Source organism: Grampus griseus (assembly GCF_964374135.1).
Source record: "Grampus griseus genome assembly, chromosome: 1".
In the NCBI taxonomy this organism is placed as follows: domain Eukaryota; kingdom Metazoa; phylum Chordata; class Mammalia; order Artiodactyla; family Delphinidae; genus Grampus; species Grampus griseus.
Genome location: NC_139017.1, coordinates 44,007,027 through 44,150,647, shown reverse-complemented (window position 1 = coordinate 44,150,647; position 143,621 = coordinate 44,007,027). Strand labels below are relative to the sequence as shown.

General features: G+C 44.7%; 5 protein-coding genes and 1 long non-coding RNA gene across 8 annotated transcripts in view; 3 read left to right on the top strand and 3 right to left on the bottom strand.

The window, feature by feature from the left end:
• LAMB3 (laminin subunit beta 3) overlaps nucleotides 1–22,066 on the bottom strand; it is a 40,725-nt gene extending 18,659 nt beyond the window's left edge. Inside the window, exons 1-6 of the mRNA XM_082668056.1 lie at nucleotides 21,742–22,066; nucleotides 19,749–19,813; nucleotides 18,789–18,943; nucleotides 7,934–8,048; nucleotides 7,336–7,409; nucleotides 781–972 (exon numbers count right to left, since the gene is read on the bottom strand). Of these exons, the coding sequence (XP_082524182.1) occupies nucleotides 781–972; nucleotides 7,336–7,409; nucleotides 7,934–8,048; nucleotides 18,789–18,943; nucleotides 19,749–19,776 (564 nt within the window). The 5' untranslated portion in view covers nucleotides 19,777–19,813; nucleotides 21,742–22,066. The remainder of the gene's footprint in view (nucleotides 1–780; nucleotides 973–7,335; nucleotides 7,410–7,933; nucleotides 8,049–18,788; nucleotides 18,944–19,748; nucleotides 19,814–21,741) is intronic.
• A 5,761-nt stretch (nucleotides 22,067–27,827) lies between these two features.
• LOC309827950 lies at nucleotides 27,828–48,686 on the bottom strand. The gene is made up of 3 exons (XR_014297269.1): nucleotides 48,591–48,686; nucleotides 31,987–32,214; nucleotides 27,828–27,962 (listed from the first exon to the last, which is right to left on the bottom strand). It is a non-coding gene; the product is annotated as an uncharacterized lncRNA (long non-coding RNA).
• Nucleotides 48,687–48,846: 160 nt separating this feature from the next.
• G0S2 (G0/G1 switch 2) lies at nucleotides 48,847–49,860 on the top strand. Its single transcript, XM_082670869.1, has 2 exons — nucleotides 48,847–48,995; nucleotides 49,155–49,860. Exon 2 carries the CDS (start codon nucleotides 49,186–49,188, stop codon nucleotides 49,495–49,497), a length of 312 nt encoding a protein of 103 aa, XP_082526995.1. The 5' UTR covers nucleotides 48,847–48,995; nucleotides 49,155–49,185; the 3' UTR covers nucleotides 49,498–49,860.
• A 20,349-nt stretch (nucleotides 49,861–70,209) lies between these two features.
• Nucleotides 70,210–99,692, top strand: HSD11B1 (hydroxysteroid 11-beta dehydrogenase 1). Of its 2 annotated transcripts, XM_082672851.1 has the most exons (6): nucleotides 70,210–70,379; nucleotides 71,121–71,251; nucleotides 71,992–72,103; nucleotides 72,235–72,426; nucleotides 97,333–97,476; nucleotides 99,086–99,692. In XM_082672851.1, exons 1-6 carry the CDS (start codon nucleotides 70,292–70,294, stop codon nucleotides 99,301–99,303), a joined length of 885 nt encoding a protein of 294 aa, XP_082528977.1. In that variant the 5' UTR covers nucleotides 70,210–70,291; the 3' UTR covers nucleotides 99,304–99,692. The 2 variants fall into 2 exon arrangements, with proteins under 2 accessions (XP_082528977.1, XP_082528976.1); XM_082672850.1 differs by lacking the exon at nucleotides 97,333–97,476.
• A 15,341-nt stretch (nucleotides 99,693–115,033) lies between these two features.
• On the top strand, nucleotides 115,034–138,295 carry TRAF3IP3 (TRAF3 interacting protein 3; the record flags this gene model as incomplete). Its single annotated transcript, XM_082673025.1, is given in 18 exon segments — nucleotides 115,034–115,135; nucleotides 118,689–119,092; nucleotides 120,747–120,903; nucleotides 121,036–121,099; nucleotides 121,380–121,404; nucleotides 121,666–121,695; nucleotides 121,789–121,884; nucleotides 128,499–128,570; nucleotides 130,839–131,023; nucleotides 131,025–131,084; nucleotides 131,086–131,239; nucleotides 133,221–133,356; nucleotides 133,887–133,949; nucleotides 135,440–135,499; nucleotides 136,593–136,637; nucleotides 136,640–136,719; nucleotides 137,489–137,602; nucleotides 138,203–138,295. Coding segments are annotated over 17 exon segments (1,779 nt in total). The 5' UTR covers nucleotides 115,034–115,135; nucleotides 118,689–118,747.
• A 585-nt stretch (nucleotides 138,296–138,880) lies between these two features.
• Nucleotides 138,881–140,604, bottom strand: LOC309834346 (UPF0739 protein C1orf74 homolog). Of its 2 annotated transcripts, none has more exons than XM_082673006.1 (2): nucleotides 140,459–140,604; nucleotides 138,881–139,770 (listed from the first exon to the last, which is right to left on the bottom strand). In XM_082673006.1, exon 2 carries the CDS (start codon nucleotides 139,673–139,675, stop codon nucleotides 138,884–138,886), a length of 792 nt encoding a protein of 263 aa, XP_082529132.1. In that variant the 5' UTR covers nucleotides 139,676–139,770; nucleotides 140,459–140,604; the 3' UTR covers nucleotides 138,881–138,883. The 2 variants fall into 2 exon arrangements, with proteins under 2 accessions (XP_082529132.1, XP_082529131.1); XM_082673005.1 differs by having other exon boundaries at nucleotides 140,463–140,604.
• Between the last annotated feature and the right edge of the window lie 3,017 nt (nucleotides 140,605–143,621).

Here is a 143,621-nt window from a genome sequence, read left to right as displayed (position 1 = left end):
CTATCCCAAGAATTTCCCGATTTCCTTGGGTCAGAAGTTACAGTGAGACATATAATAGACATTATGAGGGTTTAGGGGATACTAATTTTCCAAAGACCCAGGATGAGTGAGAGGGTCCAGAGCCAAGGATGCATGGACGTGCTGATCGCCACACTCTAGACAACCCCAATTTCAACTATGCCGTTCTTACTTGATTAAAAAAAAACACCCATTGGATGTGACTTCAGCTGCATATCCCAGGAAGAGTTTTCACATCAACCTCCCACAAATCAGGGAAAAGTCCCGTGTTCTGACGTGTGGTCTGGGGCATGTGGTTACGTGGATCTAGATACGGCAATAACCAAGGAGGAGTCGTTGCAGGGAAGGAAAGAGACGCACTGCCTACAGGAAAGGCAGCGCTCCGAGCAGCTCTGAGGGCTCCCCTGAGCCTCAGCCAGAGAAAGGAGACAAAATACAGCCCCTGAGGGTGGGAGCGAGGGAGCAGTGATGAAAGAAATGAAAGGATTTGACCCCAGGTGGGAGGATTCAAGGAGAGAGCTGGGTTGGGTTATGCAATACACTCAGTGTGTTTCTGAAATATCCTTCCTGGGAAGCAAAGCGGATGTGCAGCAAAGACGTGCCCAGAGGGATCATTATTGGGGAGCTCAGGAAAGACAGCAAGGCTCACTGCCTGGGGAAGGGGGTGGTTCTCATAGATTCTCCAAAGCCTGGTGACCATGTAGCGATGGGATGGGAGAGACCTCTCCCCGTGCCTACATTTTCAGGGTCCCCTCTGCCTACCTTGGCCCCATCCAGGTGCCTGTTAGGCCTCTGGGGCAGAGGCTGGCACCGAGCATCCTGCCAGCTCTGAGGCTGGCCCTGGTGGACCCGGGGGAAGGCAGACATGCAGTCGGCAGCTAGGTATTGGTACACCTGCCAGGTCTTGCCGAAGTCCGAGGAGCGCTCGATCAGCATGCCAGCAGGCATGGGCCCCTGCAGAGACACACACAGGGTTGGGGCCTGAGTGACACCGCAGTGGGGGCGCGATCACAGAAAGAGGCTCTTAAAGAGGTGCTGGTGGCCCCTGAGAACCACAGTGAGGAGGCAGAAAGGGGGCTGCATGGGACAAGTGGGCTCAGGGGTACCCGGGTCCAATTCTCCTAACAAACCACCGGCCCCAGCGGGTTTTCCCCAGGGGAGCCGTGGAAAGTGATAGAAGGCAGATCTGCATTCCAGGAGGCATGATCCCTAGCTCAGCCCACCACCCAGGTGGCCAGGCCAGAAAATTCTCCCACTGCACTTCCCACAGCCAACCATTTTTTATCACCTCTAGCTCCCAATTCTCTCCCTCCTCTTTTTCCTCGCGTGGCCGTGGCCATAGTTCAGGTCCCAGTTGCACTGAGCCTGGGTTCCTACAACAGCCTGGAACTCAAGCCCAGCTTTCGTCCAGGCTCTCCAAGCCACGCTCCCCACTTCACCCACAGGATTATCTGATCACATCACTCCCTGCATGAGACCCTTCCACGGGTCTGCGCTGGCCTAAAGATAAAATGCAAGCCCCTTAGCATGACATACTGTCATGTCCCTACTTCCTCTCTCAGTGATTTCATCCATTTCTCATGGCTTTAAATGTTGTTTTCATGCTGACAGGTCCCAGCCTGGAACACTTCCTTGGGTTCATAAGCCAACCTCCACACAGAGAGAACTTTCTTTCTAAAATGTAAAGTGAGCCATGACTCCCCTCCCTCCACTAAAAACCTTCCAGTGGCTTTCCACTATTTTTTTTTCCCCAGCTTTACTGAGATATTATGAACATATCACATATGTAAGTTTAAGGGGTATCAAATGTGATGACTTGATACACATATATATTACAAAATGATTACTGCAATAAGGTTAGCTAACACTTCTATCCGCTTACATAATGACCTTTCTGTGTGTCATTTAACAGCTTTCAGGTGTCTAGTACAGTATTATTAATTATAGTCACCACGCCATACATTAGATCTGTAGAACTTATTCATCTTATAAACCTGGAAGTTTATATCCTTTGATCAACATCCGCCCATTTCCCCCTCCCTCCAGCCCCTGGCAACCACCATCCTTTTCTCTATGTTGATGAGTTCAGCTTTTTAAGATTGTGTATATAAGTGAAGACATGCAGTATTTGTCTTTCTGTCTGTCTCATTTCACTTAGCAGAATGCCCTCAAAGTCCATTCATGTTGTCCCAAGAGGCAGGATTTCCTTCTTTTTTCATGACTGAATATTCCTCTGTGTGTGTGTGTGTGTGTGTGTGTGTGTGTGTGTGTGTGTGACATCTTCTTTATCCATTCATCCACTGACTGACACTTACATTGTTTTCATATCTTGGCTATTGTGAATAACATTGCAATGAACACGGGAGTTACAGATATCTCTTTGAAAAAGTGATTCCATTTCCTTCCAATATATACCCAGAAGTAGGATTGCTGGATCATATGGTAGATTTATTTTTTTAACTTTCTGAGGAAACTTCATACTGGTTTCCGTAGTGGCTGCACCAATTTACATTCCCTCTAATGGTGCACAAGTATTCTCTTTTCTCCACACCTTCACCAACACTTATCTCATCTTTTTTTCTTTGGCCGCACCATGGGACTTGCAGGATGTTCCCCAACCAGGGACTGAAACCAGGCCACAGCAGTGAAAGCCCAGAAGCCTAACCACTAGGCTACCAGGGAATTCCTTATCTTTTTGATGATGGCTATTCTGACAGGTGTGAAATGACATCTCATTGTGGTTTTGACTTGCATTTCCCTGATGGTTAATGATGTTGAGCATCTGTCCATGTACCTGTTGGCCCTTTGTATGTCTTCTTTAGAGAATTACCTATTCAAGTCCTCTGCCCACTATTTTTTTTTTAATAGATCTTTACTGGAGTATAATTGCTTCACAATACTGTGTTAGTTTCTATTGTACACCAAGGTGAATCAGCCATATATATACATATGTCCCCATATCCCCTCCCTCTTGAACCTCCCTCCCATCCTCCCTAACCTACCCCTCTAGGTCACCACAAAGCACCAAGCTGATCTCCCTGTGCTATGCTGCTGCTTCCCACGAGCTGTTTTACATTCAGTAGTGTATATATGTCGATGCTACTCTCACTTCACCCCAGCTTCCTTCCCCCTCCCACCCTGTGTCCTCAAGTCCATTCTCTATGTCTACATCATTATTTCTGCCCTGCAACTAGGTTCATCAGTACTGTTTTATTAGGTTCCATATATATGCGTTAGCATACAGTATTTTTTTTTCTCTTTCTGACTTACTTCACTCTGTATGACACTCTCCAGGTCCATCCATCTCACTACAAATAACTCAGTTTCATTTCTTTTTATGGCCGAGTAATATTCCATTGTATATATGCGTCACATCTTCTTTATCCATTCATCTGTCGATGGACACTTAGGTTGCTTCCATGTCCTGGCAATTGTAAATAGTGCTGCTATGAACATTGTGGTACATGTCTCTTTTGGAATTATGGTTTTCTCAGGGTATATGCCCAGTAGTGGGATTGCTGGATCATATGGTAGTTCTATTTTTAGTTTTCTAAGGAACCTCCATACTGTTTTTCCATAGTGGCTGTATCAATTTACATTCCCACCAACAGTGCAGGAGGGTTCCCTTTTCACTACACCCTTTGCAGCATTTATTGTTTCTAGATTTTTTGATAATGGCCTTTCTGACCAGTGTGAGGTGATACCTCATTGTAGTTTTGATTTGCATTTCTCTAATGATTAGTGATGTTGAGCATCCTTTCATGTGTTTGTTGGCAATCTGTATATCTTCTTTGGAAAAATGTCTTTTTAGGCCTTCCACCAATTTTTTAATTAGATTGTTTATTTTTTGATATTGAGCACCATGAGCTGTTTATATATTTTGGAGATTAATCCTTTGCCTGTTGTTTCATTTGCAAATATTTTCTCCCATTTTGAGGGTTGTCTTTTTGTCCTGTTTATGGTCTCCTTTGCTGTGCAAAAGCTTTTAAGTTTAATTAAGTCCTATTTATTTATTTTTGTTTTTATTTCCATTACTCTAGGAGGTGGGTCAAAAAGGATCTTGCTGTAGTTTATGTCAGAGTGTTTTTCCTATGTTTTCCTCTAAGAGTTATATAGTGTCTGGTCTTACATTTAGGTCTTTAATCCATTTGGAGTTTGTTTTTGTGTATGGTGTTAGGTAGTGTTCTAATTTCATTCTTTTACATGTAGCTGTCCAGTTTTCCCAGCACCACTTATTGAAGAGGCTGTCTTTTCTGTATTGTATGTTCTTGCCTCCTTTGTTGTAAATTAGGTGACTATATGTACGTGGGTTTATCTCTGGGCATTCCATCCTGTACCATTGATCTATATTTCTGTTTTTGTAACATACTGTCTTGATTACTGTAGCTTTTTCTGCTTTTGTACCATACTGTCTTGATTACTGTAGCTTTGTGGTATAGTTTGAAGTTGGGGAGCCTGATTCCTCCAACTCCGTTTTTCTTTCTCAAGATTGTTTTGACTATTAAGGATCTTTTGTGTTTCCATACGAACTGTAAGACTTTTTGTTCTAATTCTGTGAAAAATGCTATTGGTAGTTTGATAGGAATTGCATTGAATCTGTAGATTGCTTTGGGTAGTACAGTCATTTTCACAATACTGATTCTTCCAATCCAAGAACATGGTTTATTTCTCCATCTGTTTGTGTCATCTTCGATTTCTTTCATCAGTGTTTTATAGGTTTCTGAGCACAAGTCTTTCACCTCCTTAGGCAGGTTTATTCCTAGGTATTTTATTCCTTTTGTTGCAATGGTAAATGGGAGTATTTCCTCAATAGATGTAGAAAAAGCTTTTGACAAAATTCAACACCCATTTATGATAAACACTCTACAGAAAATAGGCACAGAGGGAACCTGCCTCAACATAATAAAGGCCATATATGACAAACCCACTGCAAGCATCATACTCAATGGTGACAAGCTGAAAGCATTTCCTCTAAGATCAGGAACAAGACAAGGATGTCAACTCTCACAACTCTTATTCAACATAGTTTTGGAAGTCTTAGCCACAACAATCAGAGAAGAAAAAGAAATAAAGGAATGCAAATTGGAAAAGAAGAAGTAAAACTGTCATTGTTTGCAGATGACATGATACTATATGTAGATAATCTTAAAGTTGCCACCATAAAACTACTAGAACTAATCAATGAATTTGGTAAGGTTGAAGGATACAAAATTTCTGCCCACTGTTCTTGAATAAATCTGAACTCCTGACCATGGCTGAAGAGGCCATGCTCTTGGGCCCTGCTCCCTCACCCCGTCTCATGTCACTGTGCACCTCCATCTCCTCAAACCCTCAGTCACATTCCCTCTCCAGAGCCTTTGTTCATGTTGTTTCTTCTGCTTGGAATACTCCTCCCCCTCGTGGGTTCCTCCACATCTTTTCTTCTCAGCTTAAACGTCACTTCCTCACAGAGATCATTTTATACCTATCTAACGTGCATTCTTCTGCCCACACTCTGCCCACCCCACCCCATCATTTCCTATTCCAGGATCTCATTTGTTTCCTTTGTAAATGTCACACAATTTCCAATTATTTATTTGTCGGTTTCCTGCTTTTTATTTTCCTCCTACCAGACCAGGGTTTCCCAAACTTGACACTGTTAATATTTGGAGGTGAATAATTCCTTGCCATGGGGTCAGTGCTCGTCATTTTAGGATGCTACGCGGCATCCCTGACCTCTTCTCACTAAATGTCAATAGCATACTGACAGCTGTGACAACCAAAATTTTTTCTATAAACTGCAAAATATCCCCTGCTTGAGAACCACTACAGTAAACCATAGACCCCCTTGTCTATCTGTTTTTTTTTTCTTGGCCACACTGCACGGCTTGCGGGATCTTAGTTCCCCAACCAGAGATTGAACAGGTGCCCTCTGCAGTGGTGCAGCGGAAGCACAGAGTCCTAACCACTGGACCACCAGGGAATTCCCCTACCTTGTCTATCTTGTTCACAGTGTACCCCCAGCATCTAGCACATAGTAGGCAGTTAGTACATCTGTTGAATGAATAGATGAATCTTTCACCTACTTTCCTCCCTCCCCATTTACATCTGTAAACTCATCTCTCATCAGTTTGTAGCCTTCCACATCCCTACCTCTCACTACCATATACATATTTGCCCCACCAGACCCTACGTGCGTTCCTTTGTCCCCTTCCCCCAATTATATACCTTCTTGCCTCTTGCCTCCTGGCCTTTGCACTTTGCTGTTCTCTTTGCCTGGAATGAACTTACCCTTCACCTGGATATTACTGGCTTAGGAAGTGTCATCTTCCCCTGGGTGTATTCTCTGATCCACTCCCCCAAAGACAGATCAAGCTGGAGGTCCCCCTCCTGGGCTCTCTAGCACCTCTTCTTACCAACATCAGAGCACACATCCCACTGTCTTGCTACTGGTTCTTTATCTTCCCTACATATACCAAAGCAACTAGAGGATCGTGATCTAGTTTTAGACATCTTTTATAACAGCATATAATCAGTGTTCAATATGTGTGTAGCAAGAATGGACAAATAAATGAATGGGTGAGTGATGACAAAGCAATGAGACTACCAGTATCCATCCAAATGAATATTTCCCTTAGAAGTTGTCACTGTTAGAGACTGAGCATTTGTTCAAATGGCACTAGAATGTCTCAAAATACTTTTGACCTATTCTTGAGGCAATGTTCTTAGAGCAACTTCCTCAGTCACACAGGATATTAGGAAAAGGAAAAGGAAAAAAAAAAAAAAGTCCTGTCAGTAATGAATGAAAATGTTCCCTCCAAAAGGCACATCTCCAAAGGCTAGTCTAAAAGCAGAGTCTGAAAAGTAATAGCACTGAATGAGCAGATTGCTCCAAAAGCACATCTTATATGAGGATGGGCCAGTTCTTGGCTGTCTGTTAAACTCAATCTCATCAGCAAAGTTATTAAAACAGAGTATACCAAGAAAACACAACTGTATAATACGTGGCCAGGCTTTGTACAATTGGTCTTGACAGAGCTGAAAAAATTAGATGGGCTAAGGGTGGGGGATGCAAAGAGGGAGAGGATATATAAGCACTACACAGCCAAGACAGGGAAGGTGGAGGCGTCACTGTTCTCCCAGAAGGGGTACCTCTGCTGTCACCATGAAACAGGCTCAGGGTAAGTGTCACCTCAGCCTGGGGAAGGGAGGCCCACCCAGCATGTGGTACCATCACCTCCCGCCTGAGGAGACAAGGACCCTGTGCTCCCCATGAGTCCATGCCCACACAGCCCAGAGTCCCCCTCTCCTAACCACTGCCATGCCCAGGAAGCACACCTTAAAATCCATCATGATGTCGTGAAGCTGGAATTTCCTGTCTAGGTCCAGCTGCAGAGAGACAGGGCTCACATCTGGAAAGACAAAACGTAGAAACTTTAGAGCAGAGGATTTCTACCTTCCCAGGCTCTAGGAAATCAGAAACTCTCTAATCTTGATTTTCCAATTTCCCTCTCCGAGAAGAGGGGTACCAGTATGTTTCTACTTACTATCACCTATTCTAGATCCTATCTCTTCTTGGCCAAGTTTCCTTCCCACCATCACTTGATGCCCTTAAAACCTTAAAGAGTTTCAACTCCTCTGTTCAACACAAATCTGTTTGCAAAGCTCAGTTCCATCAGCAAGCCCACTGTGACTAAGTAGAATGAAATTAAGGCATTTCTCTCTCTTCTGACCCTTTCATTAACCTCCAATAAATTCTTCTACCTACAGCATCTGAAAGACCTCAAATACAAAGAGAGAAGGTTCTGCTTGTCAACCACCCACGTCCCACTACAATAAGAAAGCCCCGGGAACCCCAAAGGGCTCCCGCGCACCCTCCCCATCCTGTGGGAGCCTCCACATGTTTGGGCCCCTGGAGGCTGTGGCAGGTCCTTACCATTCTGTGACTGCCACCAGCGCATGGGGCCCGAGGACGAGACCACATTCTCCACTCGGTGACTGTTGTAATTGTGAGGCAACCTGGAGTCACACTTGCAGCATTTCATCTGCCACTGTGGGACAAAGAGATGCCAGAGACTAAGAGGTAGGGCCAGTGAGAATTCCCCCCTTGTATCCTGAGAGCCCAGAACATTCTCTCCATGGAAATGCTACCCTTGGGGATCCATTGATTTCATTAATACACTTGGAAGGATCAACCTCTCAAAACAAGACTACTGTTCATCTTTTCATTTACGTCCTTTGGGTCCCCCCCAACACATAGCTAAGTAAATAGTAAATAGAGGTTGTAATTGGGAAAGTGGTATGCGATGGTAGAGAAAAAATAATTTTCGTATGTGACATTGCCCCAAAGAGAAATTTGAAAAGGGTGCTAAGAGCAAAAAGAAGAAAGAAAGAGAAGCTCACATTAATTTAACATCTGCTATGTGCTACGTGTAGGCTAGAGAGTTTTATAGCTCATCTCACTTAATTCTGGCAGCCTGGGGAAAGTCAAGTTTCTAAGGATTAGGAAGAGGGGACAGAAAAAAAGAACAAGGGAAAAAACTGAACCCCATGGGCTCCAGAGCAGGGCAGAGATGACCAAGAAGAAGAATACAGCCAGAGAACATGGCCCTTGTTCTTTCAGTTTGTACATACGTGCGCAAATGTGTGTGCACGTGCGCACACGTGCACACCTCACAGAGACACCATGACCTTACCCCAGGTCCCTCATGCAACACACATCAAACCTATTTTCCCTGAGTAACCATGGTCCCAAACCTTGTGCCCAGGAGAAAGAATACTGTTCAGAGGGCTCCCAATTGACCCACATGTAAAAGCAAGGCTTGGACGAGAACCTCCCTGACCTGTGAGTTCCTTTGGGTAAGGACCAGTGTACCTCCCCACACCTCCTGCCTCTGTGTTCCCCTAAGCCTCCACCCACCAGAACCAGGGGAAAGCTCAGGCAGCCTTCTCTGAGGCCTTCTAGCCCCTGAACCTCTGCCCTGTCCAGGGAAGGCACTAAGCTAAGGAAGCCAATGTTCAGAACGAGTGATGTCTGCCGAACTGGTGAAGCTGACAGCTCAGTCCCAGAGGGATTGAGTTAACAGGCTGAGTCTGTGCCTTGAGTTATAGAAACTCCTCACCCGACACCACTCTTCCCCCTGAGCTGTTGGCAAACCCTGGAACAGTGGAGGATGCAGGAGGGGAGTCAGGAGTCCTGGCTCTGTGAGCCTCTGCTTCCCACCCCACTTTCCAGCTCCCACCTCCAATCTGCAAAACAAGAGGATTGTCACCCTTCCTGGTACTTGGAGGTGTCCTTGTCATGTCCCAAAGTGCTTTATTAAACAATAATTTTTGGTATGATACAAATGAACTTACTTACGAAACAGAAACAGACTCAGACATAGAAAACAGATTTATGGTTACCAGAGGGGAAGGAGGGGAAGGGATAAATTAGGAGTTTGGGATTAGCAGATACAAACTACTCTATGTAAACTAGGTAAACAAGGTCCTGCTGTACAGCACAGGGAACTATAGTCAATCTCTTGTAATAAACTATAATGGAAAATAATGTGAAAAAGAATTAAAAATGATTATGAAATATAAAAAAACAATATTGGGGGGATGTTCAATGTTCTTATAATGGCTGGCACATATGCCTTATATAAAACAGCACCCACTGTCCATCCCTTGCCCTGCCACATTTTTCTCCATAGTACTATCCCCACTTGGCGTATTGTTCTTTTACTGTCAATTTATTTGCTCACGGTGTTTGTTTATGGTCTGCCTCCCCCTGTTAGAATGTAGACTCCAAGAGGGCAGAACTTACTTTCCTTTATGCTGTATCCCAGTGCTTAGCAAAGTGCCCAGCACTTAGTAGGCCCTCTATAAATACGTTTTGAATGAATAGTAAATGCTCAGTAAAAGTTGGCATTTTCATTTACATTATTACTAGACTCTCCCTTCCTGGGAGTTTAAAAGGAGGGGCGAGGGAGTGAGGAGGTGACAAACATCAGTATTAAGTGATTGGCGCACTTACCGTGTGCCAGGTACTGTATCAGGGGTTTCAGTGCAATAACCTATTTAAGCCTCACAACCACCGTACGTGGTAATATTATTCCCATTTCACATGTGAGAAAGCTGAGGTTCCAAGAGGCTATGTGACTTTCCTGTTGATTGATAGCCAGCGCCAGCACCAGACAGGATCCCTCCTTACATCTTTCTCTTCTTCTCTTCCTCCCCTCCCATCCCCACCCCTTCCTTGCTCTTCTCTTTCTCTCTCCCTCCCTCCTTCTCTGTCATCCTCTCATTTCCACTAGGAAACCACCTGGATGCACAGACATTGTGGGAAACACGGTAAAGGGTGACAATTTCTGTCTCACCCAAAGGGCTTGATCTGACCCTGAGGCTGACCATGGCAGAGCCTCAGACAGAGAAAGCACTCTGGGAAGAAAGCTGGCTTGTCAGGCTAACCTAGTTCAGTTAACTCGGAGACTGCAGATGTGTCAGTGGCTAAAATAAATACCTGAGCACTTAAAATAATCCTGTCTGGGCAAAAGACACCTCTTGCTGGAATCTGAGTCTCCTCTAGCATCCTATTTTGGTCCCTGGCAGCAAGCATGCCCTTCTCCCATTCTGGCCAGCCTCTCAGAGGCAAACTTTTCCACTGCCCATCCTCCATCTGCACTCAGCACGTCCTGCAGAGAGACGAGGGCCAGCTGCCTTCCGGCGACCTGTCACCAGAGACCCCCCTGCTCTGTTGGGAACTGATCCCAGCCTGTTCCCTGGCCAAAAGAATGCCAGAAACGAGGCCCAGTTTCTTCCCTTGGGCCATGGGACACAGGAGCTAGAACAGCTCAACATGGGACTGGGGAAATGCCGTTGATATTCCCAAATGGTGCAATATTACGTACCATTAAAAAGACTGTTGAGAGAAAGGTTTTCATTGCATGGGGGAAATGTTTACATTATAATGTTTTATGAAAAAAAAATATCATGTTCTCTGAAAAAAAGTTGGGCATAAGCTTGTATACATGTCATGATCACAAATATATATTCTTGAAGGAATAGAAAATATGTGGAAGGAAATACACCAATATATTAGGTTGAACCAAATGAAATGGCTGACATTCAGCCATCTTGACCAACAAAAATGGCAACTGCATACAGTTTTAACCTAATATCTCTGGGAAATGGCATTATGGGTAACTTTTTTTCTTTGTTCTTTTTTTAATAATTTTAAACTTTGATGCCTTGGATATATATTAACTTTTATATTCAGGCATTATTGTAAAGCAAAACAAACTAAAAAGGCCCAGGGTACTCAGCGTGGGCTTGTTACCCTGCCTGCACCTTGTCTTCACAGCCAGTCTGGGGTATCCCACGCCTTCTCCACCTGCCTTCCACGTGCTCAAACAATGATGGAGGGATCAGATGGCCTCATGAGCTTAACATCTACGTGCCGCTTATCACAGTAACATAGCTAAAGGAGGGATTATCTCAACCCTCAGAAACAGGCTAAGCCATAAGGCTTGGGACAGGTATTTTAAGGAGCTCTGCATGTCAACCAGCTAGAGGGATGGAGGCCTGAAATAGGGTGGCTTATGGGAGAAGCCCACATGAAGGCAAGCTGCCAATTTCTTCCCTCTCTTCTCTGGGCCTCAGTTTCCCTTCCTTTTTATTCTTGTATGTCTATAGGTAGTATGTGTATAAGAGTGTGTGTGTGTGTGTGTGTGTGTGTGTGTGTGTGTGTGGTTCTCAACATGAGGCTCCTCCTTTCATATGTGTTACATTCCTCTGTCTCTCCCAGCTGCAGCTGCTTCTCTCTCTGGGGTCACTTGGCCAGCATCCCCCTGGCTGTGCTACTTCAGAGACACAGCATTGTTATCAATTCAGCCTGTCAGGCTTCCAGCCAGTTTGGCTCCTGTTCCCCTCAGTCTGGAAAGACTGGGCCTTTTCCCTTATCCTGGAGCTTTCTAGAAGCTCAGCCGTCTGGCCGGAAGACAAACCCTCCCAGAGAGCTATGGCGGGGGCAAAGGAGAGAGCAAGAGCCAGTGGGAGCCCTAATCACAATGGAGAGGGTGGAAAAAGGAAAGCAATGCAAATCAAAGCTCTGTGCTTTTGCAGAACATGGAGCTAATTCTGGGGGAAAATAGGAAAACAGGCTCTGGTTATACGTGGTCCAACTCCTTCCCACAGGCAAGTCAGAGACTGCCTGTGTCTATCTAAGGAGCTGTAGTCAGGGTCATAGCTGCCAGCCCGGGCCAAAAGAAAGCCAGCGCCAAAAAAAAAAAAAATGCAGCTGCCTACAAGAAGGGCATTCCCTCCGCCTCACCTTCCTCATTGGTAAAATGCAGGGGGGGGATGAGATAACGAAGTTCCCTCTTGCTTTAACATGCTATTACAATTCTCCCCCACTCCAGCTTATCTGCTCAGAGGTTAAACACACTCCAAACAAGAATGCAAAAGAAGCAAGAGAAAAATAAGACATTGGCCCAACACTGTACTAGAGAAACACTCTTCCCAGCAAAGTGGGCAGGGGAAGAGGGGACCCTCAGACCTTGGTCAGCAAGGCCTCCATTAGACCCCACTACGATCCACAAGCCTTACCATTTCTATGTCAGTGGATATTGCCAGCGAATTTTAAAAATCGAGACCTGTTATGGTGCCAGGTGGGAGGAGGTCCCCAGTGCTAGGAGGCACTGTCCTGAAGTAACATCTTGACCAAAGCCTTAACTCAACAGAGCCCTCATCTCCATCTAAACTAAATTTAGATAGCTCAATTCTAAAGGTGATGACAGAGATGATGAACACCACACACCCCAAAATTACGCTGCACCAGGCTCTGTCCTGAGCACTATACATACATTATCTCATTTTACGCTTCTAAAATCTCTGAGGTAGGTGTATTATATTAAATGGTGGGTATCCTCATCTGATAGATTAGGAAAGCAGTCTTAGAGAGGCTGAGAAATGTGTCCAAATCCACAGGGCTAGGAAGAGAAGGAGGGATTCCTCTCCCAGGCTCTCTTCCTCCAAACCTTCTCATCGTATTCTGCTTCAAGAGACACAGAGGTCACGTGGCAACCATGGGAAATTGCAGGGACTAGAGTTGGTTTTCAGGATGTTCCCTCTCTTCTCCCCTAGTAAGGGCAGCCTCAACCTCAGCCCAGACTTGTACAGAAACAGAATTATCCCCCTAGACCTGATTGCAGAGAGATGGTTTGCATTCCTGGACCTCTGAAAGCTCTACCAGTGACAATGATTCCTATAGCCCCTGAGAGCAAAGAAGCAAGGTAGGTCTGCAAGACACTACCCAGAGAGCTTCTAGGAAATTGACCCAAGGAGCAAGGGGGTGAGAAGCCAGGCCAGCAAAGTCATGAGACCACTCACATTTGTGTGCAGGTTTCCATCTCACTTTTCCACTCTCTTCCCTCTTTTAACCCCACAAGCCACAATCCCCAACCCATAACAACCAGGACCCAAAAATCTCACATTTCACAGCCCAAGTTTTGCTTCCCTCTGATCCAACTCTTTCTCTAAGTGTCCCTTTTCTTCTATCCCCTCAAAACTTACTCATTCTGGGTCTTATTCTCTTAGGGCCCTTTGCAAAAGCCACAGCTAATTTTCTGATAAGCAAACCCTTCCTGAAATATAAATGATGATAGATTAACAAGATGCCTTCCCCAAGGGTGTCTGCATTTTAAACAAAGAGCTCAACGATGCTTCATCCAAAAGAATAAATCCCCAATGGTAAGAGCTTTGAAAGTTTCATACATGCTAAGAACTTCTGGGAAATAGGAGGGCAGATATTCTGGTCAGAGACAGGCTCAAAGTCCTCTGTGAGCGGAGGACAAAGACCTCAGGATGGATATAAACACATCCTCACATCGTCACATCCTCTGCCTACACATTAGCCATGCTAAACGTCAAGAAAACAGATGACTTTCAAACACAGAAAGGCAGTGGTTGTCAGGGTGTGTGCCTGTGGGTGTGAGTGTGCTTCTGTGCATGTCTCTGTGTGTGTGTGTGTGTGTGTGTGTGTGCGTGTGTGTGTGTGGAGGAGGGGACGTCAACTGGCTACTGCTCCTTAGCTTGTTTCCAAGAGATAAAAATGACAGCTGTTTGGTTTACACAGCTAATTAACCTGAGGAATGCACTGTGTAAGACTGTTATGAAGGCAGCTGGGTAATTAAGTTTTTCCCCAGAAAGGGAGGGAGTGGGAGATAAATAAAGCATTTAAGGGAACAGACACAACATTGGAGAAGACATTGTCAGGAGCAGAAATCAGGGCTGGAAAACTTCCTGGCGAAACCCACTGGTTCCCAGGGAGCGTGCACCAGCCCAGAGATGACTGAAGGTCATGGCTCAGCCTCTGCCAGCACCCACCTGACAGAGACAATGGCCAACCCTCAGGGTCACATACAGCCCAGCCAGAAGTTGGCAGAGATGTTAGAGCTGAACAAACAAAGGCTGACTAACCCAACTCCTTCATTTCATGAATGGGGAAATGGTGGTCTAGACAGAAACCATGACCTTCTTGAGGTCACGTTCCTATTTTAAGTGTCAGAGCCAGGACCAGACCTAGAGAGTCTTTACCCCCAGTCGGGTGACTTCATTAACCACGACCACTTCCAGATTTCCCAGCAGCCCACCGCAAATCAGATGGGCAGCGGTCACCTTGGAAGCAGAAAGTGGGCTGGCCCAAGGGCAGTTTGATTTCAATAAGTATGCGAGGGCTTCCCTGGTGGCGCAGTGGTTGAGAGTCCGCCTGCCGATGCAGGGGACACGGGTTCGTGCCCCGGTCCGGGAAGATCCCACATGCCGCGGAGCGGCTGCGCCCGTGAGCCATGGCCGCTGAGCCTGCGCGTCGGAGCCTGTGCTCCGCAACAGGAGAGGCCACAGCAGTGAGAGGCCCGCGTACCACAAAAAACAAAAACAAAAAATCAATAAGTATGCGAGTGTGTGTCCTGATCCAGGAAGAAGAGCTCAGGAGCATGATTCACAGATGCGGAGGCCCCTGCATGCGGACACAGGTCCCCGGGAGGTGGGGAGAGGGGGATGGGACATTTAGCATCTTCCAGACACCAGCCCAGTGGTCACTTGGCTTCTTCCTTTATACAGTCCTCACAACAACTGTTTGAAGTGGCTGCTGTCATTATTCCTATTTTTCAAATGAAGAACTAAGGCTCAGAGGAAGCACAGACGAGAATGAGGGTAGGGAGACATCACAGACATTTTCATTCATGCCTTGGGTTTTAGGGAAAAACGGTGCAGTGAGTTTACTCAGAGGTTACCTAGGAGCTGGAAGAGAGAGAGCCAGGGGACAGGGTGGGACTGCAGCCTCGGGCCATTTTGATAAAGTCCAGCCTGGGTTCAAGCCTGGACAGTTAACGGGTAGTCAAGGCAGGTAGGCCCAGAAGGGCAAAGCTGGGTTGGGGTGGGCACACAAGGCAAAGCTGGCCGCGTCGTATGTCCATTGTCAAGGCTGCAATATGGACCCAAAACCCATAGAAGCCGGCCCTCAAGGCCAATAGGATTGAGCCAGTGAGACAAAATTAGGCAGAAGAGGTGACATACTAACAGGCTAAGATTGACCCACGAGAAAGGAGCCACACTCTGAGATCAGGAGCTGGGAGAGACAATTTTGGAACAGGAAGGAGTCCCCACTGCTCCTGAGTTTCTTCGGGGTTGGCAGGGGGCAGCGAGCAATGCTAAAATGTCCAAGAGTCATAAATCCCTAATGCACTTACATTCATGCCATACCAGTAGGCAGGCAGGCAACAGGTGCTGGGTGATTTTTACTGGGCTCAGGGCTCACCATGTCACCCCTGCATGAAAATAGAACAGAGGCAGTAACCAGAGGCTATGACTTAAGGAAGGTATGTATGTGGAGGTGGGAGCTGGTAGACAGGGATGCAGGGGGACTGAAGGGGCAGGCCCTAGGAATGCAGCTCTGCACCATGCCACCTTCCCTTCCAGCTGAGGCTGGCCACTGCGCCCCCATCTCTAACTACTGAGAAAACTCAATACCTATGTGTTTCCATCAGAAGTTTGGGGGTCCCAGCACACACCCAAACTTTCCCAATAGCTCACAGGGATAATAAGAGCCACCTGATGGAGTATTGTGAAAATTAATTGAGATAATTTATATAAAACTCTTAGTATAGTGCCTGAGACATATAATATGTGCTTAATAAGTTATAGTTACTATAATATCATTTAATAATAAAATAAACTTAAAAATTGAAATTGGAACTCATCAGAGTTAAATCTGGATTCCTAATTTTCATCACACAGCTGCCCCTGCACCAAGTGAGGGTTCAGGGTACACCTGTACAGAGGGGTATCTGTGCCTTTAGCATGTGTCTTCACTGCTGGCAACCAGTGGCCTCTAGGTGGTTAGGTAGGGAAGGGAGAAGGAAAGAGAAATCAGAAAAGGCAGAGAGGAGACAGGTGGGGGAGAGAAGTTGGGTCTCAGCAGGCAGCTCATTCCCAAAGAAAATTGGAGCAAAGAGCGACCCTAAAGACCATTTCTCTAACACTCATTCATGGAAGAGGAAAGCAAAACTTAGAGAGGGGTAATATTTTGCCCAAGATCGCACCACAAGTTAGTGGCAGACCTGGGGCTACACACTGCACTCAAGATGCCCTATCCTCCACTCTTCCAAGAGGTTACATGGATTTATTCCCCCTCATAGAAAAAGGAAGAAAAGAACCAATGCTTCTCAACTTTCACAGCACCAAAATAGCTGAGATTTATCCATCCCCATGGTTTCAAAAGTCTAGACTTCTCTTTTGCAAGCACCCATTTTTTTCTCAAGGGGCTGCTTAAGAGCAAGGGAAGCAGTTGGCTCCCTGGGGCATTTGAGAGAGGCAGAGGGCAGGTCAGGATGAAGCCAAAAGCCCAGCCTAGAGGGAAAGAGGCTGTCCAGACAGGGCTGTGGCCGAGGAACATCCCAACACAGGGGATGTGTATGATCTCTCCTTGCTTCCCATCCCAGAAGACGGATCAGCCCAAGGAAGGGAATCAGCAGAGGACTCCCTGAAAATTTTAGACATGGCTCAGTGGCACAAGATTGGAGGATGTGTGGGAAGGCAGCAACTAAAACCATTCTGTTGCCTAGAAATTCAATACTGCCAGGTCTCCTGATGCTTGTGGAGTAATCTGGGCTCACAGGGAGGACTCGCCTGATGCTGGCCATCTTACCCAACACTGTCAAATGGGCTTTCCCACATCCAAGTGGGTGAGATGCAGAAACCACAGCCATCTCTGCTCAGCACCTCCAAAGCCACTATGCAGTACCACCTATGATTAAAAAGTGACCAAAAGGACACTGGGGACTGGAAGGACAGTGAGGCCAGAGATGGGATCAGATACCATCTCCATGGTCCTGAGGACAAGGACCCAGAAGGAGGAAACCACAGACAACCCAAGCCTCCTTCATGGCCATTAATCTCTCTCACTCCCTTTCTCTCTCTGTCTTTTTACCCCAAGAGAAGCAGAGGCTCAAGGGAAAACCATTCCCTCACTCTTCCCTTTGTCCAAACCTGTGTTTTGAGGGCAGAAAAATGGCCAAATGAGACAGGCAGCTGGGAAACAAGAAAACACTGAGTGATTTCCACCTTGGTAAACACAAGGAGCAAGGAAAGACCCCAACGTTGTTGAAGGGAAAAGAAAAGAAAATCAAAGTTCCTACCAGAAAGGTCCAGAGGCAAAGTAGAAGAAGAATCACAATGGATCTTTGAAAAAAATCAGTTGCCTAAACGGGTGATAATAATTGACGTAGGTCAAAGAGTTCCAGTGCCTGGATTTGCTCAACTCGTTTCCTATCAGCTGAGCCACTGAACCTCCTTGCTAGCCTCAAGTCACTTCCTTGTTTGTCTCACTGATCTGTGCCCTTTAATTTGAATATTTCCCCAGCGCAGGGCGGGGAGGGATAAATTAGGAGGTTGGGATTAACAGATACACACTGCTATATATAAAACAGATAACCAACAAGGACCTACTGTATAACACAGGGAACTATGTTCAATGTCTTATAATAACCTATAATGGAAAAGAATCTTAAAAAGAATATAACTCAATCACTTTGCTATACACATGAAACTAATACAACATTGTAAGTCAACTATACTTCAAAAAAAATTTTTTTAATTAAAAAAAATTCTACAAAAAAAAGTCTCCCACTTCTCCCGGATTGGTGAAACATGTGGACCAAACATGCAGAGGCTGAGAGGTAAGTCATACGTGATGACTGCAAAACATAGAAGGATAAACTCCAGCCTATAATCATTCGGTAGCTCCAGCCACACCCTTTCCCCAACACTAGCCAAAGAGATGGCAGCAAGGGAGGGGCCATGGCACAGCTCGGTTCCCCCTTCAGCAAGAACACAAGCCTTGCACACATCCCAGCCTCTGTGCTCCACCAGCCTTGACGCTGTCCACCAAAGATGGCGCCTTACACTCCACGCACCTAAAGGATCCCCATCTATCTGATTGCTTATTCCCGAGACTTGGAAAACTGTCCTGCCCAGGCCCAAGGGCTGAGAAAAACTCCAGCTTTATCAAGCAAAAGAGAGAAAGGAGCTATTCCGCTAGTTCTGAGTACATTTTCTCTTGCCCAACAAAGGTGAAAATTCCTTAGAGGCAGAGATCCGGTCTTAACGCTTTTCTTGCACTCCCCACAGCGCGTGGATCTAAGCTGATAGCAAGTCCACTCTAAGTATTCAGTGAACAGATGGCAGGCTTCCCCACCCCCGCCCCAGCTCGCCTTCTTCCAGCCCCCGGAAGCCATGGAGGAAGAGCCTACCTCTCCATACTGGGTGCAGTAGGTCTCAGGCTTGGCCAGGCCACAGGTAGATGAAGCTCGGAGAAACCGGGTCCTCCCAATGAGCAGGTCCCCAACGGGTGGATAGCAGGCCCCACGGGAGCAGGCTTGCTGGGCACACAGGACGCTGGGCAAGACTGAAATCACAGGGGGTACAGGGGTGCAGCCTAGAGAGAAGAGGGTCTAGCCGGCCACCCCAGTGTGCCTCCGGGAAGCCGACGTCGATCGGCAAGAATAGACCCTCTTCTCCACCTTCTTCATGCTCCTACCTGCTGGTTGTGGGAATAATCGCAATCCTGATGCTGTTTGCTAAAAAAGCTGATTTTATAGCCTGTAGCCCCCAATCTAAATAGAAAGGAGAAACACTGACAACTAAAAAGCCCGGATGATCCTGAAATGTAGCATCCACATGTGGCTTTCTAGAACAGAGCTGCAGTCACACGCTCAGCCACCAGGATATGGCCCACAACTCTTCTCACCTGCAGCGTGGCCTCTGTCAACAGCCCAGAGTAGCGCTGGCTGCTGGCTGTTTGTGGAGCACTGGGAGATACCTGCGTTCTGTCTGCTCCTTTATCTGTAAAGGTGACCCTGCCATGCTTTGGGAGTACCCAGCTGCAATTCACTGAGCATCAAGAACTCAAGCCATGATGGCTCTGGGACCAGCTTGAGAGTGACAGGATGGGAAATAAACCATGCAGGGCACTGGGGGAGACACAAACCACCCTCAGGTAGCAAGAAGACATTTGGGAGCCTCTCAAATCATCTTCTTCAAAGGCCCCCAGGACAGAGAAACCTCATGGACATCCTGGTAGACAAGTGTCCCAAACCCAAAGGCCCCAGGGTGACCGGTGATGCTCACACTGTGGTAGACCGTCCTCCTACCCATGGCTGTCCCCTCCCTGGTATATGAAAGCACCTGGAAGGATAGGAAGGGATACTTACCAAAATACAGGAGAAGGAGCGGCCTCATCTTCAGTCAATGGGATGATCCCCACCCAGGACCTCACCTGGAACAGAGCAAAGGAGCCTGGGTGAAACCATGCACATCCCTAGGGTGCACCAGCCCTTTTCTGTTTCTGGACTCATGTTTTCTCAGAAGCCTTTACCTAGGGTCTTGACCTAGGACACTTCTGAGCAGCAGGTGCATCTGTAGCCAAAAACTTGGAAAATGCCAGAGACCTGGCCCCCGTCCCAGCTGGCATGTGACTCCCAGGGTGCCCTGGGATAACGCCACCCCCTCCCTGACTCCAGCTTCCCCCTCTGAAATAGAGAGGAGGAGGATTGACACTGCCCTACCCCACATGGTCAGAAGGACAACGTGGGGAGCAGGAAAGAGCTGGACCCTTTGCAGGAGAAGTCCGGGGCCTTGATGCCTCCCCAGGAAAGAGAAGTGTCCTTTCTCAGGGCCTGGCCCACCTACAGGCGCAACGATGAGTGGGTCAAAGAGGCTGAGGACCTGGAGCTGAGCCCTCTCCTGCTATTGGCATGGTCTTTGGTACCACACAGAGCCACCCCAAGAGTGAGGCTGTGGTGGCCACATCTCTGGGCTGAGCATGATGGAAATGATGGAAAGGCAGGCCTAGCAGTCTTTAAAATTGAGTAAGCAGAGGAATGGATAAAGAAGATGTGGCACATATACACAATGGAATATTACTCAGCCATAAAAAGGAACAAAATTGGGTCATTTGTAGAGACGTGGTTGGACCTAGAGACTGTCATACAGAGTGAAGTAAGTCAGAAAGAGAAAAACAAATATCACGTATTAATGCATATATGTGCAATCTGAAAACACTGGTATAGACGATTTATTTACAAAGCAGAAATAGAGACACAGATGTAGAGAACAAACGTATGGATACCAAGGGGAAAGGGGTGCGGTGGGATGAACTGGGAGATTGGGATTGACATATATACACATATATACACTATTGAGACTATGTATAAAATAGATAACTAATAGCACAGGGAACTCTACTCAGTGCTCTGTGGTGACCTAAATGGGAAGGAAATCCAAAAATGAGGTGATATATGTATACGGATAGCTGATTCACTTCGCTCTACAGTAGAAACTAACACAACATTATAAAGCAACTATACTCTAATAAAAACTTTAAAAAAGAAAATTAAAAAAAAAAAAGTGAGTGAGGATTTCATCTGAACTGGAAGCAACCCAAAATGTCTCCAGTGATGGGCTGGGGCTGTACAGGAGACATGGGGGTTGGGAGGCCACAGAACAAGGATTCTGAAGGAGGCTAGGGGTGGATACTCAAAGGGTCCTAGAGGCAAATGCCTCACCCTGTTCATGCAGTGCCCACCTCTACCTTGGATCAGATGCTCACTCTGCTCCAATGACGCCCCAAAACTCCTCTGGCTGGGATGGAAGGATGGGGGGTTGGAAAGGCAGGGGCAAGGGGGGACCAGGGACACTCCTACATCTTTAAATCCTATATCCTAACACTTCAAAATCTTTCCTTCCAATCCCTTACCAGAGGAGTCAGGGGCCCAGGGAAGAGACAGGTGGCCTGAGGTCACACAGCCAATTGGGGCCTAAGAGGGAGACCCATCTTCTGGCTTCCTCCAGCGCTATCTCTGCTCTCCCATCCAGGGGCTGGAACCACACCCACACCCAAAACTAGGCATTCTGGGCAGACCTTAGAAGAGCTCTAGTGGGGCCAGCCCACCCTCTCCTTGTCTCTTTGTGTTCAGCCCCAGCTCTGAACCTGCTTTCTTCTAAGTCACTGAGATGCTTATCAGTTGTGAAAAAGAAATCCAAACAGTGGCAGACATTAAACCTAGCCTTTGGGTCTTAGCTGGCTCAGCTGAGTTCCCAGGAAGAGGAATGAATCAGGCCCTGCAACCAGGCCCCAGACACCCAGATACACAACCCTTGTCCCGCATCCGGCCCCCACCAGGCAGGTGAAGGCAGGTAACGTACCTCACTCCGTGCTGCCGCGGTTCTTTCTCCAGATCGCCTCTCTGAGAGCGCGCCTTGAATGTGGGAGTCCCCTCTCCTGGCTCCTAGGTTTTAAACAACCGGCCTCACCTCTGGAGACGTCCTGGCTGGGCGTCACCAACTGCAGGGCGGGACTCAGGAATCCGGCAGCTGGCACGCCCATCTGTAGTCATGCACCCTCACCCTCACCCCCAGACAGGACTGGGCAGGTGGGTCGGTCCCAGAGGCCTAACAGCAAGCTCGGCAGCACCCGCCTGCCTGTGGGTGCCTTGTGGGGGGAATGTTAGTGATCTTTGGAGACCAGGATTCCTGGCAGAGGGGTGGGGGGTGGGGGAAGGACACTGGCATTTGTGACAGGCACTGCACTTGGTACTTTCCCAAGGCCCGTAGAGGTCAGCCTCCTCTGGTGTCCTGGACCACCCTGGACAGAAGACCAAGCAGAGAACACAACGATCAGGGCTTCTATATAAGGTGTTATAGCCCCAGACCGGTCACTGAGCTGGAAGGGAAGAAGATGCAAACATCCAGGACCCTGGAAAGCACCAGACCCCTCCCAAGGGAAAACAAAAAAATGGAAAATCCCTGCTTCTTGGGGGATTAAAATGCTATGGTTCATCAGGAAGGGGTCAAAGCCCAACTCACCCAAGAAAAGCTTAAGAGGAATAAACAGGAATGAACTCTAGATATCTCCCTTCAGGCTCCCTCGCAGCCTTGGCAGGGAGCCCAAGGACAGGTAACTACCTGTGAGTCATGGCTCTCAGCTCAGGAAGGGCTGCTCTCCTAGCCCCTCCCACCCTGGGCAAGAATGCCTGCCTGGAGGGCCAGAAAACAGACCTGACCCTCCTAAGGGATGGAAAGGAAGGCTGAGGTATAATTGGACCAACTTCCCCTGACCTCCTGCCAGGCCTGAGAACACAGCTTCCTTTGTAGGACCCTGGGCGTGCTCCTGGCTTACGGCTTTGGGCTGAGAGCTTCTGTAAATGGCCCATATCAAGGGGTTGGTCTTGGAGGACAGTCTTCCCCCCAGGTTAGGGTCAGAGGGCTTTTAGAGACATCTGGAAGGTCACCCAGTTCAGATCTTGGCCCCAGAGAGCCTACACTGGCCTTGTTTGGACATTATTGCCTCAAAGTTTCCATTTAAAGGAGACTCTTAACGAGCCAGTCCAGCCTGTCAGTGTCTCCTCAGCAGGAAATTCTCTACAATTGAAGGGTTAAGTCCAAGAAACTGGTTTGAGAACGCTTAAGGGGGAAACGTAGGATTTTGTGGATTAAACGGTAACCTGGGCATTTCTAACCCTCAGATTCTAATGTAGCCCAAGAAGTTTAGATGGGCAGGAAAAATACTATAATTAGCAAATGGGCAATAAGTTGTTTGGATGCAAACGGACATTCCATTAAATGTTCGTGTCTTGACCCTTGTAAACATTCCAGTGAAATGTGGCTTAATGAGCCAGGATCAGTAGCTGGCCCTCCTGGGCCCTGCTTCTGCAGTAAGAACACAGACACACACCCCTCCAGTCCCCCACAGGGAAAGGTTACTGCTCACACCCTCGAGCTTTGAGCCCACCCATCTATTCTCTCTCTCTCCAACTCTCCAACTCCCTGAACGCAAGGCTTCCAGGAAGCTTGCCCCTCATGGGGCTGTCCATCCTCTGCCCACCACCAGGAAGAGGATGTGACAAAGAACTCATGAATAGTTAACTCAGTAGAAGCAGCAGCCGTTGCGATGCCATATCCTCAGACAGGTGGGGCAGGAGTGCGATGGGAGGCTGGGCCCTTTAAACCCCCCTCCTCCTCTCCCATTATGAGGCCAGGAGCCCAGGTAAATAGCTGTCTCAGACTTCACAGGCTGGGGCAGGTCCCAGAGCAGTTTGGCTTCGCAGAGGGAAAGGCAATTGCTCTGTGTGGGCTCGTCACCCCACCCCCGCGTTCCCGGCCAAGTCCAGGACTTTGTTTCTGCAGACCTCAGGGAGGGCCCAGCCAGCCCACTCCTCAGGACACTTAGCACTCCCCAGTGGGAATCTAGTCCCCCCAGGACTGCAGGGCCCCAGGCACAGGGTTTGAACTTCAGAGACAAGAAGCCTAATCTAGAGACAGAGCTAGAGTAGGACCTGGCCAGGGCTAAAGGCAAGATGGGAGCATTGCTCCAACACCATCCCCTGCGTGCCCCCTTCCTCTCCCACTGCCCGCCATCCTGCTCCAGAGCTCTGCACTCTCATTTCTCTCCGAGCCTTGGCTTGTTAGAACAAGGAAAGTGGTGCTCAGGAATGTGGCCCTCCTTGACCCTAGTTCCTCTCGTACCTACATCAATCCATCTGGCAATTCTGTTAGCTCCCCTTTCCAAAGGCAACCTGAATCCACTTCCATCCTCCTGGCCTGAGCCCATCTACCCCAGGCTTCTGCAACAGCCCCCTAACTCCTAACTGTCTAGTCACACAACCAGGTCTTGTCACTCCCCTGCTCAGAACCCTGCACCAGCTCCCATTTCAGTCAGAGACTTGAGGCCCCATGTGATCTGACACTGCCCGTTTCTTCACCTCTACCACTACTCTCCCCCCCAAATCCTCTCCCTCCAGCCACATGGCCTCCTTGCTCTGCCTCCAAATTACCAGGTTGCTTCTGAGTTAAGCCTTTTGCCCCAGCTGCTCTCTCTGCCTGGAACGCTCTTCCCCCACATTGGCAAGCCTACTTCTCTTACCTCTTTGAACTCTTTTTTCAAATGCTACCCTCTCAAGGAGGCCCACTCTGACCACCCTATTTAAAATGACAACAAACTTCCCTGCCCCTCCCTGTCCCCCACCCCTAGCATTCCCAACCCCACTACCCTACATTATGGATGAGTTGTTTTGTTTTGCAATACTTACCAATTTCTAACCAACTATACAATCTATCTATTTATCATGTTTATTTTCTCTCCCCCCACTGGAATGTAATGCCCAAGAAGGCAGAGATTTTTGTCCATTTTGTTCACTACTATTTTCCGAGTACCTAGAAATAGTGTCCGGCTCATAGGAGGTGCTCAATACTTGTGGAATGAATGGATTCACACACTGTGGAAATCATTGATATAATTTAAAGAGTTCCTCATGCCCTGTAGGTACAGTTGCATTCTCAAAGGGGACAGTCTGGGCTTTTGCTCACCAGAATGGATGACTAATAGTGGAAATTCCTGCATCAGTCAGCTGCAGAGGGCGGGGTGGGGAAGGTCTCTTTGGAGACACCTACCCCCAGATTACAGAAATGCACCATGTCAGTGCAGGCAGTCTCCCTCTCTGCCTGCTTGTCCGTTGTCCCTCACAATATCTCTGACGGGGGCGGGGGGGGGGTGGCCTGAGAAGCTACCATCTCCATTTCCCATCTCTCAGGCTCAAACCATCCATGTTGCCAGGGAAATCAGCCAAGATCTGATCAACGAGAGATCAAGAGATAGGGAGAAAAGAAAGGAGGGAAGGAGGGTGGAAAGGAGGAGAGAGGTTGAGAAGTTAGGATAAGAGAACCTGGTCCAGGCTGTGGATGCCAAATCCCAGGTGTTGGAGGAAGGGGCGCTGGGTGACTAAGGCTTGGGCATCACCCAGATCCAGTGAGTCATGGCTGAGTCCTTGTCTATGGGACTGGGTGGGCTCCAGGAAGGGTTCTGGGGATTTGTCACGTGACTAAAGCTGGCGTGTCTCCCCTTCTGCACAACCGCTCGGCTGCCCAGACAAGCGGTCACTCTTTGTGCACCTCTCCGAGCACCAGAGAGAGAAGGTGGGGCTTTATGAGCTCAGGCGGGAGCCCAGCCTCGGGTGGGGGCCAGGAGAAAGACAACGGGAGCCTGGGCTGCCATCATGGGATGACTCTATTCCATAGAGTCTGTCTCCCCCGACCCTCCCCTTCCCATCCTGAATGTCCATCCAACTGACAGCAGTGCACATCAGCCTGGGTCTGAGGTCTGGGAGAAATCAGGCAGTCAGCCTAAACTAAGCACAGCTAACATTCTCTGGAGAGCTCGCAGTGTGCCAGTCACTGTTCTAAGACCTTTATACATATTACCTCATTTAATACTCACTACATCTCTGTGCAGTAGATGCTTAATTATCCTTCCTTTGCAGATTAGGAAAATGAGGCACACTTTGAAGAACTTGGTCCCAGCTAATACGTGGTCATTTGAACCCAGACCAGTTTGCTTGGCACTTAAGTTCTTAACCATTACTTTGGGCCTAAGATGGCCTAAACTCCCTGCCTCCACCCTTGGTAATCCTTGACCAGAGTCCACCAGACTCTGAATTTTATGTTTCCCAAACCTAATCAAGACCCAGTAACTGAAAAAGGGTGTTTTTGGAGCACAAATGTCGACTGGAGACTCCTGGGGAGACACTGATGCTATAGAAACATCCAGAACAGACACCATTTGGTGCCTTCCTGTTTGTTGTCCATGTAGACAACCTCTTTTGTGTTGGAGATGGAGATGGATGGAGACGGTGCTGGCCTCCAGATGCCCCTTCTCAGAGACTCCAGCACATACGTACCAGCAGGGTTTCCCCCTCATACCAACAGGAAGCTGCTCTGAGTGAGGACGTGAGCAACCTACAAGGGGTGGGAAGACAGGGGAGGTGACCAGAAAAACATCACGGAGTGCTGACAAGTTTAAACAAAAAAGATTGAACATGATGACAGGATGACACAACTTCCCCTTCACCGAAGGAAGGGGATCCCCTCCCCAGAGGTCAGGCTTCTGGGTCAGGGGCCCCAGTTTCTTCTATCTCTTAGGTCCTAGGGTGCACCTCCAAATGTCACCTCCCTCCTGAGGGGAACTAACGCTGGCTCGTGGCTCCCCAGAAAAGAAGGAGGAATATCTTGACCATTCTGCCACTTTCACTGCCCTCCCAAATCCCCGACCTTCCGGGGGGACAGGCTGGCTCACACCACACCCCCTCTCTACCATTGTCTCTGGGAACTAGCTTCTTGGAACCCAAGTCCAACCTCTGTAACCTTTGGCCACAGATTTGCCATGTGGAGCTGGCCATGTGGCCTGAGAGGAGAGAGACACACACCTGAAGGGGGCAACTTGTGGCCACAGGTGAGGTCAGGAGCATCTGGGAATGCCTGAGAGGGACCTGGCAGCAGAGGTCGGGGGGTGGGTGGTCTGCTCCCCGTGCTAGCAGAGGGCTGTCTCACAGGACTTTAAACTTCCAAATATCATCCCTAAAAGGGCCACTCAATTTCCTAATGTTCAAATTGGCATTTGAGGGCTGAGTATGGAGAAATGAGCCTCCAGTGGTTTGAGGGAGAAGCATGGGTGAGTCTGGCTTCTTGCCTGGAATCAACCCCACCTAACAGCTTTGAAGCAGCACCTCCCTGCAATGTGTGTGGCCACATCGGGTCTCTATGGACTTGAACAGCTCTGAAATCCAAGACCTAGCTCCAGCTCTGTTTCTCAATAGAAGCATAAACTTGGGAGAACCCCCCACTGAGCCGCAGTTACATCATTTGTAAATAAAGGTGCTGGATTTTACTGGTTCTCAACCCAAGCTGCCCTCAGAATTACTTGCAGAACTTACAATATCTTAGGCCAGGCCCCAGCCAGAGATTTAATTGGATGGCAGAGGGACAGGGATGTTGAAAATGCTTTTAAACCTCCCCTGAAGCCCCCTCCAGCTTTAAGATGCTCTGCTCTCAGGGGTGGTAGTTTAGGACAGCAGTTAAAAGCCTAGACTTTAGAGTGAGGGAGATGAAGGTGCAAGTCTTGGCTCTGTACTCACCAGCCACATGACTTAGCACAGCCAAAGCTGCTTGCATTGCTACTACTCCAATGGGAGTAATAACAGTCTACCTCATGGATCCGTGTAAATATCAAAGGGGACAATGCATAGGTAACTCTCAGCCAGGTACCTGGATAGAAATGTGCTCTATAAAATGTCCGTCACCACGTGTGCATCACACACACAGGCGTTGGGGCGTGAGCAGCAGTCTTTGCAGCTGTGCTTAACAGAAAGCAAATACCGTTCCATCCAGATGTCTCACAACTCACTTACCAGGCAGTGGGCCAACCTGGGCTGCCCCCCTCCATCTCCCCCAGGGAGGCCCCAGGTCCCACATTCCAATCAGCTCCTTAGGGCTGCAAATTCCTGAAGAGCAGTGATCTGGACGAGAAGGGAAGAGGGGGCACTCGGCGGGCCAGACGAGCTAAGCTCCTTGAGAGCAGCGTGGTGCTTCCGGCCTACCTAGACAGGGAAAGACAGGATGTGGGGTGTTTACGGAGGACAGAAGGCAGAGGAGCAAGCTGAAGCATGACAGACGTATTGTTTTATGGCCTCCAAGAGTTAACAAAACCAAGAGTCCAACCCCTGATAAAGAGAGGAGTCAAAGCTGGTCTGGACAGCAGTTTGTTACTTACCTCGGGGCAATTGCCCAGCAAGTCTGAGGGCTATAGAGAAAAGGCGCTTTCTTTCCCAGGGGCTTCTCCTTACACGGATTAAATTCTGGTCTATGTTCTATCAGACAAGGGTAATGAGACCTTATCTAATCTAATTCCTTCCCTTTAAAACGTCATTCAAAATTGACCCTCTTCTGATCTAAAATACTGATAAAGAGGTTTTAATAGCCTGGGCAAATGTTTACGATATGGTTTTCTGGGGGAAAAAAATAAGAAAACAAACGTGCATAAAATCTACTTAACTCTAAAGACAAAATAATACTCGTGTCCATCAACAAATGAATGGATAAAGAAGATGTCATATGTATATACAATGGAATATTACTCAGCCATAAAAAATAATGAAATATTGCCATTTGCAGCAACGTGGATGGACTCGGAGATTATCATACAAAGTGAAGTAAGTCAGACAGAGAAAGACAAATATTATATGATGTCACTCATATGTGGAATCTAAAAAATAGTACAAATGAATTTATTTACCAAACAGAAACAGACTCACAGACATAGAAAACAAACTTACGGTTACCAAAGGGGAAGGAAGGGGGAGTGATAATTTGAGAGTATGGGATTAACAGATGCACACTACTATATATAAAATAGAAAAACAACAAGAATTTACTTAATAGCACAGGGAACTATATTTGATATCTTGTAATAAACTATAGTGGAGAAGAGTCAAAAACAGAATATAAATATATATGTATATATATAGGTATGTATATATATGTATATACACTTTGCTGTACGCCAGAAACTTAACACAATATTGTAAATCAATTATACTTCAATCTAAAGAAAAAGAAAAAATAATAGAGAGAGGACAGGGAGAGAATATCCAAAATGCTACATTTCCCATCTCTTTATATTCCTCTGTGTGCTCTCATCTTCCACAATGAGGATATTTTGCTAGAATAATCAGTACAAATAAAGCAAAAAGTTTCAGGAGGAGGAGAGTGATTTTTGTCCACCTACAAATGATTAATCTTTCTTCTCTTTGCTCCCTCCTTTGTCCTGAACCTGTCCACTAAACCCACAGACTGCCCCAGAGTTCTACAAGTTTTCTACATCATTGTAGATTTTGTAAGGTGTGGTTTCCCCTTCTTAAGAAGTATTGCTTATTGGGGCTGTTAGGTTTATGTCAAGAAAGCACTTAACACAGTTCCTCTGTAAACGTGTAAGAAAGTAAGGCATCACTCTAAACACCACATCTACAATATCTCATTTAAGCATCACAGCAGCCCTTTAAGGTGGCTCTTTGAAAGGACTTATTATTATAACTTTTTTGCAGCCTCAGCGTTATTTGATAACTTGTTCAAGGTTTCCGAGTGTTATTGACTGAATATGGACCCTCAGAAATTCATATGCTGAAACTCTAACACCTAATGTGATGGTCTTAGGAGGTGGGGGCCTTGGGAGGTAATCAGGTTTAGATGAGGTCATGTAGGTAGAACCCTCATAATGGAATTAGTGCCCTTATAAGAAGAGGAAGAGACACCAGGACTCTGTCTCCACCATGTTGAGAACACAGTCAGAAGGCAGTGATCTGCAAGTCAAGAAGCCAGTTCTCACCAGGAACCCAAACTACTGGAACCTTGATCTTGGAATTCTAGCCTTCAGAGCTGTGAAAATGAATGTCTTGTTGCTTAAGCCACCCAACTATGGTATTTTGTTAGAGCAGCCTGAAGTGATGAAGACACAGAACTAGCGTTTTAGTCAAGTTAGGCTAGGTTATGCTGCAGTGATAAACTAACCGCAAAATCTCAGCAGCTTAACACAACTGACAAATGATTATTTGTTGCTTGTATGATGCAGAACAATGGTGAGGGAAGAGGTCCTCTGTTCCACACAGTCACTCAGGGACTTCCGCCATCCTGCATCTGCACCAGCCAGGACACATGGTCTTAGTGGCCTCGGCAGCAAGGTTATAGGGGCACGGAGGAACTCTCCCCAGTTACTCCAGGGTTCACAGTCATGCTGCTTACAACCTACTGGGCAGATCTACTCAGAGGGCTCCTAAGTGACCTTCCTACATGCCCAAAAGAGGAAAATGAAGTAGGACTTTGTGAACACAGAGCATTGTCCACCACAACTAGTATATGGTGAAACCAGAATTCAACAGCAGATCTTTAAGCTTCCAAAATCCATGCTCTTTCCACTACAACATTTGGCCTCCCAAAATTGAGAGAATTTGTTTTTCATTTAAAAAAAATTTTCATGATAGGATAATGTGTAGAATATGACTGCTCAAGGATACTCGTAGGAAAAATGCCCATAGTGAATGTTTTAGATTTGCAAAGCCTAAAGCATCCCAAGATTGCCTCATGGAAAACCTTAAACACAGTGAGATCTCTGTAGGTTGTACCCAGATGGTAAATATCTATGAGACATATACACCACTCCAGTCTTTAAGAGAAAAACCACTAGTGGTGAGAGCAAACCTTCAATGAGAAGATTCTGGTATGTTGTAAGGTGACAAACCAGCCTAGCTCACTGGGGCTCTTCTCGCTTTAGCCCTGAAAGTTCCACTTCCCAGGACGCTCTTCAGTCCCAGACAAATACTTGGTCACCTGGTTGTACATCGATACTTTTTCACCCTGACAACTTTTGAAGGTGTCATCTCAAGTGGCTCAGTAAACTTAGAGTACAGATGCACAGTGATCTGAGAAAGTGAAGTTGGCCGTGAGCCCAAGAAAAACCCGGGTGGAAATAGCACATGAGAATAAAACTCTCTCACAGGAAAGAGCTCAGGAAGCTCCTGTGTGGATATTGGCTCACCTCAGCACAGTAGTCCTCTTCGAGGACTTGGGGGAAGAAAAGAGTATGACTCTGCTCCTACTGCTGCAGCCTGATGTGCAGGAGGCTTTTGCCAGTCAAATCACATCAAGGACTCATACTGAGTTTATAGATACATTAATACCTCTATCTTTTTCAAGTCAAATGCCATTAAAATAGGTCAGTGGCGTCCTGAATTTGTGCTATTCTTGACATGCGTGTACTCACAAATGCACACACACAGGACACACAAGCCTTTGCATTTTTTCCTATTGCGTTTCGTCTTGTAAATTTTGGCTAAGCACTCCATTTACAAAGTTGGATTTGGCAAGTACTTTGACCTATACACTCTCCGTCATCTCTGGGTTAAAGTCCAGAGTCCACAGCCAGGCTCTTGGAGTTCTGCTGAAAAAAAAGCTGTCTTTTTGGCCCTAATTCACACAGCCCCGCTTCGCACAAGTGCTCTGATCCTGCCGTTTCATTCCCTTGACCACACTTAGGCTTCATTCATCTGGCTCTGACTGTCTACACCGCCCTTTCCACCCTTGTGTACTTGGCCAAATGCTAAATCCAAGACTCAGATCAGATTACTGGATAGGTGATAGCTTCTCTGTTATTTTCTGTAAATTCTTCCCGAACTCCATCAGCAGACCTTACCGATACAATTCAAGTAGCAACCAGTTCTGTTCTGTCTTGTAGATCCCTTCTACCTCAAATTTACATACTTACAGCTATTCAACGTTTAGTTATTTTGTGATTTGCTCCCACACCTGGATTGCAAACTCCTTGAGGACAGGGGCAACCCTTGGCCACTCTTTTTATCTGCCAATGAGTGCATCACCCACTGTCTGCACACAGTTAAGTGCTCAATGAACACATATTGATTTATTAGTATGAATCCTTGGGGCAAGGAGAAATCTACCAAAAAGTGTTCAAAGTATATGATGCCATGAGTTGATACTGCACAACCATGAGTTGATACCTATAACTCCCTCTCAAGACAACATAGACAGAAAATCATCCAGGAAAAGAAATACCTTTTTTTCCCTTAAGAATTAGAACCTGAGAAAATTCATGATGAGTTGATCCCCTGATGAGCAGACTTCCAAGGCTGTGCTCCCAGTCGCATCCACAATGGCTGGTACTTGGGGACAGAAAGGCCAGGAATCAAACTGGCTGTACTTCTGGTGTTTGGAACTGAAATACTTCTGGGATCAGTCACGGATCCAGGTCCTCAAGATGTTCAAGCCCCAGCTTTTAGAAGCCTGAGAGGTGAGGAAAGGTGTAAATGTGGGTCCAGGGGAGAGGAGGGCACAAATGGAGAGAGAGTCTTGGGAAGCAAGCATTCCTAAACATGACTCAAGGATTCTTGGTCACTCCCAGATAATCGGGAGATGTGTAGCAAAAGGTCTGTCGGTCCTTGCCTGTCCTTGTGCTGCCAATGAAAATGTGTCCTGCTAGGAGTTTCAGGCCCATCCCAACCCTTGGCCAATGAGGGCCAAGTCTGGTACACTAAGAACTCTGTCCCACAGCCAAATGGGTCTAGGTGTATCTGCTTGTCTAAGTCCATTTATTGGGCATCAGCAGTGTCCCAGGAGCTGGCATGAGCACTCATTTACTTCTCTCTCATTTACACCCCTCTGTGTATCTGGTCTGCTGCTTTTCTGGCCTTTCTGCCTGGGTCTCTGACAGGACCTGTTCTCCCTCCAGTTGTCCTTGAGGCCCAAGCTTAGGTCTGAATCCTCCCAGCGAATCAGCCTGCACGTTGACACCCCTCCACCCACAGCTTCTGCCCGGTCGTCATCCTCAGAGCCTGGGCTTTTCTTCCAGTTTCCCCTCACATCTCAGCAAACCCTTCTGACTTCTGACCAAGAAACTCAAAAATATCCCGAACCATTCATTCACAAAATAAATATTTACTGAGCACCCACTCAATGCCAGGCATCCACTGACCTAGTAGTAAACAAGTCAGACACATACATCCCTGTCCAGAGGGAGACTACTGTCTCATGGAACACAGACATTAAACACATAATTGCCAAATAATTCATTAATTATGCAACCAGAGTGACCTCAAGTTCTTTAGACTTCCAAGTCACTCTTTCCTCTATTATGTGAATAACCCTAATTCTGAGGATTCTAAGGAGATGCTAACAGATAATGCAAATTCATTCCAGTAATTGCTTGTCCTTATACAACCCTAGCTCCCTTTTTACCATTTCTCCATGCTGCCCCGATCTCTCCAGACTATTTTGGCCCCAAACACAAATGTATGATCCTTTCTCCATTCTCCTAAGAACAAAAGACATAACTGCTGAGCTTGAGAAATTTTACTGAAAGTTTGAAGGTGACACAGGGAAATTACAACCTAACAATAAATACTAGCTCTCGCTGTCTCCAGAATCCATCCAGCATCATAGCCTGTTCCTGCTGCCATCTCCTTCTTTAGCTCTAAGCCTTCCCCAGGTTGCTGGAACCAGGGTCCTCCCTCCTGGGGAGCAACCAGTCAGGAGAACTCCCTTTCTGTGAACTCACTTCTCCCATCTCACCCCATGATGATAGCCGTATACAGGGTAACAACCCAAGCTGGCCCATCTACCTTACACTTAATCTACTCACTGCTACTTGTCATACATCAGCCTGCATTCATTCACTCTTTCATTTCAGAAATAATTACTGAACATATATTTTATACCAGGCATTGTGCTAGGTTAGGACAAAAATATACAGCAGCAAACAAAACAGACTAGATAGACCCTGCCTTTATGGAGGAGACAAACAATAAAGAAGTAAACTAGAAACTAACTCTGACAATTACAGCTTTCAATGATTTTTATGAAATATTTTTAAAAACCAGGATGACATGATAGATGGGGGTCTCAGGATGTTGGGAGTACCACTTCAGAAAGGATGGGTAAGAGAATTCTCTCTGAGGAGGTGACCCTTGGGATAAGCCTGAGAGATTTAGGGCTGAACATTACAAGGCAGCCTAAACATGTATTTAAGGCACCAGCAAAGGAGAGGCAACAAAATTTCTTCTGAAAAATTTTATATCTAATATATTTTTAAAGACATTGCAGTAGACACCTTGGGCAGAATTAGAATACTGTATGTCTCCCTTACACATATTTTATTTTATTTTATTTTATTTTATTTTATTTATTTATTTATTTTTTGCGGTACGCGGGCCTCTCACTGTTGTGGCCTCTCCCGTTGCGTAGCACAGACTCCGGACATGCAGGCTCAGCAGCCATGGCTCACGGGCCCAGCCACTCCGCGGCATGTGGGATCTTCCCGGACCGGGATACGAACTCGTCTCCCCTGCATTCGCAGGCGGACTCTCAACCACTGCGCCACCAGGGAAACCCTCCCTTACACATATTTTAAAGTTTAATACCGTTTTTATTTTGATTTACTAGGGCAGATTAGAGCATTCAATCTTTTTTTTTTAATTAACTTCTACTGAGTATGGTTGCTTTACAATTCTGTGTTAGCCTCCATTGCACAATAAAATGAATCAGCCATACACATACAGATATCCCCTCCCTTTTGGACTTCCCTCCCATTTAGGTTACCACAGGGCACTAGATGAGTTCCCTGTGCTATACAGCATGATGCCATCAGTGGGATCCCATCATTTTATACATAGTATCAATAATATATATGTGTCAATCCCAGTCTCCCAAATTCTCCCACCCCACCCCTTTCCCCCTTGGTATCCATACATTTGCTCTCTACGTCTGTGTCTCTATTTCTGCTTTGCAACTAAGATCATCTATACCATTTTTCTAGATTCCACATATATGCGTTATTATATGATATTTGCTTTTTTCTTTCTGACTTACTTCACTCTGTATGACACTCTCTAGGTCCATCCACGTCTCGAAAAATGATCCAATTTCATTCCTTTTTATGGCTGAGTAATATTCCATTGTATATATATATATATATACCACATCTTCTTTATCCATTCCTCTGTCAATGGACATTTAGGTTGCTTCCATGTCCTGGCTATTGTAAATAATGCTGCTATGAACATTGGGGTGCATGTGTTTTTTTGAATTATGGTTTTGCCCAGTAATGGGGTTGCTGGGTCATATGGTAGTTCTATTTTTAGTTTTTTAAGGAACCTCCATACTGTTCTCCATAGTGGCTGCTCAATTTACATTCTTACCTAGAGTGCAAGAGGGTTCCCTTTTCTCCACACCCTCTCCAGCATTTATTGTTTGTAGATTTTTTGATGATGGCCATTCTGACCGGTGTGAGGTGGTACGTCATTATAGTTTTGATTTGCATTTCTCTAATAATTAGTGATATTGAGCATCTTTTTATGTGTTTGTTGGCCATCTGTACATCTTCTTTGGAGAAATGTCTATTTAGGTTTTCTGCCCATTTTTGGATTGGGTTGTTTGTTTTTTCTGATATTGAGCTGTATGAGCTGCTTGTATATTTTGGAGTTTAATCCTTTGTCAGTTGCTTCATTTGCAAATATTTTCTCACATTCTGAGGGTTGTCTTTTCGTCTTATGGTCTCCTTTGCTGTGCAAAAGCTTTTAAGTTTAATTAGGTCCCATTTGTTTATTTTTGTTTTTGTTTCCATTACTCTAGGAGGTGGGTCAAAAAAGATGTTGCTGTGGTTTATGTCAAAGAGTGTTCTGTCTATGTTTTCCTCTGACAGTTTTATAGTGTCTGGTCTTACATTTAGGTCTTTAATCCATTTTGAGTTTATTTTTGTGTATGGTATTAGGGAGTGTTCTAATTTCATTCTTTTACATGTAGCTGTCCAGTTTTCCCAGCATCACTTATTGAAGAGGCTGTCTTTTCTCCATTGTATATTTTTGCCTCCTTTGTCATAGATTAGGTGACCATAGGTATGTGGGTTTATCTCTGGGCTTTCTATTCTGTTCCATTTATCTATATTTCTGTTTTTTGTGCCAGTACCATACTGTCTTGATTACTGTCACTTTGTAGTATAGTCTGAAGTCAAGGAGCCTGATTCTTCCAGCTCTGTTTTTCTTTCTCAAGATTGCTTTGGCTATTTGGGGTCTTTTGTGTCTCCACACAAATTGTAAAAATTTTGTTCTAATTCTGTGCAAAATGCCATTGGTAGTTTGATAGGGATTGCACTGAATCTGTAGATTGCTTTGGGTAGTACAGTCATTTTCACAATATTGATTCTTCCAATCCAAGAACATGGTATATCTCTCCATCTGTTTATGTCATCTTTGATTTCTTTCATCAGTGTTTTATAGTTTTCTGAGTACAGGTCTTTTGCCTCCTTAGATAGGTTTATTCCTAGGTATTTTATTCTTTTTGTTGCAATGGTAAGTGGGATTTTTTCCTTAATTTCTCTTTCTGCCCTTTCTTTATTAATATACAGGAATGCAAGAGATTTCTGTGTATTAATTTTGTATCCTGCAACTTTACCAAATTCACTTATTAGCTCTAGTAGTTTTCTGGTGGCGTCTTTAGGATTCTCTATGTATAGTATCATGTCATCTGCAAACAGTGACAGTTTTACTTCTTCTTTTCCAATTTGGATTCCTTTTATTTTTCTTCTCTAATTGCCATGGCTAGGACTTCTAAAACTATGTTGAATAACAGTGCGAGAGTGGACACCCTTGTCTTGTTCCTGATCTTAGAGGAAATGCTTTCAGTTATTCACCACTGAGAATAATGCGTGCTGTGGGTTTGTCATATATGGCCTTTATTATGTTGAGGTAAGTTCCCTCTATGCCCACTTTCTGGAGAGTTTTTATCATAAATGGGTGTTGAATTTTGTCAAAAGCTTTTTCTGCATCTACTGAGATGATCAGATGGTTTTTATTCTTTATTAGTATGGTGTATCACATTGATTGGTTTGCGTATATTGAAGAATCCTTGCATCCCTGGAATAAATCCCACTTGATCATGGTGTATGATCCTTTTAATGTGTTGTTAGATTCTGTTTGCCAGTATTTTGTTGAGGATTTTTGCGTCTATGTTCATCAGTGATATTGGCCTGTAATTTTCTTTTTTTGTGATATCTTTGTCTGGTTTTGGTATCATGGTGATGGTAACCTCGTAGAATGAGTCTGGGAGTGTTCCACCCTCTGCAATTTTTTGGAAGAGTTTGAGAAGGTGTTTGCTTTTCTCTAAATGTTTGATAGAATTCACCTATGAAACCATCTGGTCATGGACTTTTGTTTGTTGGAAGATTTTTAATCACAGTTTCAATTTCATTACTTGTGATTGGTCTGTTCATATTTTCTATTTCTTCTTTGTTCAGTCTTGGAAGGTTGTACTTTTCTAAGAATTTGTCCATTTCATCCAGGTTGCCCATTTTATTGGCATATAGTTGCTTGTAGTAGTCTCTTATGATCTTTTGTATTTCTATGATGTCAGTTGTAACTTCTCTGTTCTAATTTCTAATTTTACTGATTTGAGTCCTCTCCCTTTTTTTCTTGATGAGCCTGGCTAAAGGTTTATCAATTTTGTTTATCTTCTCTAGGAATCAGCTTTTAGTTTTATTGATCTTTGCTATTGTTTTCTTCATTTCTACTTCATTTATTTCTGCTCTGATCTTTATGATTTACAGCATTCAATATTTTCAGGGATTAGAACCTCTGAAGGCTTACTCAAGTCCTAGGAGATACCTGAAAAGGGGGTTCCAGGCAAAGAATGAGCAAGTGCAAAGGTCCTGTGGCAGGAAAGAGCTTAGCTTCTTCTACAGGTAGGAAGAAGGGACAGGAACAGTATGATTGAGGTGGGAGCTGAAATGGGTGGGACATGTGGGCAGGGGCCTGGTCTCAGACAGGGAGTGGTTTTAAACACTGGTTATGTAGGATTCCCTGATTTTTTTTTTTAAATTTCTGATGCCCAGGTCTGACCCCAAGAGAATTAACTGGTCTGAGGTGGGGTTGTGAAACTGGTATTTTTTAAAGTTCCTTGGATGATTCCAACTTGCAGCCAGGATGAAAAACCACTGACACGGGGCCTTATAGACAGTCAGAGAGACAGAAAAGTGAATGGTGAAGAATATGGACCCTAGAATCAGACAATCTAGTTTTGAATCCCATTTCTGCCACTGACTAGCTGTGCGATCCAAAGCACATTACTTAAGCAAAATGGGGACAGTAGTTTACCTACTCTGCAGAGTTATTTGTAGGATTAACAAGCTAATACATACAACGGTCTTAGAAAGCATGTATTAAGGATGCAATGACTTCTAGCTTTGGCTGCTCTATGTGAGCGATAATGGCAGCTTGGCCCAGGTTGGAGGTGCTGGAGGTGAAAAGACAGAGTCAAATTGTATATTTGGAAGTAGAACAAATGGGACTTGCTGAAAATTGGCTGACAAAGATGAGGAAAGAAGGGAATAAAGGATGGTTTCCATGTTTGGGACTTTAGCAATTGAAGTGGTAACATTTTACCAAGATTGGGAAAACTAGGAGAGGAACAAATTTTGAAGAAGAAAATCAGGAATTTCATTTTTATGTATTAACTTAAAGACACTCTATTAGATATCCAAGAAGAGATACCTATTAGACAGCTTAATATGTAATCCTGGAGCTCAGGAGAGAGGAATAAATTTCAGAGTCATTAACATATAGTGCTGTGCTGTCCAATATGCTAGACATTAGCCACACTTATAAGGTTATTTAATTTAAATTTAGATTAATTAAATAAAAGTACACATTCAGTTTATTAGACACTCTAGTCACATTTCAAGTGCTCAACAGCCACAAGAAGCTAGTGGCTACCATCTTGGACAGCGCAGATACAGAACATTTCCATCATTGCAGAAAGTTCTATAGGAAAGTACTGAGTCTCAATCCATGGAACTATAGGAAATCATCTATGAAGTGGTTCACAATTCTGGCTACACATTAGAATCAACCCAGGGATTCAGAATCAATTCATCTTGGGGAACTCCCAGGCAACGGTAGTTTTTTAAAGCTCCCAGGATGATTCTAAAGTGGAGCCAGAGCTGAGAACCACTGATCTAAGAAAATAATGTTGGTAGGGCTCTAGGGTACCCCAATATTAAGGGCAATGATTCTCAATCTTGGCTGAACATTGGAATCACCTTTAGAGCTTTAAATATTACTAATGCCTGGGTCCTGCTTGGAGAGATTTCTGATTTAATTGGTCTAGAGTGCAGCCTGGTCTTCAGAAACTTTAAAAGCTCCCCAGTTATTCTAATGGACATTCAAGGCTGAGAACCACTGATTGATAGAGGAGAAAGGTGTAATGAAGAAGAGCTTAGAAGAATAAAATAATGCAGTACAATGAAAAACAAGAGAGTGCAGTGTCCCTGAAGCAAAAAGAAAAAAAGTGTTTCTAGAAGGAAGAAATGGTTCTATCTGTTGAATACTAAAATTCAGTTCATTTAATAAGCATCCCATTGGATTTTGTTGGGGTGGTGCTAATGGGAGCCAGATGGGAGTGGGTAAAAGAATGAATGGTTGATGAAGAAATAAATACAGTGATTGTAGACAACTGTTAATACACAGTTTCAGTTATGAAGAGGAGCAAAGAATGCTGGCAGCAGCGGGATAGTGATTTGGGGTCATGGACTAGGTTTTTTAAGACACAGATATTAGAGTATGTTTGTATGCTGAGGGATACTATAATAAAGGAGAAAATGATTATTCAGGAAAGAGGAAGGATCTGGCAGGAAGTTGACTTCCTATCCAAAATCCCTACCCTCCTTCCTCCTTGCTTAAAGATCCCCAGTGTTTCTCAAGTCTTCAGGGCTGTTGTCCTTTCCCCAGTTCAAAGATTAGCCTTAGCCAGTGGTTCTCAAACTTTAGCATGTGTCAGAATGACCTACAGCACTTTTAAAAACACAACTAGTCCTGCATCCAGAATTTCTGATTCAGTAGGCTTGGAGTAGGGCTCAAGAATTTGCTTTTCTCACAAGTTCTCAGGTAATGTTACTGCTCTGGTCCCAGGAAGAATCTTTGAGAACCACTGGTCCAAGTTCATGAAGGTTATCCTTTCCTTCATAAGTAGTCTTAGGGATGGGAATTTAATGCACTTCTGGCCAATGAAAGGAAGTCTCTAGGAAGATTCTAAGAAAGGTTTCTTTGCTGATAAAAGAAAAAAAGAAAAACAGTCTCTCTCCTTTCACCAGATGTTATCATATTGAATGCAATGCCTAGAACAGTGGCAGCTATCTTAGAAACATCATGTGAGCCAGACTGTGGCAATCTCCACAAGATGCTGAAGATATCAGACTAGAAAGATGGAAAGAACCAGGTTTGTTTGCTTTTTAATAATGTTACACTACTGAATTAATCCTGGAAACCCTGTCTTGTGAAATAATATACTTGTCTTATTGTTAAATCATTTTGAATTAGATTCTTACTTGCAACCCAAAGCAACCTAAGTTTTGTGTACATTCCCAAGACCTTAAATAGAGGAGTCAGGATGAGATTTAGGGGCACCTCTATATAGAAAGAATGGAGGATGCTTCCTCCCTGGTAACGTGACAGAAGGTAGAGAGTGTGGGTACTGATGCAGATAGATTTGGTGGTTGAAAAATGAAGTAGCTCCCGGCTGATTCCTTCTATCTTACCAGGGCAGGAGGTATCAGGGAAGAAGAGGATACAGCCTGTTTAAGAGGTGGGGAGAAAGTGTAGAAAAGTCTTTTTAGAGAATAATAAAAATAACTGACTGGGAAAACATAAGTTATAGCTAACTGTTCATTTGAGATTTGTGATCTTAAATTTATAGAAAATAAGCAGGCAGCCTAGTTTGACAAATTTCTCCAATTTCTTGGGTGTAGATTGATATAGAGCAGACAGCTGACTCTACCACAGTTAAGTCTTTCTGGGTAAACATGAAAGAAACAGAGAAGGACAAGGAAGGACAAGGTGTCTTCAAAGAAGTGCTTATGAGGATGGACCACAGAATCAAAGCCAGATTCTCCTCATCCCGGGGAGTCTTCCCCAATCCTCATCAAGTTTTGATTGGGTTTTCTCCTGGCATCCCAGCAGGAGCTCCAAGCATACTGCTTGTATTAGTTGTCTATTATTGCATAGCAAATTACCACAAACTTAGTAGCTTAAAACAATATTCAATTATAGGCTTTCACTTCTGTAAGTCAGAAGTCTGGGCACAGCAGCTCAGGGTCTCCCAAGGCTAATATCCAGGGGGCTACAATCTCATCTGGAGCTCAGGGTCTTCTTTCAAGTTGACGTAGTTGCAGGATAATTTAGTTCCTCATGGTTGTAGGACAGACAACCCATTTTCTCACTGGTTGTTAGCTGGGAGCCACTCTGGGAGGCCACCCACATTTCTTGCCACATTGCCTCCTCCATCTTCAAAGTTAACAAGGGAGATTCTCCCTCACTTTGAATCCCTCTCACACTTTGAATTTCTTCTTCAAGAACAGCCCAATTCCTTTTAAGGGCTCACATGATAGATCAGGTCCACCTGGATAATCTCCCTTTCTTAAAATTAGCTGTGCCATGTAACATAACCGAATCATGGGAGTGACTATCCAATCATATTCACAGGTCCTGGGGATTTTACAGGGCTTGTTCACCAGGGGCAGGAATCTTTGGGCCATCTTAGAATTCTGCCTACCACACTAGAAAAGAGTCCTTTTAAATGGGGGAGAATAGACAAACCTGACAGAAGAATCCCAAATAATGTAGATACTCTCCCCTCCAGGAGATGGAACATAACTCTCTGCCCCCGAAATGTGAGCCATACACAGTGACTTCCTTTTAAGGAGTACACTGGAGAAACCTGACAATCACTACCTGAGCCTGAAGGTCAATGTCAACAGTGATAAGTCACATTGATGTCATGTACCCTTGATATGCTGTGATGGGAATGTCATCTTACCTTTGTGATCTTCCTCCCCCAAACCCGTAACCCCAGTCTAGCCATGAGAAAAACATCAGACAAACCCAAATTGAAGGACATTCTACAAAATACCTGCCCAGTACTCTCAACACTGTCAAGGTCAGTGGAAACAAGGAAAGTTTGAGGAACTGTCACGGTTTAGAGGAGCCTGAAGACATATAATGACTAAATGTATTGTGATATTCTCATGGGACCCTGGAACAGAAAAATGAAATTAGGCAAAAACTAAGGAAATGTGAATAAAGTATTGGCTTTACTAAAAAAAAAAAAAAGAAAAAAGAAAGAAAAAATGAAGGGAGGAAGAAGGAAGGAAGGAAGGAAGGAAGAGAAAGAAAGAAAGAAAGAAAGAAGAAAGAAAGGAAAGAAAAGAGTACTTTATCACAAGAGGCCTTCTGACCTAGATTCTGGATATGAAGGGAGAAAATCAGATTTTGTGATACATACCCCTAGAACTGAACTACTCTGGAAGCTGATTTAGGAAATAAGACCTATTGCTCTGCTTCACTACCAGCCTTATGCAAGCATCAAAGTTTCCTCAATCTCCAGACTTTCAACCTTTCCCTCTTCTCTCTGTCCCTTCATGGGTGATCTCTCCCATTCCAAAGATCTCATCCATCCCCAACTCACTGAAACCTCTCAAATCTTAAACTCCAGACCTACCCTCTCTCCAGAGCTCCAGATTCATGGTTTACATACAACTCTCTGCTGACCATCATTGCCTGTATGTCCCATAAACAGCCCAAACTTAATACATTCAAAATGGAACTCATTCTCTTCCTCACCAAATGTGTTTTTCCTCTTCTCTTCTCCAAGCCTGGGAGTTACCTCCAACTCCTCTCTCTTCCACAGTCTGCCAGTTTCACCTATAATTTATCACTCAGATCTTTCCCTCTGTCCCCACTGCCTCTGTCTTGGTCCACTCCCTCACCGCTTCCTGCCTGAATTATTCTAACAATACCCCACTTGCTGCCTCTAGCTTGCTCCATTCTCATGTATTCTTCACTCTACCATAGTTATCTACTTAAAATGGTAACCTTGTTGAGCTCTTTTGCTGCCTAAAATTCATCAGTGTTTCCCATTGCCTACAGGATAAACAATTCAATATAAGACAAATTGATAGTTAGGATTAAACACCTGCCTCCTGCATACTATTTCCTGCCATTTCCCCAAACCCATCCTTTATGCTCTAACACCAATCTTGCCTAACTTCTCTTGGACCATGCAGTGTACTCTCATGCATCCTCCCCTTTTCATGTGAAGTCCTCTCTCATTCCTGAATCCTCAACCCTGAACCCCTCCTTTCCCTCCCAGAATCAGTGAACACTATTCATCCTTTAATACGCTAAGCTGCTCAGACATCCACTCTTAGGCCTTCTTTGACCACCTCCTCCCCAAACTGAATCAATACACTTCTCATTCTATTTGTTTACCTGGTATATAGTTCTATGATTGTGCTTATCCTAGTATTCAATATATTGTCATAACTTATTTAATGTTTGTGTCCTCTATTTGACTATGAGCTACTTGAGGGCAAGGAGAACTTTGTATTCTGCTTTTTTTATAGCTATACATGACATAGTATCAGACACACAGCTGGCTTCAACAAAGGCTCTGGACCTTATTGCTGCCTACACCACCTAGGGAATGCAAATGTCTTGGGCTAGGATAAAGGACCACGGGAATTGCTGACGTGGAGCAGAAAGCAAAGACAACTGAAGCATAACCAAATAATAACTGAACCAACTGCTTCATTGGTGCCAGACCACTAAGCCCTTCATAGTGCCCTAGCTCAGTATTCACCACACCCCTTAGTTGGTGTTAGCATCATCCTCACTTTACAGATGAGGAAATGGAGGCTAGAGAAGTTAAGTCACTCGTCCAAGGTCAGACCCCGGCAAGAGGAACCAGGACTTGAAGGAACCCAAGTGTGTCTGACTCCAGAGCCCCATACTCTTAAGTCCAGCTAGCACTTGAGCTTGAAGGAAGTTCCTTGCACTGATTCAAACCTGTGAAGGACAGTACTGGGCTTGTGCTATGTGGGCAGCAGGGTGCCACTGCTCCCAGCCCATGCTGCCTGCTCCAGCAGCTAGTGTCTCTGCTTGGCCAGAAGCTGTGAGGGACAAAAGCAAAATGTCTGTGAAGGGTCTATCCCTTGGTATTGATTTGTCAAGGCCCTGGGGTCCCGGGGGCAGGTAGGAGGGATTCCAAAGGGTAAGCCAGTCACTGCAATGTCAGACACGAAGTTGGGAATGGAAGTAAAAGGTGAGGGAGCCAGAGTGGAGAGGATCGAGCCAAGTTGCCAGGTCTTGGGCAATTTCAAGCCCAAGGCTCTGAGCCAAGGACAAGCCACTGTGCCTAAAATAACCTCCCAAGAGAGTCTTAACTGACCATTTTGTAATCATTATCCCAGTTCTGACTTTTAGGTCAATGTCATTCGCATTGACTGGACCCCTATTTTACGTTAGCACCGTGAAAGGTACAAAGACCTGGTCTTCTGCAGAGACAGGGCAAGCGCACAGGACGCAATGAGAGCGCTGTATAAAACAATACATAATGCAGTGCCAACCTGTGTGGTCCCAGCCACAAAGCCAGCTGGAATTCGCAGAAAGGGAAGAGCAGAGTGTGCTGGCACAGGCAGTGGGGGCTTCTTGGAGCACAGGACCTGAAAGGAGGAAGACAGAGTAGAAGAGAAGAGCTTTTCGGGTAGGAGGAAGAGGGGGAGCAAAGGTGAGGCGGCAGCAATGAGAAGGAATTGTTTCTTGGGCTGTATGAAACCCATCTGTGGAACAAAGGATTCTTGTTGGAGAAGAATAGTATCTGAAGTTAGATGAGTAGGGAAGATCAGATGATAGAGGTCTCGGATCCAAGAATATTGATCAAGTAAATTTAACGTGCAGAATCCAAAAGTTCGTCACGTGGGCAATGAGAAATCATCCGGGCTTTGAAAAAGGCAATTAAGAATAAAAATTTAGGGCTTCCCTGGTGGCGCAGTGGTTGAGAGTCCGCCTGCCGATGCAGGGGACACGGGTTCGTACCCCGGTCCAGGAAGATTCCACATGCCGCGGAGCGGCTGGGCCCGTGAGCCATGGCCGCTGAGCCTGCGCGTCCGGAGCCTGTGCTCCGCAATCGGAGAGGCCACAACAGTGAGAGGCCCGCATACCACAAAAAAAAAAAAAGAATAAAAATTTAATTTTAGGGAAATTTATTTGGTGGTAGTGTTTGAGATGGATTAGAGACGAAAGGACTAAAGGCAAAAACAAAAAAAAACTGTCAAAAAAAAACAAAAACAAATAAAGCCTGAATGCTTCTTGAGTATCCACTAAAAGTCTGACTGCATGCAAACTTAATAAACATAGTCTATCCCCTGCCAGTCCAATGGGGAAGACATTCATTAATCCCATAGTTACCTATTAAGGACCTGCTATGTGCCAAGGATTATACTGGGTCCTGGGGACACAGTGAAGAATAAAACAAAACTCTGGCCCTCATAAAGGTTAGCTTCACGTGGGTGTGGAAGACAACACAAAAGCAAACCAATAATTACATCAATGTAAAGCCAGGTACGAAGTGCTAGGAAGGAAAATAAAGCAGGGCATTGGGCAGGGAATGGTGTGATAAACAGGTCAGGGAAGACCTCTAAAAGAAAATGTCACAATATTTCAAACCCAGAGAACAGGCAAAATGGAGATGCCACCGCTAGAAATAAGAATATTGAGAAGGTGACTCAGTTTGGAAGAGTACAGAGAAAGTGGGGAGTCTTGTTTCAAGTGCGGCAGGCTTGTGTTAAAAGCAGGATATCCACACAGAAATGTCAGGACACTAGAACTCTAATGTACAAGATCAGAGGAAGATAAATTAGGTTAGCCATGTAGATTTTAAAATCATCCATTGATATTTCAGAGATAAGAACCTTCTCTCCAAAACTAATTTACATGAAATGAAAGTAACTCAAGGACTGAAAAAACTGGAGTATAAGATACACAAATAGTTTTATCATATCTCCTGTGATGATCCCCATGCTCTAGCCTCCTGGAACCTCAGGAATTGGGCAGTGACTTTGACAGGCAGCAAGCTAGTAACAAAATAATACTACTATAATTGAGGCTCACACACAACCAACCATCCAAAAGACGTCTGTCCCCTGTTCCTTCAAACCCCTAAGCACGGTTGTTGGGATAGCTCTATCCCTCTTCTGAACTGACTCCTCGGACCATACGTTGCCCCTTTGTGATTGCTTCTTCTGCTGATACTTCTGAATGTTTTAATGTTTGGGAGAAAGGGATTTGGCAAGCAAAATAAACAAATTTTAAACTGACCAATCCTGCTTTCCTAGAAATGGCAGGAATTAACGTTGGGATAGACTCATGGGCTCCAGTTTGCCCGGAACAGTTCCAGTTTCGGCACTGTAAGTCCCGTATCTTGGAGAAACCCCTCAGCCCTAGGCGAACTGGGATGGTTGGTCACCCTACAACTGGTATGACCTTGACCGCTATACCCTATGTCTGACATGCATGATGCAACACAAGGCTTTACATCTCTAAAGAGACAACAGCGCAGTCAAATCACGTGCTTAGTTTCCCAAGCCCTCGCCAAACTGCTACCCTAGGAACTGGGTACTCTTTCCTACCCAGACAGAGGAGCTGTGTCAGAAATTTCTAGGCATGTGGTGAACCTGGATTCCTCAGCCTTCTATTCCCACCATCTCACACTCAGCTCCAGCTACCACCTAAACAAGGAACACCAAATCCACCAGTGACCCCAGTCCATGGCACTGGCCACCCTCTCCGCCCAGCCCTGGCCAGCAAGCTGGTAGGGCCTGGGGCGGTGGACAAAGTTGGATTATCAGAGAGGGACAGAGGAGAACCCATCTGAGATGGTGACGTGCTGTACCGCAGCAAATCACAAGAAAGGGGAACCCCATACACATTACAGTCTGCTGACGTCGGGAGGCGTGCAGTTTGCGTCTTTGAGTTACAGAAATACTAGAAATGCTCACTGAACAGTCCATTTCGGAGTTTTGGGTCCAAAGCTCCAAAGGGCTGACTCACCGTCAGAGCAGAAATCACGTGAAAGCCCTGGTATTAAGGTGTACAGCATACGCTCATTCAGAAGCCGTAGTATCTGAAACTCATACAGATCTTGGGTAAGCTCACAGATCATTTCCGCCGGTTATTAGAGGCTTCTCCAAAATTATAAGGAAGGTTCAAAGAAAATGCCAAGACTGATATTCATCCCCCCTTGTTACAGAATTTTCCTGCATCACGAGGTGAAAAGAATAAATAAGCAGGGGACACAGGCCTCCAGGAATCATCCCTCTTTGGCCCTTTGTCACCTTGACTGCTTGTGTACATATTAAAATGTAGAATTTCAAATAAGCTCTTTACGTATCCTTGCCCAATCTGCACACACAAATCCTACTAACCGAACTACTAATAGCCAAGGTGAAGGGTAGACGTAACTGTTGCCTTTTTAAAATGAATTGTCTAGGAAATTGCCTCAGACCCCAAAGAAAGATTACTGTTAAAATTTCCAAGGACCCAATACGTGAGCCCTGCAACAGCCGTTTCCTGGTCCCTCCCCGCAAGGCTCAGCCTGACTGACTTTGCTGTTGCAAGATTGCATCACTGACTTTTGCAATTTTCTGGCCAGTCCAATTTCCCCCTCCTCTCTTTGCCCTCTCCCTTTCTCTGCTTGAAGCGCTTTTAGCCCAAGGTCTCTCCTTTCCCCTACTTGCTAACTAACTCTTGTGTATGGATAACCAAAGCTAAACCAGAACACCCGCCGCAAAGATGAGGAAGTTTAATCCTAGTTGAAATCAACCCTACCCTCCTCATGCTTCCTAGAGTACTCTCTACTCTTCAGCTTCTTACCCAAGCTGCCTACTCTCACTCTTCTGTCCCTAAACTGTTTCTATGCTAAGTGGAGCTGGTACGGTGGCGTTGCCCCCCCAGATCCAGGGAAGTGGCATATAATTATTGAGGAAAGTAATGAAATATTTGCAGTTCAGACCAGCAGACAAACTTTTACCAACGGCCCCCCCTTTCATGTTCACCTCTCCCTAGCCCCCAACTTCACTTCTCAAGTGGGAGTGGGGACAATTTGAATTTAACGGCAGTTCCCTGATACACAAAAGTACAGATACAAACACCTACAGGCACAGAGACTGACATCACACACACACACACACACACACACACACACACACACACGCCCCATCTGTGTATAAAGGGCGCCCTCAATGAATAGTTATCTATCAAGTGACCCTAGCGATGCAAGCACATATGAATAAAACCAGTCAGACCAGAAATAAACAGTATAAGCACAAAGTGCATTATGCAGAGCCTGGAGACCCGTTCTGATCATTACCCGGATCCCTCCCCCTTGCCTTCTACCTCGGATCCCTACACATGTGGGAAGACGACAAACCTCCTGAATAAAAACTAATTTTTCAGTTAGGTAGAACCCCAGGTGTCCTTATAAGGGGTCCTTCCAGGCTGCCCCGGACGAGGGAAGCACCCACCCACACGATTAGGAAAGAGGTCAGGGGCTTCCCTGGTGGCGCAGTGGTTGAGAGTCCGCCTGCCGATGCAGGGGACACGGATTCGTGCCCCGGTGCGGGAAGATCCCACATGCCGCAGAGCGGCTGGGCGCGTGAGCCATGGCCGCTGAGCCTGCGCGTCCGGAGCCTGTGCTCCGCAACGGGAGAGGCCACAACAGTGAGAGGCCAGCGTACCAAAAAAAAAAGAAAAAGAAAGAAAGAGGTCAGAAATGGACGTGGATACCTCCCTGGGCTCTGGGTCCTCACCCTTGTACATCCAGGCCCGCCCTCCCCCGCACCCCGGGCTCACACAGCCGGCGCGACGTGCACATCTCGTGGCTGACTCCCCCAGGGTCCTTGTCCCGCTCCTCCCCCACCCTCCTCTTCCCGCCCCCTCCACTCTCTGGCCGGTGCAGCACTGGCACCAGCCCAAAGAGCCCAGGAGGCGGGGCTCGGAGAAAAACATATAAGTGGCCCCGGGGCGCTGACCAGGTGTCAGTTGCGGAATCTCCATCCGGAAGACCCGCGGCTACCGAGGAAGGGGAGAAGGAGGCGGAGGAGGAGGAGGAGAACGCAGAGCCGCGGGACCCACGCACACCGTGACCGCCCACCCGGCTTGCGCTGCCTGCTGCTCGCTCGACGCCCCTAGGTGAGTCCGGCGGGGAAGAGCGCGGCGGGGCGCGGGGTCCCGGGTGGGCTCCCCTCTCTGCAGGCCTACCCCGAGAGAGCCGAGTGAGGGCTGCTCGGGAGGATGCATCCGTCTTTCGGTGGCTTAAAAGCCCCCTTTTCTGCTCCGCTTCTCCCGCAGATCACTCCCACCCCGAGAGCCCGGAGCCGAGATGGAAACTGTCCAGGAGCTGATTCCTCTGGCCAAGGAGCTGATGGCGCAGAAGCCCAGACGGAGTCTAGTGAGGCTGTATGTGCTGGGCGGCGTGCTGGCTCTCTTCGGCGCCGTGCTCGGCCTGATGGAGACCTTGTGCAGCCCCTTCACGGCCGCCGAGCGGGAGCGGGAGCGGGAGGCAGCGGTGGCCGAGCTGCAGGCCGCCCGGGAGCGAAAGGCCCTCCGGGCGCGGGCCCTGCTGGAGAAAAGCAAGCAGCTGGAGGCTGTCCAGGGCTGCCGGGCCCCGACCAACCGGCTGTACGCCTCGTAGGAACCTTGGGGGCCGGCGGAGGGAGGGGGAGAGAGACACACAGGGAGAGGAGAGTGAGGCAGAGCGCGAGGGTCGGGCTCGAGTGGGCGTCTCGTGCTGTTTGGACTGACGAGAAGCTACTGATTTTAGAACTGAACTACCACGTGGATCCACCAAAAGGCGTTTGGGATTGAGTTTTGCTGCTGTGCAGCACTGCAGAAAGATGACATGTCCAAAACCTTCCAGCTATCTGACTGCATCCAGCATTTTGCACTAGGGTGAACGGAGGAGAAATGCTTTTTATATTATTATTGTTGTTATTGTTATTATTATTACAGTGACCACCATTTTGCATTTTGAAATAAAAAACGTTTTGTAATTATATCTCAGCATCTGATTCCTGAGGGGCACGGTTTTCTGGGGTGGGCAGCAGGGAGGGCGGGCATTTTGGCGGAGGGGGTCTTCTTAACGTGAGCCCAGTGGAGAGAGCAGTTTCCTGAAGGTCAGGCAACACTTGCTTCAGGGCTCTGGACTCATATTGATTTTACATGCTTATAAGTCTGTTAAGGATTCGTTTTTGCTTTGTGTTAGGAGTGGCAAGAGAGAAACTTTTCTAAGTCCCACCAGACTCAGCATTTTAAGATCAGGAGATAAATCAGCTTCTGAGCTAGAGTAAGTGAATGAGAGATACTGATTAATTCTAGGGCGCAAAGCCTATTTGCCATCTCAGACCTGTGCACCAGAGGGTCTCGTGGTTGATACCTCTTTCTTCCTAACTGTATTTTAGTGGAGGGGGGTGGGGACAGTGAGGGGGAAGGAGGGGTGGAGGGAGGGAGGGAGGGAGGAAACTAGCTAGCTGGTAGGAAAAGAGGGAAGGCAATCTCCCAAGAACATTTAATTGGATGTCTAGCTCTACCAAGCCCTTCTCCTCCCAAACTGAATCACAGTAAGAAGTTCTAGGTTAGGAGGGGAAAAGACCGGTTGTCACAGTCCTGAGTCATCTTCCTCCAGGGACAGAACTTGCTCTGTGGTAATAGCTAGTCCAGTGGCTCTATGGGGCTCAGCATAGGGAATTTTAAACAACGGCTCTTAAAGAAGTAGTTAGGGGCATAGGCCTGAGGCCACTCCCCTAGGGATTTTAATATGTCTCCTGCCCTAACCGGGTACAGACATTTCCCTCTCTCCATCCATGGCTATGCATTTTTGCCAAACATAGCAAGGCTCATGCCATCGCCTCTGACCAGACTCGCTCTCCACCACCACCCTCTTCCCTCACACACGCCCTTCCATTTTATTTCTGCCAACTCAAATCCTACCCAGTGTTCCTGACCCTGATCTAGTGCCATCTATGTCTGATATCTATCCTTATCACTCCAGACAAGAGAGCCGTCGGAATGGGGTGACATTAATCAAGGGAAAAGACACGTATTTAAAGGAAAAGAAGAATATCAGTGGAACCACTGATCTCGCAGTTTCCAAAATGGGAAACTCGACCCTATATTAAGGTGACATAACCTCACCTTAAATGACCAAAAAACTTCTCAGGAATCCACCCCATCTTATTCTTCAGTTGTCCTTCCCAAGTGCCTCTCCTATTATGTCTATTATTCTTCCACCTATGCAGCCACCCTCTGATCCAGCTGTCAGCATCTCAAACCGCCTCCTGCACTCTCTAGCACATTCACCCCAAAACATCCCTGCCAGACTGGGGACTGTGACCTTCTTTCATCCTGCTGCTCCTCCCTCAAAAATGTCAGCGCCTAAGACCCCTGTCCAGATTCTCCAGTGTCTCCATGATCTGCTTGCATCTCAGCCCTCCCACCTGATGTTCCGCATGAACCCAAGACCTTCCTAGTCCCTTCTGGTCTTTCACATCTTTTTTCACATTACTCTTCCCACCTGAATGCCCGTCCATCCACAGTCGCCACACCTTCTGAAGCCATAGACCTCAGATTCTCCAAGAGAGGGATAATTTCAAATATTCTGCCTCTTGTCAAACTGTATATCAAATCATGTACTCCAATTTTTGGTTTAGAAGGTAATGCTTATATTTTTTAGTTTGCCTATATGTAAAACTACGTATATTTTACATATTTGCCTAAATATATAGCAAATGCCTGTGTATTTTTAGTTTCGAAGGGTATGCCTTTTACCTATACGTGTACAAACTACCCAACCCAATCAAATCCAAGCTATAGAAATCTTTTCTGTCCTCACTGATCTTTTCACTTCTCTGAATTCCTACGGGACATTCAGTCTGGGTCTCATACTGGATCACGCAGTAATGGACATTTTTGTCCCAGTTGTTTTATGGAGGTGATCAGATGTGAACTTGCACTACTTTCTAGTGAAAACAGATACTAGGTATCAACTGTGAGAACATTTCAAAGTTTCACACTTTCTTAGGAAAAGTTTGATTGTTGTGTAATCATGGTAACCAGAACCAGTTTTAAACCCATTGGCTCAATCAATCACAACTCTCCTCAGGTAACACACTTTTACAAGCCAACCAATCGGTAACATTCCCTCACTTCTAAGGGTCACTTAACCATGAAGTGACTCAACCCCATAAATATATTTCAGAGTGCCAACCAATCAACAAATAAATATGCTTCTACAGATATCAGCCCACCTATGACCAGGAAAGTACACCAAACTCTGAACTTCCTGCTTTCCCAAAACCAAAAGATATACTTACTGGGTTCCTTGTATTCAGACTCTATTTGTCCTTCAGATCTGCTGCCAGATAAGTCAGTCTCAACTATAGTCTGAATCTAATGAGTTTCACTGAGTTCTCACGGCTTCTAAAATTTCTAACCAAGTACGTCTTTGTATAAAATCATTAGATCTCAGTCTTTGTGTAAAGTAAATAGAAATTTTAGTTTACAGATGTACATTCTGGTAAATAATTATACCTAGGCCTTTGTATATGGCCATTAGACATTTTGTCTGGGAGGTATACTATTGAGTAATTAGACATAGGTCTTGTATAAGTTCATTAGACTCTTTTATTGGAGGCATACCATTTGATAACTGCATTTGCCATTAAACTGCTGATCCCCTGCTGCTCACTTTGCTTTTGCTTTTGTTTATCTATATTGTAAAGTTTTATTTTACGTGTTTTTGTTTTGTACTGAAAAGCCTTATTTCTGATACACAAAGAAGTGTTCCATATGGAATGGCCCAATAAGTCAACAATCCAATCCAAGCTGGTCCTAGGGGACAACAGTTGGAGCTCCATTAGATTGTGACCAATTCAGGCAAAGGTAAATGATCAAACTTGGCTTTGGGTCTCCTTAAAACTTTGTTGAGAGCCGCTCTCTATCTATCTCACCAAGGTGTAAAAGAAGGTCACTTTTAGTCTGTATTCTGAGGTCAAAGATTGTCAGGTCATTGATTACATGGCCCCTTCCTAACTTTTGCATAGAAAGGGAACCCAAGATACCATTCACAGGCACACATTCTTACTAAGTAGCCTTTCTTGTCTATCTTGGGTTCTTCTAATCTGCAAACTCCTCTTGGAAGAACTCCTGCTTCCTGTTGCACTATAATCCCAGTTCTTGCACTTACTTCGATAAAGCACAAAAACTGAGTTTAGAATAACGATCGTCAACATGGGGGAACTTTTGACATATCAAAATCAATAAATTAATTCATTTGAGGAACCCCCAAATAAATTAATACATTTAAGAGGAACCCCAGAAATCTAAAGAGTCAGTAGTTAGCTTCTTTGATTGGTATGCTGAGGTCTAAAAAATAAAATTCTAATTCCAACATGGTCTCCCGCAAAGACTCTAGTACCTTCTGAGCTCCACCCTAATTTCATTTCTCTCTCTTCCACCCACCTTTCTCCGACCTTCTATATGAAACACGCTTTTTTTCAGTTTTCTTTAGAAAAGATGCAATTACATTGTAAATCTGCTAAACCAGAAGGCATCCCTAAAGAAGTTAAATTTAAACCCTGATCTGGAGCCATATTAAGAGTTAAAATTAAGGATCTTCCTAAATCTCAGGAAGCCAGGTAAAAAATTTTGACATAATTTAGGATTCTATTTGGTACTTATTCTTCTGGACTAGATCTTTACCAACTGGTTCAGTGAATTGTTAATCCTCCAGCTGGAGAAAAATATTTAAAAGCAGCAGGGTTAGAAAGGAAAATTTTAAATAAGTCAGCTGTGTAAAACGAAAAAAAAAGTGTTTTAAGGGGGGCAAGAAAAAAAAAACAGAAAACACAGTACAAAAGACAATTCTAGGGCTTCCCTGGTGGTGCAGTGGTTGAGAGTCCGCCTGCCGATGCAGGGGACACGGGTTCGTGCCCCGGTCCGGGAAGATCCCACATGCCGCGGAGCGGCTGGGCCCGTGAGCCATGGCTGCTGAGCCTGCACGTCCGGAGCCTGTGCTCCGCAACGGGAGAGGCCACAACAGTGAGAGGCCCACTTACCGCAAAAAAAAAAAAAAAAAAAGACAATTCTAGAAGGCTTTCTTTTAAAGATACAGTGGACAAAAATTCAAAATTATAAGTTAAAAATGAAAACAGACTTCGGGAAACTTTCAAAGAGCATTCTGGAGTAAACCCAGCAGTTGAAGTATTAACCCAGGACCTGGCAAGGAGCAGGTGTTCATTAAATATTTGTTGAATATAGAATAAGTAAATGGATGAAGAAAGTAAACTTTTTGATGACCCATTGTTATCCGTGCCTTTAGTCCAAAAGAATGGAAACCTCTGAATTGGGATGTGACCCTCCATCATTAGTTGGTGTGAATCAGGCTGGCATTACTGTCCCTACTTGTGGAGACCCTACCCGATGTGGATCTGTCTCCCCACTGCCGTCCACTCCACACTCCCGCTGATGTGATCACCGTAATGGTCTATAAGTCATCTCGATGATTCCTAAGCAGTTTATAACTAAGAAACGTGTAGACACGCAGCCTCACAGAGTACATTAGGTTGCTGGTCTCTCTGGGTGGGAAAGGAAAATCTGCCCAAACCCAGTTCTTGTTTTAATTATTTACTTTGAGGCAAAGCCAGGAATCTGAGAGTGAGCGCTTGCTAAGGGTGGAACAGGGGTTCTGCCTGGTGTGCCTCTGGCATGTTCCGAGCTAGCAATAGTAATGGACAAGTCTCCAGGGCAACCAGGACCACTTCCAAGCATTCCCACCGTGGGCCGCTGCAGGGGCCCTCTATTCTTTGGGGAGCCCTGAACTGGGCTCATCTCCCAGTGCCTCCTGGCTGCAAGCTCAGTCCTAGCATGAGGGCTTTCTTCCTTGGCCCTTCCTTCACCTTCTTGTATCAGGTGGCAGACCAGCTGGTTCCAGTCCCGAATCAGATCTTCTGACTCCTCCCAGAAACCAACCACCTTCTGAGCAGGAAACCCTGCCCCTCCCCAAAGAGTGGGAAACCGCAGAGGAAGAGAGAGATGAAACAGAAGGGAAGGCAGAGGAGGAGGGAGAAAAGAAGCAAGAGAAAAAAGGAGATCAATAAAAAGAAGTCAAATCTGGTTGAAACCCCAAGGTAAGACTTTTTTAAATCACAATAATATGTAATAGCATCACCATTTGTGTCAGGGCCTAGTCCATCGCAGGTCCTCAAAAAACCGCTATTGAAATAATGCATCTATTTGGAATAAACCGGAGGGCTGGGCTGAAAGAGATTTCAATGTCAAATGCTGGTCAAAACAAGAAACCAAAAGAAATGCCCGATGAGCTTTGCATTCTTTTTTTTTTTTTTTTTGGAGCTTTGCGTTCTCTAGGAGGGAAGATGTGATAAAACACAGATGGAACCAGATGTCTGTTACTGGCACTGAGCACATTCTGATCATTTTGGGACAGAAAGTTAAGTTGAAACCAAAAATTGCAAAAATAGTTTCAAAAATGTCTGCATGTTCTTTTGAAATCATACAAAGATTGCAGGTCTTAAGCATTTTTATAAAGCAGCTTTAAAGTAATGACAGAGCACAAACACTATGCTGTATCTTGGGAACTGCTAAGAGTGCAGATATCTGCCTTTTGCATCCAATCATCAGCTAGTTTCATATTTTTAATATTGAGATCTAGAGCTTTGAAGAAGGCATGTTTTATCTCAAGGAGTCTTATTCAAAGGACCAAGGGAGGCCTATAGTTGTCATTCAAAATTCTTCCTGTGCTGTTCATCTATTCCTTAATCCCAGCCCAGCCTGCTGCTTAGGCTACTGGCATTCTGAGCCTTAGAAGGGTCTAATCAGATTTCAAAGCCCCTGGTTTCAGGGCCATTAGAGGAAACCTAACAGGAGCAAGAAATAGCATTCCCCACGCTTTACACCCCCATTTGCCCAAACGTTCCCTTGCCATCGATAGCTAGTACCATCCAGAAGGTTGCAGTTTACTGATCCAGTCACTTGGGGGAATTAAAATAGTTAAACTCACACTTTGGAAAATGCCTGTAGACCATGATGGTGTGTTTTCACAACACTTGGCTTTGAAGAGTCCTGCTCCCGCAACTTTTCCAACAGAGCTTACCAATTCAAAGGGACACACTTGAAGTGTTTATTTTTCTTTTAGTGCCAGTATTTTCCTTTGGGTTTTCTGTGAGTGCATCACAGACGGAAGCTGAAAGGAAGGCGGGAGAGGTAAGGAGAGATGGAAGAATCTCACTTCTGCTTGCTTGCCAAAATTTGGAAGGAATTGCCTTTCCCTCTTATGTATGATATGAAAATAAAATCCAAAAATCCTAGCTCTTTCTTGATGCTGATTTCAGTACAGCTAAAAAGCTCCATGCATCCAATTTCTGAGCTGGAACAAATCTTAAAGGTAATCTAATTCCCCTTGTTTGCCAGGTGAGGGAATTGAAGCCAAGACAGGGGCAGGGTCTTGCCCAAGGTCACATATATGTCAGTGGAGGAAGGGAGACTGGAACTCAATTATCTGGGTCCCACCCAGGCGCCTTGCAAGAAACTTTATACAAAAGAGCCCCAGATACCCAAGGACACATAAACACGGCAACTCCTGATTAAATAAAATAAAATATTCAGTTAAAGATGCTCAACTAATCCTTACTTGGCAGAAATGGAAAATGGGAAAAGATTTTCCTAATAGTTAAGCTTTTCTAGATCTGTTTTGTAACTGTTAGGAAACTGGAGAGTAGAAGGATTCAAGACAGATTTGTCATGAAAGAGACAGGATATTTTACATTCCTACCATTGATCCAGCATTTTACATATCTTACCTCTTTATATAATCGCATAGTATCCTCCTTTTACAAGTAATATTTTTTTAATTTGCTCAAATTCACAGAGAGAATAAGATATTATTATTTCTGCATCTTTCGTTAGTAGGCCCAGCATCACGCCGTGGACTAACGTGAATATTTACAGTTCAGTGGCTGTTGCATTCTTACCCAGGCCATTCCCCAACATGGACCCCTGCTCCAGCCACTTCAAACTACTTGAGGTCGCTCTGAGGTATCAAGCTATTTCTAGACTCCTTACCTAAACACAAATAGCTCCCTCTGCTTGGTATGGCCTTCCCCCAATTTCTTCATCTCCATAACTTGTACTTATTTCTTCAAAACTTAGCCCCAGGGTCACCTCCTCCCTGAAGGCTTTCCCACTCCCTGGGATGACTTGGCTGCCCTACTCTGTACTCCGTTAGCACCCTATGCACGTTAGTATTACACTACTGTGAGCTTTGACTTACTTCCCTACCCTCCTTATAGTTAACTAGAATCTCCTTGAAGGAAAGCATCAGATATCGATCAGCTTTTACAATACATTCCTGGCACCAAGCACAGTTTTGGACATTTATTAGTGCTCAATAAACATTTGGGGGAAATGGATGAATGAGCAAATGAAAGATTTCCCCTCCTTTTCTTCCACGTAAATGATTTAATAAAAAGTCTCACTCCCACACTCTTGAATTTTGGGTATCTTGGGAGGAATAGAAAATGGCACTACTATAGGCTTCTTCTCCCTTCAAACCTGACAGCCTGCTCAAAAGCACTCTCTAGGGTTATACGTGCCAGTTGAACAAACATTCATTTCTGCTCCCTTACAAAATGCACTGATCACAGTACAGCAGAAGAATGTGCGTGCTATAAATCACAAGGACAGAGGACCAGGATGGAGACAACAACAGATGAGAAATGTCAATACCCTTTCAGAAGATGGAAAGTGGATGGACGAGGGATAAGGGACTTAGCAAACTGGAGACTGCTGAAGCCCAACAGCCCATGGAGGCCAACAAGAAGCCACAGAGCCCAGGAGAGTCCCAGGGATCAGGCCACCAGAAACCTCAGTTCAGAGGGAGAGATGGGAGCAAAAATAGGAAGAGATGCTCCAAATCCCCTTTCTTTCCCTCCAAGAAGAAGGAAAGTTTATTTTCTGGAGAAATCGGCCAAAGAGATGCCAGGCTCAGGGACATCAGGCACAGCAAAGGGTGGGCTTAGGCAGGGAGCTAGAAACAGAGGGTTAGAGGAAGACGCCATCCTGAAAGATGAGACTCCTCAGCCCCTATCCTGACTCAGATCCCAGAACACGCACAGCCCTCTGCATTCTCCTTATTCCAGCCCACCCCAGGCAGAAGAATGAAGCATTCCTCCTTGTAGAAAGTATACAACTAAAGAAAAAATGATTACAGACACTGATATTTGGGGGTCCCCCAATGATACTGCCGACTTCCCTCTGGGTTATCCTGCAGTGCATTCCCATAGTTGACAAGCCCTGCCCTTACACACAAAGCTTCCAACAGCCAAGGAATTGACTCCAAAGATCACTAAGCATAAAATGAAAGCCCCTGATATTGCCGATGGAGACCCCAACGTAGGTAATTCAGGGAGCAGAAGAAATCATTAACAACAGCCCTGGCAACGTCAATATCCCCCCCAGAGATAAAGGAAGGCAGTGTATACATCAATGAAGATCAGGAAGTCAGTGTTTCTAAAAATAGTGGAGAACAGAAAGGAGCTTTTTAAAATAAAAATACAGCTAGAATTTTAAAAATTGAAAAGAAATACTGGAAGATAAAATTGACAAAATCTCCCAGAAAGTAGGACAGATAGGTTAAGAGATGAAAAATAGGACAAAAACAATAAGAAACTTACAGGATCCATCCAGGAGCTCTGACATCTTCTAATAAGAATTCCAGGGCTTCCCTGGTGGCGCAGTGGTTGAGAGTCCGCCTGCCGATGCAGGGGACACGGGTTCGTGCCCCGGTCTGGGAGGATTCCGCATGCCGTGGAGCGGCTGGGCCCGTGAGCCATGGCCGCTGAGCCTGCGCGTCCGGACCCTGTGCTCCGCAACGGGAGAGGCCACAGCAGTGAGAGGCCCGCATACCGTAAAAAAAAATAAATAAATAACAAGGATCAGGAGTCCAGACAGAAATTGAACTTCTCAGTATCAATACTGGAAGCTAGAAACCGAAAGGCAATGCAGCAATGTCTTCCAATTCCAGGAGAAGATAATCTCCAATCTTGAAATCCTTACCCAGCCAAACAATGAATCAGGGAGAGGGTAAAGTAAGGACAAGCAGGCAGGGCTGACACACTGGGCTGTATGTGGCCAGGGTCTGATGGACTAAAGCCCATGTAAAGATGTTCGATGTAAAATAGCACTCCTGCATCCAAGGTCTCAAAAAAAGTTCCCTACCATCATGAAGAAATAAACCAAGAAAAAGTCGGGGTTGCCAGGTGGATGGCAAAGGGAGGTCCCATCTACCAGCCTATCAGGCTCCTAGTCCAGATTGGAACAGGAAGAATGGGGCTCCCAGATGGATGTCTCCAAGGGAAAAAATAGAGAGCTTATCCAATTAATTTGATCACTTTATTTGAGTTGTATTGCCCTTACTGGAGGATTTGGAGAACATGACAACTGAGTAAGCAAACAAACAAAAATGAGGTGATTATTGAATGCCGGGTCGGGGGTGGGGAATAGAAGAAAAGAAATGCAATCATAGTACATTATATTGCTGAGCTGCAAAAAATCCATCATAATAATATGAACACTGACTATTGATTTAATTAAAATTGTAATTTAATAGTGTTAGGAATCTAGAAGGAAGGGAATGAGTATCTGTGTGTGCTGTTTAAAAAAAAAAGGAAAAGTCCTAATATTCCGTAGTGGAAAATCAGTACATAATCTCTAAAACTGCAAAATCAAGAAATAGCAGTAAATGTTTTTAAATATGCGGTTAATTCCCAGAGGAAAGAAAGAAGATTTTAAAACGTGGTTACCTCTGAATGGGACTAGGGCATGGGGAAGGGAGAAACAAGGATTGCTGTTATCATCATAAGCCTTTTGATATCATGTGACTTTGTAACGCCTCTCATGTATTATATTAATAAATACAAAAAAGAAAGAAAGAAGAAAGAAAGAAAGAAAGAAAGAAAGAAAGAAAGAAAGAAAGAAAGAAAGAAAGAAAGAAAGAAAGAAAGAAGGAAAGAAAGAAAGGAAGGAAGAAAGAAAGAAAGGAAGGAAGGAAGGAGAGAAAGAAAGAAAAAGAAAGAAAGAAAGAAAGAAAAGAAAGAAAAAGAAAGAAAGAGGGAGGGAGGGAAGAAGAAAGAAAGAAAAGAAGAAAGAGAGGAAACGGCTCAGTTACAACAACATTCATGGATTACATTCTACTTACCACTCAACATGTTGATGGCTGGAGCCATTAGATTCAGTCTCAAACAAGCTATATTTAAAGTATTTACCTAATTACCCAGAAGAATTTCCCAGTCTGTCTACCTAAAGGTTACTTCAGAATCACCTGGGGAGCTGTGTAAAAATACAGATTGCTGGGTCCCACCCTGGATGGTTCTGATTCAACAGGCCTTGGTGGGGCTTAAGGATCTGCCCTTAGTTCCCCCAGATTATTCAATTGCACAGCAAATTTTAGGAATCACTGGACTAAAGCAGAAATTGTGAGTGCGTGTAGGGAGGAGTGAGGGAGGGGGGATTATGTGATTTGTGTGTGTGTAACTGTTTCTGTGTATATGTCGGTGTATTGCGAGTCTGTCTTCCTCCCTCCTTCCCTCTTTCATCTTCTTTTATCTTAACCCATAAACCCCTGTGGACTGCTGAAAACAATACCAGAAACAAAGACCCCCATCCCCAAGATAAGATTTTAAACCCCAGCAGTCTGTGCTTTCTCTCTCAGCCCTGGGGCTCCCTCTTCTGGCAGAAACCTGTTAAAACTCGTAGCATCCTAAACCTAGAAATTCTCCCTCCGTTCCTGTAAGGCCATTTTCCTGGGTGATTTCCAAGCCCTCAAACTTCGTGAACCTCCCATCAGACAGAAAAGGAAAAATTCAACCACCCTGGGAAAGACTTTCCTGCCTTACAGGTGTGAATGCACGAAGATCAGGAACGGCGCGGGATGAGGCAGGTATGAGAATAGAAGTTACCTACTGTGGCCAAATCCGAGGAAAAGGAGACCTTAAGGAGTTCAACTCCCCGCCTGCTTCCTCGCCCTCCTCCAAGAGAGATGGACACATGGGGAAGCCTTAGCCATCTGCCTCTCAAAAATCGAAGGAAGGACACACGCTAGGCTAAAAGGCTCACGGAATTTAGAAGCAGACCGCAGGAGTTCAACAGCCACCCTCACCCTCCTTCCTTGAGTCTCCTTTTCTGGAGCCACGTGCCAGATCGTCGGACCCTGTAAATCCAGTGATTCCGTCTATGGACGCTGTTGGATCTTTCCCATACGCTGAAAATCTGCTCAGCCCAGCACAGTGTCTGGCACAGAGAAAATGCTCCAAAACATTTGAATGAAACCTTAACTCACCGCTATCCTAAAAATCAGAGCCCTCCTTCAGATCTGCGTGCCTCCCAAGCTCCTCGAATGTCCCCCTTCTCCACACTCACACGAAACATGTCCTTTCCTTCTATACATCACTCCTCAAGCCTTAGCATCCTGGCTTTAGTGCCTTCACGACTCTGACAGGTCTCCAGCGATTCCCATTCCCAGACCCGATGTATTTTGGTCGCTTCTCATCCTCCTTGACCTCTCAGAAGCTGTGACCTCTCGCATCTCGTAGAGACCACCCTCCGTCCACCCCCACCCCTCCCCCAGGTTACCTGTTGCCTCAGGTCCTCCCGCTGCCTGTTCCTCCTTTGCTCCGCTCCACCAGTTCTCGTCTTCTGTGATATCCCACTGTGCCCTTCACCCTCTCCCTGGGGGTGTCATCTGTCTGCTTTTAACTTTAGCTTATATGATTTCATTCTCCCAGATCAATATCTCTAGCCTAGAGATTTCTCCTGACCTTCAAATACCTAGCAGACATATTTATTTGTGTGTATAAGAGTCTGTTTCCATTAAGCACTCAGAAAAATGCTTTCTAGCACTTGCACCATGTGCAAGCACCGTGCTAAGCACGGGAGATACACTGGTGAGATAGATCAAGCCTCTGCCCTCTCAGACCTGTGTGTAATGGGAAAAACAGACAAATGAGCAACTGTGAGTACAAAGTGATGGGAGCTATGATAAGAGAAATACCCAGTGTTTGGTGATACGTTACATGTCCAAGGGAGGGCAGGGAGGGTGACTTCAACGGGTAGAACCTGAAGGATAAGAAGGAACGGGGGTAGAGTGGTGAGAGGTTCCTGGGAAAGTATTTCAAAGCTTACAAAGAGCTTGTTAAAGCTAAAATAACGTGTTTGGACTGTATTCTAAGAACAATAAGGAGTCATTGAAGAAGAACTGGGTGCACTGAAGCCCACAGGGCACTTCCACAGTGTTGGCAACAGTCAGGTCTTAAGGTGGTTGGTAGGCCAGCAAGGCTTTTGCCTTATTATCATGCTGCCTAAATTGTTCATGTCTTCATCTATTGTTTTGTGCATATCAAATGTTTCACAAACTTTTTAAAAAATAAATCAATGGATTGGAGAAGGTGGGATAGGCAGAGAGAAGAGTGAGGATAGTCACAGCGAGGGTGAGGATGGAATGACATGGGTCTAGAGATATCCAGGAGGTAGAATTGCCTGGGCTTGGTAAGTAATGGGATGTGGGGAGATGGGGAAGCAGGAGTAAGGAAGGACTTCCAAGGTTCTGGAGCATTAACTGGATGGATGCTAAAGCCCTTGATTGAAATAAATCACAAAGTCATTGGAGAACAGTTTAGCAGTTTCTTTAAAAGTTAAATATAGATTTACCTCACAACCCAGCAAGACCACATAAAGACTTTCACACCAATGTTCATACAAGCACTATTTGTAATAGCCAAAGAGTGGGAAATTCTAAATGTCTGTGAATTAGTGAATGGATAAACAAAACGTAGTATATCCGTACAGCGGACTAGGATTTGGCCATAAAAAGGAACAAAGTACTGATACATGCTACAATGTGGATGAACCTCAAAAACAGGATAAGTCAAAGAAATCAGGCTCAGAAGATCACATGTTATGTGATTCCACTAAAATGAGAGACAGAAACTTAGATTATTGGTTGCCCAAGCCTGGGGATGGGGACTTGTCAATGGGTAAAGATGAACCTCTGGGGGGTGACGGAAATGTAAAATTGGATGGTGGTGATGGTTTCCCAACGTCGCAAATTTATTAAAAACCATTGAACTGTACACTTACCACGAGATACTTTTCTGGTATAAAAACGGTACTGGGCTTCCCTGGTGGTGCAGTGGTTGAGAGTCTGCCTACCGATGCGGGGGACACGGGTTCGTGCCCTGGTCCGGGAAGATCCCACGTGCCGCGGAGCGGCTGGGCCCGTGAGCTATGGCCGCTGGGGCTGCGCGTCTGGAGCCTGTGTTCCGCAACGGGAGAGGCCACAACAGTGAGAGGCCCGCGTACCGAAAAAAAAAAAAAAGAAAAGAAAACCAACAACAAGAAAAACGGTACTTCACAAAAGCTGTTAAAAAAATAATCAGGGCGGTTTCGGCATGTTGAGTTTGAGGTGTTTAGAAGGCATTAAGAGGGAGAGGTGGAGTAAACAGGTGGTTATGCTGCCTGAAATTTAGGATATAATGCGGCACAGGAAATAGAGATTTTTAATACTCATCAACTGAAAGATAGCAATTGGAACCATGAGAATGAGAGAAATCGCCCAAAGATAGAAAGGAGGAAAGAGTGAGGACAGAATCTAAAGAACACCAAGGGGAAGTAGTCTGAGGAGTAGGAAGAAAGCCCAGAGGCTATATATGGACAGAATCCAAGGGAAGAAGATGCTTGGGAGCAGGGGAGAGAGGCAAGAGCAGAAAGGGCTCCTGAGACATCAGATAAGTAAACAGAATCAAAAAGCGGAAGACGTGGTAGGAAAATCTACCTGCGTGTGGGTTGGGGAGCCCAGGAACATCACTCAGCAGAGCTCCAGAGCTGTAAGCCAGAGGGCGAGGCCAGGCCCAGCGTGGCCCTGGGAGAGCGAAGTGTTGATGGAGGCAGGGGGGCTGGATTGATGAGCCCGAGGTGGGCAGGGGATCCTGAATTTTCAGCATAAGGCTGTGAGGGATGCAAAAGGCCAGTGAACAGGCAGAGCGCTGGGAAGGGATTAGGGTGCCGAGGCTTCATGTCTGGCCGTAAACGCCAGAACAACAGATTCCAGCAGTAAATGTGTATGGCCCTCAAGGATGCGGTTCTGCTTACTTCTCCTGGCTGATTTCGCCCCACGTAACCCCACCCCTTGAAATTCAGTGATCCTGCCACGTGGAATTGTTTGCAGTTTCCCAAACACTCCATTCTCTTCCACACCTCCTTCTATTTTCTCACACAGCTTCCTCTGCATGGAATGTGCTACGGACCAACCCTCCTCTCTCTCCCACACACTCTGGAACCCTAGCAATGCTCCCTCCTATCCTTCTTCGCTTGCCTGGAGTATTCCTGCTCTTGCTTCAATACGGATCAGGGTTGACCTCTCCTCTGAAGCCTGCCCTACTGGCCCATCCCCCACTTTGAGAGACCTATTTCCTTCTTTACTCCCCACCGTAGACTTCCATCACAGCACTGACAATACTTTACACATTTCATTTATTGCCATGTCTAGTGCCTTCTAGGACTTGGAAGGCTTTTGTTCTTTCATAGGTCATAGGATCTGATCGGTCATACAACCTAAATAAATGAAGTCACTCAGCCAACATGCGGCATGTACCCTTTTCCTCCTTTGCTACTTATAGCCCTTTGGGAGCTGTCTGTGGCCGGGCAGCTGGATTCCATTGCGGGGAAGGTACACAAGGTATTCTCACCTTTGCTATCACTAGCCATGGTCAAGGATGCTTTGTCCACACCTAAGGTACAGTTTCTCCCAGCGTTCCCAAAGTTCTGTGCCAATTCCAGGGTTGCCAGATAAAACTCAGGGCACCCAGTTAAATCTGAATTGCAGATAAACAATGAATAACGTTTTAGTATTCGTATAATCCCGTGCAATAGTTGAGATTATATAAATCCTCAAAAAGCATTTGTGGTTCATCTGCAATTCAAATTTAACTGGGTGTCCTGTCTTTCTATTTGCTGAATGTGGCAACCCTACTTCGCCCCTAAGGGAAGTGGCCTCCCTCTAATGCTGTAGTCACTGGCACCCTAAGAATCCCACCTGGCGGAGGCGGCTATGCCAACCTGATGTGCTTCCTGAAAGCTGGGCTGAACAACCAAGAAAAAGCACTGGGTGGCCGAAGCCGTGCGGTAGCTTTGCCGGAGTCAGTCCTCTCCTCCCCGCTGTGTGGGCCTCTCCCATGGAGCCCTGGTGCTGCCCCTGTTTCACCAAACTTTCTGGGGAGTAACTTTACGGTTACTGTTCATGGCTAGTCGGAGCTCCAGGGCAGGTTCACGTGCCATAGACCAGAGGAAAATCTTGAAAAACTGCATGCAAGTACATATTTAGAATTGTCTCTGCCCTACCCACACTGAGGGGGCAGGGATCGGGCCAAACTCTGGGCCTCATTAGGGTACTTGCTCTTTCCCAGGAGGCTCTCAACTCTCCCAGGCAAACACATTCCAGGTAGTCTGCCTCATCAGTCCCCCTGCCATGGACTACATGTGACTGGTAGGGACAGGATGGCAGACACAGGGCAGGTTATCCCATCATTTTCCTGCATCTGAGCTTCCATTAGTTGGAAAAAATGAGTAAATCTGTGCATTAGGAGTAGGGTCCTACAAAAGGGTTGACAAATTGAACTTCCCCTCTTGTTAGGTATACAGGGGAGGGAGAAGAAGGGGACGGGGTAGGGGAGGAAGGGAATCCATGTTATTAGACAAAATGACGTAAAATGATAGTTGTGTCGACAAAAAATGAATCAGTGGATTTAAGAAAGAAAAGGAAATTTTTATTTGAGTCAAATTTGAGGGTTACAACCCAGGAAAATCATCTCAGAAAGTTCTGAGAATTGTTCTGCCCGTTAGAAGTCAAGCCACAGTTATATAAGTTTTCTGAGACAGAGGGCTGTATTATTGATGTATAATGATGGATTATTGACAATTTACATAATCCACATCTAAGCACCATGAAGGACTGTTATCTTTAAGGAATTGTCTTATTGGTGCTAGGAGAACATCGCTCTTATGGTTGAGCAGGTATTTCTGTCGATGGGGAAGGTTTGGGCCATGCATAATACAGATATACAATGCACAGTGGGAGGAGAAAGGAGGCCAAAGGGCAGCGAAGATTTTTTGTTTAAATTTTTCTTGTCTTGCCTTAAAATGAATTTAATGAATTTCATTTTACAGCTGTTTCCATGGCTAGAAACAGATTTTGGCAGCCATGGCACAGACTGAGGAGTCCTTAAAACCATCGGACCAGAGGAACTGGATTGGGGTGGGGAACAGGGTGGGAGGATGGAGGAAAGGGGAGAATTTTATGCGTTCTAACATTATGCTAAGATCCTTTCCTGTCTCAACCTGTTGGTGCTACTTTCCCAGAGAAGGCAGAACCTCGGAACAGAGAGGGTTCACCCACCTTTTACTCCAAGGTCTGCCCACTGTTCCACTGGCAGGATCAGTTTTCACAAGGAAGAGACCACTTTCTTAACAAAGCTACCAAACAGTCCCAGAAAGCCCTCCAGATGCTGCTGCTTCAGAAATGACAGGTGCTCCTTGCACGATCTACATTTTATGCCAAATGCACAGGAATTCCCCTGTGGCCGCCCCCCCTCACGTGTTTGCCACTTCCTGTGAGTCCTCCCAGATCTGGCCCATCCCTCCGAGGCCCCTTCCCATTCAACAACCCTGCACGTCTTCTCACCATCTCGCTTTTCTTGACCCCATTTATTTAGGTGGGGCTGATCAAGTCGGAGAGAATTCCTGGCTGGGCTCAGCCATGCACCTCCAGCTGAGAGTGACCCATGCTACGTGGGTTTTTGAAAATGACCAGGTCATGTTGAGGGCATTTCACTGAAACCCTGCTCTAAAATGTAGGTGGTCAATGCCTTACAAAGGAGGAGCAGCGTGAAGGAATGAACAGCTCAGTTCGTTGCTATGGCAGTGAAAGAAACTTTACTTGATTGGTGAAAATTCATCCAAACAAATGCTAGGTGAAGTGTTCATATTTCCTTTGTCTTTTTTTCTTTCTTTTTTTTTTTTTTTTTTTTTTTCAATTTGTTGAGCATCGCCAGAAGAGGATTAGGGGGGCGGGGGTTGATCAGCTCTGGCCAGAATGCTAAATCTCAGTGACTTCCCTGGATTAAATCAGGCTCCAGAAAGACAGCCATTTTCTCATCGCTGCAGTGCCTCGGAAACACTAAAACAGCAAAAGTTCACTGAATGCCTATTTTGGAGCAAAGCTAGAAGGAGATGGAGAGAGGTAAAGATGAAAAAGACATAGTCCATGTCCGAGTTGACAAGCTAATGAGAGAACCAGACATGTAACTCTAGACATACAGTGGATCCATGTGTATTACATAATGTGGTCCAAGTGTGGTTCCCCGGGTCCCTGAGACCCTCTTGGGAGTTTGAAAAGTCAAAGCTGCTTTCATAATCATACTAAAACATTGTTTGTCCTTTTTCCTTCTCCTTCTCTCATGAGTTTCCCCAGCCTACAGGATGTGTAATAACACAGAGCTTAATACGTGGATGCTCATGCATTCTTGAGCTAAAAAAGAAATTCTCAGTCAATTTCTAATACATCCATGTCAATAGGTAAAACCACATACGCGAAAATTCTTTGAGATCCTCAATGATTTTTAACATTGTTAAAGGGATCCTGAGACCAAAACTTCTGAGAGCCTCTAAGATTGAATGTCATCAACCATTACGCAGTGTCCTCATTCTCACTGATGCATTTTATTGATTAAAAATTATGTCATCAGGGACTTCCCTGGTGGTCCAGGGTTTAAGACTCCGCACTCCACTGCAGGGGGCACCAATTTGGGTTCGATCCCTAGTCGGGGAACTAAGATCCCGCATGCCACGCAGCCACAAAAAAAAAAGATATAAAAAAAATTATTTCATCAAAGTCCATGAAAATTATTTTCTTGGATGCTCTCTCTGTATCCCTATTTTCCAACATGATAGCTCTTTGGCCATCTAATTATTAATCTGTTTGCAGCGTTTTTTATGTGTCTGCATTTAAATGTCTTTGGGGGCAGCACAACATTGGACTTCATTTTTTTTTTTTTTTTTGCGTTACGCGGGCCTCTCACTGCTGTGGCCTCGCCCGTTGCGGAGCACAGGCTCCGGACGCGCAGGCTCAGCGGCCATGGCTCACGGGCCCAGCTGTTCCGCGGCATGTGGGATCTTCCCGGACAGGGGCACGAACCCGCGTCCCCTGCATCGGCAGGCGGGCTCTCAACCACTGCGCCACCAAGGAAGCCCTGGACTTCATTTTTTAATTCAGCTAACAATGAGCAATAGTTGACTTGTTTTATGTTGTCATCTACAGTTCCTCCTGCTCGTTGCTATTTTTGCTTTCTTTAAATTTATATTTTCTGTAGTGCACTTTAAAATTCTTTTTTTGTGTGTGTCAGGCAATAAACTTCCCTAATCTGTTCATCTTTCTATCATTTTAGCATCATCAGATTTGAAAGTCATTTTTCATTGTTTCCTATATTTTTGCTATTAATAGTATAGTATTAAGAAAATAAAACTTAAATTCCTTTTCCTGTAGAGATGAAAATGGAGTCTAGTGTGTAACATATCTTGGTGGCATAAAGTCCTTTATAAAACTATGCCTATAGGTCTTGCAGTTCTGACACTATGTAATGTAATTTTCCACTTGATTTTTAAACAACATGTTTTCTGGGCTTCCCTGGTGGAGCAGTGGTTGAGAGTCCACCTGCCGATGCAGGGGACGCAGGTTCGTGCCCCAGTCTGGGAGAATCCCACGTGCCGCAGACCGGCTGGGTCCGTGGGCCACGGCCGCTGAGCCTGCGCGTCCGGAGCCTGTGCTCCGCAGCAGGAGGGGCCACAGCAGTGAGAGGCCCACGTACCGCAAAAAAAAAAAAAGTATTTAAAAAACATGTTTTCTATTTTGTCCTCCATGAACCTTGAGCTCTATGTAGCCCTCAACTGTTCTCAAATCTGCATTGTTTTCTGGAAGTGAACTTCACAGCTGTGGGCCTTTGTTGACAAATTATTTCATCTCCTCTGGGTCTTAACTTATTTTCCCTTGCTCTGAAGTGAAAATTCAGTGAGTGTTTCCAGATACTGTGCTTGGGGTCATAATTCAATTTCTCTTAATCTTGTGTGAATCCTCCAACCCCCGCCTTCAACCCACATTCCTCCTCCAAAGCACAGGTACCTATTCTTATTGCCATATTTAAATGATTTTCTTGGCTACGCTGGTAACTTGCAGAATTCTGGATTTGCTCTGTGATAGGGTAATGTGTATGGTTTGGTTAGTTGTTTTTAAGTCGAAAAACTTAACAATACTATATCTTAAATTCTTTCTTTGAAGATTGAGCCTTAATGAATTCTTGCTACAGACATACCAAGGTGGTTATTTCTATATTTCTGTGATAAATTCTAAATTAGTAGGGGTTTCTCCCCCCTGGTCCTTTTCCTGTTACTAGATCAATTTTTAGCTGGATGTGGGCTTTTCAGGCTAGCTTTGCTTCAACGATGCTCATTCTTTTTTCTTCTACGTCAGGTCCCCTCTTCCTACCATCCTGTTCACGTTCTTGGTCCTCTGTCGCATTTATAAGACCTACTTTAACAGCTTAATGTCTTTTTTTCTTGGCACTCATTATTTCTTCTGTATTTGCTGCTAAATTAATAAGTGTACATTCCATTGCACTTGCCTGAGAGTCTTGACCCGGTCATGGGTTTCCCGCCATCTGGGTTCTGGCTGGCTTGCATTCCCCTTTGATGTTGTAATATTGTTCATTGAACTTAAGTGTGGGATTTATAGGGCTTCTTTGCTTTTTTTTTTTTTCTCCAAAATGTGCACTTTTTTTTTTTTTAACTAAGCTTATTTTTCTGTTTTGTGCTGTTATTTTTAATTGCTTCCGACTAGGAGGTGGGGCTGAGAATGAGACTTGCTTGACTTTGGCTCTCTTTGCTATTACTCACACTTCCCCAGAAGCCCTGTGCACACTTTCTCTCTGCCTTTGATATACCACTTTTGAAAGGCCGTTGATTCTTGGAGTAAACGGCATTAAGAGGAAGACGGGCTCAGGGTAGGGATGCTCTGGAATCCGGTCCTGTACAATCATGAGCCTGGCCATCTGGAAGTCTCTTCTTGCTCAATGAAATGGAGTAAACATTGTCCATTATGAAATCCACCACACAGGCTGCCAGGGACGAATGGGATCCCACCCAAAGCCAATCGCTGCTCTGACAGGGAAATTGGCTAGGACTGCCTGAGACTAAACCAGCCTCCCCCATCCCTGATGTCACAATTCAGAGGCCGCTGCCTGCCTAGGAGGTTGTAGAAAGCTCTGTAGGTTCTCTCTGTGTGTCCTCCAGGGCTCCTCAGGCCAGGTCCCTGTCTGATGGCTTTTATGAAGAAATATCTCCTCCCCATTCTGGGGATCTTCTTGGCCTACTACTACTATTCTGCGAAGGAGGAGTTCAGACCAGGTAAGTACCAATGTGTCTAATTTTGGAGGAATAGATTTAAAAACCCAGGGATGGCTAGAGTGTTTCTGAGGATAAAAAGGAGCTCTTGATCCCCAAAGTTGCTGGACAAGAGGGGACCCTGAGGTGAGACTGTGTTTCTATGTCTTCCAGCCACAGGCTGGGTAATAGGGGTGTAGGGAGGGGTAATCATCGCGTTAGAAGATTACCAAATAGTCCATGTTTTATTTGGCACCTTTGATCAAAAGCAATTTCAGATCTCTTACCAAAAAAATAGGGCTGTTCCAAAATTCACAACTTAGCCAGATAATTGGGCTCTGTGGAGAGATGGATAAGTGGCAAACAAGAAAGAATTCTGGAGTTGATGACTAAATAGAAGTGAGAGAAAGTATCTGGAATCTCTCTGAGCACATGTGTTTTGATGACTCTTTGAATTTTATTTCAATTGAGCAACTGGATGAATCCAGAAATGTCTGGAACTCCAGTGTTTTAGCTGTTCTCTTTCCATAGGGGTTTTCAGAAAAGGATAGCAGGAAGGCTTGGTTTTGAGCAACCAAAGCAAACTCCCATTTCAGAGAATGTTTACGGAAGAGTTGATCTGTTCCTTCATTGATTTATGCAATTTGAGATGAGTTGATCTGGGCTCATAACCTTTAGACACTGAGATAAGGCTGTCCACCTCTAAAGTGGGAGGAGGTATGTTGCTGACAGCTATGGTCCTTATTTTCTTTTGGGGTTTCCCAGAGATGCTTCGAGGAAAAAGAGTGATTGTCACAGGGGCCAGCAAGGGGATTGGAAGAGAGATGGCCTATCATCTGGCGAGAATGGGAGCCCATGTGGTAGTGACAGCGAGGTCAGAAGAAGCTCTAAAGAAGGTGAGGGTCCTGTGCCCACAGCCATAGGTACCCTCACGTGCCCAGATGTATTCCTATGTATGCTCACATATACATGCCAACACACAGAACTGGCACACTCAGACATAGATGCATACTCACACACACACACAGAGGGTTCAAACACCCAAACGAATATAAAAGTATGCATTTAAGTATTCATTCTCATGCATACATATCTAGACACAAAGTTCTTGGGCTCTATCTCTATCTATGAGATAGGCATGCCTATTCACACACATTGACACATGGAGTCACAGACATACATATATGTGCTCAGATACCAACATTCCAGGACGTACTCAGGAATTCATACTCTGGTACCCATGCAGACACATGCTCTCTTATATACTCAGACTCAGAAACCCAAGGATACACAAATATTCACAAACTTAGGGCTACCCACACAGGAACTAGCATCCCTACCAATAATGTGTTCAGAAACATCTGTTTACAGAAACTCATGAGCACAGACTTAAACTCCAGCACAGTGATTTATCCATTTATACCCTATCTTATTCCAGACAGTATTTCAAACAGGGGACTAATATTGTGTCAGTTGCATTTAGCAACACACACACACACACACACACACACACACACACACACCCCTACCAAAACAGGGCTGTGAGCAACCTCTCATTTAAACCCCCATTATGTCAGAGACTGCCCCCCAAAAGTCTTCAGCCGAGATTGACGCCATGGCCGCTGTGCCTCTGCAGGTGGTATCCCACTGCCTGGAGCTCGGCGCATCCTCCGCGCACTACGTTGCTGGCACCATGGAGAACATGACCTTCGCAGAGCAATTTGTGGCCAAAGCTGGAAAACTCATGGGTGAGACAGCTTCTCCTCTCTCCTCTTCTGGACTTTGCCCTAGGGATTCACCAGGGAGCTTTTGAGACGGGGAGGAGGGGGAGAAGGTATCAACCTCAGATGGTTTCTCTCAACACAGCCATCTCTTACAGGGGGACTAGACATGCTCATTCTCAACCACATCACCAACACCAACAATCCTATGACTGTATTTATCGATGACATTGACCACGTGCGCAAAAGCATGGAGGTCAACTTCCTGAGTTATGTGGTCCTGAGCGGGGCCGCCATGCCCATGCTGAAGCAGAGCAACGGGAGCATTGTGGTTGTCTCCTCAATAGCCGGTGAGTGGGGCAGGGGCCAGTGTGGAAGGCAGGAGTGGCAGAAGTGCCGGGGATGGTGTTGGGGGCTCTGCAGTGAACATGCATGTTATCAGTTTCCATCCCGAGAAGTAACACAATAGAAACTGGAAGCTGAAATGCTCACAGTGATATTAAACAGCTTGCCCAAATGCGTGGACAGGCAGATGTACGAATAAGAGCCTTGGGTATGGAAACTCACCGAGATGCATGCACGCTGAGTAAAAGACACAGTGTTAGGAACAAGTGAGACCATGAAAATGAGGGCTTGTTCAGGGTGGATAGACTACAAGATTCCTGGAAGTAACAGAGGAAGAGCAGCAGTTCGGAGTGCTTCCCTGAACTCGCCTGGTGGTTTGTGATCAACAAATGGGAGTCCAAGGGGTCATCGAGAGGCTGCTGGAGGGACAGCCTGTCCTGAGTTTCAGGGCGAGACCTGGTCATCATAGATAAACAAGATTTTGCTTCTTCCATGACCAAGAGCTCTAGGTTGGTAAAGTTAGTTGATACAAAGGTAGAACTGAGAGGTGAAGTGTTTGAACAACATACAGTTGTCTGATAAGTGGGTTGAGCCAAGACCAAATGAAATGAACAACAAAAACAAATGCACCGTATTATAACAGACCTGCCTGTATTGGGGTGTTCTCCAAAATCCGAACTTGCTACATCAAAATCCATTTTAATCCACCAAGAGGGTAGGGAGAGAGTGTGTACAGAGAAATATAAAGAGAACTCTGCGTGATCAAGAGGAGTGCCCTATGCTTCGGAGGGTGACAGCATTCGAAGTTATCACCAGTGAAAAGCCAGAGAGTTTCCAGCTTGGGGGATTCCTAGGCCCCTTTCATTATGGGTCCAGTAGAGAAGTTCCACACGTATTTGTCGATCAGTCCGTTAGAAGGATGTGCATGGAAGATGCAAACACCAGGATCAAAATTAGCCATCTACATGTGATTCCTAGCAATGTAAAAACAAATAACCTAGACTTTGTAATTTCTTAAGTACTTCACAAACATTAGTTATTACTGTGACTCAGAACACCATCTATGTTGTAAAGAGTTCTACTTCCAGGACGGAAAAGGCCTGCATAGTGATCAGTGATCAGATAAAAGGGCAGTGTGTCTGTTCTGCCCGCCAAACAGGGTGATTGATATGCAACCCTGTGCTTCCTGGACAACACAGACTCCCCTGCCCCTCCCCAGACACAGCCTCTCTCTGGGCTGAAAGGAAGGGAGAGCTCCTGGATGCATACTGAGTGAGAGGGTGCTGGGCACATCCCCAAACCATCCTAGGGCATTGGCCCAAACCCTCGCATCAGTCATGGTGTAGGTGGCTTTAATGATCTCAGTTGAATAAGTAATATATCCACTTTAGCCTTACAACACTACAGCCTAAATGTCCTCAGAAGGAACAGAGTTACTGTAGAAGTCCAAGGGTGTGATGAAATTCTGATAACCTCTGCTTCCACACATCTTCTCCACCTACCAAATGGCACCTCGTAATTTCTATGGACTCTGGGAGGTAGAAATCTAGCTGGACTACTAACCTTCATGTCTATTGTTTGTATAGCCAAAAGTTCAGCCTGTTTGCTTTGAAGCATGTCTGTGAATTGGCAAAGTACAAACACTTTGCTTTCTCGCCCTAACTGAAGAATTTCTCTGCTCTAGGCTATATTCTTTCTTAAAATTGAAGCATAGTTGATTTACATAAGCTATGTTCTTTCAGACAGTCAGCAAATATGTTCCTTAATCCTTCCTCCGTAAAATCTGAATTCCACAAACATGGGACGCTAAACCGCAGATTGGTCCTAAGGTCAGCCAAAGAGTGTTGGGTTGGCTTTTTAATAATTCTTTCCAGGGACTGCCTTAAGTGGTTTATTGAATTGCAGTAATCAGCAATTGTTTTTATCCCCAGTGCATTTCTAGGTATTGTGTTACATGGAAATCCCATACTTGTAATACGTTCTTTAAAGCCTCAGCTATTTCTTTAGCATCATCAAAGACAGTATGGCTGCCTCTGGGAATTTCCTTACAGTCCACATCCATCCACCACTCAACACTGTTTCTGGCAGCTACTGCTCAACTTTCTATGTATATGTGGCATCGATTAGTCTCCCCTCCTTCCTCCACATGCTAGTTTGGATATATTTTGAGCTACTATCACAAAAACCTAAATTTACAATGGCTTGAACAAATAGAAGTTAATTTTTCTCTCATGAAACAGCCTGGGGTAAGCAGTTTAGAGCTGCAATGGGAGTTCTGCCCCATGGGATCGTCTAGGAACCTTCTATCACAAAACCACCATCCCTGGGTGTTATCCTCACCTGTATGTCCAAGGTGGCTCATTATCATGTCAGAATTCTAGCTAGAGAAAATGGAGAAAGAAGAATACAACTTGAATGTCATATACTTCTGCTACAGCTGATTGCAGTTGTGGACTTTATTCAAGGTGAACTTGTGTCCAGCTGAAAATCAGGGGTTCTATTTCTATAAAAGACACTGATGTTGACAATTAACAGTCTCCCCCATATCACCCATGCATATAAGACCAGAGGCAGTATTCCCTCTAGGCCACCCCACATGAGTACCTCACACCGTACACACACACCCCAGACCCAATCTCTCTCACATTCAGGTCCATCACGAAAGCAAAACCCCTTCCACTGATGCAGGAGACAGTGGGGCAGGAGAAAGAATGGGAAGAAAATACCTAGATGGTATTTGTGAAACAAACTGAGACAGAGAGATTAACACTCCAATTTGCCTGAGAAAAATCACTGGATTGGGCACAGAACATTTGACAACATCTGGAAAAAGTTTATTTGCCCTGAGTCAAAAAGGTTGTCTTAGGTTCAATTTTAGAAAAGGAAAAGTCATTCCATTTTTGAATTCCCTGGTTCTGTGAACCCCATAACTATGGTAGTTACACACATGACAGCTGGACCCAGCATCTAATACTGCTTCTCTGCCCCTTCTTTACTCCCCCTCAGGGGGATCATGGACAAACCTGTCACCCCCACCAACAGCCCCACCTTTTTTCCTCTAAGGATCCATTTAACCTCACCTTCTATGAAGACTTTTTCAGTCCTCACCAGCTTCCTTTAAACGTTTCCTCTTACCTACTACATTTTCCTAAGTTACCTTTAGAAACCCTACTTCCTCTCTATTTCTCTTTTCTGGCTTCACTGGTAATACAAATACTAACAACAGCAATTATAGTACAAATGCCAACCACACTGGACCGGTACAAGTGTGAGGATGGTGATTCGTCTGTATCAAGAAAAATCCAAGGCCTATTTTGAAGTGAAACTAGACATAATAAAACACTGAGTTTCTTTAAATATTCAAAGTGAAAAACACATCAAAAGGAGTAAAAGAGCCTTGCCAATAACCTCTGAATGCTCAGATCTCTCTTTGGAAGCTCCATTAAATGTCTCCAGTTACCTATTCATTTTTCTCCAAGTAAATCTTCTTTTAAAAAGATCAACTTTATATATATATATATATATATATTTATATATATATATATATATATTTTTATATATATATATATATATATATATAAAGTTTAAGTTTAAGTCTTATTCAAATGTATTCCTTTCCTGGTTTACTCATTCCCAGCATTGTTTCATACTATTTTTTACACAAATGTGTAGTATTTCAGGCTCATTATAAGCTGACTAGCCAGAGGCAAATACCTTGTAAGACAATGCTTTTGTGGGAAAACTCAAACCAAGGCATGAAGTCACTTGTTGGACCTTAAACTTTGTCGGTTGAGGGTTGGCTGTGCAGTCCAAACCTATTTCAAGAATTCTACATTACAAAGAGGAAAAAAGAAACAGATTTCTCAACTACACAGACCAACTAACAGGATTTGGAATATGCAAACTGCTGCTCTGCATAAAGACAAAAATGTACAGGTGTTAATCTCATCCCCCACCTTCACCTCTGGCACACACTTTTTCCTAAGAGATAGATCAATGCTTAGTGTATGGATATAACTTGAGTGGGGGGGAGAGGGTGGCAACCAAGGTCTAGGATGCAAAGGAGACTAAGAAATATAGTAGAATGGGGTAGTTTATCCCTCACCCAATTGTCCTAATTTTTCTAAGAAAGATGAATCTTTACCCTTAAACCTGTTTACCTCAGAAATAATGTTCAGGGACCGCAATTTCCAAGGTAAGTGGGAGTGTATGCATGTGGATACAGGTATTTACGTGATGGGGGAGCGCTGCAGATTTGGACTGTGTGGAGGGGCGTGGGGAGAAACACAGGGAGGTGAGGCCGGTGTGCGTATAGATTTGGATTGAGATCACTATGTTTTGGTACATTCATTAATGGATGTTATTATATGTATTGCTGTATAAAAACACTCATTGCTATGGGAAAATATTTGTAATAGAAAAATCATGCTACAAAACAGTGTGCATACTTTTATAAACAAAATATTTATGTATATAGAAAAACTGGAAGGCAACTGGAGTTAAATGTATATTGGGTGATGGAATTATACAAATTTTCCTTTCTTAAAAATATTTTCCAAGTTGTCTGTACTAAGTATGCAATCAGAAACAAATCTAATAAAAAATGTTAAAGCATAAAAAAAAAAAAAGGAGTTCAGAGTAAGAATCAACAGCCTGGACATAAAAATTTCAGGAGTCGTTGTTACCTAAATTCAAGAGACTGGGCTCAGGCAGAATCTGGAGGATTGAAACAACTTGATGCACTCAACATTGGAGTTCAGTATTGTATCTGTCCCCCCAGGAAGGGTGACTGGAGATTTTAAAGGGGAAGAGAAGACTCCCTGCTGATGACAGTGACAATTTAGTGCAGGCTGAGAACACTGTAATGCTATCCATGTGACCATTACTCCATTTACTCCCTTGAAAGGGGTGGGTGGGAAGAGCTTAAGTAGTCATGGCTCCTTAACCCTGCTGGACCATTATTTTTGTTCAAGTACTGTTCTTGACAAAAATAGCAGGGTTCTACCATCATCCATGCCTTTACGTTCACTCACCAAGGAGTTTCAAAAGGCTTACAACAAATACATTCTATTTGGAAACACCCAAATAAAAAACTAGGTCTTAAGAAAGAAAAGAAGAATATAAAAACACCAAAATTAAACTCAACATAGAAGCTGTGCTTAAGTTTCTAATTTGGCTCTTGAGTTTCTTAACAAAAAGGAAAAAAAAGAAAAAAAATAGTATCAGTATATACACAAGATTATATCCAAAAGGAGTAAGCACTGCAGGAAGCCAATAATTTCTGAAATAAACCTCTCATAAAAGATTATAAATTGAAGGCACAAAATAATGGAACTAGCAAGGGCCCTAACAACTTTTTTTAAATGTTTCTGTGATTATAAAAGCTACACATACACACACATTATGAAAATTGGGAAAATGAAGAGAAGCACAAAGCTGAAAATAAAGATCATCCGTATTCATGACAATATTTTGGAGAATTTCCTTCCAGGTACATATAGGTACAGAACAATTATTTTCCTACTGCCAGATATTTAGGTTATGTTACTGAACCAAACTCAGGTCTGCTCACCTGTCTCACAGCAAAGCCAATCTACTGACACCAGGTTGTGGTGAAGGAATGTACAGCATTTACTGCAGGTCACCCATGCAAGGAGAATAGGCAGTGTGTGCTCAAAAGACTCAAACTCTTTGTTGGCTTTTTTTTTGGCCAGCATGTGGCATCTTAGTTTCCCAACCAGGGATCAAACGTGTTCTTCACTGGCTTTTAGACAAGGGTTTTTAAAGACAGTGTTGGGGAGAGGATCATAGGATCAGCTTGAGGACCTTCTTCTGATTGGTTGATTGTGAGGTAACAGGGTGATGTTTCTGAGATCTCAATCGTCAGCCTTCTGGTTCCAACAGTCTGGGGTCCACAAGCTTGTGGTCAGCATGTAGTCATCATCCTCCACCGGAGTGAGGGGCTTAGTTCCTGCAGAACAACTCAAAGATATGCATCAGATTGTTACTTATATCCCTTCAGGAGGAAACAGGAGTCCTACGACTCTTGTCCTAATCATTAATGGCTTGAGTCTGCACTTTGGAACTTGGGGAAGGCCTAGGAGGTGAAAACCTTTTTTCTACAAACAAGAAATGGGGAGCATGGAAGGCCCCAGGAATGCCCCTCAGGGTCATGCTTGGTTTCAATCCCCCCTTTTCTTTGATGCTTCTCAATCTTGAGGGGAACAAGGGTGGGACAAGAAAGGGAATAAAGTTTTGGATAGAAAGATTGTTAACTCAGCAAGGGAACTCAGTTTAAGGGGGACTTGGTTTCAGTTACTCTCAATGTATTTTAAAAATTCTAAACAAGTATCTTGCACATAAATCTGTGGCCTGGTTGATGATTATTTCCTTGATAAATTCTTAATACTAGATTTATTGGGTGAAATGATGGAACCAATTCTAAGGTTGTTGGTACATATTTCCGAATCGCTTTATATAAAATGAAAAATAAAGGACCTGACTTTTAAATATATAAAAATAAAAACCAGTTTAAATGAACATGAACATCATGTCCCATTCCCACCCTGAGTATACATATGAGTGTTCATCTCACACCTGCTTTGCAGAGTTAACAAAGTTTTCAGCCATTGACAATTTTGTAAGTAAAGGAGAAAGGTGTTTAGTGGTTATAATTTGAATTTCTTTGTTAACTTGTGAAATGGAATGTGAGGTCCCTGTCCCCTTGAGAGCAGTAGTGATCTCGGGTGGCCTCGTCCTGCAGCAGCTTGAAGCAGGGTTTCGGTTCCCGGCCAGTGATTGAGGTTGGGTCTCAGCGGTGAGAGCACTGATTCCTAGCCACTAGACCTGTGATCAGTGACAAGGCCCTAGCCCTACAGCTTTGCAGAAAAAGAATTCCCACAAAGACAGAAAGTAGTGAAACAAGTAAAGTATTTATTAAGAGGAAAAAAGAGTACATGTGGATAGACACACGGGCAGGCTCAGAGAGAGAGTCACGCCCTCGTGTCAGTTTGAATCACTTTTATGGTGCATTCCTTCCAGATTTCCTTTGGCCAATCATTCTGATTTGCCTGGTTCAAAGTCCATATTTGGTATAGCTCATGATTTCCCATGTGTGCACGCACATCTCTTAGCCAAGATGGATTCTACCGAAGAGGCCTATGGGTAGTGAGCATTAGTTGGCATCACTCCCTTTTTGACCTCCAAGGAGGCTTTCTGCACATATGTAGTCAGGGAGGTCTTCTGACTTCGAGAATGAGGAATATGTGGTCTCATCTTCTCTCTGGGCAGGTGCCAGCCTCCTCTCTCAGTTGCCCTGTTATTCCCATCTCGGAGGATTTGTCCACAAGGAACAAACTCAAACCGTTTGCCCTGGGGGCCCATCTGTCTCTTGTCTTAGTAGTATTCTATTTTTGGTTATACTTATTTCCTTATTTCCTACAACAGCACCTGGCACGTGGTGGATATTTCATAAAAGTCAGGTAATTAATGAATGAATGAATTTTCATGTGTTTATAGGTTATTTATATTTTCTATTCTGTGAGTTGTTTTTCTATGTCCTTGCCCATTGAGATGTTAGCAAAACTTTTCTAACAATATGTATAGCAAATCAATGTCATATGCAGCTTCTTGTTGCAAACTTTGACAAAGGTATATTGTTGAGACACAGCTAAACTTAAAGTTAATAAAGTGAAAAGTGAATGTGACGTGGTGTGACTATATAGCTTTAGATGGTTGAGCTTGACCCAAGGAGGATTCCTCTTGAAATAAGCATTGATTTCAATGAGGAGAAATCCACTTAAGCTACTTCAAAATGAGGACAGGGGATTTCCCCGGCGGTCCAGTGGTTAAGACTCCGCGCTTCCACTGCAGGGGGTGTGGGTTCGATCCCTGGCTGGGGAACTAAGATCCCACATGCTGCACAGCACAGCCAAAAAATAAAAAATAATAATAATAATAATAATTTAAAAATAAAACCATCTAAAATTTTTAAAAATCTTTAAAAAAAATGAGGACAGGCTGGGGAGAGAGAACATCACTTTACACCTGAGAAATGTATTCTACAGATAAACTTGCACAAACGTTCCCCAAATACGTTCATTCATTTATTCAAAAGATATGAATGGAGGGTCCACTCTGAGCCAGGCACAGTTCCAGATGCCAGCCCTGTGACAAGGCAAGCCCCTGTCACCTTGGAGCCCACATTCCAGTGCAAACCGATTGCCACTGAATTGTTCATGGTCATAAAAAAACTAAAAACAACCTACATATCCACCACTAGCGACAGATTTCTAAATGGTGGTGAAATACTACATAAATTTTTATGCATACTGACTATAAAAATCATAAATTCAAGGAAAAATAATTTAGAGAACAGTATATATAGTATGAGCTCAACTGTGTCTAAAGAAAGGGCCTTTTACCTTTCATTTTATACACTTTGGAACTGCTTATTGTACAACAATCTTGGTATGAATTTTGTTAGAATAACTTTGTTAAAGAAAAGTAAGGGGGCTTCCCTGGTGGCGCAGTAGTTGAGAGTCTGCCTGCCGATGCAGGGGGCACGGGTTTGTGCCCCGGTCCGGGAAGATCCCACATGCCGCGGAGCGGCTGGGCCCGTGATCCATGGCCGCTGAGCCTGCGCGTCCGGAAAAAAAAAAAAAGAAAAGTAAGGGATGAGGTTCTGTATGGTAACCAAAAGCAAAATATTTCACCTCTCAGGATGACTGACTTCAGGACGACAGAGATTGTACTCCATCTCACAAGTAAACAAATAAATTGAAATGACTGAAAGTACTAAAACACCAAATTCAAACTATTAAATACCATGGAGTGGGTGGAGGTATTGTTTTTTCTTGTTTGGTTTGGTCTTTTGTTTGCCTACAACATTGTAAATTGTTGCAAACTTTGTTAACTCCACAAAGTAGGTGTGAGATGATGGGAAAGGGTATAGTTTTTTTATTCATTTTAACTGATTGCACTATTGATTTTTAAAAGTCTAGTCCTTCATTTTTCATCTTACCTAAAGCAATCTAGCAATATGCATTCTATATGTAGAATATGAATATTCTATATTCAATATGTAGCCTCAAGTGTTCCCATCATTTTGTTACTGAACTCAGGTTCGGCTGCTCCCCACTCAAAAGCCAATAATTCAAGAGGCAAGTGTCAGTAGAAAGGAAAGTCACTTTAATCAGAAAAGCCAGCAATCTAGGGAGAAGGTGGACTCATGTCCGGAGACCAACTCCAAAGAATCTGCTCAGCCATGACAGTTTTTAAAGGGAAAAAGCGGGGGAAGAATCCCAGTGAATCATTGAGGCAGGAAGTTGGGTTCTGCATCATTCTCCATTATGTTCGTGCAGGCTGGCTGACTCTTCAGATGTTATCTTGCCCTTGTGTTCTGCCTGCAGGATTGCTAAGAGGGTTATTGGGGGTAGAGAGCTAGTCACTCTTTAACCACTTAATTCTCCATTCTTAATTCTTTTCATCTAGAAAAAGAATCAACAGCTTAGGCAAGGCATGGTGTGCATTCAGGAACACAGAAGTTAGTTTAAATTGTCTAGTGATCTCATTCTTATAATTAGGTTCTTTCAAGGTTAGACGGGAACAGAAATGGGCAAACAGGAAAGAGGCAAAAGAGCTGCTTTCAGTTCCCCACTGTCCAGCATCATTCCATTTCTATGGGATTAGGAGCAAAGGTACATCTTCCGTAACTTCTTCACGCTCGCATAGGGTGCCGTATTTTCAGAGTTGAAGATATCAGCATGGGTCTGTAGCATCTCTTTGCTGACAAGTTTAATTGCCCACTTACATATACAGGCAGAGCAAGCTATAATTATTTTGATGACCACAAAGTTATAGATCATTATGAGCAATAATGTTAATCCCATTCTCTTGAGGCCAGTTCTTGGAATTGCATTAGGCATATATTTAGTACTGATCAAGATGGAGCAGCTTATGTCATGTCCTCTGGCGGCAGTTATAGTATCTGAAAAACAGCTCAGGAGTGTGCATGAGACACTGAGTCTGTGACTCTATTGTCCTAATCTTTGACTTCTCGAGCCCGCTCTTTTGTGACTGTAGGAGGCCTGGGAGACTTCAGGTTTCCTACAAACAAGAGGCAGGGGACATAGAGGGGCTCTTGTACTTGGGGTAGTGTGGAATCTGCAGGGTTCTGCTTGGTTCCAACTTCACCCAGCAAATATAATGTTAAGAATCTGTCAAGGAATAATCATCAATCCAGTCAGAGATGTATGCACAAAAACATTTGTTGTAGGATTTTTTTCAATGTGTCTATGCACCTACAAGCAAAGCTACCAATGCTGAAAATAGGCAATGGACATGTGCCTGAAGTCAGATTCCGATTAACGTATGGCAGAGTTGAGTTGATTACATGGCTTTTAAATTATTTAACATTTTTCCATGAAGTTGTCTGGTTCAGGAACTTCCATGTAATAAGTGTATATAATAAATCCTTTACTTATAGCATTAGAAAATTAGTCTTTCCCTGTACTCACTAAATAATTAAATGTGAACAATATTTAAAGAATATTATTTGAAGGGCTGCCAAATTACTGGCCCACACTGGGCACACATCTGTCTCAGTCCATCCCTAGGGAGACAACTGGCCTTGGGGGAACTGCAGCTGGGATATCCCAGAGGTAACATGGTCAGGTCATACCAGCTTCCCTCAGCACATCTGCTCCTCTTCCTTCTCTCCCTATTAAGCTCTGCTTCATGTGAGACAGAGTTCAATCTGGCTGTTACAGTCCTTTCTCAGCATGACAGTTCTCAGTGCACTCTTGACTTCAACCCCATTGCCAACATTCTTGGTCTCTCGATTTTCCAACTCTAAATTCCCCCCAAAGAAGGGGTGTCTAACTGGCTCAGCTGAATTTTATAAGTCAACCCCCCAAATTATTTATGAAGACCAGCCTAGAGAGGTACAGTCATTGACTCAGGTCTAATCAGCAAAGCCATGCTGAGGGAAGGCAGAGTTAGGCTAGAAGCAAGGTAGGCAATGGTAGACATGTCTGAGTTGCTTGCATAGCCTTTGGATAATCTGGCACGGGGTGTCAGAACTAAGAAAGGCAAAGAGGGTATGTGCAAGGGGGCTGCAATGGAACAGGCCAATGTGGAGTGAAGAGGGCATCTGTGTAGCCTGGCATGGGGGTGTCAGAGTCCAGGTACACTGGAGAGGGCATCCACGTAGAGGGCACAGAAGCCACTGAAGAATACACACATACAGGATCACTAATCAAATAAGTAGTATCTATTGAGGATAACAGAAGCTAGGCTCTCACTTTTGGAGTTATAAATATGAAAATAGAATGAATCCAGTGATGTTGAATTGGAATTGGAGGTGTTGGTATGAATCAATAGTTTTTAATATACATGGATAGATATGGAAATATAGATATATGTGTCTATATATGAGTGCATATATTCCCTAGCTCTGTCATCTGAGAGGCCCTGGGAGCACACTTAGCACCCAGATCTTAGTTTCTAAATATCATTCTCCACTAAAGGAAACCAAGACTTTCTGGAGAAGAGGTTGATTCCAGGACAATGGCCAGAAAGATGAACCCGAAAATCTCGTTGTGTCTGTAAGTAAAGAACTGCTCAAAGAAAAATAGGGACACATTACTAGAACACAGAAACTTCTCATGGGCTCCCACTAGCCAAATCTGGGACCACTTGGACATTCAAATAAATAGTAAAGATAATAACAGATTATAAACCTTTACATACAATAAGAATTCAAAATGATATAAATAAATACATGAATAAATAAATGGGGAGAGAAGAAGGTTTTCCCATACAATAAAAAGCCAAGTGATAAATATAGATGGAATAATGAAATTAGTAAAATCACCATTTGGCAACTATCATAGTAATAATTTATCCAGGAAGCATAAATCGATGCTAAACCTAGTGGGTAAAAGTTTAATAAGAAACATAGTATTTACATAGTCTCAAAGTACCACCCTACCCAACAACCTGATTGAAAAATGGGCAAAGGACTTGAATAGGCACTTCTCCAGAGAAGGCATACAAATGGACAACAGGTATATGAAAAATGCTCAACATCACTAATTATCAGAGAAATGCAAATTGAAACCACAAGAAGATATCACCTCACAACTGTTAGGATGGCCTATATCAAAAACAAACAAAAAATAACAACTGTTGAGAAGGATGTGAAGAAATTGGAACTCTTGTGCACTGTTGGTGGGAATGTAGAATGTTGCAGCTGCTGTGGAAAATAGATGGAGGTTCCTCCAAAAATTAAAAATAGAATTGCCATATGATCCAGAAATTCCACTCCTGGGTATATACTCAAAAGAACTGAAAGCAGAGTCTTTTCTTCTTTTTTCCTTCTTTTTTTAAGTTGAAGTATAGTTGCTTTACAATGTTATATTAGTTTCAGGTGTACAACACAGTGAATCAATATGTTTGGAAAGCAGAGTCTTGAAGAGATATTTGTACACTCACATTCATGGCAGCATTATTCACAATAGCTAAAACATGGAAGCAACCCAATTGTCCATCAACAGATAATAGATAAGCAACTTGAATTGTGGTACATATATACAATTCAGTCTTAAAAAGAAAGGAAATTTTGATATATGCTACAACATGGATAAACCCTGAGAACATTACTCTAAGTGAAGTAACTCAGTCACAAAAAGACAAATACTGCATGATTAAACTTATGAGTACTGAGAGTAGTCAAGGCCATAGAGAGAAAGTAAAATGGTGGTTGCCAGAGACTCAGAGGATGGGGGAATGGGGAGTTACTGTTTAATAGGTACAGAGTTTCCATTTTGCAAGACGAAAAGAGCTCTGGAGATAAAAAGTGGTGATAGTTGCACAACAATGTGAATGTACTTAATGCCACTGAACTGTAGAATTAAAAATGGTTAAAATATTTTTTAAAAAAACAAAAAAAGTATCATCCTACAAAATACTTATTGATTACAGAAGAAAAAAAGAGTAATTTTACAGTGGAGAGACCTGACAGACACCACATGAATCAAATGATCAAAGTTACTTAACATCGCCAGTAATGGAATAAATCGAAATCATGTATAATTTTATGGGATACAGTGTGAAAAGAAGATAATTATTCGTATGATTCTGCCAAAAATATATGCCTGAATCAAATCATAGGAAAAGAGAAATCCAAACTGAGGGACATTCATCTGCAGTGAGCTGGTAAATGTTTACCAACTAGCCCTTTAGAAGGGAAACATTAAGAACCCTGCTTGGTAGCATTTCCATGGTGTAAATAATCTCTTGATAGCCATATCAAGATCAACCTGCTTGCAAAACTCATGAAAATTGCACAACCAGCTCTCATGATCCAGGATAAACCAACTCCAGTACAAAATGACGTGGCATACTCTTCGACAGTGTCAAACTCATGAAAGTCAAGGAAAGACTAGAGAATGTTCCAGCTTGAAGGAAGCTAAAGAGTCATGACAACTATATGCAACATGTGATCCTTGATTGAATTCTTTGCTATAAAGAATATCATTGGGACATGTGACAAACTTGAATGGGGTCTTTGGACTAGATGAAATGGATACATCAATGTTGATGGAGTAGGTTGAATGGTGGCCTTCAGAAGATATGTCTACATCCAAACTCCCTGAACTTGTGTAGATGACCTTATTTGGAAAAAAAAGAGCCTTTTCAGGTGTGATTAAGTTCAGGATCTTGCAATATATCATCCAAGATTATCTGGGTGGACCCTAAAACCAATGACAAGTGTCCTTATAAGAGACAGAAGAGAAGACAAAGACAGAAGGAAACAAGGAGAGGTCCACGTGAAGATAGAGGCAGAGTTTGCAGCTGTAAGGAATGCTGACAGCCATTAGAAGCTGGAAGAGGCAAAGGAAGATTCTCCCTCCCCTAGAGCCTTTGGAAAGAGTGCAGCCTTGCCAACACCTTGATTTCAGACTTCTGGTCTTCAGAACCGTGAGAAAATACATTTCTGTTGTCTTAAGTGATCCAGCTTATTGTAATGTATTACAGGAGTTCTAAGAAACTAATAAATTACTTTCTTCATTTGGATGGTTATGTAGGAGAATCAGGTCAGCAACTACCTAAATTATAGCAATTACTCTCAAATAGTTCAGGAAGAGGGGTGGGTCATTTGTACTATTCTTGCAACTCCTCCATAGATCTGAAATTATTTCAAAAGAAAAAAAATCCCCACCTTAGGGCTCTATTGACTTGGAGGAAGTGAGGGTGGATTCTGTGGGGCTTTATTGTGGGTTCCTCAGAGATCCCCTGCAGGAGACCCCCTTGGCATGAACAGTGGTCCCTCTAGCTCACTCCTTTAAGTGTCCTCCTCAGCTCCAGGGCTTCAATAAATCCAGCCTTCTTGACACAGTCCACCCACCGTCCCTGAGTAGGTGACACCAAGCCAGTCCCCCTTCACCCTTCCCAGGTCTCTGGGAAGCCTGCTGTGTGTGGATATATTTGATCCCACAATGCACTCAGATCCACTCTCAAGCTAGAGCAGTTCCAGCCCTGCCTCTTGCCTTTAGACTTCCAGGTGTGTGTCAAATACCAATCCCCAAACTCCAGGATACTTGTAAAGGTCTCCAAAAAATCCTCTTGAAGTCCCTCTCATGCTGATTAAGATGAAGGCAATGCAAATGCCTCCCCTAACCCTTGGTGGAGGAACCTGACCCTTAGTGGATGAACTGACCTCTGGTGGATGAACACATAGGACACTGACAACTCTCCTCTCTCCAAGTACAACTATTTAGGCTGCATGTGGGAGAGGTGGTGATGCTGGTGGAACTGGTTTGGGTCCACCTTTCAACTATGGGGGTTCTTAAAATCTATTCTTTTATTCTTGCCTTGGGAGATGTGCTAAGGATCTAAGGAGGAGCTACATTTCCCAGGTCCTGTACCTGCACAGAAATGCTCTTGCCAAAGTTGCCTTGTGAAATTTTACAGGTTTTATCTCATCTCTGCAGGATTTTGTGCTGATTCTACACCATACACTCTCTTGTCTTCAGCCAAAATCCTTCCTTGGGTTTCCTCTAGCTGCTCTGACTGCCTGTCTCAGTTCTGTCTTGTTGGTTTCCTCAGGATTCTTTCCATTGTAAGCCCTTGTGTCTCTTTTCACCCGACATACTCTCCCTGGACAATCCCATCCACTCCCATTATTTCAATTATTATTGGATAACTGTGGGTTGTCTCAATACCTATGACGACACCTCAGGTTACCAAAGCTTGGAGTAAAGAGATGGATTTATCTTTAGCACCCAACTCAACCCAAACAACTAAAGAGTTTAGACCATGAGGGTCCTAGCTGAGAAGAAATATTCTAGGAAGAGCTAGAAAAAACGGGCAGGACCCAGGCTTTGAGGCATGATGAACCTCAAGCTGGGGCTTGCTCAACAGAGGATGTGGCACATTTTCCTGGGGTCACTCTGAAAGTCTAAGGGCATGCAGGAATGAAGCTTTTCAATCCTGTGCACTTTCTTCCGAGTTCTCAATTAAAGTAGTTTAAAATCTGCCTTTGAAATGGAAATCATTTCAAAATCTCAGCAAAGCAGTTGGGGATGGAGGGTGTGGAGTGGATGAACAAAAGCACCGAGGCCTGCTTTTGACCTCTTCTGCTCAGCTAACAAGCTCCAGCGCGCAGCTGATCTGCCAGCTCTCTGGCTCTTGCTGTTTCTACAGTGGCTAAGTCCCTGTGTTTCTGGGACAGAGCTAATTGCAGTCTGTCCCATTTATCACCAAGTCTGCACTCTTACTTGTCAGATTCCATGTCCCATATTTTGCTTCAGGAAATACGGTCACCATAGCTCTGGTTCTTTGTGGTCTAAAACTTCCCGGAAGATAAATCTCACTGCAGGCTCCATTCTCCCGACGTAAAGAAAAACTTAATCCTGACCAAAAGCACTCAGGCTTCTAATCCCTTCACTTTCATGACTGAGTCATGCATATTAGAACAGTTTATTTATTTGTTTGTTTTATTTATTCATTCATTCAGTTATTCATTTGATTTAATTAGGTTCATATTCTGGCATATTTTTTATGAGCAATGGTTGAACGGTGGATCTCGTAAGGTGCAATCAGAAAACAAACTTATTCTTTCCTTCAGACCTGTTCTATGGGTGAGTTCTTCTCTGAACCTGGCTGTGACTGAGGGCAGATGGCAACACTCTAGGATAACAAAAGATCCTCCAGCTGCTTCCAGTCTCAGGAAAGGTCTCACTTCAGTAATTAAAATGTCCATTCATTTGTAATTTAAGTAAAGCTTCTCCCCTCATCAAGCTTGAACCTGTTGTCATAGGAGACCTGGGATAGGAAAGAGACATGTGTTCAACTTTTCCTCCTGTTCCGCATCTCCCTACTCATCAGGCTCCCTCTAGCCTCTTCTATAAAAGGAAAGGGAGGATGCAGGGAAGAAAAGTTCAGGGTAGGAAAGATCTTCCTTGGCTGGTACCCAGCTATTACAGCATCAGTCTCCTCTGGACACAGTGCATGTTGAAAGCTCATGTTCTCTGGACTGGGAGGATGACCACACCTGACTCTTCCACTGGGTGCTTTCATGGGTTCTCTGGAGGTCCTTGCTGGGATATTGAGAGTTCTTCCTGTGAGCTGGGCAGCACTTGCTTATGTTATTTCCCTCAGACTCTGAGAATACAGTGGGAGTACAGGCGAATACACTTATCACATAGGGCTGTCCTTTTGGGCAGGACTGGAAATGACTCTAGGGGAGAAGGGATGAGCCCTGGGACAAGACCCGCAGGTTGGCAAGCAGAGTGTGGGCTGGATTTCAGGCCCCCCACAGGGAGAGTTCCCTTACGTACGACACAATTTGCACTAGCTCTGCAGTGGCCTTGCCCGTAACCAGCGCCTCTCAGGTTGGGTCAAACCCCAGCCCTTAGTGGCCCTCAAATTCCTGGGGACAAGTTCTCCACGAGGTGCCCTTGAAGCTCCTCTCACAAGGATTAACCCCTTCTTCTTGGAAGCTCATTGAGACACTGTTCTTTTCCTCTCCCTAACGCCTGTCCTTTCCAACCTCTTCACCTTCAGTCCTTTTTATTCCCTTGGGATGGTTAAGGGTCTACGTGTTGCAAACTAGATTTTATGTTTAGGGTTTTGGGGGGGGGTTGTTTGTGTTGCCACATCCTACATAAGGTACACAGGTAGTCTGGAACCTCCCTTCAGAATACGGAGGCTTTCGCCATTTACTATGTTCTCAGTCTTTGAACCTCAGCTGAAATTAGAGCAGGAAAAGTCGTATTTTAACATCCGGTTACATATTATTTATTCCATTTTGACCAGGGCCCCTTAGCTCAAAGATCCTTTTTGAAAAATAAAAATGTGTGTTTTTAGAGGGCTTTTGCCCTTTTCAGCTCTCTGAAACTTCGAAATGTATTTCACCTAGAGCAGAATGCAAAGGTTTCCTCACACAAGCTAATTAGCATTATGTGGGGAGATGATTCATAGTGCTGTGAAGAGAAAACAGACTTTAACGAAATGCACCAAGATTGTTTGGAATCGTGAGAACCTAGGAGGTTTTTTCCTCTTTCCTCTTTTTTCTATTTTTTGATATGTTTCACCTTTCCTTTAGCGAGCCTAGACTGGTTTACAATCCTTTATCTGCAATTTCCAAAAATCCAAAAAGCTGTGTGGGGTAAAAGAAAAAAAAAAAAACACTCTGAAAACCAAGGATTTTTAAATTAATTCTATATGCAAGTAAATCCCCTACATACGAACCTTCAAGTTGCAAACTTTCAAAGATGCGAACATGCATTCGAATGTCCAGGCATGTAAGTTAGTTCACGTGTCTGGTGTACATTGTTACGTACGTGCATCCTCTACAAGTGGTTGTGCTTTTGTGTACTTTACTGTACAGTACTGTTTATGTGCCACACGAGGAGCTTACTAATGAGGACCTGATGGTATTGAAGGTCCAGAAAAAGGACAAAGAGAGACAAGAGGAAGAAGTAACTGAAGAACCAAAGAGATTCACAACGCAGGAAGTGGCAAGGGGATTTTCTTTATCTGAGGAGGCGCTGTTAGTTTTGAGGCACAGGACCCGAATGTAGAACGGTACATGAAGGTTGCAGCAGCCATTCAGAATGCAATCCAGTGCCACTGTGTCATCTATGACAAGAAAAAAAAAGAGCTACTACCCAGACATCACTGGATCGTTTTTTCAAGAAGGTAGATAGAACTGAATCCACCAAGGAGCCGGAACCTGTGCCATCAATGTCAGGCGTGAGTGAAATGGCAGCTCGCCCCCCGTCTCCTATTGCTGACGATCCTTCAGCTCTACCACCTCCCACCTCCTCTCCCTCCTCCAGTCAGTAACTCTTCTTGCCTGTTCACTCTATGCCAGCCCTTGTATGCCAGCTGTTGTATTGTACTACTGTACCTTTCAAGGTACTATACTATAAGATTAAAAATGTTTTCGTTGTTTTTTTGTGTTTGTTTGTTTTTTATGTATTATTTGTGTGAAAAGTATTATAAACCTATTACAGTACAGTACTATATAGCTGATTGTGTTAGTTGGGTACATAGGCTAATTTTGCTGGACTTACGAACAAAGTGGACTTAGGAACGCGCTCTCGGAAGAGAACTCGTTTGAATGTAAGGGACTTACTGTAATTAATTTAACTTGAACTAAAGTGAGGCTACTTAAAGCCTTTATCTCTGTGTGAACTTTCAAATATCTTAGTGCAGAAATAATAATGTGTTTGCTTACAGGATGCCTCCCCAGGCCCTACTGGGAGTGTTATGGAATACACTGCATAAGCCTCACACCATCTTCTAAATTCCAAAAATAATTCCATAACACATCAGGCCCTAAGGGCTTTGGATAAGTGCTTATAAGCCTTTACTTCTACAGAGGAGAAAATATAATAAACTTTGTTGTTATTTTTCTTGTTCCTTTGGCTTCTCATTGTAACTAACTCATTCCCACCCCTAGTCTTTGTACAAACCGTTCCCCCACCAACCTGGCCCTTCCTGCACTTTCTTTCATCAAAGCAGAGCTCAGAACTTACCTCCTGCAGGTGAAGTTTCCTGGTTAGTCCAATATGTTTCTTCACCTGAATATCCACTTTAGATTTGGGACAGATGTTTTCCCTGATCATACTAGTATGAGCTTTAAAGAGATCCAACAACTCATAATTTACTGACGGCTCATCCAATTATCATTGTAAGAGACTTCAGCCCCTTCCAAAGACCTTCCCCCTCCATTTCTCCTGTAAGTTCCTAGATCAAGTTCAATAAGCTTATGTCGCCATACCTTTCCTGCTCCCATATCCACCTTTAAAACTACCCTAGATATGGTTTATGACCCTCTTTCCTACTGAACCCTTCAGCACAGCCTCTACCCCAAAACACCAACTAGAAGACTCTGAGGAAGAGGTGGGCTCAAAACTGCATGTTCTTGACACATGGTGCTTACGGGAATTAAATATGAGAACTACTGGTTTAAAGGTTTGCAGATCAGTGGCAGGTCACAAAATTTAAGAAATGAAATATGGTTATAATGAATGTCAATGACAGCTGCAGCCTTCAGCTGAAAAACTGACAGTGCCCATAGGTAGTTAGGTTAAAGTGTACCTCATGCATAATTTTCATAATAAAGATGAAAAACTTTCAGTAGTCTGTTCAATCTTGACCCTTGTCTAATAGTTCAGTATTGTGTGTGTGTGTGTGTGTGTGTGTGTGTGTGTGTGTGTGTGTGTGTGTGTGTGTTAGTTTCAGGTATACAGCAAAGTGATTCAATTATACATAATATACCTATTCTTTTTCGGATTCTTTTCCATTATAAGTTATTACAAAATATCGAGTATTGTTCCCTGTATTATAGTAGGTCCTGTTGGTTATCTGTTTTATATATAGTAGTGTGTATATGTTAATCCCAAACTCCTAATTTATCCCTCCCCACCTTTCCCCTTTGGTAACCATAAGTTTTCTATGTCTGTGTGTCTATTTCTGCTTTGTAAATTAGTTCATCTGAATTTTTTATTTTAGATTCCACATATAGGCAATATCATATGATATTTATCTTTGTCTGACTTACTTCACTTAGTATGATAATCTCAAGGTCCATGCGTGTTGCTGCAAATCACATTATTTCATTCTTTTTATAGCTGAGTAACATTTCATTATATGTATATATATTTCATTTTATACACACACACACACACACACACACACACACGTACCACATCTTTATCCATTCATCTCTCGATGGACATTTAAGGTGATTCCATGTCTTGGCTATTGTAAATAGTGCTGCAATGAACATTGGCATGTGTGTATCTTTTTAAATTAGAGTTTTTTCTGGATATATGCCCAGGAGTGGGATTGCAGGATCACATGGTAACTCTATTTTTAGTTTTTATGGAACCTCCATACTGTTCTCCATAGTGGCTGTACCAATTTACATTTTCACCAATAGGGTAGGAGGGTTCCCTTTCCTCCACACCCTCTCCAGCATTTATTATTTGTAGACTTTTTAATGATGGCCATTCTGACCAGTGTGAGGTGGTGCCTCATTGTAGTTTTGATTTGCATTTCTCTAATGATTAGCAATGTTGAGCATTTTTTCATGTGCCTGTTGGCCATCTCTATGTCAATTCAGTATTTCTCTTCACCATTTAAAACGTTTTTTGAAACCATACAGCTATCTGATGAATTTTTCAAAAACTCTTCTGCCATGGCTCCTTCCGTACCCCTCTCCTTTCTTCCTCTTTCCCTTTCTCTCTTTTCTCACCTTCCTCTCAGGAACAACAACAATAAAAAAAAAATCTGTCCCTTTTCTCCTGCAAAACAACTTAGAATCCTTTTCATTATTTTGATCGTTACCTAGGTCGTAATCAAGAACACAAAACGGGGGCTTCCCTGGTGGTGCAGTGGTTGAGAGTCCGCCTGCCGATGCAGGGGATGCGGGTTCGTGCCCCGGAGCGGCTGGGCCTGCGAGCCATGGCGCCTGAGCCTGCGCGTCCGGAGCCTGTGCTCCGCAACGGGAGAGGCCACAGCACTGAGAGGCCCGCGTACCACAAAAAGAATATCTTTTACCTTGAGGTTATATATTCACACATATTTTATTATCTTATTTTCCACATATATTCTCTAATATAATTTGAATTTATTTATTAGAATGGCATTTTTCTTTTCTCCAAATAGCTAGCTATTTGTTCCAACGTGATTTTTGGAACAGCTCATGCTTTTCTCACCAATTTGAAATACTAATACTACTAATAATAGCATTTACTAAGTGTCAGTTTGTCCTAAGTCTGTTACATGGATTACTTCAGCTTAGTAATATCATTATCCACATATTACAGCTAAGAAATGGCATACTTGGGATTTCACACCCAGGTCATCTAACTCGAGAACTCATAGTTTTGACAATTGTGCTATTCTTATAAACAATTTGGATCTATTTTTGACTTAAACAACAGGAAAATTATTGACATAAGTGGAAGCAGATGCAGGGCAGGCAACTGACTTGGCTCGAGCTCAGGGTCCCCGTGACTCTCTTGGCTCTGCTCTCCTCCATGTGTGGCTTCATCCCCAGGCTGACAGTGAGATAGATGTAGCAATTTCAGCCCTCATATCCATACACAGAAATGTCCAGCAGAAGAGAAACAGGATTTCTACTTTAAGAAACTCTCCCACAAGGAAAAGCACTTTCCCAGACACTCCAACAATATTCCGCTCAAGTCTCATTGGTCCAAACTGGGCCCCATGCCCATTCCAGTAACAATCATGGGCAAGGAGGATGGTATTAAATAAATCATACAAGCCACCCCTAGAGTTGGAGATGGTATCAGCTTTCCTTTGGCACATGGGCTACATAAAAGTGAGGGAGACTCTCAACATGGATTAGGTGCAGCTCTCTGACACAGAAAACCTAAAGTAACAGTGGATGTAATAAGTTAAAAGGCAAATCAAGTCTGGAGGTAAGCAGTATAGGGCTAGGATGGCAGCTCCATGGTCACCCAGGTTCCTTCCTTTTCTCTAAATGCTCTGCCATTCTCAACATACGGCTTCTACTTCAAGGTCCATGATAGTTCTGGGGTCAACCTTCAGGAACCAAGAAGGAGGAAGGATTGAGAAGGGAGAGACTGATTTCTTCCTTTAAGGACATATCCCAGAAATCACGTGACACACTTTTGTGTACAACTTATTGGATGGTACTTAGTCATTTGGCACCATCTGGCTGAAAGAAGCTGAGAAGTGTGGACTTTATTCCAGATAACGGAGCCCAGCTACAAATCCGGGATTCTACTGCTAAGGAAGAGGGGCAGAAGATATTTGGAGAGAATACTGCAGTCTCTGCAACAGGTGGAAACATGAATTCAGTTGGGGTTCTGATACAGAGGAAGAAAAGGGAACTGATTTCTTGTTAAGCAACAACAATGTATCTTGATGCCCTGCTTGGGTCGTTGGTCCAACCTTAGACTAGTCAGTAACCCAGTGGTATCAGAAACTGTGATTGGCCATCCTGTGTTACACACCCATTCCTGGAACTTGACTGTAGAGTTATCTCAAGCCAAAACTCATGATTGAGGATTGAGGATGGAGTGTTTCCCTACAGAGATTTGTTTGTATTTTTTGAATTTTTAAGAGTTCTTTATATACTAAAGATTGATGATATTAAGCTTTTGTCTGACTAATATGTTGAAAATTATTTTCTAGTTTATCATTTACCCTTTATCTTTATAGTGAAATTATTATAGTTACCGTTTTGGCATATAGAAATTCTACATTTTGTTTAATAAAATATTCTTTGCCTTTACATGTTTTTTTACTTTTATGTTAGAATGATTTTTCATAAACGAGAATCTGGTAAGTGTTTGCCTATATTATCTTTCTATGATTGAATGTTTTCGTCAGTGAGGAGATTCATTCTGCTCCATGTAACAAAAACTCCACTTAAAATGGCTTAAACTAAATAGGATTTCCTTTTCTCAGGTAATAAGTTCAGGGCTGGTTTGATGGACTTACTATATCTTCAAGAATCTAAGCTCATTCCACATTTTTGTTCTATAGTCCTTAATTACATAATTAATATACAGCTTTTCCTCAAGTTCATAAATGACTACTGCAATTTTAGGCATCACATCTGTAGTCTACTTAGAAAAAAAGAGAAAGGGCAAAATGTAAAAGCTGCATGTCACCTGAATCCGTCTAGTTTATCAGGTAATCAATATCCTTCCTGCAGACCCCAACTACTAGATTTCTCATTGGCCAGATTTAGATCACATGACTACCCAAAAGAGCAAGGGAATCTTGAAGAAGTAAATATTTTTATCTGAACACATTGCTATCCTGAACAAAATTAGATTCTTTTATTAAAGAAAGGGAAATGGATATTGGGTAGACAACACCACCTGCCATAATTTTCCATGGATCATTTTCTGATATATGACATAAAACAAAGAGCTAACAATTTGTTCCAATTAGTTAACCAACTTTCCCAGCATCTTTACTGAATAAATCATTCTTCCTTCATTGGAAGAATGGAATTGGAATTGGAAACTTCATTATATTTTAAAAACTCACAGAGGTTCCAATTCCAATAATGGCAGGGTAATACCTAATACACCAACCTTCTCCAGATAACAAACTTAGACAAAATACAGAAAACAACCATTGAAAGCACTGAAGAGAAGAATCAAAAGAAGAAACTGGAGAGTTGTTGGCACTTGAAAGAGGGAAATGACACTAGATGAGTTTCCCAATTTTGTAGCTTGTGCTCAAGGGCAGACCCCAATCAGTGTCATTTTTAGGATTGAAATCTGCCATCTTACTACCTTGTAAAAGCAGAAGGAAGAGTTTGGGGTTTCTGTAGCAGCTGGAAAGTGAAGGGAGACATCCCAGAAAGGAAAGAGCCACAGTGCAAGAGCACCAAATTCTGTCTGTAAACCCTTCTCAAATCTCTATTTGTCCCCTGAAATACTCACAGGGCAGTGTAGATACCAAGAAGCCCAGTTAAGATTCAAATAATTAAACAGAGATTTCATCTGGTACTTACTGCAAGAGACACAGAGTTTCAGCCAACTTAACTGCCTACCAAAAACTAAAAAATAAAAATGAATACTCTTTGGAGGAGTATGATAGAATCCAGAGACTCTTACAATATCAAGGATACAATGAAAAATTACTGCACATACAAGAATAGGAATATGTGACCCATACTCAGGAGGGAAAGGCAATCAATGGATATCAGTCCTAAAATGACCCAGATTTTAGAATTAGCAGACAAGGATTTTAAAGTAGCTGTTATAATAATGCTGAGCAAAGAGTCTAAGGTCTCAGGACACCACTACTCTCTCATCTTGGAAAGGGTATAATGAATAGGTTATGCTATCAGGCATATGTCCACATATCCTCTAAAAACCTGAGTGAGAATTAACCAGGCTGATGAAAGTAAGAAAAGTGATATGGAGTAGAAAACAAAGACAGGAGTTTTCATTCCCCTTGCATAGAAAGTAAATCAGTGATAGGTTTCCGTGTAGACAGCCCTTGCCAAACCCTTCCAGCGCTCTTGGGTCAGAGGTGGAAAAGTTAGCAGCTGTGGAATTACATGGGTCTTTCATAATCCACATATTTACTATCTTTACTAAAAATCTAACTAATCCCTCTTCAGTGAAGGCTTTCCTGCAGTCCACTCCACACTGCATCCCAGTCTCATCAAGGGGAGTTTCTTTGATACCTTAATGTTTTTTCTCTTTCAGAAATTCAACACAGCATAATAATCTCTTTGGGGAGTAGAGAAAAACTAAGATTCAAAGGGTAAAAGGACTTCACAGGGGTTACAAAGCCTGCTACTGATAAAACACAGATCAGCTCTGTCAGAGTTGAAATAGGTCCCCGTGTTAACCCATCTCTATATCATTTAGGGAAAACAGCTAATCCACTTATTGCTGCCTATTCTGCAAGCAAGTTTGCTCTGGATGGGTTCTTCTCCTCTATCAGGGTGGAATATGCAGTGACCAATGTCAATGTGTCGATCACCCTCTGTATCCTTGGCCTCATAGACACAGGTAAGGTCAAGAGATTGGAATAAATGGCCTGTAGATGGATTCCCTTTCCTACCATTGTGGGTAAAGAGGGTGCTGAACTCCCTGATATTGTCATGTGTCATGCACTGAAAACCAGTGACAGCGCTATTCTCCCTTTAATGAAGGGGCTCCACTGTCATTAGTGGAGCCTCTGACTGCTCTTTGACCCTTCTTTCCATTCTGACCACCACGTGAGCTGAGTGACACCACACTCATCATTTGACCCTATTCTAAACACCTTATGTCCTCATGAAAACTCAGTGGCCATTACTTTCCTATGTGAGACTTATCAAATGTGAGTTTGTTTTCCTTAATAATACACCAGTAATAAGACATAGATATCATGAACCCTTTGATATGATGCACTGAGAAGGACACAGTATCATTTGGGGGGTATTCTTACCCAAAATTCATAACTTCATTCTAATTATAAGAACAGTGGACAAACCCCAACTGAGGGGCATTACACAAATCAGTTGAACAGTACTCTTCAACAGCATCAAGGCCATGAGAGACAAGGAAAGACTGAGGAACTGTCAGAGAGAGGGAAAATAAGAAGTAATTACTACTAAATGAAATCCTGGATAAGATCCTGGAATATATAAAGGATATTAGTGAAAAAATAAAGCCTGCAGTTTAATTAGTAAAGTTGTTCCAATTCTATCATATCTATTGTTGATAATTGTACAATGGTTATGTTGTTGTGATTGAAGGATATAAGGAAAAACTTTGTACAATTTTTACAACTTTTCTTTAAGTCCAAATGCAAGTTTATCTAAAACATGTGGCAAGTATGATAAGAAAACTTTATTTAAGGGACTTCCCTGTGGTCCAGTGGTTAAGACTCCGTACTTCCACTGCAGGGGGCATGGTTTCTGTCCCTGGCTGGGGAACTAAGATCCCACATGCTGCGTAGCCAAATAAATAAATAAAAATTAAAAATTTTTTTAAAAGAAAACTTTATTTAAGAGGAATTGAATAAATTGAGTAGTAGTTACAGAACGAGAGAGAGAGAGAGAGAGAGAGACAAAGAAACACCATGAAACAAGGATGGAGAGAGAGACAGAAGCTGGGAAGAAGGACACGAATATCTGGAGGAAGAGAGCAGGTAACAAGAGTTTCCTTCTAAGTGAAAGTGATTGGTGTTGACAAGGGAGCAAAGGTCTGGATTCTCTCCCGTCATTTCCTTTTACGAATCAGTAGTCGTTATCATACCTCGCTCTGGTTTTGCCCACTGACACTTCCCATCATATGACCTCTATCCTCATTCTGCTCCCGCATATTACTCCCTCACTCCAGCCAAAACACCCGAGAGGAGTATGATTCAAATCTCCCAACAAGTAACCTCCAGCTGCCTCCACAAATCTTCATCCAGTTAGACGAGGCCCATATGAACACTAAGCCTCTCTTTGCCCAATAGGCCCTAAACATACCCAGTCTTCTCCACGTATTCCTGCCAGGGCCCGTGGACCTTGCCGAGCAAGCACTGGCCAACAGCCCCTGAAAGCTAAGCTGTTGGTGTCTGCAGGCCTTCTATCGTGTAGACTCTGCTAGTCTTAGATAACCCCACTCTTCTCTTGTCGTTCTACAGAAACAGCCATGACAGGAACTGCTGGGATATACAATGCAGAAGCATCTCCAAAGGAAGAATGTGCCCTGGAGATCATCAAAGGGGGAGCTCTGCGCCAAAAGGAAGTATATTATGACAGTTCGGTCTTGACTCCGTTCCTGCTGGGAAATCCAGGGAGGAAGATCATGGAATTTCTCTCCTTACGAAATTATAATATGGAAATATTTATAAACAACTAGGTACTTCCTTAGGGCTAGGCATGATAAGGGGGCTTGGAACAATTCTGCCTGATATTTACATGAGCTCCATCCTGAAGGTATCTCCCCAGAGAGATATGAGTGTTCCCAGGGGGTTGCAAGTCACATATCACATCTCAAAATTTAAAGAAACTCCTCTAACACTTATGCAGTAGAAAGTGTACGAATGTCATGAACCAGCAATTGTGAACCTGATAGTAACAATAGATATAATTACAAGATAGTTATATCAAATTTATCTCATATGTAATTATGTTATAATGCTTAGTCAATATCAATTATAATAAAGGTCACATAAACTTTATAAATTCATACCTCATGGCTGTAACTTCAGTTCATTCAGTACGGCTCCATTAAAACCATAACCTATACATGTGAAACGTTTCAGTGTACATTTCTTATTTTGTGATATGAACCTTTTATCTCTTTTTGAGTCGAAGAAATCATCCTACTCTTCATTTAGTGAAGATCGTGTCTTTACCATTTTGTATATTTCAGATACTCTTTATATTATTTCATACTGCTCCTCTGGGAAGGAGGACATCTGGGTCTGAACAATCAGGGCAAATCCAAAGAAGTGGAGGTTCCTGGAAACTGGAGCCACAGCACCTGCACTTGTTTATTGTACTCAGAGTGCATCAAGCAACTATACTCTACATGTGAACGCTCAGTAATATATTAGAAGTTTGTAGAGGAGGGGTTGGAGTTCAAATCCTGTCACTCACACATTTAGTCATTCATTCATTCAACTCACACATTTAGTCATTCATTCATTCAACAAATATCTATCAAACACTGGCCAGGCATCACGTGACTACAACCAAAGAGGAAACAAAACATTAACAACTCAACAAAGCCCTATACTGGCCAGGTCCCCCAACAGGTAAGAGTGGCAAACTGGATAATTTTAGTAGAGGTTAATGAAAAGGAGATTTTTTACAAAAGTGTGGGCAAGATTATAGGGAAATCACAGAGGTGATGTAGCATCTCAGGGTTAGTTGCAGCTATTTCCAACCCTAGGCCCACCATCGGGAAAAGAGGTGAGAACTGTTATAAAAGCCCAGATAGAAAGACGTGTTTGCAGAGTGCCACATGACAGGAGCTATGACATTCAGTTAAAGGATACCACCAGCCCATCAAGGACCACAGGGGAGGGATCTGGGGAAATAAATATACCAGCCTCATTCACTTCCCTCCCTCTGATTTCTGGCTGGTATTTTCTACTGGGTGAACAAAGGGGCAAAGTGTAGATTGATATAAACCATACAGGTCAGCATACCCATACACAGAGCGGGGTGGAAAAGGATGGAGAGCGTTTGGAGGGATAGATGGTGTATATCCAGCCCAAACCCAACACTCCCAAATGTAGAGTTTCCACGGGAAGTAATGCTGGGACACAAGACATGGGTCTGGAAGTGTAGGGTAAATTTCCTTTTCTCACTTCTTAATCGAAATGGCTGGTCAGCAGAACAGATTGGAGTCCATTGAGCTGCCAGCCGCATATACAAGGAGTTGGATCTGGGAGTGTGAATATGGCTGGACTTTTCTCAGTCCATAACATGGACCTTCTCAGGTTATGTCCAGGGCAAAGGGAGCAGGAGAGGCCTGACTGAACCTGTGTGTGAGAAAATGGACCAAAAACATGAAGTCTGGTTTCTGACTATATAGCATAATACACACACACACACACATACACATGTAAAATGAGGTCTAGTAGATGTCTTGGTTTCTGACCAGTCAGATTAACACTCCTCAGTCTCCTGGAGAAATGAGGCTCCCTCTTCACAGACTTTGTTGATGACATAGAGTGCAATAATTCCTTAACTGAAGGGTGGGGACAATATTAAAAGCGACTTAGCATTTGCTTGGGTACAGGTTAAACATCTTACTACACGAGGTTTTCCCCAGATTCCGAAGGGGATGATCTCAGAAATTAGGTCTGAGAACCAATACCATTGACACCCTCATCATTTGCTGTCTTCACTAACCTGGACATTACAATTCCCTTGTCTTCAGCAGCATGACCTTACTATTCCAAGCAATTTCTGTCCAGGAAGATAAATGTTGCAAACGCATTTAAAAATGCTCAGCTTGTCAATAGACAGCATCAAATGGCTATTCTCTTCAAGGCTCTTTGGAACCTGATGTCAAACCCTGTCGTCACCAACCTGAAATGTCTGCATCACGATCCTTCCCCAATCCTAATCAAGCCACCACACTGAAAGCCCACCTTAAACTAGACTCCAACACTTCATAAATACCCCGACTTTGCCCTCCCCATTCTGAAAGGCTGCTAAGTCTCCATCCAAGGTAGTACTTCCCCTTACCTGAGTGAGCAATAAACTCAGCTCTTTCTCTCACCCACAGGTGGTTGTAGTGATCTTTTCAGGGAGCCCTTCCCAAGATGCCCTCTCACGGTCCCTAACCCAGCTCCTTACCTGGCTCCCCTACCCCTAGATATCTGCCCACTGTCTCCAGAGGCAAGGTCCAATTTCAGTGATACCAGCAGCCTAAAGGCTTTTGTCATTGGATGAGTTCCATGTAAGAGAATCTGGCCTGCCTAGCTCACTTCATAATGAACTCAAAAATAGATGTGCAAGGATGTCTGTTTTCACCCACAGTGACACAAAAATTCAGCATTCCTTTGTGGATTCTAAAACCAATTCCACTCTCACTGAACGTATTAGTGAGCAATGTCACCTTTTCCTAATATTTCAGAGAGGGGAAGGAAGACTGGGTTTACATTCCATGGCTGGGCATCATTTAACTCAAAAGGGCCCCCTGGGCCAGGTCTCTTTCAGAGTGCTTCCTCCCAGCTCCACGTCTTTCCTGACTCAGACCCCAGTGTGCTCAGCCCCCACTCTCCTTCTGCTCCATCATTTATCATGCAAAGTGGATTATGACTCCACCTGGAGGTCACCCAGAAATATTTTTTTAACAAAAATATTCTCTTACCATAAGGAATTACTGTCCTAACTGTTAGGAAAATTTTAAAGTCACCAAACATTACATTTGTGGTTAGGGCTAATTCGAATCAAAACATTGAAAACAACTTTACTGTCTACCCACAGCCTATCAATACTATGAAATCACTATATCATGATAACAAGGGATGAGGTAGATTGAAACGTACTCACATGGAAGGACCTTCAGGACATACTGTTAAGTGTATAAGGCAAGTTGTTTACATATGTGTATAACATAATCCCATTTATGTTAAAATTATATATATAATATTTACATTATATATATATACACACACATAACGGGAGGCTTGTGCACACGTGTGTGTGAGTGTGAGTGTCAGTGTGAGTGTATGGAATGGGGCGGCTAACTTGCATGAAACACTCTTCTCAGACCTGACAGAATTAGGACTGGTTTCCCTCTGAAGAGCAGACCTGTGTTTCTTGCAATGGCAGTGTTGTGGGTTGAAGTGTGTCCCCACTAAAGATATGGTGAAGGCTTCATCTCCAGTACCTCAGAGAAACATTTCCTTCACTCATGAGTCTGCAGTCTGGGCAGGGCTCAGAGAGGGACAGCTCACTTCTGCTCCACTCAGCACAGCTGGGCTGGCTCAAAGGCCAGGCATTAAATCATCTGCAGGCCCCGTCGCACATGCAGCCTGTGCCTGAACTGGAAAGACTTGGCTAGCTGGAGCCTGGAACAGCTGAGGGTTCCTTGGGCCTCTCTAGCTTTCTGTGGCCTCTCCGCGTGGTCTCTCAGAACAGCAGCTTCAGGGCTGCCGGACTTCTTACATGGTGGCTCCGGGCTCCAAAGGCATGTGTCCTGAGAGACAGAGCCAGGCAGAAGCTGTACTGCCCATTACGACCAACCATATGCTATTAGTGAAGCAGTTTTATGAAGATCCACCCCATTTCAAGGCCAGGACATACAGACCCCAGCTCTTGATAGAGGAGTGTCATGTCACATCGTAAAAAGAGCACGTGGTGTGCTCATAAGGAAGATCATAAGATGTGTGGATGCAAGTGAGAGACTGCTGTTCCGGACCCAGAATCGGGGGCTTCTGTGGGTGGCACAACTGGGGCAAGAAGCTGGGTTTGCAAGAGCTGAGGCCCTGTAGATTGTCGACAGGATGGGGGCAGGAGGCTGATGACGTGGAAAGGAGACGAATGCCGAGACAGGGGCTTGACCGGATGGCAAATTTACAGCCAAAGTCAGATTAAAATTAGTTTTGCCTTCAGGCTGAACTTTTAGGGCTCACGTTAGGCCCAAAGACATAATAAGACTTCAGCCTGGGACTTCCCTGGTGATCCAGTGGTTCGGAATCGGCTTTCCAATGCAGAGGATGTGGGTTGGATCCCTCATTGGGGAACTAAGATCCCACATGCCTTGGGGCCACTAAGCCCATGCCTAGAGCCGTGCACAACAAAAGACCCTGCATGCCACAACTGAGACCCGACACAGCCAAATAAATAAATAAGTAAATAAAATTCAAGGATCTTTAAAAATAAATACATAAAAGACTCCAGCCTGAGTTCAGTAGAAATCAGCTGCTTCTTGATTCTGCTCACTTATAACTTACTAGACAGCATGGGGAAAGCAGAGAAGCTATGAAACGATATTAAGGTAGTTAGTAAACTAAACTTGTGGTCTTTCCAAGGGTGTGTTGGTAAATGCTTAACAACTGGCTCTCCCGAAAAGGAAAAAAAAGAGAAAAGCCCTGATGTGTAATATTTGCCTACTTCCATGATACAAGTACTCTCACCATGGCCAATTTGAAGCCACCAGCTGCCACCACTGAATCTGTATTAGCAGAGCTAAGCACCATCAGTTCGCTCAAACCTGCACAGCCGGCTCCAGCACTCGCCCTGACTTTCACTTTCCACATTCTTAACAGAATTAGTTATTCTTAAAGGGCCAGCTCAATGCTGCTCTCCTCTTCCAAGGACTTGCAAGTAACAGGACAGCTTGTTTCCATCCTTGCTGGAGAAGAAGAGGGAACAAGGGCTCCCTGAGACAGGGGACGCTCACGCTCTTCAACTCTAAGGACGTCAGCATCTTGCATGAAGCCATGGCCTTAACCCAGGTGTCTGCGAGCCCTGAGTCCACCTTCATGTTCGCTAGCACTGCATTCCCCTGGGAGCAACAGAAAAACCCCTGCAATGGCTGAATCAAATAGAGATTTCTTTTCCTTCCATAACAAAAAGTCTGGGAAGAGCAGACCAGCACCTCCGGCAGCCAGGCTCCTTCTATATTTCCAATTATCCATCTTCCTCCTTGTCACGGTGGGGTCACAAGACAGCTGCCCCACCTTCAGCATCATGCCAAAAAAAAAAGAGGAATGTGAAGGGTCAAATGTGTGCACCGGCTGATTCTGACCCCTAACAAGCAGCCAACAGGAAAGCCCCAGTGAGGACTTCAGCTTACATCCCCTGGGCTAGGGTCACATCTTGGGACCACCTCTCCCTTCAAGACAGGTTGAGAAATGGAATTTTCAGCTGAGCACATTTCCACCCCAAACAAAAATGGGGTTCCGTTAGGCAACCACAAGTATTTGTCACAAATGTAAATCACCTCGGAAACAAGTCTGAGATACAGTCAGAGCAGAAGGACACAGTCCCTAAGATGCCAGGCTCCTAACCATGGTGACAGGATCCCCTCCCACCTGACCATCTACAAAGTCCTAATCAGTCACAGCTGCCCCCATGCTGCAGAATATCCTAGGCCTCCCACCTCTTCAAATTCCCCTTTGAGAAACTATGAAACCTCTCCTCAGCAAAGAATATAATAAAAGGCCCTAAGATATCAGGTAGCAGGGGACCCTGAGGTTGATCTCAGAGGCTGTGACTCACATGGGCATGGGGGACAGTCATCCAGCTGCTGTTTCTGGAGAGCTCCCTCTCAAGGACAACTAAGTCCCACCTCGCCGCCAAGTCTGTCCACACAGGCTGGACCTTTCTCCTCAGCTGGGCTGCTCTGGGCCAGCATCACAGGCCTCCGCTAGAGTTCATGGCAAGCTCCAAAGATTCTCCAGAGCAGGGATCTCTGAAACTCTGGATCCCACACTTCATCATTAAAAAATGATTAGGCACATGTATTTCTGATAGATATATAGCTACTATTTATATAATATATCCATGTAATATTTACTAGCACAAAACATATGCAAAAATAGAAATCTTAAAAAGACAAGATAAAAAAAAAAGAGAAATTCTAATATTTTTCTCCCTACACCCCAGTAGTCCCTGCAACACATCCCCTTTGGAGACTAAGCCTCTAAAGTTGTGTGAGAGGAAGCAGTCAGCATATGTTATGCTACTAACCAGTCCTTTGGGACCTTAGTTACAGGCCTAACCTTCCCTTGGCTCAGAGTGTACTCCTGTTCCCCTCTGAGGATGCTACATGTTGGGTAGAACCCTTACCCCTTCTGGCATTGCCTGCTGTCCAGGGAATTTGCCAAGAACCCACATTCTTCTTCATTAATGTCCATCCCAGAGCACGGGGACACATATGCTAATGAAGTCCCAGAAGCATCCCTTAATTTCTCAAGGGAGGTATGAGAACCAAACTAACTTGGAGCATTGAGGGAAAAGAAAAACACATAACTACCCATGCTGTCTCACAATGTCTCCAGCAAGTCTGCCTCAGTGTCAGCCTCTCAGCGCCCCTAGATCAACAGCCCACCCCAGAGGGTCGCCAGTTCATGAAGGATGCCAAGAAAAGTCAGGATACCCCTTACTTGCTATATCCTCCCCCGCTAGTTGTTAGACTTTAACTTCTCTAGTTGTTAGACTCACAAGTTTTCTAGTTAGACTTAGAATATGTCTACATTCTTTGGTTTTTAAAGGTGGGGGAATGGGAGACAGGGACGAAGACAGGGCAAATGTGAAAACGAAAGGCAGACAAGAAAAGAGAGAATTTTTAAAAAGGTAAAATAGTATTTAGAACTACAACGCCCAGAGGCAGAAAAGCCAGGAGAAGCAGAATTAAGTCTGCACAGATCCCGAACACACAGGGTGAGGACACAGACACAGCGAACAGCAATGCCACAGGAAAAAGGAGAGGGGGAAATGGATTCCTAAAAAAGAAAAGTCCCAGATGAACACCCGCTGAATGGGGAGGCTTTGGAGATGGGAGTTGCTGGGAAGGAAAATAAGGAAAGAGAAGCCAAAGGGAAGGGTGTATTGGCTCATTGCATGACCTGGAACCAAAGGGTGGAAACTGGGGACAAGTCAAAAAACACACACCGGCCAGGGGTGAGGCCTGAAGGACCCGAAAAATGGCAGTGTTGGCTGACCTGGGACTGTTGGGTCGGTGTGCTTCCAGACCTCCCTCACACTGTCCTTGACCAGTCCTGTGGCCCCCGAACTCCAGGTAACAGAGTGGACGCAAAAGTTACCCCACCCCAAAGCAGCAAAGCAGTCCTATCCAGAGACTTACCCTTTTCACAGGCCTCCCTTTCTGCGGTCAGTGGTAGCAGCGCCACCCAGTGGCTGACTGCGGTGGTGTGGTGGACCGCACTTCACCACAATTCCTTCCCCCAGCTTGCCCAGGTTCTTCTCAAGGGCTACCACCACCTCCTCACTGCGTGTCTACGGGGAGTCACCTCTCAGGACGGATGAACAGACCCAGAGGAGGCGGGGCACACTCAAGCATCTGGTAGGGCCGCCGGGAGCTCGCAGCCTAGGACACCACCATTGGCCTTTAGCTGTGGGCAGCCAGATCTGTTCAATAGCGACAGCTAGTGGTCAACCTCAAAAGCAAGGTGCTCTGAGCCTCCAGGGGAAAGAAATGTCAAGGTATAGGGAAATCAAGACAGAGTCTTGGCTGCGAGTGGAGGCTAGCATATACCCAAAGCCATCCTTGGGTAAAATGGTACATAGAAAACCTAAACTCTTTACAGTGATGTGCAAGGACCCCGGCCACCTCCCCAGACACACCTCAGGTCACCTGCCATGCTTTGGATTCCCTGAGGACACAGAACCGCTGGCCCTCTGAAGGCGCCCTGCTATTCCCGCTGTACCTCTACCCAGGCCACCGCTTCTGCCCAGACACTCTTCACTCTCCCCGTAGTCTGCTTAAATCCTGCTCATCCTTTAAGACTCAGCTCAACCACTACCCCCTCTAGGAAAACTTGCCCCCTTCTGCCAGGGCCCAACCCTCAAGGCTGGGATGGGTGCTCTCCCACCCCTCTCCCGTGCCTCTATAAATTTCTGTATTTGCCTATCACTTGAGTTTACCAACTCTAAATTTACCTTTTAAATTGTCTTACATGACTACATCCAGGGACTTGTTGTATTTTACTCACTGTTGCATCCCTAGTACCAAACACAGATCTTGGCATGTATAAAGTATTTAATTAATATATCAGAAATAGAGGACTCTTAGACCCTAATACTGGGAAAGGCTTTAGGGGAAACTGAGACCCACAGGGACAAAACAACTTTGCATTTCAGGAGAGAGGCGTAGATGGATGTAAAAGTCATTTCTCCAGATTCCAGACCATTACTCTTTTCACCACACCACCCTGGTTTTGCCTCCTTGCCAACACCCAGCAGCACTGAGCTATCATGCTGGTAGGAGGGCCCTCCCCTCTCTGCAGCTCTCCTGACTTTGCCATCTCCAGCAGTGCCCTATACCTTAGCTCTACTCCTTCCGGCCCACTTCCTGCAAAACTTTCTCATCAGAAGGAAACCACGTCTTCCTGAAACCGCTCCAGCAAACCCACTGCTGAGATCTTCATCCTCAAGGATATATTTTAAAAGAAGAAAACGCGTAACTGTATGCACGCAGGTGCTCACTGGCAGCACCGTAGTAAAATCTAAAAATTAGAAATGACCAAAATCTCCATATAAATAAAATTAACCTCCTCCGTATAAATCAAATTATCAGTCACATAATGCAAAAGCTAAAGAGTATCGACATACTGGGATGATTGTTTAACTTCATTTATTAGCCAACATTTCCATATACTCACTATGTTCAGACATTATTCTACTGTATGAATATTAACTCATTGAATGCTCAAAATGAGGTAGTTGCTATTCTGATTCCCATTATTTATGTCAGAACACATTTGATTTGGTCCAATAAAAAATAGAAGTTAAGTGACCTACCAGACACTTATGTGGGGGGAGCTCTGTGAGGCACGTCAAATATTTTTCTTCCACAGAGTAGTGTAACACGTACTCTTAAAAGAACCTGGTCTGTTCAGTGAGTTTTAAAAGTTACATATTTTATTAAACACAAAAAATAGAATAATCATAAAGGTATTTAGATTGTCAAAAAATTACATATTTTAACTTTTGCCATCATCTCATGGATGGAGAGTTTCCACGTGTTTATTGGTCTTTTGAAGTGATAACTTTAAACATTTTTATCCTATAGATATACTTGTGAAATTATACCAGACAAAAACTCACTGAAACCACGCCTTCATATTCATGCAACTGCAGATCCAAGTGAGGATCCATTACCTCCACCACTGATAGGTCACAAGGGCTAAAATAATAGTGAGAGCTAACATGTACTGAGTACTACATAAGTGTTAGCTCATGTAATCTTTATTTATTTTTTGTGTGTGTGTGTGGTCCGCGGCCTCTCACTGCTGTGGCCTCTCCCGTTGCGGAGCACAGGCTCCGGATGCGCAGGCTCAGCGGCCATGGCTCACGGGCCCAGCCGCTCCCCGGCATGTGGGATCTTCCCGGACTGGGGCACGAACCCGTGATCCCTGCATCAGCAGGCAACTCTCAACCACCGCACCACCAGGGAAGCCCTCATGTAATCTTTAAATAATCCCATAGGGTAGGGATTATCATTATAGTCATTTTACAGAGGAAGAAACTGAGATATAAAGAGGTTAAATAATTTACTAAACTGAAACAGGCAGTAAAGGTGAAGCCAGGCTTCCAACACAGGCAGCCCTACTTCGGAGCACCCTTGCTGCTCTATTGCCCTGGGCTGCCACTCAGGGCAAAACCCTTCAGAGTGAGCAAAAGGACGTATCAGATATGATACGTAAAGTAATCTTGTTCCAAAGTTGGAAGTTATCCCAGCTCTGAATTTATCATTGCAATCACAGAAAATTATAATATTATAACTCATAGTTCTTTTTATGTCTATTAAATGGTATTAACCAGTGGTTAATCATTATCCTGAGCAATGCTAGGGAGGCATGGCTGTCATTCAATAATAAGGAAATTATTAAACAGATCGTAGCACACTCACATTATGAAAGATTGTGACAACACTAAAAAGTAAAAATATGAAAAAAGGTAAAAACATGAAAACTATTTATAATACAGTATCAAATGGAAAGAAAACAATGGCAGGTTCACAACACAAAATCTATATTGTTAAAAAAAAGATGTGTGCATACAGGCAAAAACTAGAAGGGAATGTAAAAAATATGAAACTAATTTGTGTTTGGGTGGTAAGATGAAGTCTTTCTTTTTCTATTTTAAAAATTCTTTTAAGGGTATCAGATTACCCCTTTTTAGAACTGAAAAAAAGAAAATGAAAGAAAATCTGAAGGCTTTCTGACCCATTTCTCCACCAAGCTGCTTTCATTATTAGTCTTCAGAGCCCGGAATGCTCTCTGCAGAGCAGGCTGACAGCCGGCTAACATGTCAGCCCTCTGGTGAGGTCAGTCTGGGTTCATTTTACTGCATCAATTCAAATATTCTCTGTTATGGATAATAGATTGCGCTGAGTCTAAAACAGATCTGAAAGGTAAGGGTATAGATGTAGAGGTAAGATGTATGGAAAAGGCTCTGGAGGATATTACAGTTTGGGAATGTGAGGCCATCTGTGAAATAATTGGTATTGTTTAACTGAAGTTGTGGCCAAAAAATGACAATTGAAACTAGGAAGGAAAATTGTCAGTTTCAGAAAGAGGATAACACTATCAAATAACCTAATTTTACCGGAGAGCAAACGTCTCTGGAAGTACATTGTTAGTGAGCACAGTTACTCTTGTTGAGGCTCTTAGAATTCTTGGCTTAAGACAAAGGTACTGGTTCCGACGACCCAGGCTATCCTGAAAAAACAATATGCAAGTGAAGTAAAGTAAGTGAAAGCATGTTTTAAAGAATAGAAGCTTCATATTTTTAATTTTTTCTTAAATGGCTTTTGGTAGCTGAGTAATTTGTGGAAGTATATTGTTTTTAATAAATAAGGTGGCTTTTTAGTGATAAACTAGAAGTTCTCAGAGTCCTGTTATCGGACAACTCACCCTGGGGAGAGGAGGGCAGTGCTTCAATTGAACCCGAAAAAGCAGTAGTTTTTAAAGTTCAGAAAGGGGTATGGCATACCTAGGGGTTAACTCACGATGATATCTGATTCGGAGATAAGCCTTATTTTGTATTCTGACAGGCCCAAGGGGACACAATCCGAAACAAAGTCTAAAGGGAGAAACTAAGTTGCTCTGAAGACTAACACCCAGTTTTTCCTTTTAGTCCAAACAGATTGGTGTCTGGGAGGCCCTCCTTTTCTGGCCTACCTTCTTCTTCACTTTTCTATCTGTCCATTCTAACACACACACACGCACACACCTTCCACCCCACCCCCAGGCTTAAAGTTGCATCCTGTCTGGGCCCTTCCAGGTCAAAGCCAGTGAGATGGTCCTTCTCAGGAGCCTCGAATGAAAAGTAACTTGTTCCTTGCTCAGTGCTGAGACCCACAAGAATGGATCCACAGTTAGTTGTGTGTTGGGGTTAAGCCTTTCAGATTCTTAGCATCTATACAATAGATGAATCTCATTCCAATGTTGATCATCTCTCACAGCGTAACCTGGAGGTGTTAGTACAGTAAAAGGTCCTCTTTCAACAATGATGACACAAAGCAACAAAAGAGAAGAGGACTGAGAATTCTGTCCTGCCATGAATGTGAAGTTGTAACTCCACTGTTAGAGAAGCAGACTTGCAAATGGACAAGTTAAGAAGATACTCATCTTCTCCTGATGAGTTTAGACTGTATCACCTCTGAGAATGAATATTTGTCCTAGGGATGTTTGTATGGACATCTGATTAAACAGTTACCAGCTAGACACTTGGAAGACTAAAGAGGAAAGTCCGCAAGTCTGCACTGGGGAAAACTTGAATGGGAACAGACTTAAGTATGCCCACCCTGAGCTGCTCTGCAGGACTTGGAGTTCCAAGCTCCCCTCACCACACACCCCTGGTACCTTCTGCAGAATGTGGGTTGCCAAGGCCACCAGGTACTATTCTGTTGAATGTCTGTGAACTTATTCTAAAGTGGATAACTTAGACTTCAGGAAGGCATTGCTGAGAAAATATTGGACGGACAACTTCTTTTGAGCAAGGTTGCCATTTCCCAAAAAATGAATAAGGAGTCATCCAGTAGAGTGGAAAGGCAGAACAAGATTAGAACTAGTAGCACCCATAGGGGGCCCTCCGTGGGTTAACTAGGGGTTAACTTCATAGTGTTATTTCTTGGAGAATAGGAAAAGTCATATTAGCATACAGTTTAAAATTTTTTCTTTCATGATTGAGATTCCCGGTCATTACCCCAACCCTACCATAAAATCTGATAATCCTATACCTCCTTGTGTGATGTTGTGAAGGGTAAAGCAACAGGGTTCTAAAGCATAGCGTTTCTTATCCTATATTTACCTGTTCATGGGAGCTCATAGAGGGCTCAGCATCTATCAAGGAGACCATATCCCAAAGTTCAGAATATGACCATCAACAAAGGGACCTGGAAATAGTGAGGAGAAGCACAGAATGCTGGCCAGTAAATGCCAGGTGGTCAGTTCAACCGGGGCCTGATCTAAATCCTTCTCTTTACGAACCCACACTAGAGGAAGGGAACCCTCAGGCAGAGGCGGGCAGATGATTAGACCATCTACCTCTACTTGAGTCTAATTTGGTAAAGCAGAGTTTCTTAAATCCATCTTATCCAGATTTTCAAAACACTAGCATAGTTACACAAATAACTCTAAATTTACTTTAGTTTCCATTGAATTATGTTTACTTTCCATGTATCGTTAATACATTTATACAGATGTGCTTTTGCTTTTTTAAATTGATTTGGCTTGCTAGTAGTTTATTTTATTGCTTTTTTCTTTCTATTGGTATTTATACCTCTCTCCACAAACACACACGAGGACCAGTTCCTGAATTTATTTATGAATAAATAAATGAATTCTACTCTAAATTCCAATTTATTCTATTGCTTTCCCCTTTTATCTCCCTTTTATTCTTACCTCCTTTCTTTTTTTAGAAATTTATTTGAAAATAAATAAATGGCTAATTTGTTTTTAATCCCCCTTATCTAAGTAATGAAAATATTTAAGACTACGAATACAAAAATATTTAAGACTATGCCTTGGCCACATCTCATAGATTTTGTTCTTAATATTCTCATTATCATTGTTTTCAAGTCATTCTTAGTTACAGATTTGGTCTCCTCTAGATTTCAAGAGTAAACCAGGAGGATTCTTTTTCCAAGAGGTTGAAATGTTTATTTCTTCCAACTTTTGCTATTTATTTCTAATTTTACTGTACTATGGTTAGAAAATCCTGCTGTAAGAGATAAACTTGTTTTAACGTTGTCTCTTTTTCTATATTCTTTTGTATGCATGAAATATAATAATTTTTATTGTGGTGAAATATACAACATAAAGTTTAGAATTTTAACCATTTTTAACTGTACAGTTTAGTGGAACTACTTATGTAATTCACATTGTTATGCAACCATCCACCATTATCCATTTCCAGAACTTTTTCATCATCCCAAACTGTGCTTTTGGTGTCCCATTCAAGAAATCATTGCCAAATCCAATGTCCTGAAGATTTTGCCTTAAGTTTTCTTCTAAGAGTTTTATAGTTTTAGCTGTTACAGTTAGGTCTTTGATCCGTTTTGAGTTCATTTTTATTTATGTGATAAGGGTCCAACATCATTCTTTTGAGGGTAACACATTTTTAAACAGAAAGCAAAGAATCAGAAACTATTAGCTCCAGAAGGGGCCCTCCCCATTTATGAATGAAGAAATTGGGATAGAAATAAAATAATAAGCCAAGCTCACACAACGGATTGACGGCAGCAGCAGACTAAAAGTCAAAGCCTGTCTATTTTCAATGCATTACACTAATGTTTGCTTTTTTTAAATGAAGTTTGCTTTATGATCAATAAAGTGAGTTTTTTGATGCTTCATGGGCATTTGAAAATAAGGTACATTCTCTGTTTTCAGAGTTCTGTGTGTGTGTGTGTGTGTCTATCTTTCTTTCTGTCCGTATAATTAGATAGGTATGACAACCTTATTAATTGTATTATTCTCAGAACATAGTGTTAAGAGCTCAGGCTCTGATGCCAGGCAAACCTGTGTGACCTTGAACTCACACTTGTAACCTCTCCAAACCCCAGTTAAAGTACAGGTGGTATCCCATTGAATGCATAGCCCTAAAAGGGATTTCAATCTTCATACACATTTCTTTCTGACTTTCAATGGAACCCAAATAGCTGGCCCACAGGAACTCCTATTACCGTCACCTGTCCTCTCTTATGCTCTAGCGCCCTAAACTCCCAGAACCCTCTCATAATTCTATGCCCATAACATTCTCTTGCTCTGCCATCTTGGGCTCCCCAGCCCCTCTGTCCTCATTCCCATCTCCATGTGCCAAGCTTCAGGCACAGGACTTTGGGCTATTGTCTCTCATCCTGAGGGAATGTCATTTCCCTTCAGTCCCAGTGCTTGAGAATTCATCCTCTTCATTTTCCCCTGCCTTCTCCTGTTCTCTCTCTCCTCAGAGAATGGAGGCAGTAGTAGGCAACCGAGAAGATTGTGACATACTCCCAACCTCTTAATAATTGTTATCTTATCACAGCTATTTAAAAGTCTCATTACGTGCCTCACATGTGAAGTCTTAGACTTCATGGGAGACACATAAATCCTCCATTCAGACACTGAATGGGCCATTCAGACAAGATGAATTGCACAAAGGTTACAAAGCTACTCAGTCGACTTGTCCCAATCCGGTTCCCTCCCCACCGTCTTATACTGAACTTCTTGGAAATTTCCTATCGCATTTGTAATAGTTTCTTTTTAATGCACACAGATAAGTTCCTTTTAGTTTTTCCCCAAATGTCCTAGTTCAGTGGACTAGGAAATATTTTCATAAGATTCTGCCTGCTGTTGATCCCTGATTTCCCAGCCACCCAACCACCATCTTTTCACCTTCCCCTACCCCCTGTGTCCCGTCCCATTGCTTCAGAAAGAGGAAGTTCAGAGCTGACCTCATTCCAGAATTCTGAAAAAAAATACCAGTACTTTAGAAGAGCAGAAAGCCTTTACAACACCAGGATTGGGAAGAAGTAAAGTAAGAAAAGAGAAAATCCTTACACAGGGAACTACCTGATACACATGAAAACCTACATTGGAACCTCTCTTCTAGGTCAAAAAGGCCTTTTCTTCCCCTTCATAGAAACTGCAAGGTTTGAATCTGACCCAGAGACCCATCCTTGTCTGAGCTAGAAAGGGAATTTTGACTTGAAACTGACCGAGAGCTCAGACCAATCGAAGAGCAAGAGAAAGGGTGGCTGGGATGCCCGCTGGTGGGAGGAGCTCCTGAGCCCAGCCCTGAAGGCCTCAAGGGTTCAGGCGCCCCTCAGATCGCACCAGAGAGGAAGAGAGAGGAACTGGGGTGAGCAAGTATTGTGGTTTCCTGTTTCAGCAAGGCTGCTGTGCAAAAAGAAAGACAGTACCAAGAAGGGAAATGCTAAGGGGGCCCAGAGCCATGGATCAAGAGCTTGCCCCATCAGAGACCAGAGCCGAGATCTGCCCAGGAGCTGGGATGCTTTCCTGAGCTGCTTGGGTTGGAGCCTGGGACCCAAGGTAACTTAGGAGGAGGCTTTTGTGTCCAGGTTGGGGACCTCCGATTCTGGGGGGGCAAAAGAGGCTCTGTCTGCCAGCTTCCCTGGTCTGAAGGGGGAGACACTGGAGTGGATGTTGTAGTTTGAGTGTTGGGGGTTGGGTAAACAGGAAAGTGTCCCGCGTTGGTCTCCAGAGGCACAGCTTCCATCCCTCTCTGCTGCTTCCATAAGGTCAGATTAGCAGCGAGTCAGATGACTAAGGGTTCAGGCTCCCCAGTGACGGGAGGTACATTTTACAGCTCCCTTCACAGCAGGGACCCCATAGCACCAAGCTGCCTGCCCAGCAGCTTGCGTGCAGGCCCTTCTCTCCTACCTCACTCTGAGAGCTCTTGGCTAGGAAGCCCAGACCGTTCATTCATGCGGGAGGCCATTTATCACACACACAGCAGGGAATTAGGAGCAAAGACCGGGAAAGGCAGCAACAAAGCACTGTCAGGTGAGGGCAGCGCCCTGATCTCCCCCTGGAGCAGTGAGGACAGTCTCCCCCAGCCAATACCACCCTTTCCCAGAGCTCCAGCTGGGCCCTGTCATGCCACCAAGTGCGGCCTGGGCAGTGGCCCAGTGACCTTTCTTTGAAGCACACGGGGACCCGTTCCATTTTCTTCTACAGCCCATCTCTGTCAGTCAGCCGTCCACATGACTTCTTGTGTTTAAGCAAATCAGAATAGCCAAGACCTCCCGGAGAGCTGGGTATGATTCTACCCAGGTGTGCCACACCAAATCCTACCCAGTGTGAGAGCCTGGGGGCCTGAGAACGCTCACATCTCTGAGGAGACTTTCCCACTGCAACTCCCAGCTTGGGTAGCAAGGGCTAACGTCTGCGCCCCCCCACCCCGGAAACAGAGCAGGGCAGCCATGCGTTTCAGTGAACTAGTGTAGACAGAGCCCACACACTTATCTCTCCCAGACAGCCCTCTCTTCTTCACAGCAGGAGGCAGGAGGATTCTCCACAATCAAGGGATCTGCCTCGTCTACGAAGCCTGAGGGATTACCTGGAACCAAACAGGGAGGGGACCTAGCGCCCCACATTTTAAAGGTGGGAAAGAGGCAGTCCTCTCTTCTTTGCCTTTCTGCCAGGCCTAACTGAAATGGCAGTTGTATCCAGACCACAGAGTAGTCCTTTCTCCCTGTAGCCTACACCCAGAAGTCAGAGGAACAGAGCAACAGTAAATATGATTTCAACTAGGGACCAGCATTGCCTCCGTGGGGTAGACAGTGCCCCTTCAAAGAGAAAGGGGCCAAGGGAGTTGGAGGATGAGGCATTCTTGGTCCTGGAGTGCTAGGTTAGCTCGGGGAGTTTGTCTTATCGCACTGAGTCTTCAATATCCAAGATCAGTAGGACAGGAGTGATAATAATCATATTATTATAAAAAGCTAACATTTATTGTGTGCTATGTCCCAGATGCTTGACGTGCATTTTCTCTTTAATCCTCATAACCTTAGGAGGTAGGTTCCCACTTTATAAATGAGGAGACAGAGACATAGAGACAGTTAATAGCTTGTTCAAAAGCACGTGGGTAGTAGATGACAGGGCCAGGACAGGAGTCCACACAGTCTGAGTCCAGGGTCGGGACACCCCGCCTCCCCCATTTACGGCAGAATCACTAGGGCCTATGGCTTAGGACACCACAAGTATAGATTCTGAAAGTGGAGTTTACCTGCACACCCAGTCCTTCATAATTTAATATGAATGGGCCTCTCAGATCCTTTCCTAAGTTTTTAAACAAAGAAAGTGGCAGGTGAGAAGTGAGGGGACCCTACAGAGTAGGAGTGAGGAGAAAAGCCTAAAGAAAGGGGAGAGGCACCCAGGGATGAGACGAGCGGACAAGCATTGACAACCTAACAGTTCTGCTTGGGGTCAGCACTGCCCAAGGCCAGGAGATGCCCCTCCAAGCCTGGAGAGTCAGGCATTGGAGAGCGAACAGGGTCTGACTGTGTAAGACCCCCTCTCAGGGTGTGATACGACCCCACCCATGAGCCCCCGGAAGGAGTCGTATGACCAGAGAGAGAAAGAGAGAGCAAGAATCCTGCAGAGAATTCCAGACTGATCCAGGAGGAGCAAGGAACTCCAATGAAAGAGCGGAGAGGCTGCTACCTGTCGAGTCTGTTTGACTATAAATAAACCCGAAGGGCCAGTGCCAGCAAATGCCTCCTGGTTGGTGAAGCTGAGAAATCCCTTCACTGACCTCCCCGGGAACTAGATTCCCAGGGCAGTGGGTAGTGAGGCTGTGGGACAGAGAGAGGCGGCAACTGTAAGGGGAAGTCCCCCTCCCTTCTTCAGTCTCTGGGCTGACCCCAGGGACCAGAATTTCCAGTGCTCAGAATCCAGCTTAGCCATGTCCAGCCCCAACTCAGCCAAGCTACCAGAGGGTTCTGGGAGAATGAACAAATTTGCAGAAGGTAGGTGAGGGAGCGTAGGAAAGAGAGAGAAGGGCACGGAGAAGGCAGAAGGGGTGAGGGTGGGGTTATGTGAGTAGCAGGTGAGGCCATGTAGAGGGGCAGCAAGTGTGGTCTCTACTCCAAGCCTGGTTCCCTGGGGACTTTTGGTTACTGTTTTTGTTTGTTCGCTTTGGTTTCCTTTTTCTTGGCAATAGCCTTATTTACGTATAATCCACATCGTTGCTGGTTTCAATGGCGCAATCTGTGTCTGGGCTGAGGAAAGCAGACTCGGCACCATACGTAGCCCTAACAGGGAGGTGATGCTAAAAAAATGGAACCTGCCACTTGAAGAGATACTGAGCTGAAAGCTCAGTATGAAATGAGTTTTGGCCCGTGATGGGCAAGTGGCAAGTAATCAGCCAGTACGGATCTGGGTTGTCCTGTACCTCAGAGTCAGAGCCCAGTCCTGGGCCAGGAGTGGAGTGCCAAGGGACCGAGGTCAGGGCTCCATGACTGTAGGCAATAGCGTGGGGTGTCCCTCCCGAACCATGCCCTGGACCAGGCTGGCAAGATAGCTGCTAAAGGCTAAACAGAGGACAGTGAGTGCTGGTCATAGGACTGGTAGCACGTCGAGGGGTTTGGCTATCCCTCCAGGCCTTGAGAAAAGTTGCTCACCTATGTGAGTAACAACTGGGCCAAGAGAGCAGTGAAGATTCTGGCTTTCCTTTTAGATTGGGGATCAGGGAGCCAATTTAACTGGTTCTTTAGAAGTCCCTGGAAAAGGAACACAGCCCCATCTGCCCTCCAGAAGGCTAGACGCTTTTAGTGATTTTTATCAATTATTTCTCACGTTCCCCTAACTTGGAGGCAGGGTGAGACGTTTGGTCAAGGAAGAAGTGGCAGCAGAGGAATCTCGCCACTTTGCAGAAGGGGAGACGCAGGCCAGAGAAGAGCAGAAATTAGTCTAGAGGCTGAATCCAGATGTCCTGAGTTCCCGTGTGACATCATCCCCTCTTCAGTTGTCAACCCACACATATGGGACGCTGTGCTATTTCTGCCCCCTCGTCCAGGAAGATGGCCATTTTTCGGCCCATCTCCTGACCCCTCCTCTTCGCCTCCCTGTTGGCACTTGGCAGATCCGGGCAGCTATTCCAGGAACTGGAAGCCAAGCACAACAGGTGCTCGGGAGGCCATCATGATCAGCCCAGACCCTAGGCCTGCCTCTGGCTTGGCCCGGTGGGCTGAGAGCTACGAGACCAAGTACGAGCGCCGGCAAGAGACCCGTGAGAGCCGCCGCTGCCGCCCCAATGTGACCACTTGCCGCCAGGTGGGGAAGGTGCTGAGGACCCAGCAGAGGGAACATCTCCAGAGGGCACGACAACAGCAGTTTTTCAGACGGAGGAACCTGAAGGTGGAAGAGAAAGGCGAGGCACAGAGCCCGCAGGCCGGGGAGCCAGGTCCCTCCAGGAGGCAAGGCCAGGCGACCGACCTCAAGGAGCCCTTGTCTTGGGCCAACAGGATTTCTTCCCCCAGACAGCAGGTGGGCCATGTTGAGGGACACAGTGCTCTGGAGGGGATGGGGTGCAGCACCAAGACAGGTGGGTGGGCTCAAGGTCACTAAGAAGTGATTTAAATGAAGTCCGTCCTTCCTCAGTCATCATAAAGTCTCCCTTAGCCACTTACTCAACAGATATCTTTGTTGTTGTGTTTTGGGGGTATTTTTTCTTTAGCTATTTTTTTACTTTGCACTTGCCTTTTAGGAGAGAAAAGAATAATTTAAAAACAATTCCATAGCTAATTCCTAGTATTAGTTCAAATTCAGTCTATCTAGACATATCTCCTACAGCATTCATTCATCCGTCATTCAACATTCAATGAATGCTTACTGTAGGCCAGGGACACAGACCAATCTTCTTAATGTCTCCCTCAAATCACACACACACACACACACACACACACACACACACACACACACACACACACACATTTCTCATCTCTATTCTTCTGTAAGGCTGCTGCATCACCCACCTTCTCTCTTTCTCTTGGGCCATCCCAATTCCAATATCGTTCACCTAAGGCCGCATCTGGCCCAGGAAGCCCTAGCTTCCCTAGCTTCTCCAGGCCACCTCTGCTCTCTGTGGTTTTTATGAGGTTATAAATCCTCTAAGATTGTATAACTTTTAGAGGGCCCATTAGTCCGCCCTGGGAAGGAGCAGTGCTGGCAAAAGCCAGGGTACGTTGAAATGAGCTCAGCCAGCAAACCATCTGTGTCTTCCTATCCACATTGTGAGCATGTGGACAGCAGGGATGGGTCCTCCGGATTCCCTGGAAGTAACTGGTATTGTACTGTCCCCAGAGTAGGTGCTCTGTTGGGCCTTCTTAACCAGTGCATGTGTTATCCACAACAGGAGGTGCTGTTCAGAAAAATGATCCTCGAGCCCAGCTGTAAAATAAAACCAACTGTGTACTTTCTAAGGCAAGAAGGTTTCTACGTGCTTTCGGTTGAAAAAATAATTTTAAGGAGAAATAGAACAGAAAACACAGTTACCTAAAGAACTCTTCCTGAGCCTATCAGTTATTTAAGGTTTCTTGAGATAGAGTTAGTCTGCAGGATTAGCTGCCACATGCATTTCTTAGCCTTTTAGTGTTATGTTACAAACATAAATTTTTTTAGTTTGTAAGAAGAAAATATAAAAATAGCAAGCAAAATTGTGACAACTGCTGCTACGTTCCTCCCTACAGCTGCCTAATTTACCTTCTCTTCACACAAAACCTCAACAATGGTCCAGCTGTTACTAAGAGGAAGGAAACCACCTCTAGAATAGGAAGGCACCTTGGACACCATCTACTCCAAGCTCCTCATTATACAGCCAGGAGACTGAGACCAAGAAAAGGCAGGACCTGATCCCAGATCCCCTCACTCCCACCTCAGACCGGTTCTCTTTCCGGGATCAGGGACTCTAGAGAGAGTAATTGGAGACAAGCCCAGCTCCCCATTTGCCTGAACTGAGGAGGACCGATCCCACCAGCCAGGACAAGAAAGGGCAGGAGCAGGGATAACCTTGTAGCTTTGAAGGCTTGAATGGGTTCCTTTGGTTTTCTGGACCTGAAACTTGATCACTGGCTCATCTTTCTGCAGTCAGCTGGAGAATCCTGTTCTAAGATGCTCTCAGCATCCCGCATTTGCTTTCCAGGTGTCAGGGACCAGCTCCGAGAGCTCCGAGGTCTTTGCAACCCAACACCAGCCTCCCTCAGGCTCCTGGAGGGATCCGGCTGACCACCTCCCCTCCCAGGCTGGGGGCCTTCCACCACAGGACCCTCCCATCAAGAAGCCACCCAAACACCACCATGGTAAGAGCAGGGCCTTCCTCACTCACTGGGCCGAGGCATTTCCACTCGCTGGCAGTGGAGAGTCCCTATCCCTCCCCACTTCCCTCACTGCCTCTCCCATGGGTTCTGAATCACCTTATCCCTATCCCTCAGGCACTCAGACAAAGGCAGAAGAAACACAGCCAACAATTAAGCATGATGCCAGTCAGCAAACCAAGTGAGTACCTTTCATGTTCCTGACCTCAACTCCTTCACAGCCCATCCATTCCTCTCTCCTAAGCTTTTACCTGAACCCTCCCCCAGAATGTGGAGAGGAGCACAAGGAACTTCCACGTCCACCTTAATTAAGAAAAAGGAAGGCCTTCCCCCCCCCTTCCCCATTGGCTCTTCAGAAGAGATCAGAGAAGGAATCAATACAACTGCCTCCTGACACTCTTATTTCTTTGATCCATTGTCATTTTTGTTTTTTATTTTTTTGTTTTTTTCTTCTCTTCCAGTTATGGAGTTGCAGTTCTAGATAAGGTAAGAAAATCCTCATGGTGAAGGTGTTGAATCAGGTGGCATCTAATCTCCTCCAAGCTCTGACATTCTGGAATTCCATGGTAAACTCAGCTGGGATGGAGGGGTACCCTCTTCCTAGATGAGCATAGACATGGGGGCCTGGAGGGACCCTGAGTCAAGGAAGAAAGTTTACTCAGCACAAGCCAATCCTGGCTCGGGTTCCATGTTCTAGGATTTCAGGGAACCTACGATCTTCTTAAATACCTTTTTCTTTCTCTCTAGGAAATCATCCAGCTTTCTGAGTACCTCAAAGTAAGTAACATGTGAATTCTCCCTGCAGCTCCTCCATCCATCTGCTCCCTTCTCCTCCAACTTAATCTTACCCTCTTGCATTTTGCCCCCCAGGAGGCCCTACAGAGGGAGCTGGTTCTAAAACAGAAAATGGTGATTCTCCAAGACCTACTGTCTGCCCTGATTCGGGCCTCTGACAGCTCTTGGAAGGTAAGGGAAACCTTTGCTTGAACAAAGCTCATGGATTTCTATGTGTGCCTATCTCATTCTTCTTTCCATACCATCCCAGCAAGAGAAGGGGCTTTTTTGCTACTGAAGAGGCTGAAGGTGGGGGATGGTGCTAAGACCTAAAGGTCAAACATGTCACAGTATTGAGCTTGGCTCAGTCCAGGGTGGTCAGCTGAGGACACCCCCAGGGAAGACCCAGAACCAAGAGAGGCAAGAGTTTCCATTTTTTAATTTGTTGGAAGAAAGAAAGGACGGTCCCAATTCAGTTAATATTACTGACTGTGATAAATGCAACTATTTTCATATGGGATTCACACCAATATTAATTCCAAGTCATCCTACACCTACTAGTCAGCCCAGACGTGAATGTCAAAGCGGGAAGGGACCTTGGAGATTAGCTAATTTTCTCATTTTGCCAATGAGGAAACTGAGTGTCAGAGAGGTCAGGTGACTAGTCCACATTCACACTTCTAGTTAGAGGCAGAATTGGAACTAAAATTCAGATCTCCTGATTTTAGTCTATTCATTCAACAAATATTCATAAGTCATGTTCTCTACACTGAGCACTGGAAATGAGATTAATTAGACAGGGTTCCTGCTTTTAGAGAGGCTGCGGGTCAGGGAGACAGAAGCCTAAACAATGCAGAGATGTGAGAAATAAATGTTTTGAGGATATAGTAGAATACAAGGAGGAATGAACGACTCCACAGAAGGGGAGAACCAGGGAAATATTTATAGTTATATTAGTATTTTCCAGGCAAATGTGGAAACAAGAACTATATTCTGGGCAGGGGATACAGCATAGGCAAAGAACCAGAGGCATGATATAGGCTAATGCAATGGGTCTCCAGCTTTTTAATCTCAGGACCCCTTTATACTCTTTAAAAAAAATTATTAAAATCCAAAGAACTTTTTATATTTACCACTTTGAAATGAAAAAAGGAATCTTAAAATATGTATTAATTTTAAAATAACAATAGTAAATAGATTACATGTGAACTTAAATTATATATTTTTGTGAAAAATAAGTATATATTTTTTTTAAAAAATAGTGAGAGGAGTGGCATTGTTTTATGCTTTTTCAAATTTTTGTTTGGTTTTGTTTTTTGGGTTTTTTTAACATCTTTATTGGAGTATAATTACAGTGTTGTGTTATTTTCTGCTGTATAGCAAAGTGAATCAGCTATATGCATATATATATCCCCATATCCCCTCCCTCTTGCGTCCTCCTCCCTCCCTCCTTATCCCACCCCTCTAGGTGGTCGCAAAGCACCGAGCTGGCAAATCTTTTTAATGTCTGAACGGAAGACAGCTAGATTCTCGTATTTGCGTCTGCATTCAGTCTGTTGTTAATACATTGTTTTGGTTGAAGCATATGAGGAAAATCCAGCCTCACACAGATATGTAGTTGGAAAAGGGAAGACCTTGCAGATCCTGGATTCCCAGGGGTCCTTGGACCCCACATCGAAACCCCTAGACTTTAATGTTCAGAGAGCGTAAGCAGTTTGATGCGACTGGAGCAGAAAGCCCCGGGTGCACAGAGAGAACACACAACCTCCCAGCCTCCGTGAACATCTGACCTTACCACGTAGATGGCTGTGCTTAGACAGAGAGATGGGATGGGAGGACGTGGGACAAAACTAAGAAGTTTGCAGTGATGTCGAAGAGACTCCTAGGCTCAGCCCTCCCTCTTCGCGTCGGTCACTGTATCCGGATTTAGGTGTTTATGTTCAGGGCTCCTGCTGGTTAAGGAAGTTGTTTTCATAGCTGAGTAGGAGCTGAGACAGACAGCTGTGCCTGCCAGGTGGTTTCCGGTGCTGAACTAAACTGAGATTGTCTCATTCGTTTATTCAACAGACATCTGATAAGTTCCAACTATGTGCTGGCTTGGGTGCTACAGGGACAGAGGTAGGGTCCTTTGTCTTTAGGAGTTCCAGTAGCAGCCAGGAAGAGACAGACAGGTCATAAATAACTCTACTGCAGTGTGCTAAAGCTGTAACAGCACTTTCTACAAAGTGACACAGAGAAAAGAGAAGGGAGTAATTCTTCTGCCTGAGGTGGTATAGGGTAGACTCCAAAGGAAACGGACCACTTTAGCGGGGTCTGGAAGGATTGAATAGGAGTTTACCAGTACAGAAGCAGGAATGATGAAGGGTAAGAAGAAGGAAAAAGGAAAAGGGTGCTTACAGTAAAGGAATCAGAATGATTACAGGCCTAGGTGTAACAAAGCATAGGGTATAGCAGAGTGTGATGGAAATGAAGGGACTGTGTCAGAGTAGCTCCAAAGATAAGACCGAAAGGGCCTCCGATAGGTCTCTAGAATTATGGCGCTTAAACTTTTTCTGTTGAATAGGGTATCTCAAACTTAATAGTTATAGATTCCCTCTTAAAGGAAAAGTATATATATATATATATATATATATATATATATATCTCATGAGAATGCATGCCACCCCAGTTTGAGAAACACTGCCGCAGGCAATAAGCAGGGGAGCAGTGGGACCACATTTTCCTCAGGTTTAAAGCCCTACGCTTAGCAGTGTCCAGCCCATCCTGAGAAGGAGCTTGTCCAGTAGCCGTGGAGTTGCACTCGCTTGGCAGCACGTGTACTAAGATAGCTGTGGTGGGACTTCCTTGGCAGTCCAGCGGTTAAGACTCCACGCTTCCAATGCCGGGGGTGCGGGTTCGATCCCTAGTCGGGGAAGAAAGATCCCACGTGCTGTGCGGCGTGGCCAAGAAATAAATTAATTAATTAAATGAAATGAAAAAGATAGCTGTAGAACTGAGTTGAAAGCGATTGATCAGATCTGTGTTTTATAAACCTTATAAAAGGTTCTCTGACAACAATGAGGACCCTGGCTACCAGTGGGTGTAGGGGTGGTGAAAGTTCTTGCAATACTGCAGGTAAGACACAATCAGAACTTGAATTACAGCCAGCGTGGTGGGAATGGGGAGGATTTATTAAGAGACATTTCCAAGGTAGACTCTGAGGGTGGTTTAGCTCCATGCTCCTGCGGGGGGCAGGATTTCCTCCAGCTGTGGTTTTCTCCCTCCCTTCTCCCCCCACCCCCTAATATTCACCCTTTTTGTCTTCTTCCTTCCCACAAACCCCTCAGCTTCCTGTTTTTAAGAAAAATAGTCTCAGGTTTTTTCAGTTAACAGCTCTTGCTTCCCCCAAAACAAGACAATTCAACCCCCTACCCCTTCCTTGGAAAGCTCAACTTCAATGAAAAGACAGTCCCAGACTGCCGTACTTGGGAAAAGTAAGTGGAAGAATGTGGCCAGAACAGGGACTCCGATATTCAGCCAAGTTCAGGCCTTTATTTTTTTTCCATTTGGCCTCCATAATTTGAATCTCCAACTGCACATGCAGAGAAGCTCACCACAAACTCTATTAGAACACCAGAGATCAGCTCCCTCTGTTGCCTCCACCTTCAAGCTGACTTTGGGCCTTTTGGATGTGACAGGCCCTGGGGCACAGCAGAGACTCCTGACTGGCTGCAAGCTTCAGAGCAGAAACAGTTCGGGCAGTAGAGAAAGCAAGCCCTCAGTATGGGGCAATACAAACCCAGAGCAGGGCACACATGGGTTTTAAGTTCTGCAAAGTGGAAATGAGATCTTAAGATGACAGCGCAGTGGGGGATTGGCTGCAGGCCCTAAGCAACCTCTAGTAGAGCAGAGAGATAAGTGGGCTGGTGCTTCTGCAGTGAGGCGGTGGTGTTTCTGGAGAGCAGATCAGAGGCAGGGGAAAGCCAAGCAGAGGCAGGAGCTGAAGCCCTCAGACCGGGTGTGTATGGCCTCCACCTTGCTCCCTTTTACAAGCGGGGGTACTATGCTCTCTGAACCCTGGGTTCCTGGGATGCTACTGCCAAAAAAGTTCCACAATTGGCCTGTAAAAAGTGCTCCTTTCCTCATACTGTACCACTGGGCTTCATGTGGGGAGAGCTGGGGCTCAGACCAGGAAACCACATGCCCCATTTGCAACAACTTGGCCGTAACTTCCCTGCCTGCCTTAGGGAGTCTGGGCAGGCGGAGCTGTGGATCAGAGATGTTTTCAAGCCCCAGACTTGGGTGGCCCTTCGTCTCCACTGAAGGGGCTTACTGAATTGTCTTCTATTACAACATGAATGGAAAAGTAATCTGGGGAGTGGCTAAAACACAAAAACAGTTGGAAGAGGCAAAAATACTGGATAGAAACCATACTAAGGAAGGAGAAGGGAGCTACCCAGAAAGGGTAGGAGACTGAGGGAACTGTAAGAATATTGCCTTGGGCTTGTTTGTTTTCTTCTGAAACTACCACAAGATAAACTGTCAAACTTAGTGGGTTTCATTGCATCCTGCAAAGTAAGAGTTTAGGCAAAGGAAAATACACAGTCAGACTCTCTGAACCCGGAGCTGCGATACAGGTGGAGGGAGTTGATTTCAGGACCTGTGGATTAAGAATGAACAGGCCATGCAGGGGAGTAACTTTTCCCAGTTACTCCGGAGCCCAGAACAGTGGAAGTCTTTTCCATCTGTTCTATCTGTCCCAAAGCCCTGTGGTTATGGTAGATGCCAAATCCTGACTCTCGGCTCTCACACCAGACATTATGAAAAACGTTAATAGCAGGAGGCACTTTGAAAAATTATTTTTGGCAAAGCCTTTTGCTTTTGCAAGGCCCCGCTGAGGAATACAGGAAGGAAAAAGGGTGGAGGTGCACCCTGGCTCCCAGGGTTAGAAGAATCGGCCAAACAAGATCAAAACAGGAGCTGTGAGACACCACTTCCTGCCTCTCCCAGGTGCCCTGAAACTCAGTGAGGGGGACAGACCTCAGAACAGAGGCTCGGGCTTCCCTGGTGGCGCAGTGGTTGAGAGTCCGCCTGCCGGTGCAGGGGACACAGGCTCGTGCCGCGGAGCGGCTGGGCCCGTGAGCCATGGCCGCTGAGCCTGCGCGTCCGGAGCCTGCGCGTCCGGAGCCTGTGCTCCGCAACGGGAGAGGCCACAACAGTGAGAGGCCCGCGTACCGAAAAAAATAAAAACAAAACAAACAAAAAAAACAGAGGCTCCTCTGCCCTCTGGCCATTACAGACCAGAAACGTTGTAAGGGTTGGAAACGTCCAAGCCTTGTCCAAGCCGTCTCCCGACGGAGAGGGACGGTGGCGTCTCAGGCCTGAGGAGAAATGTAATTTCTAGACCTCACAAGCGTCCCACTGGGGCCTGGTTGGAAAAGCCAGCGAAAGGATATGAGAACCGGTTACTGCTAAAGAGACCCATGGCCTTTTCTCTGGGAAACTGGCTCTCATCCACGGTACCTCCCCACCCTCACCCCCTCACACACACGACCTTAAATCAGACTCAGGACTGGAGGGACAAAACCCCTACCTGGGAAAAAGGAAGATGTCTACACGTGGAGGAAAGAATAAGGCAGCAAGGAAGCTGTCGGCTGCTCAGCAGAAATACTGCAAAACTGAGAAACAGATAACGGGCCTTCCTGCCTGCCTTTCGCCACCCCCGCCCTTGAGATTTACGTCCCTCTTGGAATGTCCAAAATGCCACTAGACAGACCCAGATCGTGAATAAATAGCGTGTGGCTCTCTGGGAGGTCCTCTCACCACCACCGTCACTACCACGCACGCATACACACCCTGCTCTAATATCCCTCCTCCCTTTCCTGCTTTCTTAAAGAATTTCTCATCTTGAGTCGTGTGTGTGTGTGTGTGTGTGTGTGTGTGTGTGTGTGTGTAGGGCAGGGAGGGGACTGTATTCGTTTGCTAGGGCTGCTATAACAAAGTACCACAGACTGGGTGGCTTCACCAATAGAAATGTATTTTCTCACAGTTCTGAAGGCTAGAAGTGTGAGAACAAGGTGTTGACACGGTTGGTTTCTTCTGAGGCCTCTCTCCTTGGCTTGCAGATGGCTTTCTCCTCCCTGTGTCCTCATATGGTCTTCCCTCTGCATATCCTGATGTTCAAATCTCCTCTTCTTATGAGCACACCAGTCATATTGGATTAGGGCCCACCCTAAGGACCTCAATTGTCTCTTTAAAGAACTTATCTCCAAATACGGTCACCTTCTGAGGTACTGGGGATTAGGAGGTCAACGTATGAACGTTGTGGGGAGGTTAGGGGGACATAATTCAGCCCATAACAGGGGGTAAGGGAGGGATGTATGTTCCCCCTGGGAGGGGAGACCCCTTTAGTCCTATTGGCCTTTAGAGGTAAAGGGCCATGTACTAGACTGGGAGGAGGTGCGGAGTATATAAGTGCCTGGACAGACAGGGGAGAGAGGTAATGAAAGAAGAGAAGGAGAGCTTAGAAGCTTTCCTTCAAATGGGCCCCTGCTACGATACCCTGAGCCATTTGATACAAAACCTCAAGGTACACAGAAGACTTTGGGGGCCAGTCTGATTCTTCCTGCTCCTATTACAGAGAAAGAGGAAAAGATCCTTTTCTTTCCAAACATCTGTCATCTCTCCCTCTCTCTACCTCCTGAAAGAGCTCAATTCCACAAACACTGTTTATTCTAGGCAGTAGGCTGGAAATGCGGAACAAAACTCTTTGCATGCTGTATTCTGGCCCAAGCTGTGTTCTGGCTAACTCATCCCATTTGCTCCAGGGCCAGCTTAATGAAGACAAATTGAAGGGCAAACTGAGATCTTTGGAAAACCAGCTGTACACCTGTACCCAGGTAAGCATTCCGGAGGACAGTTCTAGCCCAGGAATCTAGAATTAAGGGAGAGAATGCTTGAACGTCAAGCTTACTCTCTAGAAACATCACTTGCTAGAGATTAATGCACCCATCCCTACTCACCCAGTTCTGGCCTTTACCATTTTCACTTTGGTCTCCAATTCACCAAAACACTATCTCCATCCCCCTCTCCCTTTCTCCTGGTGTCCTTCACTTTGTACCCTAGGAAAGGAAGCCCAGCACTAAGCGCTTTGCCAGCTCCAGGGGAACCTTGAGAATACCTGGAAACGGAGGGAGAGGCCCTTGGTAAAGATTCAGCTCACCTGGATAGAACTTCACAGGCCCGAATATTTGAACAGATGAGTTGGATATTACAATGAAGTCTCGCAAAATGATTTTCATGCCATGGGCAACTTTTATCTAGCAGCAATCCCTGGGAGAAAGTAAAAGACTGTGACTCCTGGCTTTCTGTGGCATTGTTATCCAGCTCCGGTAATCTCTTGATTGGCCTGATCTTGGATTATATGAGATAGAAAAAAGTCAGTTTTCACACTCGAGAAGTGATAGATTTCTGACAGGCGGGGAGATAAGTCAAGAGAACGAGATGAACCGGCCAGACTGCTCCCACTTGATGTTAGGAAGATAAGGTGGCCATGTAGTTAGAATTTTGCAGGGGAACATAGTCTATATAGTCTATGGGTTTGCGGATCCACAACTTTTATTTTTTCAGTAATGCCAACCAAGCTCATAAGAGACTGACATATAATCCAGAATGCCAGTCTACTCGTTTTCAATGGGGGATAAAGCTGGTCAGTGACCAGCATGGTTAAGTCCAATAACCTGGACATAACCATGTATGATCTCAACCAGTAACTCCTGTATCTGGTTTCTAATGACAATTCCAAGAACATAAGACCCACTCAACATTTAAATCCAAACTTTCAGATGACTCCAAAGCTAAATGGAAATGATTTGATATTGAACTCTAAATTTGCATTATCTAGACTATCTCTTACCCAGTTGGGTAACCCAGAATTGATAGTAAAAGACTCCTGCTTTCCCAAAAATCACAGGGCATAAAAATGAAAAGCACTGGAAGGGCAAGACCCCCAGTGAATTTGCAAAGCTGCTCGTGTCTTTTTCTTTTTGATCTTGAAGCCAGGAGAAATTCTAAAAATACAAATGTATTAATTTTTAAAACTTGACTTTACTGAATATTGTTCAGATCCCCAAGCCTACAAAAATAATTTTATTTTTTTAAAAATGCTCCCTGCCTCAAAGGAGCTTACAGTCCCTTAAAGGAGACAGATGAGTCAATAGATTAGAAATATAGATACTATGTGAACACCAGTAAAACTACCTAATCCATAAAGAGTCGGGGGGTAGGTATGGTTGGCCAAGTTTATCAGAATTTATGATTCTAGGGCTGAATCTTGAACATGGGTAGAAGTTAACCAGGTGAGAAGTGTGGGTCACGATACTCTAAGTAGAAGAAGCTTTATGGGCAAAGGCAGAGGCTGAAAAGCACAGTGCTTAGGGGACCTACAAGCAGTTCAGCTTGCGTGGAGGCAGCATGAGATGAAAGTCTGGGCTTGTAAGTAGAAACCATGCCAAGGAGTTTGGACCTGATTCTTAGAACACTGAGAACCACTGAGAGATTTAAGCAGGTTGTGACGTGATCAGATTTAAGTTTTAGAAAGAAGCCTCTAGCTGCAGGACTGAAAAGGGTTTGAAGGGAGGCAAGGCATGAAGATAATATATAGTCTCGATATAATCCATATAATAGTATTACTGGGGTCTGAACTAAGGAGGTGGCAGTAGGGATAGAGGATACAGGTACGAGCTGTTAAAGGCATTGACTTGACAAAGCTTGATGTTGAACTGATTCCTTGAAGAAGGTGAGAGAGAAATCAAGGGTGATTCCCTGGTTTAGGGTTTGGGAGACTTGGTGGGTGGTGATGCTGGTCACTGAGATAGGAGCAGGTTTAGAAAGATGATTTCCCTTTGGAAATGTTGGATTTCAAGTGCCTGTGGAAGGCCTAGGGGAGAATGCCCAGCATGCCCAGGGCAGTTTTTTATCCCCACTCACCTCTCAACATCACCTGAGGGACTCTCCCTGCCTGCCTCCAGCCTGGAAGAAGGTCCACCAGATTACTGACATCTCTGCCCTGTGGGCAAGGACCAATTTCTTTTCATTTCTGTATCCCTGCTCAGGCTTTAGCACACAGTAGCTCAATGTGTATTTGTTGAATTGCCTCAAATTTACAGAAATACACTCCTTGGGGAATGAATAAGGTGCTATTAGAGATGGAAGACCAGAAAAACAGCTATGAGCAGAAGGCCAAGGAGTCACTGCAGAAAGTGCTGGAGGAGAAAATGAGTGCAGAACAGCAGCTGCAGAGCACACAGGTGTGGGGACGCTCCGTAATCCTTGGGGCTGGGAACCCTGGGGCAGTCTGGGTGGCAAGGGAGCCAGCTGCACGACCTCCTGGAACCCCCAAGGCACCACCCTCTCCTCTGATCTCCCTCAGCGGTCCCTGGCTCTGGCCAAGCAGAAGTGTGAAGAGTGGAAGAGCCAGTACGAGGCTCTGAAGGAGGACTGGAGGACCCTGGGGACCCAGCACAGGGAGCTGGAGAGCCAGCTCCACGTGCTTCAGTCCAAACTGCAGGTACCAGGCCCTGGGAGTAGGGAGGTGGGGAGGGAAAGCAGGGTTTAGGGGAGGGAGGTGTTGACAGCAGTGATGAGAGAAGCTGCCGCTGGGCAGGGGGACCCAAAGCTAATTTTGAGTTTAGCAAGGATGTCTGCACTGCTCATGCAAATGACCTAAGTGTTCATTGAAATGACATCATCCGAATGCAAAGGGCTGGGCTGGAATAGTCATCAGCCTACTGTCATGCCCCAACCCACTCTCTGCACCCCATCCCAGCAGGGCATCCAGTTCAGAAATGCCCACTATTGGGGCAGAATAAACGTCACCAGTTTACTTACAGTTTGAGTATCAACTAACACATCTTGCCAATGTGTTTTTAAGCCATTACAGTAGACCCTTGGCATTCTCAAGGGTTCCATCATTTCCAATCCGTGTTTACCTTGGAGAAGTTAGCTAACCTCCTAAGCCTCAGTTTCCACATCGGTAAAATGAGGATAATAATGGTACCTCTACCATAGGATTGTTGTGAGGATTAGGTGAGGAAATCCATGCAAAGCACTTAGCACAATGCCTCGCACATATAAGCTCTCAATAGATATTAGCTATTGTTTTTCGCAGATTTTACTTACTTGGTTTGGAATGTTGAGGACCCACCTCAAAAGTGTCTCTTTATACTTTTACTGAAGCTGGGATCTGAGAATCCTAGTGTGTGCCAGTTCTAGAAATAAGATCAATTAAGTGTGAAAGTTGTTTTTGTTTGATTTGTTATGTTTTTTAACAACCTAAACCTTAATGTGTGGCTCTAAGGTGAGCAGGGAGAAAGGGGAACATTTTGAGTGATTGTAAAGAATTTGTTGGGGGGATGGTGGTCCAGATATCAATGTGTTTGAGTTTTATATACAATATCCTATTAGCAATGAAGAAGAGTGCAACTCTAGTTCAAAGTCATTAAAAAGACATTTGTAATTCCCTTATTACCTCGAGCAGTTTGTACTCATAGACATCATATTTGTTTTTGAAGAATTAATGTTCCAAATGTAGAAAAAGGAAGAACCGATCAGACAGAGGAATGGAGGTTAAAAACATTTAAGGTTGAGCTTCCCTGGTGGCGCAGTGGTTGAGAGTCCGCCTGCCGATGCAGGGGACACAGGTTTGTGCCCCGGTCTGGGAAGATCCCACATGCCGCGGAGCGGCTAGGCCCATGAGCCATGGCCGCTGAGCCTGCGCGTCCCGAGCCTGTGCTCCGCGACAGGAAAGGCCCGCGTACCGCAAAAAAGATTTATCTATAGATTTCCTTTCAAATCTACTAAAAAACAGAAACCTTAGAATTTGCTTCTCGCTTTTTTTGCTTCTCACTTTTTATATTCTTATGTACAAATTATTCTTATATTGTTCTTTAATTTTTTATTTTAAAAGGCAAAGAATTTCTCAAAGGACATTAAAATTCTTTTTTTTTTTTTTTTAAAAAAAAGCCCATTGGATAAGTAACAGCAAGTGAGTCGTCGTATCACAGGAGGGAACCTCGCTGGGCGCTGCACCGCAGCCACATCTCACCCACTGTTCTCTTCCTCGAATCACCTACAAGGCAACCCTCCTGAAGGCCCTTTTCTTTTTAACCTTAATCCGTTGTGAAAAATGATCCTACCCGCCTCCTCCCCGCCCACCCCGCCTCCCCCCGCCACCCCGGATAGCGTGAGAATGAGAAGTAAAGACAAAGTGAAGACATCTAGAAAAGTGATGATTCAGTATTCCTTAATTTGGGCATTTACCCAAATGTATCCCTTGTGAACATCAAAAATCTAATGCACTGTTTGCTGTAAGCGTCAGGAATAGAGCAAAGCAAAGAATTTAAAAACTTTTCCTATTTTTCCATTTCCCTAAGCCTCCTTCCAGCTCTAAAATTCCACAGTTTTCTACAGTTTTCCTCTTCCTTGGGATCTGCCCCCCACCTCCACCCTAGCACTGACCTGCTTGTGTCCACCCCTCCTCCTCCTTCCAGGGAGCAGACAGTAGAGACTTACAGATGAACCAGGCCCTAAGGCTTCTGGAGAACGAGCGCCAGGAGCTGCAGACCAAGACTGAACGCCTGCAGCGGGACAGAGACCTGTGCAGCTCGGATACCCAGCACCTACAAGGTACCCTTCTCCTTGGAGGCCTCTGGCTGAAGGAGCCCAGAGAAAGGAAGCTGGGTGGAAAGGCTTCAGTCTTTCACTTGTTCTTTTGGTTGACTTGGCGATTTCATTTGACTTTGAGAAAAAGTCAAGGCTGTTTTAATCATCCAAGACTGAAAGTATCCAGCCCATTCCTCTAAGCCAGAACACAGCAGTCACGTGTCAAGGGCGCATTCCTAAGTTAAAGGGAAAGGTCAGTTGAAACACAAGGCATAGTGAAGGTTTCCCAGTCACAGCCTGTCAGCTGAGAGAGGACCAAATTATGTGCACATATAACCCTTAATTCAGCCCACTGTTGATGCAGATGAAATCCCAGGTAGTCGGGTTCTGGTTCACCTCTTCCAAACTGGGACAAGCAGAAGAAAGAGCAACTTCCACTGGACACTTGTCAGATGCCATGGGCAAGACAGCATCTGTTACTAATTTCCAGCCTCAGGGGTGAGCTCATTAAGTCTTAGGTTCGTCTATTTTGGTTTGCATTATTTCATTTTCAGATCAACTAAAGAGGTCAGAGGAGGAGAAACTTGCCCTGGTGACCAAAGTACAGCAGTTGCAGAGTAAGTCCCTTTTCCAGATTCTGAAAGTAGCACAGGTGGCTTTTTGGTATTCTTGGGGCTCCTGCCCCACGATAGGCACCCAAAGGAGGGATGGGGAGCCTGGTCCTTGGCATATCCTCTACCTCTGCATTTTCAGACCCTCTTCTTCTGCAGTGAGGTCATTTACAGCTCTTCACAAGTTCCACATTAGCCTCTGGGTTTTTTTTGTTTCTACTTTTCTCCGCCATGTTCTCTGACAACCACCTGCATTTCCCCCAGAACTGCAGATTTCAAAACGTGTTGAGTTTTCTAAGGTATTTCTTATTTTATATATTCTAATTTATTATGTACATATGTCACATAGACCTGTCACTAGGAATGGTTCAGAAAATAAGCTCACACCACATATGCCTCAGTCCACTTCAAAATTACATGTTGAGGCCAAAGAAGAAAAGGGACGTCTCAGAAGAAAAGCAGGCAATTTCTGAAAAGCTGGAGAACCTGATTCAATTAATAGCTCACACCTTAACCTCTGACACCCTGACAGAGAAGTTTCATGCAAACAGCAATGAATATGAAAACAGCAAGGCAGCCACAGGGCTAAGGGGAAAAGAACACCAGCAGAAGCCGGGCTCCTACACAGCGGGAGCTGAATGGGCAAGTCACTTCAAAATCATGCCTTTATTTATTCAATACATATTTATTGAGCCCCTACCAAGTGCCAGACACCCTAGATACTCACTGGGGATACAGTAATGAACAGAGCTGGCACAGTTTCTTCCCTAACAAAGCTTACATTCTAAGGAAACACTACAGTGGACTACGGAGTTTCTGTGAACAAATATGTGGCAGGTATTAATAACGGCTACAGAGAAAAAAATAAAGCAGGTTAAAGAGAAAATAGTTGCTATTTTACACAGGGTCATCTGGGGAAGTCTTTCTTCTAGGGTAACATTTAAGCAGAGACTTAAATGTACATAGTAGGAAAAGACATAAGGATGGTGTGTTCAAAACACAGCACCACAAACTGGGTGACTTAAAGAACAGACATTTACATTCTCATAGTGCTAGAGGCTGGAAGTCCAAAATCAAGGTGTCAGGCAGGGTTGGTTCTTCTGAGGGCTCTGGGGGAAGGATCTGTTCTAGACCGCTTTCCTTGTTTTGGAGATGGCTGTCTTGTCCATCTCTTCACACGTCTTCCATCCATCCACGTCTGTGTCCAAATTTCCCCTTCTTATAAGGACGTCAGTCATATTAGGTTAGGGCCCATTCTAATGTCCTATTTTAACTTGATTACCTCTGCAAAGAACCTATCTCCAAATAGGGTCACATTTCTGAAGTACTGGGGGTTAGGGCTTTGACATATGAATTTGTGGGGGGTAGGTGGGGGAGACACAATTCAACCAACCACAGATGGGAACACAATCATTAAGGTTCTAAGCAAAGTTCTGAAAAGATACTCTTCGCAGTAAATATGCTGGCACAGAAAAGTTCCTTGTGTTTTCCAACAGGTCTGCTTCAGAATCAATCCTTACAGCTTCAAGAACAGGAGAAACTCTTAACAAAGAAAGGTCAGCAAATTTATTTCCACAAATTCTAAGATATTGCCCTTTCCCTGTCCGCCTAGAGACAGAGGGATGGACTACATGACCTCTTGGAGTCCCACCCAGTTCTGGGAGTCTATTAGGTCAGGGAGCTAGAGGGCCATTTTAAGGACTCATCACTGGCTCTGAGAATAGTTTAGTTAGCCTCCTATCCTGAGAGGTATATAAACTGTGAAAAGGATTCCTACTCCCTCTGAAAACATATGTCTGCATTGAATATTTCAATAAATTGATTCTGAACTCAGGATTTTATGTTAATTTTTACCCTTAACTTTCCAAACCACATCCAGCTCCCCACGTAGAAACCACGTCACATGGAACAGTCACCTCACTCTCAGTCCTCAAGTCTGCTGCCTTAGCTTCCTGAGAAGAATTCATCATACATCTGGAGGGGCAAAAGCTCCTCATTTATCCACTGCACATGGCCCTCTGTTTTGTCATCACAATCACTGGGTAGAATATAAAGAAGGAATTATTATGCCCACATAGGATGGATAAGAAAATGAAGGTAAATGAAGGTCTGTGGTCATACAAATTAAGGACACAGCTATGACCACAATCCAGAATTTCTGACTCCCAGGCCAGGGCTCTCTTCACCACGATGCAGACTGCCAGGTGGCTGAAAAACCATCTTTAACTACATGAAGATGAGTTATATGACTGCCATTCTCATCTCATCATTTTGAAACAAGGACAGAAGGAAAATGGAGTTATACTGAAGCATCCAGCAAACCTCCCAGTCTAAAAGATGTGCCATGCAACCAAAGAAACTAAAGTAATGAGTATTTTCTAAAAGTATCTGGCTTTAGACAGGACTAGAGATACAGACAAAAGTAAAATGCCAACCTTGCCCTCAAGGGGCTCAAATTCCCACTCTCTGAACAGTCTGGGCAGGATCCCAATGGATGTTCTTTAAAAATCAGAGAATTGCAATCCACACGGTCTGGCCAGGGACAGGCCCTTCCTTATTCCCTCCCGCTTAGGGCTTCTCTCAGTGTGTAGGGACCATTCCTCAGAGGTATGGGCCTCACTTTCACTGCGAATCTGGCTGATTTTTTAGATCAGGCTTTGCCTGGGCGGAGTCCAAAGCCCTCCCATAACGAAGTGGTCCAGGGAAGGAGAAGGACTGGGATTTCAGAGACCAGCTCCAAAAGAAAACTTTGCAGCTCCTGGCCAAGGAAAAGGAGGTGAGATGGTGACCTCCGATAGTAAGGGGCTCATCCTACAGTGACAGGGAAACTGCTGGGAGGCAGCCAGACAACAGGCATTTCTGAGCTTAAGTTGTGATTGGGTGCCTGCAGGTATTCATTTAGGCCTGAATAAAACATCTTTGCTTTCGGGTTAACTTGTCAATCTTTTCTCTTGTTTATACCAACCCTTATTCAAGGTTTTACTAAAGAGTTACTTTTCAGAAAGTCAATCTAAACTCAAACACATTTAACAAACACATTAACTCCTCAAACTTTGTCCTACATTGAGCATCTTAAAACTTTATACAGTGTCTTTTAAATAACAAAACTCTTCCTATCTCTTCCTATCTTCCATACTCACAGAAATACGTAGCTCCTGAAGTGTTCACATGCAACTAGTTCCCAGCAAAGAGACTTGCACTAAGATCTCTTCCAGGTTGTGTGTGCTATAGGAACTTCATTTTTGTGTGTCTCCATTTACAAAGCACTGGCACATACAACTGTCACACATGTGTAATATATAATAATATGCATTATAATCAATCATTTAAATAAACACATTACAAACAAACTAGGTGAGACAGTCAGAAGGCAAACTGAAAGCTCTGAGAAAAGCTGGGAAGGGAGGATGGAGGTAAAAATTCCAAATGAATGACAGGGCAACTTACACAGGGCCCTCTCCCCTACCTGGGCTCTGTCCCTGACAGAACTGTCTTGATGACCTTGGTGGTGTTCTCCCGCAACGCCCCCCCCCGCCCCCACACAGTGCAAAGAACTGCATTCAGAATTAGACAACCTCAGTGATGAGTATCTCTCCTGCCTGCGTAAGCTGCAGCATTGTCAAGAAGAGCTGAACCAGAGCCAGCAGCTGCCTCCCAGAGTAAGAGGGTCTATCCTCCCATACAGCCCTAGGTGATCGTGGGACGATTCCTCCTTTAGCCAAATCTTGCCCATAAAATTGTTCAGCCCCTGCCAACATCTGACCAGCCGGCCCCGTTCAGCTTGGTTTATACTGTACTGAGAGTATAGCAACCATGTAAAGAAACACTGGCTCATGCCTCCAAGCTCAATTTTCATGGAAAGCCTGAGCCTGAAGGGAAAAACTTACTACTAGCTGAAGTATGAAACGGTGTTCTTTTAGTCTATTATGAGTATTGTGGCAAGGACAGAGTGACGAGAAAAGGAATATAAACAGAATACAATTTTGCTGAGTTATTTTCCACTTTTGATTATTCATATCAGTATTGAAGTACCTGGCCCCCGCTAGCTGTGGTTCGCTGGGCCAGTGACCACTGGAAAGTGGTTTTATCCCGAGGGAGGTGGCAAAGTGAGAGAGACAGAGATATAAAAAGCTTTTTCTCCTCCACCAAAACAAGATTTTCCACTGGGCTAGAATGGGAAGAAGGAAGATTATTTTTGCCTGCATCTTCTCTGACCAACCCATGGCCTCTTTCTCTTCTCTCCCCCTCCCTCCTCACAAAGGCAATGTGGCCGATGGCTTCTGATGCTGATGGCACTGATTGCTATAGCAGTGGCAGTGTTCCTGGCCAATAAGGACAGCCTGAAGCTCTGAATAACTGGTGACAGCTGCCTTGGGTGAAAATCAGAAGCAAGAAATTCAGTAAAAAACTCAGGTCTGGGGCTTCCCTGGTGGCGCAGTGGTTGAGAGTCCGCCTGCTGATGCAGGGGACACGGGTTCGTGTCCCGCTCCGGGAAGATCCCACATGCCGCGGAGTGGCTGGGCCCGTGAGCCATGGCTGCTGAGCCTGCGCGTCCGGAGCCTGTGCTCCGCAACGGGAGAGGCCACAACAGTGAGAGGCCCGCACACCGAAAAAAAAAAAAAAAAACTCAGGTCTGGGTACTTTAATGTGTGGGTTTTTCCAACTCAACTGAGATTTCTGACTCTCATTTTTTTAACCTGCTGTAAAAATAAACAAACTTCACCTGATGGCCTCTGTTCCAAAGAACTCTGTTTATTCCTGAAGCATCCTGGTCTACTCTCCCTAGTCCAGTTCAGCATAAAAATGGCAAATTTATTACAGCATTCTTCCCTAGGTCCCCGAGATGCTTGGAATTGGCACTTGAGATGATTCCTATGTGCCATCTCTGACCTAGAGCTGATCATTTACCGAGCTCCTTCTACACAGGAAAAGAGTTAAAGTCAGAGGGCCACAGCCGGCAGTGTGACTATCTCAGAGGAGATGCTGAGGTCAGCGAAGTCATTCTGAGTCCTACATCGAGTTCTAAGGTCCTTCTCCCAAGTGTTTAGAATGTTCCTCAAGGATGGGAACAAGCTCTCTGGGACACTAAAGGAATAGAGCAAGACTGGTGGTTGACCACGTAGCCATGAGATCCGGGCGGTGAACACCCGTAGTGGAGTCTGGGCTAAGCAGTTGTCACCTCCCTGGTTCATGTGAAAAGTATAGGGGACAGGATAGCCCAGGAGGATCCCAAACACAGTACAGAGATTCCAGTCTGAGGAACGGAGCCTGCTGCAGGAGACTGCCAGGGATTGGTTCCTCCGTGGCCCCTGCAAATGTGTGATGATCTCAGCCACGAGGGCCTTTAAGTCCTGAAGCTGGTCCAGGGAGCAGACGGAAGGGTGAAGTTGAGAGCTGGAAACATCCACAAAGACTATGGTACCAAGCAGCACCTGCTCCAAGTGCCGACACACCTGCTCCGGAAGGACAATCAGGCTGTTTTCTCCAATCTCAAGGATGTGAAGTCCCTGGGCCGGGAAGCCCAGGCCCTGCAGCTCCTCCAGATAGCTCTGGAGCTCCGCTGCCCCTGCACAGTTGCAATCATAGAGCAGAGCTGGCTTCAGTCCCCTGGCCACAGCCAGCACCTCTCCGGCTAGATGAAGGCAGACAGCTCGGGGTGGGCCTCGTCTCTTTCCCATGCCCAGGGTCTGCTGAGCAGCTGCCACCAGCAGCTGAGGACTTGGTGCTGACATGGGACCTGGCAGCAACAGTAAGCATGGCCTCCTCAACTAGTCACATTTCCCTCCCCTGGACTGCATCTCTGAGCTCCAGACACTTGAAGAAGGGCCTAAAATCAAAGCAGTAGCAGTGAATTATTAACACCAGCTAGTGACATACCAGGAAACCTGCCAACAACTTTCCCTTAAGTCTTACAGCATCTTCCAGAGGACATTTTCCCCTCCCTCTGCTTTGGAATGCTAACCCAGCCCAGACAAGATGGGGTCAACAATGCTATCTGATTTTTTGGTTGACTTGGCCTCCACTAGTCCCAAATTCATGTGTCTTTCTAGCCTACGCCTAGATTTATATTTTCTCTGGCTGAATTTTACCTGTTGTAATTTATTTTCTCTGATTCAAACGTTAAGGAGTTTGGGGCAGAAAGGAAGCAGGGGAGTTTTTGGCAAAATTCTGAGCATTTCACCTAAAACTGCCCTCTGAGATGGTTCCAAATGCACTCTCTTCACTGCCAACTCCCCCTTCGCTTCCCGCCAATAGTTGTAAGAATAGCAATCTGATTAAACTAATATACACTAGAATGTGGACTACCAACCATCTCACCCTGAGACAGAAAAGTAAATAAATGAAATCGGGTAGAATTGCAAGAGGGTTGTACTTTAACTTCTGCTGGTCCCGCCTTCCCCTACTAGTGGACATCCACGGACCCTCGGACGATGGGCTCACCTCAACCCCTACACCGTTTCCTGAGCATAGTATCGTAATTTGTTAAATGAGGCAGAGGTCTCTCTCACACATACATACGTTCTTCTACTTCCGCTGTACGTTCAGGCTCAGGAACTCCTGCCAGTTTCCTGCCCGCTGCCAAGAAAGCCGCTAGGCGCCCGCCCTCTGCCACAAAACTGGAAATCCCACCCGCGTGGTCAGGTCCTTTACTGCCGGCGGGGCCAGGGTGGGCGAAGTCGATCTATTGCGCATGCCCAACACGTCCCCCGCCTTCCTTGACGTCACCCAGTCCACTCGCGCGCCTCGCGTTAGAACTACCCGCAGGGCAGCCCGGCTGAGTGCCGGAAGTCTGGGCGCCTGCGGCCCGGCCCCTTCCGGCCCCTTCCCATTTTTACGCAGATGTGGGCCCCACCCGTCTGCGTAGGAATGGAAACAGGCGGGTGAAGCTAGTATCCTGCTGCCGCCCGCCCTCGGCTCCGCCGCTTGCCCTCCTTCTGTGTTAAGTCCGGTGTCCCGTTTGACCCGGAAGGCGGAAGCAGGGCACTCGACGCAAAAGCACGCTTTGATTCGTCTCTGGAGAAATGTACTTTCCTCTCCAAACGAAACTTATCTCAAGACAAGCGACGTGTTTTGCATAATATCCTCACCTGTGGGTGCTGGAAAGTTTTTTGTTTTTTACTTTGACCTACCTAAATCCTGAGAGGCTGAATTCCGAGAAGTGGGTGGACAGGTGTCCTGGCCAAAGTTTGTCATCTCTAAGCAGGGTGTGAAGTGCATGAGTATTCACTCCGAACAAATGTGTGCTAGGTATGCTTCTGGGCGCTGGAAGTATTACAGCGTAGAAAACAGACAAAAACCCCACCTTCTTGGAGCTCAAATTGAGGAATTCAGTTTGCTGACTTCACATGAGAAATGAGAGGCAGAGGTGCAGAAGCTTTTCAGGTCATTAGGAAGAAAAAGTTATTTCACTGAAAGGTTAACTACCAGTGATATGACCCATACCACGAAGGGAGAGAATTTCTTGAGAAAATTCGTATCTGAAGAAATAGCCCAAATTTATTGATAACGTGGGCAGGGCAGAGGCTAAGGGAACTGCAGTCACCTACGCTGGAAGTTTCACTCCTGGCTGTACCTTGGTGGTATCTTCAGACTGAAGAGACCACTGTAGAGTAAAGGTGGGGCCAGCCTGGAAGGAGGTCCAGCTTGTAGGGGCTCCCACACTAACGTGGAGCCAGAAAAAGAGCAGAAACTAATTTTAGAATTTTTTCCATCCCCATATTTACTTTATTTTCCCATGGTAGTTAGCAATCAGTTTCTGAAATGAAGGACGTATTGAGTTAATGCATTTATTCTAACAATAAATATTTGAGAACATACTATGTACCAGACATTGTGCTAAGGGCTGACAGCAAAGTCCAAGACAAACAGTCCCTACCTCCAGCAAGTCTGTAGTCGTGCAGGACACAAACTGAGTAATTACAAGGGAATTGATTATTCTGAAAGAGGAACTATAGGGTGCTATGGGAACATATAGCCAGGGACCTAATTATGTGGGCAAGGGACCAGTCCAGATCCAACATTTGCCCTCCCAATTTACACCTACAGCTAATCTAGTTTAGTGGGGTGGACAGTGAGAAAATGAAAAGCTGGGGACACCACCTAACTCCCTTCCCAGTCTTAAGCAAGCTGAAGGCAAGGAAGTAGAAAACACCAAGGGAATGAGTGGTGTAGCCACCAAAGAAGATAGCAGGCTGAGTCTCCAAGAAAGGACACCTGGCATCAGGACCACAGAAGGAGCACTGAGGGAGATCAGTGGAGAGCCCTGCATGCACTCTCCCAGTGTTCTGAAAAGGACAAAGAACAAGGAAGAAACTACACTACTGGGTTAAGACTACATAAAACCACTCATCCATTCCTCTAACATATTCATCAGCTTTTCATTACAATCACATACGAAAAGTTCAATCCTTCTTGGCACTTAAGAACACTGTTCTCTACACCCTTTGCCAGCTCACATTTTCTGGGCCCCCACCCAGGTGTACAGCCTGGCTGTTAGCATCTCACAGAATAAGGGGAAGGGCCCAGCCCAGATCCAGCAGTTGCCCTCCCAATGTATTTTCTGTGGGTTCTTTTTAACTTTGAGCTTTGCAGATAAGAGACAGAGGGAGCCAGACATCAAGACCAAATCCCTCACTTCACCCACTCAACAGAATGCCCCCAAAATATCAAGTTCCTATACCTTGCACATTTCCTGGTCTCTAGAAGCCCAACTTCTGCTCACAGCTGAGCACCTGAGCACCCAGATTTCTCTTGGTCATGCTTTAGTAACAGCAGATTCTACTAGGTTCCTTAGAGAGAACACCCAGATTTCTCTTGATCATGCTTTAGTAACAGCAGATACTACTAGGTCCCTTAGAGACCCTAAAACCACAGCTTAAGCTTTGTAAATAAATAAGTCCATTGCCACTTGTGATTGAGGGGTTTTTGAAATAAAGCTAGCCCAACTTTACAGCTAGCTCAACTACAGTAGCAAGTAGGAGGTGGCCTGCTTTAAGGGTAGCAGACCAGACATGGACTTTCTTAATATGGCATGGCACACATAGGTATCAGTATTCAGGAGGGTTGGAACCTGCAACCAGAGATAAGCATCTTGTTTTCCATTTAGGCCCTGGAGTTTAAATTATGTATAATTTCATCCTAAAACACAAAACAAAAACAAAACAGAGTCAAAGGGTCAGGGACAGAGCAAAAGTTAATAGATCAGACCAGTTTGTGGCAGCCACAGCTGCAATGTTCTACACCTTAATCTACACTCTTCACCTTAAATGTTCACACCCAGCTACCTCCACCAGGAAGGGAGGCAAGCAGGTTTGTGCTAGGTGAGCCATTTCCAGAAAAGCACTGCCCAGCCCTTCTTCACCTTGACCTTAACACATTCAAAACCCCATTTTTCCCATCCACAAAAACTCCAAATGACAGGAAGACTGTAAACATCTCCATACAAGGAGGAACTGTCTCTGTCTCCTCTGTGGTTACAGGAGTTGGTCCTGGATGCCCAGCTCACTCTCAGGTCTTCCTCAAAGAGGGGAAAAAAGAACAAGAGAGCTCTATCCTCTCCAAAGGTTATCACTGAGTTACATACTGTTGTCTACCACACACACACAGTGGTACAGACATACCTCATTTTATCGTTTTGCTTTATGGCACTTTGCAGATACTGTGTTTTTTACAAACTGA

What these genes read in the sequence shown, in the direction of transcription:
- HSD11B1 (XM_082672851.1), top strand. Translation starts at nt 70,292, where the DNA reads ATGGCTTTTATGAAGAAATATCTCCTCCCCATTCTGGGGATCTTCTTG. An exon ending in CAGAAGAAGCTCTAAAGAAG is followed by an intron (nt 71,252 to 71,991) that starts GTGAGGGTCCTG and finishes GTGCCTCTGCAG; the next exon opens with GTGGTATCCCACTGCCTGGA. An exon ending in GGTTGTCTCCTCAATAGCCG is followed by an intron (nt 72,427 to 97,332) that starts GTGAGTGGGGCA and finishes TATATCATTTAG; the next exon opens with GGAAAACAGCTAATCCACTT.
- LOC309834346 (XM_082673006.1), bottom strand. Translation starts at nt 139,675, where the DNA reads ATGTCAGCACCAAGTCCTCAGCTGCTGGTGGCAGCTGCTCAGCAGACC.
- G0S2 (XM_082670869.1), top strand. Translation starts at nt 49,186, where the DNA reads ATGGAAACTGTCCAGGAGCTGATTCCTCTGGCCAAGGAGCTGATGGCG.